The sequence below is a fragment of the Eumetopias jubatus genome, unplaced genomic scaffold, assembly GCF_037043125.1.
Source record: "Eumetopias jubatus isolate StellerSeaLion01/CBP00866 unplaced genomic scaffold, mEumJub1_p1.0 scaffold_17, whole genome shotgun sequence".
Lineage (NCBI taxonomy): Eukaryota > Metazoa > Chordata > Mammalia > Carnivora > Otariidae > Eumetopias > Eumetopias jubatus.
In genome coordinates this window covers 164,676-307,110 of record NW_028274823.1, presented here as the reverse complement: position 1 = coordinate 307,110, position 142,435 = coordinate 164,676, and the positions used below count along the sequence as shown (strand labels likewise).

The 142,435-nt window shown below is 46.1% G+C and overlaps 5 protein-coding genes and 1 pseudogene across 13 annotated transcripts in view; 5 read left to right on the top strand and 1 right to left on the bottom strand.

Annotated features, from left to right (window-relative positions):
* The window catches only part of LOC114221828 (cytochrome P450 2E1), a 9,976-nt gene extending 3,397 nt beyond the window's left edge, over positions 1–6,579 (top strand). Inside the window, exons 3-9 of the mRNA XM_028119989.2 lie at positions 1,331–1,480; positions 1,768–1,928; positions 2,335–2,511; positions 2,977–3,118; positions 4,493–4,680; positions 5,112–5,253; positions 6,029–6,579. Coding sequence (XP_027975790.1) covers positions 1,331–1,480; positions 1,768–1,928; positions 2,335–2,511; positions 2,977–3,118; positions 4,493–4,680; positions 5,112–5,253; positions 6,029–6,216 — 1,148 coding nt within the window. The 3' untranslated portion in view covers positions 6,217–6,579. The remainder of the gene's footprint in view (positions 1–1,330; positions 1,481–1,767; positions 1,929–2,334; positions 2,512–2,976; positions 3,119–4,492; positions 4,681–5,111; positions 5,254–6,028) is intronic.
* Positions 6,580–35,530: 28,951 nt separating this feature from the next.
* Positions 35,531–54,523, top strand: LOC114221836 (cytochrome P450 2C44-like). Its single transcript, XM_028120002.2, has 9 exons — positions 35,531–35,710; positions 37,907–38,069; positions 40,618–40,767; positions 40,941–41,101; positions 41,498–41,674; positions 42,422–42,563; positions 48,732–48,919; positions 53,713–53,854; positions 54,336–54,523. The coding sequence occupies exons 1-9, from the start codon at positions 35,531–35,533 to the stop codon at positions 54,521–54,523; spliced, it is 1,491 nt and encodes a 496-aa protein (XP_027975803.1).
* A 19,117-nt stretch (positions 54,524–73,640) lies between these two features.
* Positions 73,641–98,507, top strand: LOC114221850 (zinc finger protein 717-like). Of its 9 annotated transcripts, none has more exons than XR_015767145.1 (7): positions 73,641–73,670; positions 76,401–76,584; positions 76,754–76,906; positions 88,876–89,020; positions 92,106–92,198; positions 92,930–93,074; positions 94,368–94,433. XR_015767145.1 is itself a non-coding variant. In XM_088020162.1 (7 exons), exons 3-7 carry the CDS (start codon positions 76,892–76,894, stop codon positions 98,156–98,158), a joined length of 552 nt encoding a protein of 183 aa, XP_087876288.1. In that variant the 5' UTR covers positions 73,641–73,670; positions 76,401–76,584; positions 76,754–76,891; the 3' UTR covers positions 98,159–98,507. The 9 variants fall into 9 exon arrangements, 8 of the variants coding, with proteins under 8 accessions (XP_087876288.1, XP_087876287.1, XP_087876290.1 ...); XM_088020162.1 differs by lacking the exon at positions 92,930–93,074 and adding an exon at positions 98,155–98,507 and having other exon boundaries at positions 94,368–94,662; XM_088020161.1 differs by lacking the exon at positions 92,930–93,074 and adding an exon at positions 98,097–98,507 and having other exon boundaries at positions 94,368–94,662.
* Positions 98,508–99,474: 967 nt separating this feature from the next.
* Positions 99,475–109,937, bottom strand: SYCE1 (synaptonemal complex central element protein 1). Its single transcript, XM_028120038.2, has 13 exons — positions 109,868–109,937; positions 104,472–104,534; positions 103,781–103,840; positions 103,389–103,463; positions 102,704–102,751; positions 102,399–102,453; positions 101,605–101,694; positions 101,279–101,342; positions 100,429–100,495; positions 100,228–100,351; positions 100,043–100,153; positions 99,817–99,904; positions 99,475–99,584 (listed from the first exon to the last, which is right to left on the bottom strand). Exons 1-13 carry the CDS (start codon positions 109,935–109,937, stop codon positions 99,507–99,509), a joined length of 993 nt encoding a protein of 330 aa, XP_027975839.2. The 3' UTR covers positions 99,475–99,506.
* Positions 109,938–114,380: 4,443 nt separating this feature from the next.
* Positions 114,381–115,750, top strand: LOC114221810 (histo-blood group ABO system transferase pseudogene; annotated as a pseudogene).
* A 7,833-nt stretch (positions 115,751–123,583) lies between these two features.
* On the top strand, positions 123,584–132,384 carry LOC148162127 (voltage-dependent N-type calcium channel subunit alpha-1B-like). Its single transcript, XM_088020104.1, has 5 exons — positions 123,584–123,603; positions 124,867–124,975; positions 130,912–131,019; positions 131,524–131,636; positions 132,283–132,384. Exons 1-5 carry the CDS (start codon positions 123,595–123,597, stop codon positions 132,382–132,384), a joined length of 441 nt encoding a protein of 146 aa, XP_087876230.1. The 5' UTR covers positions 123,584–123,594.
* Positions 132,385–142,435: the final 10,051 nt, after the last annotated feature.

The following is a 142,435-nucleotide window of genomic DNA, read 5'->3' as shown; positions in this document are numbered from 1 at the left end:
CTTGGGTCCTCAGCCCACAGCTATGTCCTCTGGCCTCTTGAGTGCACACACTCTGGTGTGTGCTTGTCTGCCCTGTGTTCTGGGTCAACCCCTCTGCTGCAGGCACTGGAAGATGGAGGCTGCCCTCCTGCTGAGACCATCGTGGATCCCACAGACACACGGGAGTATGGTCACATATGCCCTGGGTTCCCTCCCCGGCTGCCCAGCTGTGTCCCCTACATCCACCCAGCAGGCTCCAAAGCATCTTGCAGGAATCCAAAGCTCTGCATGCACAGACCTGATGCAGGACCCCCAAACACCATCCCTAGCTGTGTGTTTAACCTGGCAAACAGCACCTCTAAGTATGGCCCTGGGTGCTGTGTACCCTCCGAGCACTCACACCCAGTTACGGACCACGTGGTGGGACCACCTGTTTGTCTCTACCTCATGTTCCCTTCAGGGTGGAACTAGACCTTAGTCTAGCCTGTGCTGCCGCCCTCGTCCCCCCCTCACCTCGCACCTCCGGTCCCTCCTCCCCCCCCCCCCCACCTCGCACCTCCGGTCCCGCCTCCCCCCCCCACCTCGCACCTCCGGTCCCGCCTCCCCCCCCCACCTCGCACCTCCGGTCCCGCCTCCCCCCCCCACCTCGCACCTCGGGTCCCTCCTCCCCGCCCTCACCTCGCACCCCCCCTCACCTCGCACCTCCAGTCCCTCCTCCCCCCCCTCATCTCACACCTCCCGGTCCCTCTTCCCCCCCATCTCACACCTCCGGTCTCTCCTGCCCCCATCTCACAGCTCCAGGTCCCCCCCTCCCCCTCATGTGACACCTCTGGTACCTCTCAGGCCCACCAGACTTCCTTCTAGAATATGCCATGCTTCGGCCTTCCTCAGACCTCTGCTTGCACCTCCAAGAGGGATGTCCATGAGGTCTTCCCAAATCCGATGGTTGGCAGAGTCTGGGAGCTGAGTGACAGCTCAGGTTTTAGTAAGGACACTTTTTGATTTGTAGTGTGGAGGTTAGAAACCAGTGGAAATGGGAGAGTTTCTGGGAAAGGGGTTGGGGGCTTTCTCTTGGTGGGCAGCTGTGATTTTGTTTCATGTGTAAAGACTCCGGGCAAAATGGAAAAAGACAGTAAACTGATGGTGTGAAGAACACTGGGGGAGGTGAAATGTCAGGTGGAAAGCCAGCCTCAGGGGTACCAGTCAAGCTTTTGGACACCAGGCAGCCCTAGTGCTTGGGTGCCCAGGCTGGACAGTTTGCCACTTGGGTCCCTCCCACCTGGAGCTGCTCGCCTTGTCACTTTGCCCCAGGGGGTCTGCAGTAACTCCTCTGCTGTTCCCTCTTCCCTAGGGATTACTTTCAACAATGGACCTGGCTGGAAGGACACCCGGCGGCTCTCCCTGACCATACTCCGGGACTATGGCATGGGGAAACGTGGCAACGAGGAACGAATCCAGAGGGAGATCCCCTTCCTGCTGGAGGCGCTCAGGGGCACCCAGGGTGCGTGTGGCTGCCAGGTCCTTGCACACTCAGCCTGGGGGGCAGCCCTGGTGGACCCGTGAGGCCCAGCTGGCACCAAGAGGGTTGCCTTAATCCACAGACACTGTCTGCAGCTCAGGGTCCTCTCCATGTCCAGTGTGTTCATCTGGAATAACTGGAAAGTATAGGGACCCCCAGTAGGCTCCCACAAGCCTCGTAGAATTACGGGGGTGCTTAGGATGACAGCTAACAGGCGCTGGAAACTGTTAGTGGGTGGGAGTTGCCCTGACCACTCCCCTGTCTTCCAGGCCAGCCCTTCGACCCCACCTTTCTCCTGGGCTTTGCCCCCTGCAACGTCATCGCTGACATCCTCTTCTGCAAGCACTTTGACTACATGGATGAGACAGGTCTGAGGATACAGAGGCTTTTCAATGAGAACTTCTGCCTCCTCAGCACGAACTGGCTCCAAGTGAGGCCCCCCCCCCAGTTTGCACCTGCCCGGGGTTGCTTCACTGAGGTTAGGAAAAGGACAAGGGCAGGAACTGGGGGACAGGCAGATAGGCCCACAATAGCCAGAGGACGGCCAGGGCTTGTGCAACTCCATAGCCTGGATGTTGCTTCTGGAAACATCGATGGGGCCTGATGTTTCCCTTGCTGACCACGGGAGGCTGTTTTACCCTTTGAAACAGGGCCCCATTAACACGTGACCTCACACACCCCACAACGAGGTGCCAAAAAGATACTGTGAGCCAAAATGTTCTAAATAATACAATATGATGTCCATAATTCAAGTTGGAGAAAATAATTAGCCCAGTACACAAAACCATGTTGCATCTGGAAAAAAAAATAGAAATTCCCTCTCTCTCTCTTTCTAGCTTTATAACATGTTCCCAAGCTATCTGCACTACCTGCCTGGAAGCCATCGAAAAGTATTTAAAAATGTGTCTGAAATAAAAAATTACACTTCAGAAAGAGTGAAGGAGCACCAGGAGTCGCTGGACCCCAACTGCCTCCGAGACTTCACTGACTGCCTGCTCCTGGAGTTGCGGAAGGTACCGTGCAGACCCTAGCTCCACAGACTCCATGAAGGGAGATGTGTTTGCTCGTGGGGTGGGGGCATGCACGTGCATGCTTCAGACTGACATAGTGACACTGCTGGGCCCACATGAGCACATTCTGATGCTCCTGGTCTGAACTCACACTGGCTTCACATGACCATCACACCTGCTCCTAAAGGTGTGGGGACACAGCCAGCCTTCCTGGCCAAACTCAAACACCACACACTGTCCATGGTGCTGGCCAGCAAGACGGCTTTCTTGGAGGAGCCCTCAGTGGCTGTGGGGCTGGGTGCATGAGCCTGTAGCCAGTTTTCTGGGAGCCTTGATTTCCCTAACTGTGCCATGGAGACGATCATGTCTCTATGGGATACCCTCATGCACACCTGAGGGAGACAGAGGTCTCTCATCCACCTGAAGACATCTTCTTATGGAGTCCCTGTCTGTCTCTAATATCTGCAGAAAAGATACAGTGCAGAGCCTTGGTACACCTTGGACAATATTGCTGTGACCGTGGCTGACCTGTTCTTTGCGGGTACAGAGACCACCAGCACCACTCTGAGATATGGGCTCCTGATTCTCATGAAATACCCAGAGATCGAAGGTATGCCAAGCAGCAGGCAAGGATTCTGGGGCCATGGATTGTGAGGCTGGAGCATTTAGGGTGAAGCTTTCTGTCTGCAGAATGGAAATTGGCATTGCTTGTTAATCCTCATGGCAGTGACATAGGGATCACTGCATGAATTCAGTGGACGTGTTCTTGTATATGATGGGTATACATCAAGAGCCTGGCACTCTTGAATACCAACTCCTCACACCCCACTGGCTCACACCCGGGCCCTGCTCCAGGGAGAGGGTGTCCTCATGGCTAGCGGCCAGGCCCCTGGGCCCTGCTCCAGGGAGCCCCATTACCCTGAGGCATGCTGGCTGTTGCTGCTAATAATAATTTGGCTCCTGCTATGTGCCAGGCATAGCGTGAGCCCTGACATATACTGTGCTCTTAGGGCAGGTGTTTTGGGATATGAGGTAATTTCCCCCGGGGATGTGGAATGTCACCTGTTCAGGATCAGATCTGACCCCAAAGCCATTGCATTTTCTGTCTCACAGGAGGGTGAGGGGTGAAGGAGCCAAAAGTCTCTGGAGCAAAGCCTTTCACAGATCTGAGAGAACTTCTGACCAGTCTGTACTGGGGGAACTAGACTGAAAAACTTTTACATGACTAATTATGAGTAATCTCCAATATAGAGAAAAAGAAAATAAATATGACTGACACCCTTACACCACTGCCAAATGGAACATGTGTTAGCCTTTGCAGTATCTGCTTCAGGGCTCTTGAAAACAGGTTGCCAAAGCCCCTCCTTGGGACCCCTGCCTGCCCCCCCAGACTTGTCCCAGGACTGTGTCATCTCTGTGCTCGACTTTATACATTTAATGTTTGTTCAGTATCAGCATACCAGCCATACTGGACGTGTTTTACATTTTTACCTGGGAACCACATGGTACACAATTTTGTCATTCACTCAATGTATTGCTATCCCAGCAACTTGTCAAAGAAAGGGTCGCCCAGCCTGGGGGGTAGTCCTGGTGCTCCCTCGTTCTTCATGCAGAAGGCCACGTGTATCTGTTTCCATCCTGTCTTTCACCTCCACACTTCCTGAAGGTTGCAGTAAACCAGCCTGGGGTCATAATTAAGACAGAGATTTCCCTTCAACTGAAATTTTTAAGACCTTTTTGTTATTCTCTACTCCTGTGGTGTAATGTCAAGAACTGGATTAGCTATGATCAGCTAGAGGCTAACACGCGTTAGAGACTTAAATAGCCTCACAGAGTGTGGCTCTCATTGGCATTTGTGGATCCAAAGTATCCAGGACACCCCAAAGCACTGCTGAGAGTGCTCCCATAAGCATCTGCTGGGTGGAGGGGTGCCGAGCCAGTCTGGCAATTATCCTTTACATCTATTCTATTCATATCTTGGCAGAGAAACTTCACGAAGAAATCGACAGGGTGATTGGGCCAAGTCGAATCCCTGCCATCAAGGACAGGCTAGAGATGCCCTACATGGATGCCGTGGTGCATGAGATTCAGCGATTCATCGACCTCCTGCCCTCCAACCTGCCCCATGAAGCAAACCAGGACACGGTGTTCAGAGGATACGTCATCCCCAAGGTCAGATATGAGCCTGGAGTGCACACCATGAGCACCTCCCTGCCAGCCCATCAGCTAACCCACCAAAAGGAAGGATCCTTTGGCAGATGTGGCTGAATGGTGGGTGACAGGCCTGCGTTCTGCCCCACAGAGTGCTGCTTCCCCAGCAGTCCTCACATGGACCTGGTGACCAAGGAATGGAGAAAATCTGCAAGGGGCCCTCTGGGCCAATGCCTGGGGTTTGTGGTTCTTCCCAACCTCAGAAACCAACAACAGTTAACATCTAGCCTGTGAGCTCCTCCTCTGATGAGATTAGAGCTCTTGTCACCATTTAGACCAGAGCCCTGACTGCCTTCCATCTAGTCCTTAAGCAAACGACTCCCCCCACTGGGCATCCCAGTGGAAAGCTCATGTTTTGTTAACTTGACTGACACAGGCCTTTTTCCTTCTAGGGCACTGTTGTAATTCCAACACTGGACTCCGTCTTGTTTGACAACCAAGAATTTTCTGATCCAGAGAAGTTTAAGCCAGAGCACTTTCTGAATGAAAATGGAAAGTTCAAGTATAGTGACTATTTCAAGGCATTTTCCGCAGGTAAGAAGAGTGAAGATGTAGGGCCTTTCCTAGGGAACTGTCCCCAATTCCTGCTCTCCGCCATAGTTAAGCACCTGTATGAGGGACCCAAGTGTGTTCTCCCCTGTTCACAGAGGTTAAATGACACCTTCTTACCAGAGTTCCTGGGAATGAGATGAATTATTCTTACTTCATAGCAGATACTTCTCTTCATCCAGTGCTAAAACTCTATTTAATAGGACTTAGTGAAAATCTTTCAAAACTGCATTACATAATTCTCCATAATTTTAAACAAAGGTTAGTAAACAAAACCTAACATTTGGTTACCTGGACTCATGGAACCATCTGGCCTTCCCTAGGCTGTGTCCCAGTGCCCTCTCTCGGGCCCTTGGTCTCCTCCAGGGCCTTTCTTCAGTGGTTGGTGGGAGGGAAGTATGTAACCAACTTGATAACTCAAGGTTAGAGCACTGGCTTCTGGCTGTGGCCCTACTTCTTTTCTGAGAGATGTCAGGGTGAGCACTGGGCAGAGATCACTCTCCCAACCCCACGTAGGTTTATGCTGCTGAGTCCTGGTGACAGAAGCTGTATGAAGGCTGGTCCCTGAATATGTCTATCATGGATATTCTTATACTGAAAGGTGTTATGTGCTTCCTTCCAAGGGGCAGGAGGGGTCCATTCTGCTTTAGGGTGACAGTTTACCCACAGCCACAGCCCCCCGCCCCCTGCTGCTGCCTCACCTGTGCTGCTGTGTCTTGAAGCTGCCTCAGAGTCTCAGCAGCACTACTGTCATTTCCAGGAAAGCGGGTGTGTGTTGGAGAAGGCCTGGCTCGCATGGAATTGTTCCTGTTCTTGTCCGCTGTTCTGCAGCACTTTAACCTGAAGTCTCTTGTTGATCCCAAGGATATTGACCTCAATCCCATCACAGTCGGGTTTGCCAAGATCCCACCCCATTACAAACTCTGTGTCATTCCCCGCTCGGGCTGAAGAGTCCCACCCCAGCCCCAGGCTCTTCGATGCAAACCTGGAGTTTTCCTGCTCCCCCCATGTCCCCTCGGTGCCTCCAGGAAGACCCTCCCTGCACAGTCTCAGTGAAAGTACTCAGGGCTTCACAGGGAAGAAATTGGGCTAGAGGTGCTGCTTTCCAGAGTTACGTACATCAGATGAAATTTGACAGCGAAGTCCAAAAAAGATTGTGTAAAACTAATTAAACAAATTGAAACAAACTATGACCTACTTGGGTCTATGTTGGGGTCCCTGGATCAAGGGTGAGTGAGACTGTAGTAATGTAAATGTACCTCTTCCAGGAAAGTAGAAGTACCCAGTCACCACGGTCCACAAAAAAGAATACAAATGCTATTTTGTAGTTTGGAAAAGGGGAAAAATAATATACCTTTGGGTTTTTTTTGTGAATTTCTGTATTTCTGCATTTATTTTTATTATGTTATGTTAATCACCATACAGTACATCATTAGTTTTTGATGTAGTGATCCATGATGCATTGTTTGCGTATAACACCCAGTGCTCATTGCAATACATGCCCTCCTTACAACCCATCACCATGCTTACCCATTCCCCAACCCCTTCTAAAACCCTGTTTGTTTCTCAGAGTCCATAGTCTCTCATGGTTCATCTCCCCCTCCGATGTCCACCCCCTTCATTTTCCCCTTCCTTCTCCTAATGTCCTCCATGCTATTCCTATGTTCCACAAATAAGTGAAACCATATGACAGTTGTCTTTCTCTGTTTGACTTATTTCACTTAGCATAATCCCCTCCAGTTTCATCCATGTCGATGCAAATGGTTGGTATTCATACTTTCTGATGGCTGAGTAATATTCCATTGTATATATGGACCACATCTTTATCCATTCATCTGCTGAAGGGCATCTCGGCTCTTTCCAGTTTGGCTATTGTGGACATTGCTGCTATGAACATTGGGGTGCATGTGCCCCTTCTTTTCACTGCATCTGTATCTTTGGGGTAAATACCCAGTAGTGCAATTGCTGGATCATAGGGTAGCTCTATTTTTTGAAAGCTTGTTAGCCATGTCAAAAATGTATCCACTACCATCTGTCCCTAGGATATGAAGTTGTTTCTTTGGGCTCACTTCTCAGCATCATGTGCTATATTTAAAGATTAAACTATGTCTGAAAAGTCAACACAGACATCTGTTATTATCTCTTAACATTAAAATGTGACTTTGTACCCGGAACAAAAACTCTAGCCTCATGGGGGAATCTGTGTGGAATAAGGCAGAAATGAGGAAATCATTAATCAGCTCAGTGAACTAAACAATGTGGTGAAGCAGTAGAGGAATTTGGAACAAGAACTCTGTCCCCACCCTGTTGGCTCCCACCAAAGCCCCCTGTGTGCTCAGCCTTCATGCTTTGACTGCCCATCTGTGGGTTGGGCCTGATGGAGGCCCCTCTATGCAATAAGTATGAGGGCTGGACAGTGTAGGTATGCAGAGTCTTTGGAACTTGTGGGGCACACCGAAAGTCCTGCATAAGTGTTCCTTAATAAAATGAATAATGTTTCATAGCCAACCATGTAGCATCTTTCAATCTCTCTCTGGCTGACCCTCCCACCTCCCTCTTATATGGGTCCTGTGACAGTAATGGGCCCACCCAGATAACACAAGATAGTCTCCCTGTCTTAGAGTTCCTAATTTCATCACACATTCAAAGCCCCTTCTTCATGTAAGGTAGCATATTCACGGGTTCTAGGATTAGGATGTGTGTGCCATCTTACCCACCATGAAGCACTAGCAAAACCAACATTGACAGACTGACAAATCACAAACTGAGGAGGACCAGCTGCCCCGTTCTGAAAGTTGCCTGCCTTTTTCATGACCATACCTACATGGGGGTAATACTACTTCCAGCAGAAAAAGATAAGAAAATGTCTTTTCATTTGCTTTGGGGATTTAAAGTTGAGAGAATGCCTAGGAAAATTCTAAAGTGCTCAAAAGTGATGAAAAACAGTTGGGAGGAGAGTGAGGGCTGTTGGGGTGTAAGTGTTTAACTGATCCAGGCAGCAGCAGTTGGTTATCAACAGGCTTGGGTTGCTTCTTGGTCAGCACATTCCAAAATGCATCCATGCTGTGGTTTCCCAAGCCCCAGCTCTTATGAGGCTTGCTGTCTCCTCAAGGGCAAGCATGGACTGCCTGGTAAAACTACCTTGAAAATTAGTCTGAGCTTAAGAAACCCTCCACTGATCTGAACCACCTTTGGCGGAACAGGAAGAGAAAGGGTGGGGTGGACAAGGGAAAGAAGGAATGTCTTGGTCTGTTCTCTTTGCTATAACAAGTTGCCATAGACTGTGGTTTATCACCGAAAGATGTGGAGGCTGTAAGTCCACAATCAGGATGCCAGCAGAGTGGGGTTCTAGTGAGGGCAGATGGCATTTGGGTCATAGATTGCTGACTTCCTGTTGTGTTCTCATGTATAGAAAGAGCTCTCTGGCTCTTCTCCTAAGGGCACTGGTTCCATTCATGGCCTGATCAGCTCCCAAAGGCCCTGCCTAAGACCATCACATTGAGATTAGGGCTTCAACATAAGAATTCTGGGGGACACGGACATTTCGTCTATAGCTTTCCATTCCTAGCTTCCCAAAATTCATATCTTCCCACATGTAGAATACAGTGATTCCATCCCAGCAGGCTCAAAGTCTTACTGCTTGCAGTCAGCATTTAAGTCCAAAATCCAGTCTCCCCTAAATATCCACTAAATCAGATGGGGGTGAGACTGGAGGTACTGTTTCTCCTCAAGCAAAACCTCTCTCCAGCTGTTACCCATGACACCAAATGAGTTATGTGGTGGGGCAGGCGCCTGATAGACACTCCCATGTCAAAAGGGAGAAATGGTAAGGAAAGGAGGAGTGGCAGGTCCCAGGACGTCTAAAGCCCAGCATGGCAAATTACAGGATCTCAACACCTGAGGAGAATCCTCTCTGGCTTGAGGCTCTGCCCTCCAGAACCAATGGGGTGGAGATCCTGCCCCTGAACCTCTGCTGGGTAGGGTTCATGCCCGTGGGCATCCCCAGGCATCCCGGCCCCAAGGACTTCAGGCAGAGAATGTCTGGCCTGTGAAAACAAGGTAATAGTCCCCCTTGAAACTGAGGAGGTGGCTCTCGTAATCTCTGAGTGGACTTCAGGGTCATGCTTCGCTTGCTTTGAAGTACGACACTCTTCACAGCTGAAAAGCTCTATTATTTCAGCTGGTAAAATCCAAGTCTGACAGCCTCCCTTCCTTCCTTCCTTCCTTCCTTCCTTCCTTCCTTCCTTCCTTCCCATCTCTTTCCCCCTCACCTGGTTCCCACCCTGCAAACCTCCTTACCAAAGGGTCACTTGGCCACACCCTTCGTGCTCTCTTCTGAACATGCTCTCTCTCTCTCTCTCTTTTTGCAATAAGGATAGGATAAGAATTTCCAACAGATTTTTGCTTAATACTTCCATCTTCGAGTCACTTCTCTCTCCTTGTACTTCCCTATGAGCAGTCAGGAAGGACCTGTCTGTTCTGCCAGTACATTGTTTAGACACCTGCCAGTGTCATTGCTTTCAAGTTCTGCCTTCCACAAAACAATGCAAATCAGACACAATTCAGCCAAGTTCTTTTCCAGCTTGTTACAAGAATTGCCTTTTCTGCATTGCCAACTGAGTGTGTTCCTCATTTCTGTCTGGAGCCTTATCAAATCAGTCTTTATGATCCATGCTTCTGACACATTTCATACATGATTACTTTTGAATGCTCTAAAAAGATAGAACCTCTCTCTAGAGCTCTCCCCACTTCTGTGCCATTACCAGCATTACCTTTAAAAGTCCATGTGCGTTATGCTGAGTGAAATAAGTCAATCAGAGAAAGACATGTATCATATGACCTCACTGATATGAGGAATTCTTAAACTCAGGAAACAAACTGAGGGTTGCTGGAGTGAGGGTGGGGTGGGAGGGATGGGGTGGCTGGGTGATAGACATTGGGGAGGGTATGTGCTACGGTGAGCGCTGTGAATTGTGCAAGACTGTTGAATCACAGACCTGTACCTCTGAAACAAATAGTGCAATATATATTAAAAAAAAAGAAGAAGATAGCAGGAGGGGAAGAATGAAGGGGGGGAAATTGGAGAGGGAGACGAACCATGAGAGACGATGGACTCTGAAAAACAGAGGGTTCTAGAGGGGAGGGGGGTGGGGGATGGGTTGGCCTGGTGGTGGGTATCAAAGAGGGCATGTTCTGCGTGGAGCACTGGGTGTTATGCACAAACAATGAATCATGGAACACTACATCAAAAACTAATGATGTAATGTATGGTGATTAACATAACAAAAAAATTCCATGTGCTGTGGACTGAATGTCTGTGTCCCTTCAAAGCTCACATGTCGAAGCCCTAAATCTCAGGTGATGGTATTAGGAGGTGGGACCTTTGGGAAAGGCTTAGGTCAGGAGGGCAAGGCCTTCTTGAGTGAGACCAGTGCCCCTATAAAAGGGACCCCACAGAGCTGCCTTTCCTCTTCTACCACATGAGGGCACAGCATAAAGATGGCCTTCAGTGAGGAAGCAGGTTCTCACCAGACACTGTATCCACTGCCCTGATGTACAATTCTTTTTATACAGAGAATTCATTCCTTAAAAGTTTGGTAGAATTAATCTGGGCGTGCTGCCTTTTGATTTAGAAAGTTATTAATTATTGATTTAATTTCTTTAATAGAGATAAGTCTATTCCTTTTTTTATTATGTTCAATTAGCCACTGCATAGTACATCATTAGTTTTTGATGTAGTGTTCAATGATTCATTAGTTGCATATAAGTCTATTCCTACCATTTTTTTTTCTTCTTGTTTTAGTTGGGCAGATAGTGTTTTCAAGGAATTGGCCCATACATCTAGGTTACCATGTTTGTGACATAGAGTTGTTCAGTATTCCTTGATTATCCTTTTAACTTCCATGACATCTGTAGGGATCATCTCTCTTTCATTTTTGATACTATTTGCACCCTCTTACTTCTTTTTTTTTTTTTAAGATTTTATTTATTTATTTGAGAGAGAGAATGAGAGATAGAGAGCACGAGAGGGAAGAGGGTCAGAGGGAGAAGCAGACTCCCCGCTGAGCAGGGAGCCCGATGCGGGGCTCAATCCCGGGACTCCAGGATCATGACCTGAGCCGAAGGCAGTCGCTTAACCAACTGAGCCACCCAGGCGCCCGCACCTTCTTACTTCTTTTCTTAGTTAGATTTTATTGGTCTTTTCAAGGGACCACCTTTGGTTTTGTTGATTTTCTCTATTGATTTACTCTTTCAAATTTTATTGATTTCTGCTCTAATTAATATTATTTCTTTTCTCTGCTTACTTTGGCTATAATTTGCTCTTACTTTTCTATTTTCCTAAGGTGGGAACTTAGATCACTCATTTTAGGTCTTCCTTCTTTCTAGTCTGTGCGCTCAGTGCTGTCATTCACCCTCTATGTGCAGCTTTCAGTATATTTCACAGATTTTGATAAATTGGGTTTTCAGTTTCATTTAGTTTAAGATATTTCTAAATTTCTTTTGATTTATTCTTTGATCCATGTATTATTTAGAAGTATATTGTGTAATCACATATTTTGGGATTTTGCAGTTAGTTACTCTTCTCTTATTGACTTCTGCTTAATTCCATTGTGGTCTGAAAGCAGACATGGTATGACTTCTGTTCTTTTAAATATGTTAAGGTGTGGGAGTTCCCGGGTGGCTCAGTCAGTTGAGCGTCTGACTCTTGGTTTTGGCGCAGGTCATGAGATCATGGGTCATGAGATCTAGCCCCACCTCAGGCTTCATGCTCAGAGGGGAGTCTGCTTGAGATTCTCTCTCCCTCCCACTGCTCTCTCTCTCTCTGTAAAATAAATAAATAAATCTTTAAAAAATTTTTATTATCTTATGTTAGTCACCATACAACACATCATTAGTTTTTGATGTGGTGATCCATGATCCATTGTTTTCATATAACACCCAGTGCTCCATGCAGTACATGCCCTCCTTAATACCCATTACCGGGCTAACCAATCCCCCCTCCCCTCTAAAACCCTGTTTGTTTCTCAGAGTCCATAGTCTCTCATGGTTCCTCTCTCCCTCCGATTTCCCCTCCTTCATTTTTCCCTTCCTTCTCCTAATGTCCGCCCTGCTATTCCTTATGTTCCACAAATAAGTGAAACCATATGATAATTGACTTTCTCTACTTGACTTATTCCACTTAGCATAATCTCCTCCAGTCCCATCCATGTTGATGCAAAAGTTGGGTATTCATCCTTTCTGATGGCTGAGTAATATTCCATTGTATATATGGGCCACATCTTCTTTATCCATTCGTCTGTTGAAGGGCATCTCGGCTCTTTCCACAGTTTGGTTATTGTGGACATTGCTGCTATGAACATTGGGGTGCATATGGCCCTTCTTATCACTACATCAGTGGAAAACCCAAAAGACTCCACCCCCAAATTAATAGGGCATTTTGGCTCTTTCCACAGTTTCGCTATTGTGGACATTGCTGTTATGAACATTGGGACGCAAATGGCCCTTCTTTTCACTACATCTGTGTCTTTGGGGTAAATACCCAGTAGGGCAATTGCTAGGTCATAGGGTAGCTCTATTTTTAAATTTTTGAGGAAACTCCACACTGTTTTCCAAAGTGGCTGTATCAACTTGCAGTCCAGGGCCTGATGGATTCCCTGGGGAATTCTACCAAACATTCAAAGAAGAAATAATTCCTATTCTACTGAAGCTGTTTCAAAAATTAGAAACAGAAGGAAAACTTCCAAACTCATTCTATGAGGCCAGCAAATAAATAAAGCTTTAAAAAAATAAAGTGGGTTTCTTGTAGACAACATATAGTTGGGTCCTATTTTTTTTATCATTATGACAATCTCTGTCTTACTTGGTGCATTTACACCACTGACATTCAAAGTGATACTTGATATAGTTGGATTAATATCTACCATATTTATTACTGTTTTCTATTCATTGCCCTTGTTCTTTGTTCCTATTTTTATCTTCCACTCTTTTACTTTCTTTTTCTTAGTTTTTTAAAAAGATTTTATTTATTGATTTGATAGAGATAGCGAGAGAGCACAAGCAGGGGGAACAGTAGAGGGAGAGGGAGAAGCAGGCTCCCCGCCAAGGAGGGAGCCCGATGCGGGGCTCGATCCTAGGACCCTGGGATCATGACCTGAGCCAAAGGCAGATGCTTAACCATCTGAGCCACCCAGATGCCCCTCTTTTTCTTAGTTTTAACTGAGTATTTTATATAATTTCCTTTCCTTTCCTTTCTTAGTTAATCACTTATACTTCTTTCTTCCAAGTTTTTATTTAAATTCCAGCTAGTTAACATACAGCACAATACTAATTTCAGGTGTAGAATTTAGTGATTTAACACTCACATACAACACCTGGTGCTCATCACAACCGTGCCCTCCTTAATGCCCATCACCTGTTTAACTCATGCCCCCCACCTTCCCCCTAGTAACCATCAGTTTTTTCTCTATAGTTAAGAGTCTCTTTCTTATTTTGCCTCTCTTTTCTCCCCCATGTTCATTTTTTTTCTTAAATTCCACATGTGAGTGAAATCATATGGTATTTGTCTTCCTCTGACTGACTTATTTTGCTTAGCAAAATACTCTCTAACTCCTTCGGTGTCATTGCAATTGGCAAGATTTCATTCTTTTTTATGGCTGAGTACTATTCCATTGTACATATATACCACATCTTCTTTATCCATTCATCAGTTGTTGGATATTTGGGCTTTTTCCATAATTTGGCTATTGTTGATAATGCTACTATAAACAAAGTGCAACATCCATTCATGATAAAAGCCCTCAACAAAGTAGGGTTAGAGGGAATATAGCTTAACATCATAAAGGCCATACACAGAAAATCCACAGCTAATATCATCCTCAATGGGGAAAAACTGACAACCTTTCCCTTAAGGTCAGGAACATGACAGGGATGCCCACTCTCACCACTGTTGATCAATATAGTACTAGAAGTCCTAGCCTCAGCAATCAGACAACAAAATGAAATAAAATGTATTCAAATTGGCAAAGAAGTCAAACTTTCACTATTTGCAGATGCCATGATACTCTATATAGAAAACCCAAAAGACTCCACTGAGAAATTGCTAGAACTGATACAGGAATTCAGCAGAGTCACAGGATACAAAATTAATGTAGATTTCTATCTGTTGCATTTCTCTATACCAATAATGAAGGAGCAGAAAGAGAAATCAAGGAATCAGTCCCATTTGCAATTGCACCAAACATAAAATACCTAGGAATAAACCTAACCAAAGAAGTAAAAGATCAGTACTCTGAAAATTAAGAAATAATTTACAGTGGTTGCCTGGGAGTTTGCACTTACAACTAATCTAAATCCTCTTTAAAGTGGTAGTATACCACTTGACAGGCAGTATAACAAATTCCTAACTCCTTCTTTCCTTGTATTATCATTGCCATTCATTTCACTTACATAAAAACATATATATATATATAATATGTATAATATATATTCTCCCGTATATTATATGTAATTATATAGATCCAAGCTTCTGATCTATGTTATTTTCATCCTTTTAACATTTTCTGCAATGTAGGTCTACTGGAAACAAATACCTTTGATTTTTGTTTATCTGAGAAAGTATTTCTCCTTCACTTTTGGAGGATAATTTTGCAGGGTGCAGCATTCTAGGTTGGTGGGTTTTTATCTCAACAGGTTAAATATTTCATTCCACTCTCTGGTTCCTTGCTGGTTTCTGAGGAGAAGTTGGATGTAATTCTTATCTCTGTTCTGCTGTAGGTAAGATGTTTTTTTCCTCTGACCCTCTTTCAGGATTTTTCCTTTACTTTTGATTTTCTACAGTTTGAATATGATATATGATATTCCTAGATGTAGTGTTTTGGCACTTATCCTGCTTTGTGTTTTCTGAGATTCCTGACTGGTGTCTGACATTAATTTGGGGGAAATCTCAGTTATTATTGTTTCAATGTTTCTTCTGGTCCTTTCTCTCTTTTCTCTACTTTGGGTCTTCCCATTACATGTATGTTACATATTCTGTAGTTGTCCTACATCCTTGGATATTCTGATACTTTTTTCCAGTCTTTGTTATCTTTGCTTTTTGTTTTTTGATGATTCTATTGATATATTTACTAACTCATAGATTCTTTCTGCAGCTACGTCCAGTCTACTAATGAGCCTATCAAAGACATTCTTCATTTCTGTTACAGTAATGCATATATATGGCATTTCTTTTTTGGTTCTCTCAGGATTTTCACCTCTCTGCTTACATCGCCCACCTTTTCTTGCATACTGTCTGCTTTATCTCTTAGGACCCTTAGCATATCAATTGTAGTTGTTTTAAATTCCTGGTCTGACCATGGCGCAAGCCAAGCTGCTCATGCTATTTGACAAAGTCCAAGTATGGGGGATAATCCTGAAAATCAGGAGACTCCACAGCTGGCTCCTGCTACTTCCTTTCATTTTGTTTGCAGCAATCTTTATAATCATGGGATTTTTCCTCGGGTTTCATGATAAAATGATTTATAAATTTTGTTATGCCTATGTGAGCAATCACAATGAAACTGATTAAAAAAAGGCTGACGATGGGCCAAGAAATAAAATTACCCAATGTCCTCCAATCCATAATTCATCTAACATGAGCAACGCAGAGTTCTTTAATAAACTTCGCTTAAGGGAGCTGTTGGATCCAGGCCCAGTAAAAGTCCCTATTGATGAGATTCCTCGGGCATCTCTGAAACATCAGAGTTCTAGGAAAGGAAAATCTCATGTCATTCCCACAGTACAGGGACCTCCCTATGTTACTTTGATAGGATAGGGTGCACACATTGTAAGTTGCCTTGGGAGGAAGAATAAACTTTAGATAACCTTTAAGCAAGAGTAAAAATATAACTTTTTCCACATTAGGACACAATAGCAGATAGGTTACGCTTCGTCTTGCATGGTCACGCTCTGTCTAGTACCTTTGTTTTTAAATCCAAAATGATTTAAGATGATTGTGATAAGATGTAAAAAATAAAATCACATGTTATGAAAGAATGAAAAAAACAAGGAAATGTTCTAATGTATAAATAAATATTTATAAATAAATATAAGGAGATGCTTATAACCTGATCCTGTGTCCATGTCTCCTCACTCGCCGATGCCGTTCTTTCCTTCAAGGACCCTTCCCCTGCTGGAGCTGGACTCTGGCATGACCATGCCAATATCCCTCCCTGTCTGGTTCTGATGCTGTTCTGTGTCCTCAGACTGTGTTTTTTGCCTTTTGGTATGCCTTGGTATGTGCATTGATTTTTATATCCTGCCAGTTTGCTGAATTCCTGTATGAGTTCCAGCAATTTTGGGGTGGCGTCTTTTGAGTTTTCCACATAGAGTATCATGTTGTCTGCAAAGAGTGAGAGTTTCACTTCTTTGCTGATTTGAATGCCTTTTATTTCTTTTTGTTGTCTGATTGCTGAGGCTAGGACTTCTAGAACTATGTTGAACAATTGTGGCGAGAGTGGGCATCCTTGTCGTGTTCCTGACCTTAAGGAAAAGCTCTTAGTTTTCCCCCATTGAGAATGATACTCACTGTAGGCTTTTCCTAGATGGTTTTTATGATATTGAGGTATGTTCTCTCCATCCCTACATGGCAGAAAGTTTTTTTTTTTTTTAATCAAGAAAGGATGCTGTATTTTGTCAAATGCTTTTTCTGCATCTATTGAGAGGATCATGTGGTTCTTGTCCTTTCTTTTATTAATGTGATGTATCACATTGATTGATTTGCAAATGTTGAACCACCCTTGCAGCCCAGGAATAATTCCCACATGGTCATGGTGAATAATCCTTTTAATGTACTGTTGGATCCAATTGGCTAGTATCTTGGTGAGAATTTTGACTTCCTTGTTCATCAGGAATTTTGGTCTGTCATTCTCCTTTTTGATGGGGTCTTTCTCTGGTTTTGGGATTAAGGTAATACTGTTTCATAGAATGAGTCTGGAAGTTTTCCTTCCATTTTTATTTTTTGAAATAAATTCAGAAGAATAGATATTAATTCTTCTTAGAATTCCCCTGGGAAACCATCTGATCCTGGACTCTTGTTTTTTAGGAGATTTTTGATTACTGCTTCAATTTCCTTGTTGGTTATGGGTCTATTAAGGTTTTCTATTTCTTCTTGTTTCAGTTTTGGTAGTTTATAGGTTTCTAGGAATGCATCTATTTCTTCCAGATTACCTAATTTGTTGGCATATAGGTACTCATAATATGTTCTTACAATTGTTTGTATTTCCTTGGTGTTGGTCATGATCTCTCCTCTTTCATTCAAGATTTTATTAATTTGGGTCCTTTCTCTTTTCTTTTGGATAATTCTGGCCAGAGGTTTATTGATCTTATTAATTCTTTTGAAGAACCATCTTTTAGTTTCATTGATGTGTTCTACTTTTTTCTGGTTTCTATTTCATTGATTTCTGCTCTAGCCTTTATTATTCTCTTTTCCTGCTTGGTTTAGGCTTTATTTGCTGTTCTTTCTCCAGCTCCTTTAGTTACACTTGCACAAGGTTAGCTTGTGTTTTGAGATTTTTCTAATTTTTTGAGAGAGGCTTGTATTGCAATGTACTTCCCTCTTAGGGTCACCTTTGCTGTATCCCAAAGGTTTTCAACTGATGTGCTTTTATTACCATTAGTTTCCATGAACTTTTAAAATTCTTCTTTAATTTCTTGGTTGACCCATTCATTCTTTAGTAGGATGCTCTTTAACCTCAAAGGGACTGAGTTCCTTCCAACTTTCCTCTTGTGATTGAATTCAAGTTTCAAAGCACTGTGATCTGAAAATATGTCAGGGAATAATCCCAATCTTTTGGTACCAGTTGAGACCTGATTTGTGACCCAGTATGTGATCTATTCTGGAGAATGTTCCATGTGCCCTTGAGAAGAATGTGTATTCTATTGCTTTAGAATGGAATGTTCTGAACATATGTGTGAAGTCCATCTGGTCCAGTGTTTCATTCAAAGCTCTTGTTTCTTTGTTGATCTTCTGCTTAGATGATCTGTCTCTTGCTGTGAGTGGGGTGTTCAAGTCCCCTACTATTATTGTATTATTATCAATGTGTTTCTTTAATTTTGCTATTAATTGGCTTATACAATTGGCTACTTCCAAGTTAGGATCATAAATATTTATAATTGTTAGATCTTCTTATTAGAAGGGATAGACCCTTTAAGTATGACATAGTGTCCCTCTCCATCCCTTCCTACAGTCTTTGGTTTATTTTTTTAAATTTAATCTAATATTATTATGTTATGTTAGTCACCATACAATACATCATTAGTTTTTGATGTAGTGATCCATGATTCATTGTTTTTGTATAACACCCAGTGCTCCATGCAGTCTTTGGTTTAAAATCTAATTTGTCTGATATGAAGATTGCTACCCCAGCTTTCTTTTGGAGGTCTATTAGCATGATAAATGGTTTTCCACCCCCTCAGTTTCAGTCTGGAGGTGACTTTATATCTAAAAAAAGTCTCTTGTAGACAGCATATAGATGGGTCCTGCTTTTTTATCCAATCTGATACCCTGTGTCTTTTGATTGGAGCATTTAGCTCATTTATATTCAGAGTAACTATTGGAAGATAAGAATTTAGCATCATTTCATTACCTATAAAGTCCCTGTTTCTGTATATTGTCTCTGTTTCTTTCCGGTCTATGTTACTTTTGGGCACTCTCTTCACTTATAGAATCCCCTTTAATATTTTTTGCAGGACTGGTTTAGGGATCACAAATTCTTTAATTTGGTTGTCCTGGAAGCTCTTTATCTCTCCTTGCATTCTGAATGACAACCTTGCTGGATAAAGTATTCTTGGCTCATGTTTTTCTCATTTAGTACCCTGAATATATCATGCCAGCCCTTTGGGCTTGTGAGGTCTCTATGGATAGGTCTGCTGCCAGTCTAATGTTCCTACCCCTGTAGGTTAAGAACCTGCTTTCAGCTAAAGCTGCAAGCTTCACTATTATATTTTGGGGTGTTGATCTATTTTTATTTATTTGGAGGGGTTTCTCTCTGTCTCTTGGACTTTAATGCCTATTTCCTTCCCCAGATTAAGGAAGTTCTCAGCTACGATTTGCTCAAATACACCTTCTGTCCCTCTTTCTCTCTCTTTCTTCTTCTTCTAGGACCCCTATAATTCTAATATTGTTTCACTTTATGATATTGCTGATTTCTTGAAGCCTCCCCTCAAGGTCCATTAGCTGTTTTTCTCTCGTTTCCTCAGCTTCATTCCTTTCCACCATCTTGTCTTCTATGTCACTCACTCTTTCTTCTGCCTCATTTACCCTAGCTGTTAGCATCTATATTAGAGTGCATCTCAGTTAAAGCATTTTTCATTTCAGCCTGATTAGATTTTATTTCTACACTAAGAGATTTTCTGGTGTCTTTTACGCTTTTTTCAAGCCCAGCTAATAACTTATAATCATTATCCTGAATTCCAGCTCCGGCATTTTACTTATATCCATATTGATTAGATCTGTGGCAGAGAATATTACCTCAGGTTCTTTCTTTTGTTGTGAATTCCTCCTTATAGTCATTTTGTTCAGAGAAGAATGGATGAACGAGAGAGCAAAATAAAAAATATCAACCACAACCAAAGCAAAATACACACTAGCCAAATCTGAAAAGGTCAGAAACCAAAAAAGATAAGAAAAATGAAAAAAAAATGAAGGGAAAAAAAGAGAGAATATAATTTCCCAGGTGGACAAAATAGGTTGATCCACTTGGTCCTGGGTGTATTTTGGGCCTGTTCTTTAGAAGGCACTAAATCCCAAAATTGTAAAGAAATCAAAATTTATATCTATATAAAATAAATTGAATACAGTGAAAGGAAGTAAAAAATGAAGAATATATCTATAAAATGTAAATATAAAAATAAAAGTTAAAATGACTTAAAAACAAAGAGTTGATAAAATAAGAGAATAGTTGAGATGCCCCCAGTCTTTTTTTTTTTTTCAACATTCTCCTGGTGATTTGGGGTCTTTTCTGGTTCTATACAAATTTTAGGAATGTTTAGTCCAATGCCTGACTTTAAGCTGTACTACAAAGCTGTGATCATCAAGACAGCATGGTAATGGCACAAAACAAACACATAGATCAGTGGAACAGAAGAGAGAACCCACAAATGGATCCTCAACTCTATGGTCAACTAATCTTCAACAAAGAATAATATCCAATGGAAAAAAGACAGTCTCTTCAATAAATGGTGCTGGGAAAATTGGATAGCCATATGCAGAAGAATGAAACTGGACCATTCTCTTACACCATACACAAAGATAAACTCAAAATGGATGAAAAACCTCAATGTGAGACAGGAATCCATCAAAATCTTAGAGGAGAACACAGGCAGCATCCTCTTTGACATTGGAAACAGCAACTTCTTGCAAGACACATCTCTAAAGGCAAGGGGGAACAAAAGCAAAACTGAACTTTTGGGACTTCATCAAGATAAAAAGCTTCTGCACAGGGGCACCTGGGTGGCTCTGTCATTAAGCGTCTGCCTTTGGCTTAGGTCATGATTCCAGGGTCCTGGGATCAAGCCCCACGTCGGGCTCCCTGCTCAGCAGGAGGCCTGCTTCTCCCTCTCCCACTCTCCCTGCTTGTGTTCCCTCTCTCTGTCAAATAAATAAATAAATAAAATCTTTTTAAAAAGCTTCTGCACAGCAAAGGATACAGTCAACAAAACTAAGAGACAACCCGCGGAATGGAATAAGATATTTGCAAATGACATAACGGCTCGTATCCAAGATATATAAAGAACTTACCAAACTCAACACCCAAAAAACAAATAATCCAGTCAATAAATGGGCAGAAGACATGAACAGACACTTCTCCAAAGAAGACATATAAATGGCTAACAGATGCATGAAAAAATATTCAACATCACTAGCCATCAGGGAAATACAAATCAAAACCACAATGAGATACCACTTCACACCAGTCAGAATGGCAAAAATGAACAAGATAGGAAACAACAAATGTTAGTGAGGATGTGGAGAAAGGGGGACCCTCTTATACTGTTGGTGGGAATGCAAACTGGTACAGTCACTCTGGAAAACAGTATGGAGGTTCCTCAAGATATTAAAAATAGAGCTACCCTATGACCCAGCAATTGCACTAGTAGGTATTTACCCTAAAGCTACAGATGTATCTTTTCATACAGATAAAAAGAAGGAGCACATTCGCCCCAATGTTCATAGCAGCAATGTCCACAATAGCCCAACTGTGGAAAGGGCCGAGATGCCCTTCAAGCAAATGAATGGATAAAGAAGATGTGGTCCATATATACAATGGAATATTACTCAGCCATCAGAAAGGATGAAAACCTACCATTTGCATCAACATGGATGGAACTGGAGGAGATTATGCTAAGTGAAGTAAGTCAGGCAGAGAAAGACAATTATCATATGGTTTCATTCATATATGGAACATGAGGAATAGTGTAGAGGACAATAGGAGAAAGGAGAGAAAACTGAATGGGAAGAAATCAGAGAGGGAGACAAAGCATATGAGACTCTTGACTCCAGGAAACAAACTGAGGGTTGCGGAAGGGGAGCTGGGTAGGGGGGGGATGATGAGATTACTTGGTGATGGGCAATAAAGAGGGCACATAATATGATGAGCACTGGGTGTTATACACAACTGGTGAATCATTGAACATTATATCAAAAACTAATGATGTACTATACTTTGGCTAATTGAATTTAAATAAAAAAAATCAAAAACCAAAACCAAACAAATGAAAAAAATAAAGAAACTAGTTGAAAAGGAAAAAAAGGAAAATTTTAAACTGAAAGATAAAAGAGTCATGAGAAATTACCTCAAATTCTATATACTATTTTCCCCTAGCCCTGGAGTTTTGCAGTTCTGTGTGTTTATTAAACTTGATATTTGCCTGCTGTTCCAGCTGGTTTTCTGGGGGAGGGGCCTGCTGCACTGATTCTCATGTGTCTTTGCCTGGGTGGAATTGCACAGCACCTTGCCAGGGGGCCGGGCTCAGTGTAAGCTGCTTCTGGTTGCTCTATGTGACTTTTGTTCCCTGAAGGCTTTTAACACTTTAGAGGATGAAGATAAAAATGGCCATGCCCTGATCTCCAGCCCGAGAGCTGAAAGATCACAGCCCCCTCTCTTCAGTAAACCCTCAGGGAAAAACAGTTTTCACTTTTGTGTGGGCCAAACTCTGCAGACTTCTGCGGCGCATGCCCAGACCAATCCTCCTGAGGGAAGGCAAGGGTCACCCTGTTTCTGCCCTTTGCAGAACCCCCACATGAAAATCAGTCACCCAATTGTGCTGCAGTTCACGGTTTATGGCAAACTGAGGTGACAGCCCCCTCCAGGGCTTGCTGACAATAGCCAGTTTCCCTGCTCAGTGCTTGTGAACTCTGCTGGCTCAGGCAACCCTGTTCTTTCTGTAACCCTGGAGATCCTGAGACCACACTGTCCCACCTAAGATTCTGCCCCGCTTTGCCACCTGAGCACCTTTTAGGCAGGGGCATCTCTCACTGGAGCAGATTTCTAAAAGTTCCAATTTTGTGATCTGGTGCTGTATCACTTTCTGGTAGCTGGCTTATGGCGGCTCCCTCGCCCCCCCCACCATTAATCTTCCAGTATATCCCCTCCGATTCACTTCTCTGCACCTCCTACCTTGCAAAAAGTGGTCACTTTTCTATTTGTAGAATTCCAGAGTTTTTTTCCTTACATCTCAGGTTGAATTCATAGGTGTTCAGAATGATTTGATAGTTATCTAGCCAAATTCAAGGGACCAGATGAAATGAGGACCCCTACTCTACTGACATCTTCCCTTAAAAACTGAAATCCTTTATTTTTATTTTATTTTATTTTTATGTTCAGTTAGCCACTGTATAGTACATCATTAGTTTTTGATGTACTGTTCAATGATTCATTAGTTGCATATAATACCCCAGTGCTCATCACAACACGTGCCCTCCTCAATACCCATCACCCAGTTACCCCATCCCTCCACCCCCTCCCTTCTGTAACCTTAAGTTTGGTTCCCAGAGTCCATAGTCTCTCATGGCTCATCTCCCTCTCTGATTTCTTCCCTGTCAGTTTTCCCTCCCTTCCCTATGGTCCTCCACGCTATTACTTATGTTCCATATATGAGTGGAACCATATGACAATTGTCTTTCTCTGCTTGACTTATTTCATTTAGCATAATCCCCTCCAGTTCCATCCATGTCAGTGCAAATGGTAGGTTTTCATCCTTTCTGATGGCTGAATAATATTCCATTGTATATATGAACCACATCTTCTTTATCCATTCATCTGCTGAAGGGTATCTCGGCTCTTTCCACAGTTTGGCTATTGTGGACACTGCTGCTGTGAACATTGGGGTGCATGTGCCCCTTCTTTTCACTACGTCTGTATCTTTGGGTTAAACACCTAGTAGTGCAATCAGTGGGTCATAGGGTAGCTCTATTTTTAACATCTTGAGGAACCTCCACACTGTTTTCCAGAGTGGCTGCACCACCTTGCATTCCTACCAACAGTGTACGAGGTTTCCCCTTTCTCTACAACCTCACCAACATTTGTTGTTTCCTGTCTTGTTCATTTTTGCCATTCTAACTGGTGTAAGGTGTTATCTCATTGTGTTTTTTTCCCCAGATTTCTTTTTTTTAATTTTAATATGTTATGTTAGTCACCATGCAGTACATCATTAGTTTTTGATGTGGTGATCCACGATCCATTGTTTTCGTATAACACCCAGGGCTCCATGCAGTACGTGCCCTCCTTAATACCCATCACCAGGCTAACCAATCCCCCCTCCCTGTGTGGTTTTGATTTGTATTTCCTGGATGGCTAGTGATGTTGAACATTTTTTCATGTGTCTGTTAGCCATTTGTATGTCTTCTTTGGAGAAATGTCTGTTCATGTCTTCTGCCCATTTCTTGACTGGATTATTTGTTTTTTGGGTGTTGAGTTTGGTAAGTTCTTTATAGATCTTGGATACTAGTCCTTTATCTGTAATGTCATTTGCAAATATCTTCTCCTATTCTGTGGGCTGCCTCTTAGTTTTTAAATTTTTTTTTAAATGAAAGTGTTTACAACTATATATTTCCCTCTATAATTCTTTCAGTATCCTGTAAGTTATGGTGTGTGGTGTTTTCATTTTTCTTTGTCAAGGTATTTTCTAATCTCTCATTTGATTTCTTTGACCCATTGATGGCTTAATTTCCACACATTCCAAACAAAATTAGATTTTCCAATTTTCCTTCTGTTATTGATTTCTAGTTTCATCCAATGTAATTGGAAAAGATACTTTGTATGATTTAAAACTACTTAAATTGTATGACTTCAATTTGTAAAAAATTATTCACACTTGTTTTGTGACCTAACATGCAGTATCTCCTGGAGAATGTTCCATGTGCTCTTGAGAAAAATGGGTATTTTTCTGTTGTTGGGTGATGTCTTCCGTGCATGCCTGTTACTTCAAACTGGCCCATAGTGCTGTTGAAGGTCCTCTGTTTCCTTATTGATTGACTCGTTGTTCTTCCCATTATTGAAAGTGAGGGGTTGGCGACTCCTACTACTGTTGTAGATTGGTGTGTTTCCCTCTTCAACTCTGTCAATGTTTGCTTTGTATGTTTAGGAATTCTGATGTTAGTGCATATATATGCATAATGTTATATCTTCTTGGCCACTTGACCTTCGTATCATTCTAGAATGTTTTTCTCTGTCTCTCATAACAATGTTTTACATAATGCCTATCCTGTCACATATGAGTATAGTCACACTTGCCTTCCCTTGGGCACTATTTACCCTGAGTGTCTTTCCCCCATGCTCTCCCTTTCAGTCTGTGTGTCCTGAGACCTGAAGTGAGTCTCAACCATTTACACTGAAGTTATTGCTGATAGGGAGGACGTTACCACAGCTTTTCTGTTCATCGTTTTCCTGTAAGTGTTCTAGCTCTTCTGTCTTTCCCCTTCTGTCTTACTGCACTTCTTTGTGTTTAGTTGACTTTTTTTTTTGTAGTGACATGCTTTGATTCCCTTTCGTTTCCCATTGTGTTTATTCTATACATATTTTGTTTGTGTTTAACATGGGCATTAAAAAAACATCTTAAAGTTATAACAATGAAAACAACATCAGTTCCATTGGCCATCCATGGAGAAAAATGCTCTGTCAGCTGCTAGTGATTTAATTCTCAGACATGCAGTTTCCCCATCATCTTCATAGGTAGCTCCCATGCCCTGGGTTACAGGAGGTTCAAGGAAACCCTCAGTTAATGGTATTAACCTCTTTCATATAAAAAGATGAAACTGGGTATCTTTGAGACATGGAAGAAAAGTGACCTCCGGGAGTGTAATGAAGAAAGGTCAGTGCATGATGTTGGTATTGAGGAAGGACTATTTCATGGAGAAGAGCCCCCAAGGGGAGTGCTGTCCTTGGAGCATGCTCCACTTGGCAGCAGGGCCACTAGGCTGTCTGGCAGACCCACGCTGAGGCACCTAGAATTACACAAGGCCTCTGTGGGGCAGGGCATCAACATGGCTTGGCAACTGCTGTAAAATAGCAGAGATACATATTTTGATAACTAGAGAGTTACAGTGTGGAGGTTCCTCAAAAACTTAAAAATAGAGCTACTTATGACCCAGCAATTGTACTCCTGGGTATTTACCCCAAAGACACAGATGTAGTGAAAAGAAGGGCCATATGCACCCCAATGTTCATAGCAGCAATGTCCGCAATAGCCCAACTGTGGAAAGAGCCAAGATCCCCTTCAAAAGATGAATGGATAAAGAAGATGTGGTCCATATATACAATGGAATATTACCCAGCCATCAGAAAGGATGAATACCCAACTTTTACATCAACACAGATGGGACTGCAGTGAAATAAGTCAAGCAGAGAAAGTCAATTATCATATGGTTTCACTTATTTGTGGACCATAAGGAATAGCAGGGAGGACATTAGGAGAAGGAAGGGAGAAATGAAGGGAGGGAAATCGGAGGGAGAGATGAACCATGAGAGACTATGGACTCTGAGAAACAAACAGCGTTTCAGAGGGGAGGGAGGAGGGGGGATGGGTGAGCCCGGTGATGGGTATTAAGGAGGGCACGTGCTGCATGGAGCACTGGGTGTTATACGAATACAATGGATCGTGGGTCACCACATCAAAAAAAAGAAAGAAACATAGAACTTGCTCTTAGGACAGATTTAATAAAAACTAAAATATATTGTTAAATTGGAGAGGAGGTTTTTGAGGTTGTACAGGGGTGAAATAAGAGAAGGCATATGACCTGTGTCCTCAGTGGCTCAGAGCAAAGCCAACCCTCTTCAAGATGCTGCAACCCCACTAGGAAAGGAGTCCCATTATCCTAAAGAAACTGGGGGAAAGTGACTGGACAGGTCCAATTCAGAAATCACAGATGTTCCCACAGGGAGTGAGGTTGTTGACTGGGGGAGGGGGGATTTCCTGCCTCACAGATGACATGTACAAAAATCAAGTTTTGACTAGACATAGCATGCTCCATCAGAGGAACAGGGAGGAATCAGAGTGAGAAAGACTCTGTGTATATGTTACATGGGCACACACACACGCACGTCTGTGTGTGTTTGTGTAATGAATCAAGTATGCACATGTGTGGGACATGAAGCCTGTATGTGTGTATATGATGAATGAAGTATGCGTGTGATGTGTGTGTGACAGGAGGCACATACTATGTGACATGCAGCAAGCACATGTACAGGTGTTGCTGTGGGAAGCAGGAGTGTGTACAGATGTGCATGTGGGCTGAGAGTGATGGGCCAGGTGTTGCATAAGGCTTCCTGACAAGAACCCCACTGGAGTCTTGAGCCTTCAGCCCTTGCCAGCACGGCCTTGGAGACCCGAGTTGGGGTGTGGTGGAAGTTGACCCGTGACGCCGGAGGGCCCCACGGAAGACCCCCATATCAGAGGTGGACCCACCAAGCAATTCTGGCCCTGGGCCCTCATGCAATCCCCAACTTACCTGCGAACCTGAATGTGAATTTTCGGGCAACACTTTCCCAAATGACAGGCCTAGTGGACTCTTCATACCTAGTAGCGATTTCTCTTGGGGAGGGTGGTCCTGACCACCCTGACCACTGGTGTCCTGCTCTCCACACTGTTCTCTTGTAGGTGGGCACAGCAGACATTCCTGGGGACTGCTCACACTCTTCCCTGATTAGGGTCAGTTACAGCACAGGTATGATTTCTCAGGAGTCAAGGCATCCGGGTTCAGGACTCCCATCTGAAGGAAGCTCTCCACTGTTGACGCAGAACTACCCAGGGCTCGAGCCCCTGTTAAGAAGTGGGAGAGCCTGGTTCAGGAGGGAACCCCCTCACAGGGTCTTTGGGGCAGAGAAACAGATGCGTCCATAGTTCCCTGGTGTGACCAGGACTGGGCTGGGTGAGGACATGTTCCTGTGGCTTGAGGCTGAGGGCGGAGGGGCACCCTCCTCAGCTCTGATTGGAGCCAGAAGTGCCTGGGGCTTTATGACCGAGTTGGGCCCTTCCACACCAGGAAATCGGGAGACCACGTGGGTCCTCAGTCTGGGGTTTTCACAGCTCCCTGTCACAGAGCAGAGGAAGGTGTGGGATGGTGCTCCCGCGCCTCCACCAGGAAGGAGTTTGTCAGGGTTCTGTGTGAGAGGAAACAGGAGACAAACCAAAAGTCATCTGCAGCAGGCTGTGGAAACGGTAAGCATCCGGCCACTTAAATTCCCGGGTTCAGGACGACTTACCAGCACAGCAACATGTTCATGCATCAAGTGAGAGTGGGTTATGAAAAGAGCATAGACCACACTGTTTTAGTAAGAAGAGGTGCATTAATGTTGATTCTCCCCACTCCCCCGAATCTCCTCCCATCCTGAAAACTGGACGCAAGCCCCCTCCTGGGTCCCCGATGGCCTTTGTCTCATTCCTCTGGGCCCTCTGGCACCGGAGCTGCGCTGCACTCCTTGTGCTTCTCCCACAGCTCCTTGCGAGCGTGGGGGTGGGTGGTGTGGCGGGGTGAGGGTGGAGAGCCTCCTGCTCAGCCCCGCTGGGTTTGCCTCAGCTGTCCATCACACACAAGCCAATGACTTTGGCCCCAATTTTGCAACCCCTCTCAAAGTCCGTAACTGTTTTTTCTGCCAAACACAAATATTTATTTATGAAGTCCACTTTTATTTACAGAGTGCGCATTCATCAGGGCAGAGGAAGCCCCCCACCACTGCCATCTTCAAGAGCGATTTGTACCAAGTGCCTCGGTCCCAGACACAGAAACGCAGAACTCTCTTTAAGTTTCCTTGTGAGGTCTCTAAATCACACCAATGGTTGTTTTTTCTTTTTTGGGGGGGGCAGGAAAAAAGACTAAAAAGAGTGAGTTTGTGTTGTGGGATGAAAAATAAACTTGTTCCGGGGGTTCCTGGGTAGAGCAGATGGTTAAACATCAACTCTTGGTTTTAGCTCAGATGTTGATCTCAGGGTCCTCAGATCCAGCCGCATCAGGCTCCTCTCACTCAGCGCTGAGTCTGCTTAAGACACTCTCTCCCTCTCCCTCTTTCCCTTCCTCCCTCTCTCAAATAGGTAAATCAATCTTTAAAAAAAAAAAACAACCTTGTTCCTGGAGGCCTGAGTGGCTCAGTTGGTTAAGCGCCTGCCTTTGGCTAGGGTCATGATCCCAGGGTCCTGGGATGGAGTCCCAAATCAGGCTCCTTGCTCGACTGGGAGCCTGCTTCTCCCCCTGCTTGTTCTCTCTCTCTCTCTCTCTCTGACAAATAAATAAAATAAATATAAATAAAATTTATATTTAAATTAAATTAAATTTAATTTAATTTAAAAAAAATAAAAAAAAAACCTTCTTTCAAAAAAATGATGTATTTGAGTTATTTCACCGGGCAAGGAATATGATAACATCACATGAACTAAAGTGGGGTGAAGAACTGAGAACTGAGGGCTGGACTATGTGGTGACCTCCACACAGCATGTGAGGCCCCCCTTGAGCTGGACACTTCTCCTGTGGCCAGAGTCCCCAACAAGTCCCACCAAAAGGCAGCAGTGAAGGTCACTACACAGTTTCCTCCGTGTGGTCCCAGTGTGTTCCACCTGCATGGGGAGGGAAAGAAGGAAGTACACCACGCCCTCTTCTCTCTGACCTTTTGGCCAGTGTCCACATAAGCAGTGGACAGAGGGCTTCAGAGCCTAGCCCTCATAGGTGCCCGAGGGCACTGATGTCCTCCTGCTGCTGCCAAGTGTGTTGGGGAGAAGTCACCCATCAAGAGCAGACTCCCGCATCTGCACTGACTCAGGAAGGAAAGCTGGGCCCAGATTTCCTGAAAAACATATTTGGTTCTGTTTGTTGGGATGGAGAAACAGGAGGCCTGAGGCCCATGGTCCAGTCTTCCCAGCACGGAGGCATCCTTCCGGAGGAGCACCTCCATTAGCTCTGCAGCTGCCTCACTTCAAGTCCATGCTCCCAGATTTACTAAAGTTGCAGTCCTGAGCAAAGTATTCTGTCACTCTCTGCCTCTGCTGGACATCTGTTCAAGGGTAGTATTAGCCACCTGCCAGAATTATTGTGTGATCAAAGGAGAGAATTGAGAGAAATTCTCTAACACAGTCCCCAAAGTCAACATGGAGATTACTGGGTGCCACACTCTGTCTGCTTGGTGCCCTGAAGATCTCCCTTTTGGCTAGAATGGTATTTGGCACAGAGGAGGCACCTGGTAAACCTGTTGAATAAATGATTAGTATTCATATTTTTGTCTGGTTTAAGCAGGCACTTACTTCAGCTGAAGTCAGAACTCCTATAGAAAGCCCAGCTTGGAGAAACTCTACTTGCTGGTGCATGTAAGATATTCCACGATACAGACTTACTTTTTAGGAACCAGTACAAGGTTGGAGAGCACCTTTCAAAGACAGAGCCTTTGTTCTGGACACTCACTCTGTACCAGGGCCCCTGAGTGTGTCATCACACTGTGGGATCCGAGGCTCCATGTGCATGGGCACCATTCACACTAGAGACACTCTGTTATTTTGAAAGCATTTCATATACCATCATCACTTGGATTCCAGAAGTGGACAGTTTTTCAGTAAAAAAGGGGAGGGCTTCAGGACACCCTCTGATGTTACCCCATAACACATGCTACATGACAGGAGCCAGTTTCTGCTGACCCAGACTCAGCACCATACTTTGTGTGCATCAGTGGTCAACAGCAGGTGCTGGGCTGCTGCAGGAGATCTGAGCCAACCCCTGATGCACTACCAAAGGGCAGGCAGGAGCTGAGTCCCCGCAGTTTCTTCACAAGATGCTGGAGCAACTCTGTTGAAAGCATATTTTAAAAGAATATCTATTCATCTATCTATCCATGAAGAAAATCTAGAAAGCAATTCCAACAAATCTGTGCTAAGCAATACAGAAAATGCAGAAGCCATTAAAAAAGATAGACATATCTGATTGTATTAAAGCCAGCATAATGAAACCACACAGGGAAGATTGTGCATATACACTCACATGATAAGCAAATACTTAATCCCCTTACATGTGAAGAACACATACAATTTGGAAAAAAAAAGGATAAACAACCAGGAGAAAGATGGACAAGGAAAATGGACAGGTAATTAATAGATAAGGAAATTAAATAGTTAATTATATTTTAAAGATACATAAACCTTCTGAACCAGCATTCTCAGGTTGGGAACGTGTTCTGTGGAAATAAGAACAAAGCACACCTGGATTTGAGTGCAAGGGTTGGAAATTGCAACCTTGATTCTAGTGAGCACATGGAAGATGTTTACACTTGTCAGTGGGAACATGCAGATCAGGGCAATGGAGTGACTGATGCATGGTTCTCCTCCAGGCCAATCCCCTGAGACCCACTGAGGCAGGAAGGTGGGCAAGTGGGGAACACACGAGCGTGGATGAGAGGGGGCTGCTCCAGCCTTCTTGAGAGTAATCTGGCAGAACCTCCTCCAAGGAAAATGATACAGACCCTTTGACCCAATTATTCTGGGTTTGGGAACCACAGAAATAGCAACAACAGGAAATGAAAATTATGTGAGAGAATCCTCAAGATAGTGTCCTTTACTGTGGGCAAAAAGCAAGCAAGAAAACTGGAAACAACACAAACGTACCTTCTTGGGGGAACAGTTTATTGGGTGTGGTATATGTCGATACAAAAATGAACAAATCTTTTAGAATCTCTAAAAAGAAGAGTTTTATTTGAGCCCAAGTGAAGACAGCTGCCTGGGGAACATGATATTCACAGAGAAGAGGACGCTCCATGGAAGAACACTTGGTACAGGGTTATATGTTTACATAAAAAGTTACAAGTCAGGGCGCCTGGGTGGCTCAGTCGTTGGGCGTCTGCCTTCGGCTCAGGTCGTGATCCCGGGGTCCTGGGATCGAGCCCCACATCGGGCTCCCTGCTCAGCGGGAAGCCTGCTTCTCCCTCTCCCACTCCCCCTGCTTGTGTTCCCTCTCTCGCTGCGTCTCTCTCTGTCAAAAAAAAATAAAATAAAATAAATAAATTTTTTTAAAAAAAAGTTACAAGTCATCAGACAAAGGGCATTTCAGAAAAAGTTGCTGACCTCATCTTTAGCTTCTGGTGTGTAAGGACCTGTGTAACCTTAATCTTACAGGAACAAGTGAGCTTTCTTCCTTTTGTTTATCTTTGTGTTTGGAATGCCCCCTTTTGGTTATATTTTAAACAAAGCTGATGTACAAAGTGTGCTGGGGCAGAAATAGAGCCATGTTTTGAGACTTTGCCCAGTCATTCTGACCTTGGTAAATGTTCAAGTATGGCTTCCCTGGGAGCCCAGGAGCAGGGCCCATAAACATTAGAAGTTGAAAATTTCCTTTATTTTATCATGTATCACACCATGGACTATTGTGCAGCATTTAAAGGAATGACCAGAATCTACATTCATTGATATCAAAGAGAATGCCCAAGAAATATTTGGTGAGGGAATAAAAACAAGTAGGCAAGGGGTTCCTGGGTGATTCAGCTGGTTAAGCATCTGTCTTTGGCTCAGGTCATGATCTCAGGGTACTGGGCTCTAAACCCACAGTGGGCTCCCTGCTCAGTGGGGAGTCTGCTTCTGCTTCTCACTTTCCCTCTTCTTCTGTGTGTATACTCTCTCTCTCAAATAAATAAATAAAATCTAAAAAAAAAAGAAAGTAGGGGAGTGGAACAGCAAGGCCCTGTTTTGTTTTAAAGATTTTTCGTTATTTTGTTATAAGCAACTAATGAATCATTGAGCACTACAACAAAAACTTATGATGTACTATATTCGGTTAACTGAACATAATGAAAAATTTAAAAAATAATAAAAAAATAAAGATTTTATTTATTTAAGAGAGAGCATGATCATGAGCAGGAGGAGGGCAGAGGCAGAGGGAGAGGCAGGCTCCCCCGTAAGCAGGGAACCCTATGCTGGGCTCGATCCCAGGATGCTGGGATCACGAGTGGAGCTGAAGGCAGGCACTTCACTGACTGAGCCACCTAGGTGCCTTAGCAAGGCCCTGTGTTTTATAATCCAGCAGCAGTAGCTCCCTCACCCCACCTCCATGCATCTATACGTGTGGCCAAAAGGAGCAACGTGTGGCTGGCTGCTGACCCTAGGGACTTTGCAGGGGTGAGTCCGGAGGAGAGGTGGGAAAGGTAGTAACTTTCTTCACTTATCTTTGCATTGTTTCCCCAGTTAAAATGAGGAGTTAGCTTTTTAAAAAATGAACTTTAATTTAAAATGCCAGAAAAGGAATAAATGGTCATTATTTCTCATGTAAAACATTGTCTTGAATATCCTGACAGGAAATATGACAAACTGATACATAATTTGGGGAACATGTCCAGTAATTTAATGTGCACATTATTTGGAGAGATGAAGGTGTTATTGCCTTTTTTGAAAATTGACTATATCATAAAGATCTTGAAAATCTTTCAAGATACATTTCCAAAGGCTAGTGAAACAAAAGCAAAAATGAACTTTTGGGACTTCATCAAGATAAAAAGCTTCTGCACAGCAAAGGAAACAGTCAACAAACAAAGAGGCAACCCACAGAATGGGAGAAGATATTTGCAAATGACACTACAGACAGAGCTGGTATCCAAGATCTTTAAAGAACTTCTCAAACTCAACACCCAAAAAACAAATAAGTCAAAAAATGGGCAGAAGACGTGAACAGACACTTCTCCAAAGAAGACATACAAATGGCTAACAGACACATGAAAAAATATTCATCATCATTAGCCATCAGGGAAATTCAAATCAAAACCACATTGAGATACCACCTTACACCAGTTAGAATGGCAAAAATTGACAAGGCAAAAAACAACAAATGTTGGAGAGGTTGTGGAGAAAGGGGAGCCCTCTTACACTGTTGGTGGGAATGCAAGTTGGCACAACCACTTTGGAAAACAGTGTGGAAGTGCCTCAAAAAATTAAAAATAGAGCTACCCTATGACCCAGAATTGCACTCCTGGGTATTTACCCCAAAGATACAGATGTAGTGAAAAGAAGGGGCACCTGAACCCCAATGTTCATAGCAGCAATGTCCGCAATAGCCAAACTGTGGAAAGAGCCGAGACGCCCTTCAACAGACGAATGGATAAAGAAGATGTGGTCCATATATACAATGGAATATTACTCAGCCGTCAGAAAGGATGAATACCCAACTTTTACATCAACATGGATGGGACTGGAGGAGATGATGCTAAGTGGAATAAGTCAAGCAGAGAAAGTCAATTATCATATGGTTTCACTTATTTGTGAAACGTAAGGAATAGCACGGAGGACACTAGGAGAAGGAAGGGAAAAATGAAGGGGGGGAATCGGAGGGAGAGACAAACCATGAGAGACGATGGACTCTGAGAAACAAACTGAGGGTTTTAGAGGGGAGGGGGAGGGGTTATGGGTTAGCCTGGTGGTGGGTATTAAGGAGGGCACGTATTGCATGGAGCACTGGGTGTTATACAAAAACAATGAATTGTGGACCACCACATCAAAAACTAATGATGTATTGTATGGTGACTAACATAACATAATAAAATTAAAAAAAAGATCTTGAAAAATCAATAAGGTAAATATCTCATTAGAAAAATGGGCAAATAACAGTTCATATATTACAAATGGCCCATAAACTTAAAAATACTAATTGTTTAATCTTGTTGATAACCAAATAAATGCCAATTGAAATGAAGAAGCAGCCCACTGTGGGATGGAAAGGAGGAAGAGTTAGGGAACCATGGAAGGTGCCTGAGATGGAGGATGCCAGGGGGGTTGTGAAATGCACCTGCCCAGTAGAGGCATGAGATGCTGGACCCCATCCCAGGGTCCAAAGTGAAGTGGATGCCAGCCCACTGTCCTGAATTCCAAGGTCTCTGTCCAAACGCAGTGGACAAAGTTAATGTACAATCACCACTTAAAACATGAGAGAAGGCAAGATTGATGTGGCGAGCATAAGGGAGAAGCTGGGGGCTGAAGGTACAGGTGAGTCTGCAGAAGATACAGAATGGGCATCATCCCAAGCAGAGGAAAGGGCAGGGAAGTTGCCCTGGAGGCCACCCACGTTGCATGGACCATTCTTGGTAGTTGAGTGCTGGGAGGTCCCACAGGACAGGATGGCAAGGTGCAGGCTGTGGGGGGGGGGGTTCTTGGAGGTCTTTCTAAGGCTTTGGGGTTTTACCCTCAGGTAAATACCTGGGAACCCATCGCGGGTTTTTCAGCAAGTGAATGACCTGGCCTGATCTCTGTCTTTAAAGGAGATTCTGACTACTCTGTCCTAAATGGACTGAACCGGGCAGAGGTGATGTAGGGGCCCAGTGGGAAGGGAGAAGAGGGTGCCACAGGTGGAGGCACCACCAACGCCCAAGATAGAGAAGATCAGGTGGGATGTGGTTGGGAAGAAGCGGGAGTCAGGGGATCCAGTTAAAGACCCTCTTCCACCTGCCCGCTGTGTCTGCTGGAGCAGGACTCAGTCTGGCAGCCACCAAGAGATACCCAAATTTTCCCTTTTGGGTTTTCTTTCTCTTCTGGGAGAAGAGTCAAACTGATGACTAGGTGGGGGGACAAACAAAGGGACGAGGAGGAACCCTGTTGGGGACAGTGTAGAGTCTGAATGAAGTGACTTTAAAGATGCCAAACCAATCACATTTCTAAACAAGGCTCAAGGGAGCATGTGGGTCTCCTGTACACTTGATTTGCAATCATGACAAACTGTCTTCAACAGCAGGCACCAACGATGGTTGACATTCTCAGTGCCAGCTCCCCGCGCATACACGGTGACATGGCTCTACTCAGTCTGCCCACCTTCCTGGTGGCTTGTGTGGCTTTCCTGCTGTTCATCTTTGTGTGGAGAAGAGAAGGCACTCATGGGCTTTTGCTCCCACCTGGTCCTCCTCCTCTTCCCATCATTGGGAATATCCTGCAGGTGAAACTTTGGGACCTGCCCACCTCTCTCTCCAGGGTAAGACCCCCTCAGGTATGACCAGTTGCTCCCTGGGTTGGTATAAGTGCTTTACTCAGATTTCCCAGCTAACATTGGGTGGGGGGTGTGTTCGTTTCTTTCATTTGTGCTAGAATATCCCACTTTCTGTTTATTTGATCCTCTTGAAGAGACCAGGAGTGGTGACCCCTCAAAAATGTTTCCATTTTTGACTGATGGCTCTCCAAGGCCCCTCTAACAGTCTCTGATGTGAGAGGGAGGAGTGGCGGACTCTGTTTTGTTCAGCTTTGAGTCTGACTGACCTAAGATCATAATATACGGGGCACCTGTTGAGTGAGGAGTGTATCCACAGGGTGGTCATTGCCAAAACTGCACCCCATCATCATGATTCAAAGTGCCCAGCACCCCTCTGGCTTTCCAGCTGCACCTGTGGGATCTCAAGGTCAACTCCAGTGAGACCTGTCAGCATGTTGGTTCCATATTCCTGCCCTTTGATCAGTCCAACACCTTCTAGACCCAGATGCAAGGATCAAGGGCTTCCACTTGGAAAGGGTTATGAGGGGTGTAGGGGGGATCAGAATCCTCAGACAGAGGTGGATTCTGACCTGAGTGAGGGAGAGAGATGTGGGTGGACGTGTCCTTGACTGCCTTGTGGTCTAGAAGCTTCTGCAGGGCCCTCATGGAATCCCTTATCCTCATTCATGGAGAGACGGCTGTGGGCACTCCACTTTTTCCAATGCCCACCTGGGCACCTTCGTGTCCCAGCCTGGCTGGGATTCTACTACCAGTCATGTGCTTCTCTCCCTGGTATCAACTCTGCTCCCCTCTCTCCCTGCCCGGAGTCTGTGCCTCTGCCAGGCCAAGCTCAGGAGGACACAGGTGGCCCTACTCAAGGGTCCCTAAACTCTTGGGGCCCCTTCATGAAACTGCAGCCCAGGATGTCCCCTCCTTCCCTCCTCCCACTCTCTTAGGGAACTCTTTCCTGCTGCTCCTATTTCTTCAAACCTCCAGCCGCGTCCCCTCCCACCCCCATTTTGTTCTTACTCCCATTTCTCTGAGAAAACCTAACTATCAGAGAGCATGTCCTACAGCTTCCATACCAACAGCCCAGAGCTCCTCAGCACCTGCACCATGAAGCTCATGGGCTCTTCGCACCGACAGACATGGACTGTGCCCCTGCCACCTCTCCCTGCCTTCCCCTGTCTAGAAGGAGTGGTTCTCATCACTGCTCAGACCAGAGGCCAGGAGTCACCCTGATTGCCCTCTCCCACCATGTCCCAGCCACCAGCAAACCCCTCACTTTACCTAGAAAAGACATCAGGAATCCGGCCTTCTCTCTGTACTTGGATCAATCCAACATAGCTTCCTGCCCACAGATGCCCCTCCTTCCATTCTGTTCATGCTCCACACAGGGAGACCCTGGAGGGGAGGGCCCATGCCCTCAGCAGCCAGTGTCCCTCTCTGACACACAGGAAAGGCCTCATGGGACCTGGACCTCCCACTCCCCCATCCCCATCCTCCCACCACCTAACCCCCCACACTGCCTCTCACGCTCTCCTGCCCTTTGTCACCCACCACGGACACTGGCCTCCCACTCTTTCCCACCCCAGGCACCCTCAATTCTCAGGGCTTTGGTGATTCCCCTGCAGGAGCTACTATTCCTACAGATATCCGTCTGGCTGGCATTCCCTCCTTTCTTGGTGTTAAAATGCTGCCTTCCAAGGAGAACCTCCCTAGTGACCTCTCAAGAATGAGACCCCAGCCTTCCGCCCTGCCTTACTGGTGTTTCCCATCGGCATGTCTGCACTCAAGCATACTCTAGACTTGACCGTTATGTCTTGCCTCCTAGAATGTATCAAAGAAGATAAATTTCCTGCCATGCCCTGCCTTTCCCCAGTCCTGAGACACTGTGTAGCACCTAGTATTTGTCAAATACTTAGTAAGAATTTGTTCTCTCCAATAAAGGAAGGGATTAAGGAAAGGCTCAAGAGGTCGAGAGGCCAGAGTATGAGTCCTGCACAGACAGGGTCCTGTCACCCCGCCCCCAGGTCAGTGTGGCCCCTTGTCTGCAGCCCCGAGTCTTGCCTGGGGCACACTGATAGGGAGGGTGCTGGCCAGACACTGGGACTTCTGGGAGGGAGTGTCTTCACTTCTAACTGCCCCTGTGCGTCCAGGAGCTGGGCCAGTTGTTCAGGTGTGCCTTGCCACTCTCCCCAGCTGGCTGAACAGTATGGTCCTGTGTACTCACTGCGTCTGGGCCCCCATCCAATCATCGTGCTACATGGACACGAGGCTGTGAAGGATGCCCTGTGCGGTCAGGCGGTCAACTTTGGAGGCAGAGGAAGGTTCCCCATCATGGATAATGCCCTCAGAGGATACGGTATGCGTCTGTGCAGAGCGGCAGCCAGGCCACTTCCCTTTGGGCCTCAGATCTGCCCATTTCTGTGGTCCACAGACCTTCCTGTGGCAGTGGTGCTGGGGCTGTGGTACCTCAGTTACCCCATCATAGCTCTGCCCAGCCCATGACACCCAACCTACCTGCTTTTTCTCTCCTTCCATTCTCCTCCATTTCTTGTTCCAGAATATGTGGCTTTTTCAAGGGGTGGGAGGTTGTAGGGTGGCAGATCGTCACACAGGTGATTTGTGCAAGTTACTCAAACTGAGTGACAGGTCTTCATTTTTAGAAGGATTAAAATGTCCACTTTCTTGCAGAGTTGCTGTGCCATTGGATGGTAGGTATTGTGCTAGGTTTTCTGTGGATGAAAGGGTCGGTTTCAGGAAAGGCCTTGCAGTGCACAAGAGGGGAAGGGAGCAGACCCCTGTTTCTGTGCTCTCTTTGTGTTTCATGGGAGCACTGCCCTAGTGAGCAAGGGGGAGTGTGGATATTTTCTGAGTCTTCACATCCACAGGAGTGCCCTCCTTTCCTTCATGCCGACTGGTGGTTGGTGAGTAGAAGAATTCAATTGGATGTCCTGCTGCCACATTTTGTGTCCAAGGCTGGGGGCATCAGCATCCATCCTGCCCACTGCTGTCTCTTTATTTCTACATTAGGAAAGATTCCTTGACCTCTCTCAGGTCACCAGCTTAGTCTTAAGCCTTGTGTCTATTACTCAGAGAACACTTGAACCATTTTCTGGGGTTAGTACAAAGTCACAAACATATAGTTCAGTGGGAACCATACGGTGAACCCACATGTGCAACCATCACTCAGATGAAAGAATAAACTCTCCAGCACCACAGAAGTCCCCTCTTGCACTCTCCCTGAACATTACTCTCTGCCTTCTCCCACATACTCTGGCAACTAACACCATAGTTTAATTTTCCTGGGTTTGAACTGTATAGACATGGAAGTCTACAGCAGGTACTCTGTAGCATCTGGTCTCTCCCTTCAAAGGTGTGCTTCTGCACTTCAGAAGTGGATGAAGTTCTGTCTTCAGTTGTGTGTAAACACTGAGTTTTTAACTTTAGTTATTCTATTTTTCAGTTTGAAAAGCTTGATGTGGTTCTGTGATTAGTTTTCATTTTTTTAAAAGTTTATTTGTCAGAGAGGGAGAGAGAGAGAGAGAGAGAGAGAGAGAGAACAAGCACGAGCTGGGGGAGCAGCAGAGGCAGAGGGAGAAGCAGGCTCCCCACTGAGCAGGGAGCCCGATGTGGGACTCGATCCCAGGATCCTGAGACCATGACCTGGGCCGAAGGCAGATGATTAATCAACTGAGCCACCCGGGCGTCCCAATCTCTAACAAATTCTTAATCATATTTTTAACTCTGACCTACTCAACAGTTATTATAAAGTCTCTGATTTTGCCACCGGTTGCTGTGACCTTTTCTCGTGTCTATTGGAATGACTTCTAATTTTGTATTAGGTTCCAGACATCTTCTCTGAAAAATTGCAGAGGTAATTTCTGATTTTAATAGCGGTATGTTCCTACAGAGAGGATTTATTGCTTCCTTGGAGTGGGTGGGGCAGCAGCACCGCGAGCACCCTAGCCCTTCACCAGCAGGTGACTTCAAGCTGGGCTGTGGACTCCATCAGGCTGGTCTGTCTCCAGGTCACCCTTACTTCTGGGTGCAGCCCCAGATGTTTACCACAGATGCCCTCCTTGGCAGGCTCAACTCTTGCTTCTGGGACCTTCCCAGTGTTCAACAGCTCTGCTGGGTTTTTGTCTCTCACCTGTGCTTCTATGGGAAAGCATTCCCCACAGTTCCCCATTCCTTTGTTGGCTCTGTGATGCCTTCCAACTGGTCCTTATGAACCATACATAGATTTATGCAGCATCTCTATCTCAGCAGAAGGGATTGAGCAGAATCACCTAGCCCATCACTGTCAAAAGAAGAGATGCCCTCAGTTTCTAGTTCTTACAAACTTTCTCTTTTGTCCTGTTTGCTTCTTTTATACCTGCTTATTAATTTGCTCATGGCACCAAGATCCTATTGAATCAATCTGAAGACATTGATTTGAATTCTTTAAATTATCAGAAACATCTTTGCTTCCCCACTGATGGATATGGGTAGCTGGTGTGGGCTCACCCGCTCTCATGCCAGTGTTTCCCAACAGCCCTGTGGGGAGGATGGCAGAAAGGACTTCAGTTTTTGCAGCTGGATGTGGGGTGTCTCCTAATGGGGCTTTCCTATAGGACAAAGGGAAGGAAGCAGCCAGCTGGCGTTTTGGCAGGAGCCAAATTGGGATGGGTCTGAGAGTAAAGCCCTTCAGATGAGCTGCCTCCAGGGAAGAACTGACATTCTGTGGACTTTAAAAAATCGACTTCCTAGCATTAGCCTGAGATAAATGTTGCTGTTTGTCTATAGAACAGGAAAAGTTCATGATGCTCTGACCCTCTGAAACAAGTTCTCAAGGAAGCCCATCCTGCACCAGAGCCCCTCTGTCTGCCCTCTGGTGACTAGACTCCTGTCCTTGGTTCTTCCCTCAGGGATTGTTTTCAGTCACAGCCAGCGGTGGAAGCAACTGCGCCGGTTTACTCTCATGATCCTGCGGAACCTTGGGATGGGGAAGAGGAGCATGGAGGACCACATCCAGGAAGAAGCCCAACACCTGGTGCAGGCCCTCACACAGACAGAGGGTTGGTTGGCATGTGCCCCTGGCCAGACATTTGGTGGGAAGTTGGGGTTACCTCCCCATGCTTCCCTGACCCCAGCACCACCCTGCTGGGACCACTGTCTGTCTTTTCTATTTGGAAAGTGTAGACCAATCATGGAAATTTTCCTTGATTTTTATAACCTTCTCTCTTACCAGCTCAGCCTGTGGACCCTACTTTCATCCTCGCTTGTGCTCCCTGCAACATAATCAGCTCCATCCTCTTTAAGGAGCACTTCGACTACCAAGATGAAGAATTCCTGCAGCTGATTATGTTGCTGAATGAAAACTTTTCCATAGTGAGCTCCTTCTGGGCGCAGGTAAAGCCAGTTGTCTCTGGTTGTGGGATGACCCACAGTTGGTCCCAGGGATGAGCCGGAGTGCAGAGTCCCAGTCTGGGCAGCAGGGAAGAAGCAGTGCAGGGTGTACAGGGGGAGGTGGGAGATGGAAGGAAGCTGTTACTTATGGAACACAGCTGAGGGCCTGTGGAGGGGCAGTCAGGCTTCCCTCTGCCAACATGTCTCCTCTGAGGTCCCCACACACTTCCCTGGCTCTTTTTAACACCAGTGGCAGCCCACCCTGAGATCCTGCAGCTAGAAATGGGAAGGGGCTGCAGAGGATAGGTTCCCCTGGAACAAAGATGCTTCAAGACCATCCAACCCTCTTTTGGCTTTTGAATCCTGGTGATGGAATGGGGGTGTGGCTTTTCCCTACAGCTCTACAATTTGTGGCCATCGTTCATTCACTATCTTCCTGGGCGACACCAGAAATTTTTTAAAAACGTTCAGAATATAATAAATTTCATTTTGGAGAGAGTGGCACAGCATCAAGGGACTCTGAAGCCTGAGCAGCCCCAGGATTACACCGACTGCTTCCTCAAAAGGATGGAGGAGGTAGGTGTGGAGGCTGCCCTTGGAGCACAGGTGTTGCCAGGCCCAGCACTCTTCTGGGCTCCACGCATTCAGGTCTAGGCCTGACAACCCCTGTCTGGAAACCCCTGGGCCTCCACAGTGTGTTTTCCCACCATCGGGCTTACATGTGGAGTGCATACCTTTCTCTGACTGATGGCTGAGTATGTGCACCTGCTAGGCAAAGTGATCCGAGTTGGACTGTTCACACGAGGAGCTCACTGGCTAGTCCTACAACTGTGGGTAAACTGGCTGATATGCAGGGTGAGAGTTGCCACCATCGCTACTTTGGGAGCCCAGGTCACCTTACTCTAATGCCTGGGCAGAACCAGCCATGGGGCAGACAATAAGTGCCTTGGGGGATGCTGTGCATGCCTATCTATCTGTGTGTGAGTCCATGCACGCGAACAAGTGTGTCGTGTGCACGTTTATACACAAGCAGGTCCTGTTTTTTTTTTTTTTACCTTTTCTTCAAGACTATGTCAAAAGCAAACCGTCTTAAAGTATATTTTCCACTATGCAAAATGTTAGAAATAATTTCTTTGCCGATTATAAATTAGGTATCAAATGAAAATCACTCAGGCACAAAAAACAGACATAAAAATAACCATTCATATACAGAGTAAATATTCAACCTCCTAAGGACTTACTACTGTTTCTAAGCTGTATCTGTCTGTATCTAACAGAAGACCTATTATGAAATCATGCATCTGATTACTCCATTATCTACAGGAAAAACACAATCCATATTCTGAATTTAATTCAGAGAACCTAGTAGCTGTTGGCTTTAATCTGTTCAGCGCTGGCACCGAGACAGTCACCAGCACCCTGCGGCTAGCACTGCTGATCCTGCTGAAACACCCAGAGGTGGAGAGTGAGTGGGGTGCTTCCAGCTGGGGGGCGACACAGGGGCAAGAAGACAGAATCCCAGTTCTTCAACACAGTTATTTCTTCCATGTACCTTGTTCATGTACTAGCTTTCCCTGATTAAAAGTTAATTAACACAGGTCCATCTTATAAAAATTGGAAAATACAGAAAACTGTGAAGACAAATTTTTAAAAATTCACCAAGTAGTTATATTCAGATAAAAGTTTATACTTATATTTGGACAGTCTCCTGCCTAACCCTCTTTCTCTGTGCATATGCACATTTGTAAACAGTCAGAATTTTACTGCATTGAACCTTATTTTTTCACTTAGTAATATATCATGGGCTTGTTTACACATTATTAGTTTTTTTTAAGGAAGGGATGTTTTTGGTTTTGGTTTTGTTTTAAAGATTTTATTTATTTATTTGAAAGAGAGAGACACAGTGAGAGAGGGAACACAAGCAGGGGGAGTGGGAGAGGGAGAAGCAGGTTTCCCGCTCAGCAGGGAGCCCGATGTGGGGCTCAATCCCAGGACCCTGGGATCATGACCTGAGCCAAAGGCAGACGCTTAACGACTGAGCCACCGGGCACCCCTGTTTGTTTGTTTTTTAAATTTAAATCCAATTAGCCAAAGTATAGTACATCATTGGTTTCTGAAATAACATTCAATGATTCATCAGTTTTATATAATACCCAGTGCTCATCACATCATGTGCCCTCCTTAATGCCCATCACCCAGTTACCCCATCTCCCACCCACCTCCTTTTCCGCAACCATCAATTTGTTTCCCAGGGTCAAGAGTCCCATATGCTGTTGATAATAATTTCTAACAATTGTTTCTATTTCCTTGGTGTTAGTCATGATCTCTCTCTTTTCATTCATAATTAATTTGGGTCCTTTCTCTTTTCTTTTGGGTAAGTCTGGCCAGTGGTTTATCGATCTTACTAATTCTTTCAAAGAACCAACTTCTAGTTTCATTGATCCTATCTACTGTGTTTCTGGTTTCTAATTCATTGATCTCTGCTCTAATTTTAATTATTTCTCTTCTAATGCATGGCTTAGGCATCATTTGTTGCTTTTTCTCTAGTTCTTTAAGGTGTAGAGTTAGTTGGTGAATTTGGGATTTTTCTATTTTTATGAGTGAGGCTTGGATGGCTATGTATTTCCCCCTTAGGACCGCCTTGCAGTATCCCATAGGTTTTGGACTGACGTGTTTTCATTCTCATTGATTTCCATGAATTATTTAAGTTCTTCTTTGATTTCCTGGTTGACCCAAACATTCTTGAGCAGAGTGGTCTTTAGCTTCCAAGTGTTTGAATTTCTGCCAATTTTTTTTTCTTGTGATTGAGTTCCAGTTTTAAAGCATTGTGGTCTGAGAATATGCAGGGAATAATCTCAATCTTTTGGTATCGGTTGAGACCTGATTTGTGACCCAGTATGTGGTCTGTTCTGGAGAAAGTTCCGTGTGTGCTCGAGAAGAATGAGTATTCTGTTGTTTTAGGGTGGAATGTTCTGTAAAAATCTATGAGGTCCATCTGGTCCAGTGTATCATTCAAAGCTCTTGTTTCCTTGTTGATTTTCTGCTTAGATGATCTGTCCATTGCTGAGAGTGGAGTATTGAGGTCTCCTAAAGTTAACATATTGTTATCAATATGACTCTTTATTTTGGTTAACAGTTGGCTTATGTAGATGGCTGCTTCCATGTTGGGGGCATAGATATTTACAACTGTTAGATCTTCTTGTTGGATAGACCCTTCAAGAATGATATAGTGTCAAAAAGGAGAATTTCAGACTGATATCCCTGATGAATATGGATTCCAAAATCCTCAACAAAATCCTAGCTAATAGGATCCAACAATACATTAAAAAGATCATCCACCACGACCAAGTGGGATTTATCCCCGGGATGCAAGTGTGGTTCAACATTTGCAAATCAATCAATGTGATAGAACACATTAATAAGAGGAGGGAGAAGAACCATATGGTCCTCTCAGTTGATGCAGAAAAAGCATTTGACAAAATACAACATCCTTTCCTGATTAAAACTCTTCAGAGTACGGGGATAGAGGGAATATTCCTCAAGTTCATAAAATCCATCTCTGAAAAACCCACAGTGAATATCATCCTCAATGGGGAAAAGCTGAGAGCCTTTCCCTTAATATCAGGAACACATCAAGGATGTCCACTCTCGCCACTATTGTTCAACATAGTACTAGAAGTCCTAGCAACAGCAATCAGACAACAAAAAGAAAGAACACGTATTCAAATTGGCAAAGAAGAAGTCAAACTCTCTCTTTTCGCAGATGACATGATACTTTATGTGGAAAACCCAAAAGACTCCACCCCCAAATTAATAGAACTCATACAGCAATTCAGTATGTGGCAGGAAACAAAATCAATGCATAGAAATCAGTTGCTTTCTTATACACTAACAACGCAACTGTAGAAAGAGAAATTAGAGAAACGATTCCATTTACAATTGCACCAAAAACCATAAGATACCTCGGAATAAACCTAACCAAAGAGGTAAAGGATCTATACTCTAGGAACTACGGAATGCTCATGAAAGAAATTGAAGAAGACACAAAAAGATGGAGAAAACATTCCATGTTCATGGATCAGAAAATAAACATTGTTAAAATGTCTATGCTACCCAGAGCCATCTATACCTTCAATGCCATCCTGATCAAAATTCCAATGACATTTTTCAAAGTGCTGGAACAAACAATCCTAAAATTTGTATGAAATCAGAAAAGACCCCGAATCGCCATGGAAATGTTGAAAAAGAAAAACAAAGCTGGGGGCATCACGTTGCCCGATTTCAAGCTATATTGCAAAGCTGTGATCACCAAGACAGCATGGTACTGGCACAAAAACAGACATATAGACCAATGGAACAGAATAGAGAATCCAGATATGGACCCTCAACTCTATGGTCAAATAATCTTTAACAAAGCAGGAAAAAACATGCAATGGAAAAAAGACAGTCTCTTCAATCACTGGTGCTGGGAAAATTGGACAGCCACATGCAGAAGAATGAAACTCGACCATTCTCTAACACCATTCACAAAGATAAACTCAAAGTGGATGAAAGACCTCAATGTGAGACAGGAATCCATCAAAATCCTAGAGGAGAACATAGGCAGTAACCTCTTTGACATCGCCCACAGCAACTTCTTTCAAGATACATCTCCAAAGGCTAGTGAAACAAAAGCAAAAATGAGCTTTTGGGACTTCATGAAGATAAAAAGCTTCTGCACAGCAAAAGAAACAGTCAACAAACAAAGAGGCAACCCACAGTATGGGAGAAGATATTTGCAAATGACACTACAGATAAAGGGCTGGTATCCAAGATCTATAAAGAACTTCTCAAACTCAACACCCAAAAAGCAAATAATCAAGTCAAAAAGTGGGCAGAAGATATGAAAAGACACTTCTCCGAAAAAGACATACAAATGGCTAACAGACACATGAAAAAATGTTCATCATCATTAGCCATCAGGGAAATTCAAGTCAAAACCACATTGAGATACCACCTTACACCAGTTAGAATGGCAAAAATGGACAGGGAAAGAAACAACAAATGTTGGAGAGGTTGTGGAGAAAGGGGAACCCTCCTACACTGTTGGTGGGAATGCAAGTTGGCACAACCACTTTGGAAAACAGTGTGGAGGTTCCTCAAAAATTTAAAAATAGAGCTACCCTATGACCCAGCAATTGCCCTACTGGGTATTTACCTCAAAGACACAGATGTAGTGAAAAGAAGGGCCATATGCACCCCAATGTTCATAGCAGCAATATCCGCAATAGCCAAACTGTGGAAAGAGCTGAGATGCTCTTCAACAGATGAATGGATAAAGAAGATGTGGTCCATATATACTATAGAATATTACTCAGCCATCAGAACGGATGAATACCCAACTTTTACATCCACATGGATGGGACTGGAGGAGATTATGCTAAGGGAAATAAGTCAAGCAGAGAAAGTCAATTATCATATGGTTTCACTTATTTGTGGACATAAGGAATGGCACGGAGGACATTAGGAGAAGGAAGGGAAAAATGAACGGGGGGAATCGGAGGGAGAGATGAACCATGAGAGACTATGGACTCTGAGAAACAACCAGGGTTTTAGAGGGGAGGAGGAAGGGGGGGATTGGTGAGCCCGGTGATGGGTATTAAGGAGGGCATGTACTGCATGGAGCACTGGGTGTTATAAAGAAAAGAATGGATCGTGGATCACCACATCAAAAACTAATGATGTATTGTATGGTGACTAACATAACATAATAAATTAAAAAAAAAAGTGTCCCATGTGCTTTGTCTCCCTCTGATTTCTTCCCATTCTGTTTCCCCCCACCCCTATTGTCCTTTGCACTATTCCTTATGTTCCACATGAGTGAAACCATATGACAATTGTGTTTCTTGATTGACTTATTTCACTTAGCATAATGCTCTCCAGTTCCATCCATGTTGATGTAAATGGTAGATATTAATCCTTTCTGATGGCTGAGTAATACTCCCTTGTATATATGAACCACATCTTCTTTATCCATTCTTCTGTTGAAGGGCATTTTGACTCCTTCCACAGTTTGGCTATTGTGGACATTGCTGCTATGAATATTGGGTATTCTATAAAATATTATTTTAAATTAGCATGGAATTTTTCATACTGAAGCATACCATAATTTATTTAACTAATTATTTGTGATAATTTTAATTATTTAATTTTTTTCTATCACACATAATTGAAAAAAAATCATTGTACCAAAAATTTTATATGCACTTGATATGATCTTGGGATAAATTTTTAGAAACTGAATTGCTATGTTAACAGCAATGAGTAACTGAAATACCTTTTGATCAGTATTCCCAAATTTTGATGTGTACTTTAGAAATCTCTGTGTATACTGTCCTATAGGAGTAGGCATTAAATAAACTGGAATATTTAATCATGATGAAGATAAAATGAAATGGCATAAATAATTTTTTGAGCAGTGAAAGAGGAAGGAATTAGTTTCTGAATCTCAAACCTCATTTCACACGTGAGGATAGGCGTGTGACACTCCTGTCACACATGTCACACATTGGCTGTGTGGCTCAGGACAAGCACGTGCATTCTCAATTCAGTCTCCCCCTTGATACAAAGCAGCACAAAGTGAGAGCTGAGGGCCCATCTCCAGTGCTTCTGTGGTTCTCCAGAGCTAACTCATGGAATTAGAATAGCTGTCTCTTGAAAGCTTTAAGGAAATCAACACTTTCTTGGCTTGGGAAGTTTTGTTCCAAAAGCAGTGTGTGGTTTTTTGTTTTTGTTTTTTTTAAATTTTTTTATTATATTCAGTTAGCCAACATATAGTACATCATTATTTTTTGATGTAGTGTTGAACGATTCATTAGTTGCATATAACACCCAGTGTATGGTTATAATAAAACAGTCTTGGTTTCAATCCTGGCTCCACAATAGGACAGAGCCTCCATGAGGTTACTCGATGTCTCTGAACTGTAGCTGTTTCCTCTTAAAAACAAGAATATTGGGGTCAAGTCATGATCCCAGGGTCCTGGAATTGATTCCCGTGTGGGGCTCCCCACTCAGCAGGGAGTCTGCTTCTCTCTCTCCCTCTGCTTCTCCCCACTCTCCCCCATGCTCTCTTGCATATGTGCTCTCTCTCTCTCAAATAAATAAAGTCTTTTAAAAAACAGGAATATTAAAACTTACCCTAGAGTGTTGTTGAGAGGAACATGTTTCTAGCTGATTGGTACGAAGGGGCACTTAGTTAGGATTTTCCCACCACTTCTTGTGAATGTTCAGAATAATGGTACTGGTGATGTCTTAGATAGTCATCTGGAGACAGAATTCTCTGCATTATTAGCTTGCAAAGATCTGTGTAGAACTGAATGGTTGTAACCCTGCCCTCCTAGTTCTCGTAACCAACACATGAAGGATTTAGGACCACCTTGTGGAGGGCCCTGAGCACATCCTGTATTATGGGCAATTTCAGCCAAACCAAACACATTCTTACCACAGCTTCAAACAGCATGACCTACAGAAGGGAATGCTTTGCTTTGCGAGTTTGTAGGATTGAGTTTCTACACCCTTGTAGCCCAGTTTTGGATGACATTTCAGGATGTCATCTGCATGGCTCATGAGTGACAGACACTGTTGTTTCATGCAGGTAGAGTTCACGAGGAAATCGACAAAGTGGTGGGCCGGGACCGGGTCCCCTGCATGAGCGACAGGGCCCAGATGCCCTACACAGATGCCGTGGTGCACGAGGTCCAGAGGTACATCAATCTCATTCCCTCCAATCTGCCTCATGCTGTGATTCAGGACACCAAGTTTAGACAGTTCTTCATTCCTAAGGTCAGTCATCTTCCTCCTTTAAATTTTTTTATTTTGACAATTAAGTGATTAAGTGCCTGATATTTTAATTTTAAGGGAAGTAGATTTCTATTAGCCCCATTGGCCAACTCTGTGTAAGTAAAAACTTTACGAAAAACGTGTTTTCTTAACAGACATTTTAGTAATCATGGCCAAAAATTTTTATATCTTAAGAAAAGATAGGAGAAAAAGTATTTTGGGCAGTTTTTATTCCAGAGATTTCATAATTTCTATTATAATTTGCACTTAAATAAAACTCCACTAGAAATGCTTGTGAGATAGACCTAAGGACAAGAAAATGAATATTGGGAAAGACTGAAGTCTAATAAGTGAATGATGAAATTAGAAGGTAGAGAAAGAATAACAGTGCAGACTCTCAGAGAGCACAAATGAGGTCATAATACCAAAAAGAAACTACTGATAGAAAAAATAAATAAGATTTAGATTTAGGGGAAGATTGTTAAAATAACAAACCTCTAGAGAGACTGATTAAGAACAAAGGAGTATGAGGGAATAGATGAAAGAATCAACTAAAAAGCAGAAATTCTTATAAAAATTGGAATATATTTGGATTTAAACAACAGTAAGATATAAAAGGAAAATGACATGGGCAGCATGAAAAGAATTGGGAAGAAAATGCATACTGCAGAACTCCTCTTTTTTTTTTTTTTACTTAGGAACAAATATAATATTTTAGTGATAAAAAGTTTATGATCATAAATTCATATGATAGAAAGAAAAGATGGATTAGGTACAACAGCAGTGGTGAAACACAAATTATTTTTATTTATTTAAAGAAGATCTATTTAAAATGGACTCAAAAATTATAAGAAATAAAGTCATAGAAATTAATCTTTTTTTTAAAAATTTTATTATGTTATGTTAGTCACCATACAATACATCATTAGTTTTTGATGTGGTGGTCCACAATCCATTGTTTTCATATAACACCCAGTGCTCCATGCAGCACGTGCCCTCCTTAATACCCATCACCGGGCTCACCCATCCCCCCTCCCCCCTCCCCTCTAAAATGCTGTTTGTTTCTCAGAGTACATAGTCTCTCATGGTTCATCTTTCCCTCCGATTTCCCTCCCTTTATTTTTCCCTTCCTTCTCCTAATGTCCTCCATGCTATTCCTTATGTTCCACAAATAAGTGAAACCATATGATAATTGACTTTCTCTGCTTGACTTATTTCATTTAGCATAATCTCCTCCAGTCCCATCCATGTGGATGTAAAAGTTGGGTATTCATCCTTTCTGATGGCTGAGTAATATTCCATTGTATATATGGACCACATTCTCTTTATCCATTCATCTGTTGAAGGGCATCTCAGCTATTTCCACAGTTTGGCTATTGCAGACATTGCTGCTATGAGCATCCGGTGCATATGGCCCTTCTTTTCACTACATCTGTGTCTTTGAGGTAAATACCCAGTAGGGCAATTGCTGGGTCATAGGGTAGCTCATTTTTAATTTTTTGAGGCACCTCCACACTGTTTTCCAAAGTGGCTGTACCAACTTGCATTCCCACCAACAGTATAAGAGGGTTCTCCTTTCTCCACAACCTCTCCAACATTTGTTGTTTCTTTCCCTGTCCATTTTTGCCATTCTAACTGGTGTAAGGTGGTATCTCAATGTGATTTTGATTTGAATTTCCCTGATGGCTAATGATGATGAATATTTTTTCATGTGTCTGTTAGCCATTTGTATGTCTTCTTCGGAGAAGTGTCTTTTCATATCTTCTGCCCACTTTTTGACTTGATTATTTGCTTTTTGGGTGTTGAGTTTGAGAAGTTCTTTATAGATCTTGGATACCAGCCCTTTATCTGTAGTGTCATTTGCAAATATCTTCTCTCATTCTGTGGGTTGCCACTTTGTTTTGTTGACTGTTTCCTTAATCTAACAAAATCTGTGCAAGACACTTGTGGAGAAAATTAACAAGATATTGAAGGGCATAAAGAAGACCTAGGTAAATAGAGATATTTTTAATATGTTAGTAGGGAAAAACCAACACCAAGATGGCATTTTCCCACATTAATGTATAAATTATTTTCAATTCAAATAAAATTTTGAACTGTGTTTTCCATGGAACACAAGAAGATCCTAGATTCATATAGAGTGAAAACATGCCAAGAAAAGCCACACAGATTTTTAAAAAGATAACAGTGATAATATTAAGTTAATGTTGGTGTTGAATATCATGATTGTTTCAAATAGTGGGGTTTCCCCCATGAAACAGAGTAGGGAGCCTTAAAAGAGACCTAGACAGGTGTGTGTGATTAGAGGACATTGTAAATTAGGGAAGGAAAAAGACTGTTTAGTAAATGATGATAGAAAAAAAATATCAAGTCCCTACCTCACAGAAAAATTATTTCTGGAAATATTAAGGACTTTCATGTAAAAGGTAAATTTAATTCATTTATAATAATAGATGGGAAAATATTTTTATGATATTGGGGCAGGAAAAGCCTTCTTAAACACAATAGAAATGGCATGACCTTGAAGAAAAGCATGGCTGAATGTGATTCCATTAAAAGGGAAAATGTTCTGTAGAACAAAAGGCAACACAAGGCCAAAGTTAAGCTAAAGACCATGAAAAAGTAACCGTAGTGCATATAATTGACAAATAAATAACTTCTTGATTATGTAAAGACCTCCCAAAGTCATAAGGAAATAAAGCACAGAACAAGGAACAGATGAACAAAAGATAAAACTAAGAAATTCACAGAGTAGAACACCTATAGGGTCAATATGGTCAATATGTGTATGGAAAGACATTCAAGCTTACTAGCAAGTGCAAATTAAAATTAAGTATAGTCTATAACACCCCAATTAGCTTTTAAAATTTTTATTCCAATAAAACCAACTTTGGTAAAAATGTGGGTGACTCACATGGATTCAGGCTTTGAGAGATCCTAGCATCTAGGAGCCAAAGATTTGACCCCCTTGGGCAAGAATGGTGTGCTGCTCCATGTGGCCCCTGAATGAAGGCCATGGGCTTTATGAGACCTAGAAGAATTCCTCTCACAAGCCAACAAGCATAAAGGAGAATCATCAGTGCCACGGATTCTGGGTAAGGAAGAAGCCTAGTCCTATGCCATGCCTAGGCTTGGACACAAAAGTTTCACTGATATTAGGGTGCAGAACTCACAAACCAAACAGTGAATGTGCATGCATGCACGTGCACGTGCACGTGCACACACACACACACACACACACACACACACCCCAACCCTGTACATAAGTGTCTACAGTAGCATTCTTCATGGCAGCCAAAAAATGGAAACAACCCAAATGTCCACAACTCACGAATAGATTAAAAAGAAGTGGTCTAGCCATACAATGGAATATTATTCAGTCATAAAAGGAATGATGTACTGATTCATGTTACAACACATATAAACCTTAAAAATAATATGCTAAGTGAGAGAAGCAAGACCAAAGGATGCATGTTGTATGATTTCATTCATATGAAGTGTCCAGATAAGGAAATGCATAGAACCAGATATTAGACTAGTGTTTACTAGGTTTGGAAGTCAAGGGGAATGGGGAATGACTACTAATAGGGTATGGGGGTTTCTTTGGGCTGAATAAAATGTTTAAAATTAGGCGATGGTTATACAATTCTGTGGATATGCTAGAACTACTGAACTGTATGCCTTAAAAGGTTAAATTTTATGATATATAACTCATATCCCAATAAAGCTGTTACTTAAATACATATGTAGTTATTTTAAATTTTAAAGTGTTATAGTTGGCCTAAACAGTGTAATGGATCTATTATACATGACTGAGGTGAGAAATAATGTGCTGACGGCGTTGGGGCAGATTATCCAGGATGCACTGCGGGGAAATAAAGAGAAATATCATATGAGAGGTAGGGTCTGAGACATGGAGAGAGGAAAGGCAAATTGCAACATGATGGTGAGATTTACAAAATAAAGAATAAAGAGAATGTAGAAGAGACAATATTTTAAAAGAGAGCATATTTTGTGACTTAATTAAAAAAAAAAACCTATACCCAATCTGCACTTGCATAACCCTCCAATTTACATCATCCTCATCACTTCGTGTTTCCTCAAGCACAAGCTTCTCCTAAAGTGGTGTCTTTTGCAATTGCATATTTACATATACATCGTGTATCATCATCATATGTTCACAACTTCATTCAGAAAAATAAGTATCATCTACTCAACTGTAATGGTTTTGTTTATGAACAACATTTGTCTTCTCTTTCAGTTCTGTACTAATTGTTGTGGTTCCATTTGTAACTCCTTAAAAAGCAATTTTGCTTTCCATTAAAAAGTATCAAACATAAAATTTCTTGAATTTAGTTCTGCTGTAGATAGGTACACAAAATTTCCCTCTCTCAGTAATATTTTCTGTTATTATCTTTCAAGGTTTGCCTTGGCTCGGGGGACTGGTTCTTGTGCTGGGTGAAGGCAGATCCAAGGATGTGTGTTTTAGAGTCTGTGTTTACATGGTGGTAAAGCCAGGGAACCCTGAGAGTCTATTTCACATTCATGCCCTGGACAAGAGTCCTACCCATTTGCTTGGAAACTTCACCATCAATTTCCACCTGACTTCCCCAAATGTGTCATTTGCCCCTCAGGTATTCCCCCCACAGATGCGGGGTATGCTGTGGGCACATCATTGTGATGGAGCCATTCCCCTCAGAGTCATCTGTGTCACTTGTCATCCCATCTTCCAGCAATTGACACTGGGCTCTCTGGAAAGAAGTCTCTTATTAAATATTAGATGTTCTTGGTTTTAGGGCACAACTGTGTTCCCATTGCTCTCCTCTGTGTTGTATGACAGTAAAGAGTTTACAAACCCACAAAGGTTTGATCCGAACCATTTTCTGGATAAAAATGGCAGCTTTCGGAAGAGTGACTTCTTCATCCCCTTCTCTATTGGTAAATAAATCTCCACATTTCTGGCCATCTATCAATTTAATCCATTAAAATGGAATCACAGATAAATCAATTCAGTATATTTTAAAATATATTTTGTAACAAAATGATTGTGGAAATGATTATGAAATGATTTTCATTTGTCCCTGTAATATATGGCAATCTAGAATAACAATAATGCAAAAATCAAATTATTTCTGTATACACATGACATTAATCTCTAGATTGTGAAGGAGGCTGTCCCTCCAGCTCAATGTGAACTTTTCTGAAAACAATATTTGTGTCACTTCCCTCTTGTACCTGGAAATGATTGCCCAAGGGGGGGCTTCCTGTCCTGTTATTCTGATGGGTCACCTGAAGACAGCAGGCTCCAGGTCCCAGCCATCCTTGGTGGGCAAAGAACAGAAATCTGTATGATAAAAATTTCCATTTTCCTTTGTCAATCTTCACAAAAGCCAATTAATAAAATGATTTTTGCTTCCAGGAAAACGGGCATGTCTTGGAGAAGGTCTTGCTCGAATGGAGATATTTTTATTCCTGACCACCATTCTGCAAAATTTTACTTTAAAGCCTGTTGTTGATGAAAAGGAGCTGAGCACTGACCCAATGTTTAATGGATTCTTGAACATTCGTCAGTCTTTCAAGCTCTGTTTCTTACCCAGATTGAAATAAAAAACAAACAAGAGGAAAGCAGGACAGTCAATCAAACAAAAATCTCTCTCTACCCATGGGTGTTAGCATCACTGGTTAAAAAACCCTGCAAGATGGGGGCGCCTCGGTGGCTCAGTCATTAAGCATCTGCCTTCGGCTCAGGTCATGATCCCAGGGTCCTGGAATTGAGCCCCACATCAGGCTCCCTGCTCAACAGGAGGCCTGCTTCTCCCTCTCCCACTCCCCCTGCTTGTGTTCCTGCTCTCGCTATCTCTCTGTGAAATAAATAAATAAAATCTTAAAAAAAAAACACAAACCCTGCAAGATATATTTCCTCAGTGCACTCAGAGCTCACATAGAGTAGATGTTCATTGGATATAAAGTAATTGGTGGTGTAAACAACTTCAGTCCAATTTATGACAAATCATGATTGGGTGTGAACCTCATCCACAAGTCTCTTTATAACATGGAAGATATTTGCTGGCATGAATGCATTTCACCAAGGGAAAGCTCTGAGGAAAATGTGACTTCTGCTTCGACCAAGGATGTAGAAAGCTAATGAGTGTTGCCCTAATGACAAGAAAGACCAGACAAACCACAACTCAAACTTTCCTTACACTTACAGAGCTATGAAGTAGCCTAAAGTCCTAGGAGGGACAGAGCCCTCCAAGTGGAGAGGGGACAAAGCCATAGTGTGGACAGGAAGAAGTCTGCCCAAATGCTAATGAATTGCCAGAGCCTGAGTTTGGGCCAGAACCGTTGGGGGCTTGTACAGGAAAGGTAGAGGGCTTTCATTCACTCACCAGAAGCTTATAAGGAAGATGAGGTCAGGCAAAGCTAAGAGAGAGTGCTCTCAGTGATGCAGATATATCAGAGGGACTGACCTGTGTGGATCTGGCATGAAACCACCACCTACCTAACCCTTCTTCCTCACAATGCAAAAGCTGTGGGGAAAGGGGCAGGCAATGACTCAGTGCTGCTGGAGACAGATAGAAGCAAAAGCCCTGTGCCCCTGAGGGCAGGGCAGGAAGACTTGCTGGGCCCAGGATGCTATACTGAAACCAAGCCTGAGGGAGAGGGGGATGTGAGGCAGGCATCTTCCACCCACGCAAGCTGGGCACCAGAGGGAAGAGGGACAGGAACACCCTGCCCAGGTGTAAAAGCCAGCACAGGGCTAAGTCTGGATCAGGACACAGAGGATCCTCTGCCTTTCACCATGATCCCAGAACCTGTAACAAGCAGCCATCCACTACTGGAGAGAGGCAAGAACAATGGAGAAGGTCAGATCTGGCACAAGCAAGCCACAGTGTATGAAAGCTGAGTGTGGACACTAAACCTGAGAAAGGCATCCCAACACCCCAGCCTATATCCTATGCCCAAGGTGGTGAGATGGCAGGAATTTGAACTCTTGGCACAAAAGAAGTAATGCTAACAACAAATCCCAAATTTAACTCAACTCTTGTCTGGATTGTTTCAACCTTCCCCATCAATGGCCTGACAGAGTAAGAGTCATGCCCATTTCCAGGATAACTACTATTTATCTCAGTTTTTTTTCTGTACCACACATGATGTTCAGCATTGAATTTAAAAAATTATACACACAAAGTAGCAAAGAAAAAACTACCACAGTCAAGAGACAAATCAATAGGACCAATTCAGAGATGACAGATGTTGGAACTCTTTGACAAGGACCTAAAATCTTCATGATTAATGTGTCCAAAGATCTAGTGGAAGGTGGAAAGCATGCATGAGAAGATGGAAGAGCAGTGATGGGAAATATAAAAACAGAATCAAGTGGAAATGCTATAAATAAACATCATGACATCAGCAATGAAAATCCCTGATGGTCTCATCAGTTGACTCAATGGAGGAGAGACTTGTGGTTAGTGCCTAGTATGCTCTTTCTAAGAATACCATATCATTATCCAAGTTCCCATACTTAATTATTGTCTTCGTCCTATAATAAAGTCTGATGATGTTGAAATTAATTTACTAGGAAAATTTTAAAAAACACATTATTTTGTGGCTTTAGAGGCATATTGGGGGGTGAGGAGTCCAGCATGGCTGAGGAGTAGGAGATCTTAGTTTCATCTGGTCCCAGGAATTCAGCTAGAAAGTTATCAAAGCATTCTGAACACCTGCGAACTCAACCGGATATCTAAGAAAAGAACAGCTGCAACTCTACAAACAGAAAAGTGACCACTTTCTGCAGGGTAGGAGGTGCAAAGAAGTGAATCCTAGGTGATATATGGGAAGCTAAACTGCAGGGAGGGAGCCTCCATAAACTGGCTACCTGCAAGTGATAGAGCAGAGGAGCCCCAAATCAGAACTTTTAGAAGTCTGCTAGGTGAGGGATGTTGCTCAGGTGGCTAAGCAGGGGCAGAACCCTAGCTAGGACAGTGTGGTCTCAGGACCCTTAGGGTCACAGGAAGACCAGAGGTGCCTGAGTGTAGCAGAATTCCCAAGCATCAAAGCTGGGAATCCAGCTGCAAACAGTGAGCCCAGGAGTGGGCTCTCAGCTTGGGGTTGCCATAAACTGTGAACCATGGCCCAGTCAGGCGACTGCTCTCTGAGCAGGGGTCCAACAATCAGCAGAACCAGCCAGCTCTCCTTCCTCCCCTGGGGGGAGCAGCATGGGAGCGCACCAGGAGTCTACAGGGTTTAGAGACTCAAAATGGGGTCATGTGCCTGAGATAGAAATGCTCGGTTGTAGGCTGGGTGAGCATGGAGTGTGCCTGGAGACCAGGGAGGCAGGAGTGATTGACTGCTTTTCTCTGAGGGTGCACTGAGGAGTGGGACCACAAGCTTTTGGCTCTGGGGATGGAGATTTGGAGGCTGCCATTTTCATTATCATCCTCTAAAGCTGAGCGGAAAGCCTTCATGGAACAAAAGGCACAAAGAGCAAATCGGAGCAGATTACTTAGCCTGGCCCTCTGACAAGGGCAATACAATTCTGCCTGGGGCAAAGACACTTGAGAATCAATGCAACAGATCCCTCCCCCAGAAGATCAGCAAGAACATCCAGCCAAGACCAAGTTTACAAATCAATGAGAACTGTAAAACTCCAGTGCTAGTAGAATACAGCACATAGAATTCATGTTTTTTTTCTCATGATTCTTTAGTCTTGCAACTTTAATTTAAAAAAATTTGAGATAGATCAATTATTTTATGTTTTTCCTTTCTTTTTTTAATGTTCATTAGCCAATGTATAGTACAACATTAGTTTTTGCTATAATGTTCAATGATTTACCAGTTGCATACAACAACAAGTGCTCATCACCTCATGTGCCCTCCTTAATACCCATCACTCAGTTACCCCATCCATCCACCCCCTCCCTTCTGTAACCCTCAGTCTGTTTCCCCAAGTCCAGAGTCTCTCATGGTTTGTCTCCCTCTCTGATTTCTTCCCATTCAGTTTTCCCTCCCTTCCTCTATGTCCTCTACACTATTCCTATGTTCCACATATGAGTGAAACCATATGATTAATTGTCCTTCTCTGCTTGACTTATTTCACTTAGCATAATAACCTCTAGTTCCATCCATGTCAATGCAAATGGTGGGTATTCATCTTTTCTGAAGGCTGAGTAATATTTCCTTATATATATGAACCACATCTTCCTTATACATTTGTCTGTTGAAGGACATCCTTGCTCCTTCAACAGTTTGTCTATTGTGGACAATGCTGCTGTGAACATCGGGGTGTATGTGTCCCTTTTTTCAGTACATCTGTATCTTTGGGATAAACACCCAGTAGTGCAATCAATGGGTCATAGGGTAGCTCTATTTTTAATGTCTTGAGGAACCTCCACACTGTTTTCCAGAGTGGCTACACCAGCTTGCATTCTCACCAACAGTGTAGGAGGGTTCCCCTTTCTCCACATCCTCACCAACATATGTTGTTTACTGTCTTGTTCATTTTTGTCATTCTAACTGGCTTAAGGTGGTATCTCATTGTGGTTTTGATTTGTATTTCCCTGATGGCTAGTGATATTGAACATTTTTTCGTGTGTCTGTTGGCCATTTGTATGTCTTCTTTGGAGAAGTGTCTTTTCATGTCTTCTGCCCACTTCTTGACTGGATTATTTGTTTTTTGGGTGCTGAGTTTGAGGAGTTCTTTATAGATCTTAGATACTAGCCCTTTATCTGTAATGTCATTTGCAAATATCTTCTCCCAGTCTGTGAGTTGCCTCTTGGTTTTGTTGACTGTTTCCTTTCCAGTGCAGAAGCTTTTTATCTTGATGAAGTCCCAAAATTTCATTTTTGCTTTTGTTTCCCTTGCCTTTAGAGACATGTCCTGAAAGAATTTGCTGTGGCTGATGTCGAAGGGGTTACTGCCTCTGTTCTCCTCTAGGCATCTGATGGATTCCTGTCTCACATTTAGGTTTTTCATCCATTTTGAGTTTATCTTTGTGTATGGTATAAGGAAATGGTCCAGTTTCATTCTTCTGCATGTGGCTGTCCAATTTTCCCAGCACCATTTATTGTTAATGTGATCTATCACGATCAATTTGTGAATGTCAAACCACCCTTGCATTATAAATAAGAGGCAACCCATGGAATAGGAGAAGATATTTGCCAGGAGAATGTGGAAAAAGACAACCAAAGATGGGGGCAACACAATTCCAGACTTCAAGCTCTGTTACAAGGCTGTGATCATCAAGACAGTATGGTACTGGCACAAAAACAGATACATAGATCAATGGAACAGAATAGAGAACCCACAAATGGACGTTCAACTCTATGGTCAACTAATCTTTGACAAAACAGGAGAGAATATCTGATGGAAATAAGACAGTCTCTTCAATAAATGGTGCTGGGAAAATTGGACAGCCATATCCAGAAGAATGAAACTGGACCATTTTCTTATACCATACACAAAAATAGACTCAAAATGGATGAAAGACCTTAATGTGAGACAGGAATCCATCAAAATTCTAGAGCAGAACACAGGCAGCAACCTCTGTGACCTCAGCCAAGCAACTTCTTCCTAGAAACATCACCGAAGGCAAGGGAAGCAAGGGCAAAAATGAACTATTGGGACTTCATCAAGATAAAAAGCTTTTGCACAGCAAAGGAAACAGTCAACAAAACTAAAAGATGACTGACAGAAGGGGAGAAGATATTTGAAAATGACATATCAGATAAAGGGCTAGTATCCAAAATTTATAAAGAAATTCTCAAACTCAACACCCAAAGAACAAATAATCCAGTCAAGAAATGGACAGAAGACATGAACAGACATTCTCCAAAGAAGACATCCAAATGGCTAACAGACACATGAAAAAATGCTCCATATCAATTGCCATCAGGGAAATACAAATCAAAACTACAATGAGATACCAGCTCACACCAGTCACAATGTGAGATCAAGGAAACAAGTCAGGAAATGACAGATGTTGGTGAGGATGCAGAGAAAGGGGAACCCTCTTACACTGTTGGTGGGAATGCAAGTTGGTTCAGCCACTCTGGAAAACACTATGGAGGTTCCTCAAAAAGTTGAAAATAGAGATACACTATGATCCAGCAATTGCACTACTAAGTATTAACCCCAAAGATACAAATGTAGTGATCCAAAAGGGCACTTGCATCCCAATGTTCACAGCAGCAATGTCCACAATAGCTGAACTATGGAAAGGGTCCAGATGCCCATTGACAGATGAATGGATAAAGAAGATGTGGTACACACACACACAAACACACACACACACACACACACACAGGAATATTACTCAGCCATAAAAAAATGAAATCTTGCCATTTGCAATGACATGGTTAGAACTAGAAGGTATTATGTTAAGCAAAATAATTCAATCAGAGAAAGACAACTATCATATGACCTCACTGATATTTGGAATTTAAGAAACAAAACAGGATCATAGGGGAAAAGAGGAAAAAATAAAACAAGACAAAATCAGAGAGGGAAACAAACCATAAAAGCATCTTAATCATAGGAAAGAAACTGAGTATTGCTGGAGGGGAGGTGGGTAGAGGAATGGGATAACTGGGTGGTGGACATTAAGGAGGGCATGTCATGTAATGAGCACTGGATATTATATAAGACTGATGAATCATAGACCTGTGCCTTTGAAACCAATAATACATTAATGTTAATTAATTGAATTTAAATTAAAAAAGCATATGGGGGGGTGCCTGGGTGGCTCAGTTGGTTAAGCATCTGGCTCTTGGCTTTGGCTCAGGTCATGATCTCAGGGTCATGGGATGGAGCCCCATGTCGGGGAGGAGTCTGCTTCTCCCTTCCCCTCTGGTCCTCCCCCCACTCATGGTCTCTCTTTCTTTCTCAATAAATAAAATATTAAAAAAATAAAATAAAAGCATATTGGTGAAGGAAATGGGTGAAGTGGGTAAAAGGTACAAACTTTCAGATGTAAAATAAATACATCATGGGACACAATGGTGACTATAGTTAATAACACCGTGTTACATATTAGAAAGCTGCTAAGAGAGTAGATCTCAAAAGTTCTCGTCACAAGAAAAATGAAGTATATTGTTATAATACTAGTAACTCAGAAGGGTAAAAAAAAAAAAAAAGAAACCTAATTTTGGTAAACATGAATGTGTTCACCCTCCACAGGGAATCTGAGAACTTATACTTTCTATATATTGTCCTGGATGCCACCAGCATCACTGTAGCTTGTCTTTATCAGTGCCGTGACACGGGGTTCATACATATGCCCAAATCAGAGCCAGAATCAGAGTTGAAAACTAAGGACAGGATTAAGGTCCAGTTTCAAGGGTCCAGAGTTAACATTAAAAGTTTGGTTTCCCTCCCATCCTTGCTCTCAAGAGGTGCTCTTTGATGCCATGTATCTCCTGGACCCAGCCTCCTCCCTGTGCAGCCAAGTTAGGAAACTCTCATTGACAACATACCACAGTGTGGACTGAGCAGAACACTCTTCCCTCACCCACATAAACTGGTTTATCAGGACAAACCAAGAAAAATCCCTTATATATGCTTGACGAGTGTATGACTACAACTTTGTCATTCCTCCCTCCCATCCATGACTCTCCATGTGAAATGTGCAAAAACACTCAACTACTGCTTTGGCATCATCTTGTGACATCTGTTCTCACTGGGGCCAGCATAAGGAAGGAAACAGGCATATTTTCTGCTTGTCAAAAGTGTCTCAGAGAGTGAAAACCAACAGTTATCCAGCGTCAAGCCTATAGCAGAACCAGAATGTTCTTCCCTGTCCATACTGCCCAGAGCCCTTCTCCTGTCCCATCTCACATGCTGAATGACTGCCCCAATTCTAATCTCAACACATTATTCCCATACTCACTTAAATCAAGCTAGAAGATGACAAAGCAGTGTTGAGAACGACAGGGGTTAGCAGCCATGCCTTCACTTCTTCTTCCCTTCACTGTAACTGGACACACCACACCTCAGGGAAGCTGCTGGAAAATATCTGACTGTAATCTGAGAAATAAGAGCAAACATATTTGGTGAACAACTGGCTAGTCTCTGCCCAAAGCTCAGAGCTGGGAGACCTCACAGAGCCTCCCATATGCTCAAGGAAAAGCCTCGCCATTCCTGCCTCCCTATGGAAATGCCCTTCATGCAAGCTGCTTCCCTCCTGCTCTCTGGAGATGGGGATACTAGGTGTAGGTCATCAGCTCTGCACAACACAGCAGATGCTGGCCCTGTGTTCTGGCATTGCAGCAGGACGTCTCCCCTGTGTGCCGGCCTTGGTCACCAGGCCCTGGTACAGCAGCACTCCTGTTCTGACTCTCAGATTCTGCCCTAACTGCTCTCTCCTCTGGGGCCAAAGATACTCTTCAGGGCAGGACTGGGAAGGGACATGACACATGCCCCCTGCTGTCCTCACTTCCCCGCTCCTCTCTGGTGTTCCTCACAGACACAGGAGTACCTCTCTCCCCACCCAGTATCTCACAGATGAGAGGTCAGGAGCATCAGCAACAACAGTGGAAAGGTGGGGCAGCCTGGAAGAGCTAGGAAAGGAGTGTTCCCACGGACAGTGTCAGGTGCAGCAGGCATGCCAAAGTGGATGAGAGCTGCCAAGAGGAGGCTGTGTCCAGCACATGGTGGCAGTGATACGTCTTTGCCAGAGCAGGCTCCATGGAGCAGATGGGTGACAGTCAGCCCACAGTAGTCCAAGGACTGTGTGGAATGCCCAAGTCAAAACAGTCTGGACTGCTCTTCCATGAACCTTGGGAATGATGGGGAATGTGCTTAACTGTGTCGAGTACGGTAGATAAGGTGTACAACAGCCAGCTACTCTATGTCCATGTCCATGTTGGGAGAGGGGCCTCACTGCCATGTGTAATGAAAACATCCACCACCTCTCTCACCAGTAGGTGAACAGCATAACAAAGGAAAGGACACTCACAGACATGCTTGTGTTACTGTGCTTCACTTTGTTGCACTCTGCAGATACTACATTTTTTACGGTTGGAAGGTCTATGGCAACCCCACATCGAGCAAGCCTATTGGCCCCATTTTTCCAATAGCATTTGCTCACCTTATGTCACTGTGTCACATTTTAGTAATTCTCATAATATTTCAAGATTTTCCATTATTATTATATTTCCTATGGTGATCTGTGATCATGTGATCTTTGATGTTACTATTGTCATCGTTTTTCGGCCCCATGAACCGTGCCCAGTAAGATGGTGAACTTAATTGATAAATGTGTGTGTTCTGAGGGCTCCACCTACCCATCTCTGACTGTTTCCCCATCTCTCTCCACATCCTTGGGCCTCCCTATTCCCTGAGACAAACAGTATTGATATTAGCCAGTTAATACCCCTACAATGGCCTCTAGGTGTTTAAGTAAGAGTCACATGCCTCTCACTTTAAATCACAAGCTAGAAATGATTAAGCTCAGTGGGGAAAGTGAGTCAAAAGCTGAGGCAGGCTGAAAGCTAGGCCTCTTGTACCAAACAGCCAAGTTGTGAATGCAAAGGAAAAGTTCTTGAAGGACGTTAAAAGTGCTATTCCAGGGAACACATAGATGATCAGAAAGTGAAACAGCCTTACTGTTGACATGGAGAAAGTGTTAGTGGAAAGACTTCAGTGCTCTGGGTTCAAGACTTTAGGGGAGGAAGTCACTGCAGATGTGGCAGAAACAGCAGGAAAGGAGGAGTCAGAAGTGGGGCCTAAAGATGGGACTAAATTGTTGTGATCTCATGATAAAACTTCAACAGATGAGGGGTTGCTTCTTAGGGATGAACAAAGAAAGTGGTTTCTTGAGATAGAATCTACTCCAGGTGGTGATGCCATGAAGATTGTTGAAATGACAACAAAGGATTAGAATATTAGATAAACCTAGTTGATAAAGCAGTGGTGGGGCTTGAGAGGACTGACACCAATTTTAAAAGTTCTGTGGGTAAAATGTTGTCAAATAGCATCATGTACTACAGAGCAATTATTCATGAAAGGAAGAGTCAATTGAGGCAGCAAACTCCATTGTTGTGTTTTTTTTAAGACTTTATTTATTTATTTGTCAGAGAGAGACAGCAAGCACAAGCAAGGGGAGCTGCAGGCAGAGGGAGAGGGAGAAGCAGGCTCCCCGCTGAGCAGGGAGCCCGATGCGGGACTCAATCCCAGGACCCCGGGATCATGACCTGAGTGGAAGGCAGACGCTTAACCGACTGAGTCACCCAGGCAAACCTAGATATTTCATTCTTTTGATGCAATTGTAAATTCGGTTTTTATTTTTTTTAATTTTTAAAAAGATTTTATTTATTTGAGAGAGAGAGAGAGAGCACAGAGGAAGAGTGAGAGGGAGAAGCAGACTCCCTGCAGAGCAGAGAGCCTGATGGAGGGCTCCATCCCAGGACCCTGGGATCATGACCCAAGCTGAAGGCAGATGCTTAACCGACTGAGCCACCCAGGTGTCCCTATTGTTGTTTTATTTTAAGAAATTGCCATGGCCTCCCCAGCCTTCAGCAACCACCACCCCAATGAGTCAGTAGCCACCAACACTGAGGCAGACCCTCCACCTGTGAAAAGATTATGACTTTATGAAAGCTCAGATTTTTAGCAATAAAATATTTTATAATTAAGGTACATAGATTGCTTTTTTTAGACAATGCTATTGCACACTAACTTTTATATGCACTGGGAAACCAAAAAATTCATTGACTCATTTTATAACAATATTTGCTTTGTTGCAGTGGTCAGGAATTGAGTGACAATGATTGAACTGAAGTGTGTACGCACATAGCTTCTATCTTTACAACTTTCTATAGTATAGATTCTTATTTCCAATTTAGAAATTGGGAACATGAGATTTCAAGAGTTAAGTGTGCTGCTCAGCATTACATAATTAATAATCATAATTAATAATCAAAAGAGCCTGCAGACTCAGTGAAAGACCAAGAGAGCTGCTTTTCTTTCCCCTGGGACTTTTCCTCTGTTGTGAAGACAGTGGTCAGTGAGCAAGTATTATATAAGAAGTGACTTATAAATACCTAATAATGGTGCGCCTGGGTGCCTCAGTCGATTAAGTGTCTGCCTTCTGCCTTCAGCTCAGGTCATGATCTCAGGGTCCTGGGATGGAGTCCCACATCAGGCTCCCTGCTCAGCAAGGGGTCTGCTTCTCCCATTCCCTCCCCTCCCCAACTTGTGCTCTCTGCTCTCTCTCTCAAATAAATAAATAAATAAAATCTTATAAATGCTGAGAGAAAATAACCTTACCAGCAGATATTAATATACCATTAGTAGCTAACAAATGAAGGACAACAGAGAACTGCCTCCCTGGACTTCAGAAATAAGATTGCTCTCAGCATCAAATTCACAAACTGTTCTAGTTTGTTTATAGTGGAAGAGTCACTTCCAGGCCAATGTGGTTAAACTGCTACAGGATTCAGGGGATCTCTTTTGAAAACAAAGCATGAGTTACTCACACAGGGATCCCTCTCAGAGGAAATGGTCACATTGCAAATCCCAACACATTCCGGGGGGAATAAGTCCTGGCTCATTGAATCCTCTATCCCCGGCCACAGGAAGCAGAGATCGAGGAGGCAGTGTCTCATCTAACTAATTTTTTTGAAATTGCAGGCATAATCAATTCTGAGGAGCTTGATGAACTTATTTTTTAATTGGGATAGGACAGAAAAGAAAGCATCAGAACATACCACAATTAGTAAGGATAAGTTCCATTTTGTGAAATTGATGTTTCAGTTGTGTGAGGGTATATAGGATTTACTGGGTTGGAATATAAAATGTATTTTTTATGATGAGTTGAATTTTTAAAAAGTCTGAAAACCACGTTACCCTTACTCCCTCATCTTGCCTTTGAAAGGTGTTCACCAAGTTGCCTCTTGTATGCTGTAGTTACCACATACATCTGCCTGCTAGAAGGGAACGTGCTGGTCTTGAAGCATCTCATTAAGTGCATGCATGCATGCATGCCTTAGTAGTCTCTTGTGTACTCTGTGCTACAACTACTCCTTCCTCCGTGACCCCAGGTGGGGTGTGCAGGTGTCTGGGGATACAGGGGCCACTAGAACCAATTCAAACATCCAACAGAAGGTGCTGGCTTCACTGTTAACAGTCTCTTCTTTCCAGAACTCTTTCTTCCATCACCATCACCCCAACTTTCTCAGTGAAACCTAACTCTTCTTCCCTCCCTGTCTTGTCCCTGCACATGTGGCTGAAATGAAGTACCAAGATCCCAGACATTCCAGGCTATAACCAGAAACTCCCCAAAGGCTTTCCCTTGCTCCATTACCGTCTCTTCCTCCTCTCTTTTGGCTCTTATACTCTCTCCCCTCTGCTTCATTCACAGATCAGCTCCTTCTCCTCTTACTCTTTTTCTGACTCTAGGGCTGGCTGGTGGAGAAAGAGCTCAAGATCATGTGATGGCAGAATAGAGAGGTTACCAATGGGATAAGGAGGAAACGGTGATAAAGTAGAGGTTGGAATTTACCTTTTTACAAGGTTGGAGCAGGCACTTTTCTGGTAACGTGTGTATTTATGTCTCAGGTGCTTTTGCTGCCACTGTAAAAACACAAAATATTTATAAATTTTCTCACCTGGGTCTTCCTTTGCCACCTGTGTCAGGGGCTGGAAAATGGACTGACTGCTTGCTTTGAGAATACAGACCTCTCCTATTCTGGGCTGATATGTTGAAACAGAGGTGCTCAACATTCCATCCCATCCCCACAGGTTGTACCCTCTCTTAAATCAGGAAGGGCCAGAACACTGGTTTAGGTCAATGCAGCAGTTCCAAGCCCTGCATGGGAGAGCCGGTGTCCCCTCTGGAACAGGCTCCAGATGGAGCTGCTGCAAGACGGAGGCGCACCTCCTCCCCGCCCCCCTTCCCCGGCCTGTGTCTGAGTCACCGCGGAACATCATGCTCGCCACATTGACCTGCATGGGAAGGAAGGTGAGCGAGAGAGAAGTTCTGCTCCGTTCAGTCACGGAGATAAATGAGGCACAGCGCCATCAAATCAGGTGGTCTCATACTGCCCCAGCTTTCCAGACCACAGCAAGGGCACAGGTCTCCAATGCGTGGGCCAGAGTCCCAGAGAGGAGGGGGCATGCGGAGGGACCCCGATATGCGCAGGTGTCGCAGAAGTGCTGCTAACCTGTCGTCCCCGCACATGGTGGTGGGAAGAGTGGCCGTGGGCGGGCGGAGAGGACACTCTGGAGCGTCCAGAGTTCCACGGGCTGGGAAACCTTCATGGAGCCTCTTTCTCAACTTGAAGAGGTTGCTCAGTGTTTCTGTGTGTGGAGCTGCCTTTCCCAATGTTGGCAAACTGCATGGGGGCAAGCCCTCTAGAAGATGTGCAGTCGCCTGTGTCGCAGCTCAGACCCTGTGAGGATGAGGGTGGCTCGCCACTGGGGCTTCCATCATCTTCCGCATGAAGTGGCTTGTGTGCCCTCTTACTTCCTGGGGCTCCATTAAAGTACCGAGAACGCGGCCCTGTGACCAGAAGGCAGGGAGGGAGTGATGCGGCCACTAGTCAAGGAGGGCCCACAGCTGCTGCATTCTGGAGGCAAGAAACAGGTCCTGTCCACACTTTGATGTCAGCTCCATGACACTGATCTTGGACTTCTGTCCTCCAGAAGTGTGAAAGAATACACTTCTGTTGCCTTAGGTCATTCTGATCATGGGAATTTCTTACAGCAGCAACAGGAAGCCAGACTCCCTTGCAGTTTATAACCCATATGTGACTGGGGTTCTGTCACGCAGATGTTCCCAACCCTAAGTGGTAGTTTTCAGCAAAACAATCAGATCTTCTGAGAAACACACCAGAAGTGCTACTGATCCTCCTGGTGATGCTATTGATCCTGCTAGGTGATTGTGTTGCCATTGGTGGTTTGGGGACCACTCTTTGCTGAGGAGAGGGGGTCAGTGCTTTGGCTAGAGTTCCCGTATTTGTCTTGATTTGACTTGAGTAGGAGTTGTTGTCTTTCTTGGGGTTCTTGCTGTCTTTGTTTTGTATTCCCTCCCACCCATAAGACTGAGATATGAGCTCATGTTCACAGTTTACTTCGGAAGTGATTGAAAAAAGCAACAATGAGGAAGCCCAGAAAATAAGACAGGAGAGGAGGAAAAGCCAGTAAAGGGTGTGCTGCTGAACTGGTGACCACTGTGAACAAGCTGACATTCATCCTGTCAGGTGCTCTGTAAAAAGCTAGGTCATATATATGTCAGCTTGAGAAGCTGAGACTTAGTGGCTTGGTGGCTGGCCATTAACTCCTTGAACTCCTCATGAATGGGGTGAGGGAGCTCCCTTAGCTTTGGAAAAACTCCCAAGGCTGAATCATGGAGAGACAAGGAGGAGACTTGGGCTGAGTCTCTGTCTGTGTGACAGGGGTTATCCTCCACCTCTATAACTGGGCTGAGCGATGTAGTCAAGGGTACTGATGGATCAGCTGTACTTCATGCTTGACAGTGTATAGAGACTTCCAAGCCTGATACTGGGTCCCCTCTTGCTTGACTTTTCACAGCAGTGGCTGGCAGCAAAATCTAAAATAGAACATAATAGGGTGGTTAGTGTTAAAAGCCACAGTTCCTGCTGGTTCAAGGGTCCCCAAGGCTGTAACTGACATTTATTATGTCCTCTATGGCCCTTGTAAATTTTAAATTAATGTCTCTAAAAACTCACATTTAGTACTATATGACATTTAGGGAAGATACAGTCCCAGAGGTATATATTTACAAATACTGGAGCCAAAAATTATTTAGTGTTTCTTTTTATTTTCTCTGTATTACCTACTAAATTGTATAGTGTATCATGGTGGGGTTTTTTTTCCCCCAATTTCTTTATGAACTTTTATAATATAAACAGTTCTTCAAGTTATTGTCAGGTGTATTTTCAGCATTTGCTATAATTTTACCCACTTAATGAACATGTGGATGACTATTATAGAATAAAAAAAATTTTAATTATAGTAACTCAGGTCATGATATCATCTGCAAAACTTCCAAAGCACATAAATAATAATATGACTCATTCATGTAATACTGATAATTGATTGAGCTTAATTCTGTTTGTTAACCTATGTGTCATTACTCTGTGGCAATTGCAAAGTTCACAAGTCACTGAGCATCCAGTTTTGAAAATTATATGATTCTTGGAGGGATTTCCAGCACAATAGTGTGAAGAATTCCATTGACCTGCTCCCTATCCAAAGTTATAAAACAAAACAAAACAACCATTTAAAGTCTGAGGAATTAGTTCCAAGGATATACAGCCAATGAAGACACATAACTGGCTAGGAACTCAATGAACTACAATTAGGATAAACACAAAGAAATGCACAGACACATCACAGTAAAAGTGCTGAAAGATAATGGCAAGGTAGAAGTAAATCTTAGGAGGAGGAAGATAGAGAGAAAAATGAAACCCTCTTTACTTAAAAAGGAAAATTTTTATCACTTAAGGAAAACCCAAAAAGATTAACAGTGAACTGTTAAGCAGAAACAGTTGAGGTCAGAAGGAATTGAAATAACATTCAAATTGCTCAAAGGAAAAAACTATCAACCAAGAATCCTATGTCCATCAAAACTATTTTTCAAAAATGAAGGTGAAAGAAAGACATGCCCAGATAAACAAAGCTGAGGAAATTTGTTGCTAGCAGACCTGCCTTATAAGAAATATTAAGAGAAATTATTCAATATGAAAGTGAATGACCCCAGAGAATAATTTGAATATATGCCCCCACCAAAGTGGGGACAGGCACCAGGAATGGTAATTAGGTAACTATAAAAGAGAATATAAATGAACATTTTTTTCTACTTTCTTCTTTTAACTGATTCAAAAGCATTGTATAAAACAGTATGTATATAATGTATTGTTGAGCCTGTAATGTGTGAAAATATATTTGCCTATAGCAGTAAAATGGAGGTGAGTGGGAGAGAAGATGTATTGTGATAAGAAAATGCCTCCAGATGGTAAATCGAGTCTATAAGCATAAATGAAGAGAACCATAAGTAATAAATAAGTTTAATACACAAAACTATAAGTACATCATTGCTCTTCTTTTACCAAATTCTTTAAAAGACATACATTATATAATGTAAGAATTATAACAAAATCTTGTTTAGTTTGTAGTATTTATAGATGTAATGTGTATTACAATTGTACCTCAAAAAAGGGTGAGGTGGATATAGAGGTATATAGAAACAATGTTTTTATATATAACTACAGCTAAGTTGGTATGAATCTAAATCTGATCCTGATAATTTAAAATGTATAAAGTAAGCCAAAGATCAATCACTATGGACTCTGAGAAACAAACTGAGGGTTTTAGAGGGGAGAGGGTGGGGGGATGGGTTAGCCTGGTGATGGGTATTAAGAAGGGCATGTATTGCAGGGAGCACTGGGTGTTATATGAAAACAATGAATCATGGAACACTACATCAAAAACTAATAATGTACTGTATGGTGACTAACATAATAAAATAAAATAAAGTTAAAAAAACTAAGGAAATAGCTAAAACATGTATAGTGAAAAGAATCATTAAAGAAATATAAATGCTACATATGAAAATATTAACTATTTCACAAAAGAAAGCAGTAAGGAGGGATAGAGGAATGAAAAAAAGATATGAGAAACAGAAAAAAGTAAAATTGCAAGTAAAAAATCCAAGTATATCAGTAACACTAAATGTGGATTAAACAATCCAATCCTAAAGTAGAGATTGTCAGACTTGATAAAGAACAAGATCTATGTCTATGCTGTACACAGATTCAAAGATAAAAATGGATTAAAAATAGAAGGGTAGGAAAATAAATATAATTCCAACAAAAATCCACAAAAAATGCCATACTAAAGTGGTCATACTAATGTTAGACAAAATAGTCTTTAAAGCAAAAAAAAAGTTATTAAGAGATAAAGATGGACATTTTACAATGAAAAACTGCCAATCCAAGATATAGCAATTATATAAACATATGCACCTAATGACAGAATTCCAAAATACATGTAAGAAAAACTGACAGAAATAAAGGGAGAAAAAGACAATTCAGTGACAATGGTTGGGAACTTCAGTACCTCATTTTAATAGTGAATAGAATACCTAGGCAAAATAATAACTAAAAAATAAAGATTCAAACAACAGCATAAACCAACTAGATCTAACAAACATGTCCAGAGCAATCCAATCATCAAAAGCAGAATAAACATTCTTCTCAACTGCCCATAAAACATTCTTCAAGAAAAACAAAGCCATAAAATGAACCAGAATATATATAAAATGATAGAAATAATACAAAGCATATTCTCCAATCACAATTGAGTGGATTTCATAAATAAAAACAGAAAGTAGTAAGGGAAACTCACAACTATGTTGGAAATTAACAAACCCCCAAATTACTATCTCTCAAAGAAAAAATCAAAAAGGAAATTAGAAAGTATGCTGAAATAACTAAAAATTAAGACCCAACTTACTAAAACTCATGGGAGGCAACTAAAGCAGTGCTTGGGGGCCAATGTATTCATATATGACCAAAGAAAAGATATTTTGAGTCAATAATGTAATATTCCACCTTAAGACACTTGAAAAAAGAAAACTGATCTAAAGTAAGTAGAGGAAGAATTAGAACAGAAAGAAATGAAACAGAGAATAGAAAAACAAAAGAGAAAATCAATGAAGCCAAAAGCAGGTTCTTTGAAAAGATCAACAAAACTGACAAACATTAGGTAAATTGACCAAGAAATAAAGAGAGAAGACTCAAATTGCTAAAATCTGAAATGAAAGATGGGACATTACTACAGACCTTACAAAAATTAAACAGTTTTAGAAGGAATTATATGAACAATTGTACACCACTAAATTAGATAATTTAGATGACATGGATAAATTCATAAAATACCTAAAATACCAAAACTGATTCAAGAACAAAAATGTGAATGAATCTGAAACAACTGAAGAGATTGAATTAGTAACTTAAAAGTTCACACCAAGTAGCCCAGGTCCAGAACTTCACTGATGTATTAGCAAACATTTGAATGTTTGGTAGGGATTTAAAGGATCTCCAAATACCACACCAATAGGTGTTTAAGAGAGGAATGTAGAATCCAGAAGACCAAGGAAGGGAGGCTAGGGACTCCAGAGTCTGAGAAAAGAAGGGAATGGAAAAGTAAAGGCTGAGTTTCCTGGGTCTGCATAATATAGCCAATGAGGTGCAACTGCAGGATCAGAAAAGATACATGAATTTGAACAGAGGTCATATTTTAGGAAAAGGGAAAACCAGAGATAGGTCTGATAGGTCATGGGCCAGACAATCAACCGCCACCCCTAGCACTAAAGTCCACATCAACCCAATTACAAAAACCCGTTCTATCCCTGTTTCTAGAGGTGCAGCAGTGACAGCAGAAAGCAGTGTGTTGAACTTGTTTGTTTGTGTCATAGAAACCAGGAAAGGGAAGTGCATGTTCAAGTCCAACTCAGGAAAATAAATAAGTAAAGATTCTGATAAGTGGATTTATGAATGGAAAAATCATTGGAGTTTCTGGGCAAGTAATTACCAGACACTGGAAATGTAAATTTGCACTGTTTTGGAGTGCACCCACTCTATGACACAATTATTTTATTCCTGTATATATGCTAGAGCAGGTTTTCCAACAGTGGAATATCATCCTTTGATGGTTTAGAAGTTAGTGGGTGAGAATAGCATCTATTTATGAGACTGATACATGTCCATTGTGCTAAGAAGGCACTTGGACTAGCATCTACTTAATGGGTTCATAGAGTGCTGCTGTCCAGTGTTTAGATGAACTACTCCATGATATTTCTGCCATTGCATCCATTTTGTGTGGCCAAGGGGCATGCTGGGACCTCAGACTGACATTAGTCCTTCCCTAGATAGTCCTTCCCTTGCCTGCCAAAACCTTCACCTCGTAGATCTCTTAGATAAGCCCCCCGTGGACCATACCAAAACTCCACTCTTTTTGGTTTGAATTGACCCACCTGGCTTTAGCTTTGGAACTTCACACACATCGGGGGGGGGGGACCCTAATGAAGACATGTATTCCGGGTTCTGCTGAACTGGCTCTGCTTGCACGCTGTTTTGACCTCGTCTTGAGGCCCCTTGAAGCATGAGGTATAGGTCCTCCAACCTGTGAGTAATAAACTTCTGTAAATAAACTTCACTTTCCCGTGTGGTCTTTTGTTGAACCTGAGCTCACCATCCCAAACGCCAGGATCTACTTTAATAATATTGATTTAACAAAGTAAAAACCGTTGCCATATCTGCTTTTAAAGTTCTATAATAAATGCAGACATTGTGATATCTCACTTCATGTTTTAGTATGCAAGTGGAAAAAAACCCGAGTGCATTCTACAACCACACTACCATTATTACAACTAACAATTAAAGCTGACATTTCATGCGATGGAATGTTTCCCGCATATTAGAATTTTCCCAATTACAATGTCTCTTTCAAGATTTCATAACGAACCAGAATTCCCCGTTATTGTCACGTGGGTAGAGACCAACTCTCACCTATCACAGCCCTATCCAGGGCAGCTGGACACATCACCTCCCACGGCTCCTAAAGGACTGAGCGCAGAGGCTTGTGGGAAATGTAGTCTCCCGCTACAATTCGAATTCCGCAGGACTTCCCGCACAGGACTCTGGGAGTCTTCCGGGTTCCTTCTGCGCACGGGCGGACCCGCCCCCTCTTCCGCCCGGAAGTTTCCGTCAGCTGCGGCCACGGCCTCTGGTGGGTTGGTTTTTGTGTCCCGGGAGGTTGGTGCGAAGGTGGAAAGGGAGCCCTGCGGCGCGCGGGGACTCGGCGGGGGCGGGACCTGACGTGCAGGTGCGACCCACGGACCGGGGCTTGGTGCGCGGGGCGAGGGGCGCTGGCAGGGCCGCCTCGGGCTGTGCTTGCAGAGGTCGCTTCGCTGCGAGAAGGCACGCTGTGGAGGACCCGGCGTGTGCTTCGGGGAGCTTGGCGCAGTGGGCGGTGGAGTGCAAGATGACAGCGGGGCGGGGTGGGTCTGCAGACGGTCCGCGTCCACGTTCCGGCTCTGCCACCGAAGCCTCCGGGGCCGCGCCAGGAAGCTTTGGGACGTTCCTCTTGCTCACCTCCGATGCGGGCGTCTTGGTGCAGAGTGAAGTGACCCCGATTCCCGTAGAAATCATTGTGAAGGGCGTGCGCGCCCGGGTCTTGCCGGGAGGCAGTTGTGTCTGCGGGGTTTCTTGGAGTCCCCTCAGCAGGCCAAGCGTCAGGTCCCCTCCACTACGCAGCCTGCCAAGCACTTGCGTTTACAGAAGTTGATGGAAGACCTGGTTTCCAGGGACCGCTAGTTCTAGGAGAGATGGTCCGGCCCCGGACGGCAGTCTTGTCTTCTCTGGACGCAGGTAGCTGTTAGGAAGCACGAAGGCGAGGCGCCCCGTGAACGGGAACACGACTACCCCTGCACCCTCCCACTCGCGCTTCAGAGCAGAGGCAGGAGAGTCCCAGAAAGAAGAAGACCCTAACTTGGCATGGCCAGGCAGTTACTGATGCTTCTGCCCAGGGTGAACAAGGTGTGGGGGATTCCACCTCCCGCAGAAGTTACCAGGGACGGCGTGTTACTGGAAGGTTGGGCCTGCTTTCAGGAGACCTGAGCCAGGCTGAGACGGGTGGGCAAAGGCCCCGGGAATGTGACTCCTCCGAGGGGTCTGAGGTGCAGGGGTAACCTGCTGCAGCTGAGGGAAGCCAGCTGCCTGTGTTCGTGACACTCCCGTTGCTTTATTCTCCCCTCATCGTTGCTGTTGTCTGAACGCTCTCCACCTAACACGGCTGGAGATGTGCTGATGCTCCTCTGTCTTGAATCTTCTTCCTGGTGGCTCGGAAGGGTTTGCAGGGCATCTCTGCCTTGTAAGAAGGATGGGGGGGAAATGGATTTGAGGACATAAGTGGTCTGCCAGGCTCACATGACTCGCATACATCAGGCATCCTGACTTTTAGATAGTGTTCTCTCTTTTGCCACAATTAAGCGACAACGCGTTTGTTTCTGCCATCATTTTTGATAAATGCGGTCAACTTAGAACAACCATTTCTTAGAAGAACTTGCCTTAAACATGCCTATCCCATTTTCCCTGATGCTTTCTCTATCTTATGTCTTTTGCTCAAGGCATTTATAATACAGGTGTTTCCCACTCAATGCCAGTAATCTGGTCTGTGAAAATAAAAAATTCTACAGGAATGCCAGGAGCCTGTTTTTCCATTTTTCATTGCGCAAAATGGGAAAATTAGACTGCATCACATTTCTTCTCTAAACCATTTTTTTTAGAATGTAAATAAAACACAGCATGTGCCCAACTGTAATCAACAGACTCATGTAATGAAGTAAAGGTGTGAAGACATAGTCTTCTGAAAGGCAGACAGTTTTGTATGATTCCCATGGTCTCTTCCAGCAGACTCACTAAAATCCATCTAGTGGGCATTCTTTATGCTCTTCAAAAGTTCTGTATGTGGTTGTCAATTTCTGCTGATGGTACTTGGTGTGTTATTCAAGACTTTCTCCCCCATATAATTTTTGTAAAAACATACTGAGTTTGGGGGTTTAAATGTATCACTTTAGCATTTGCTAGGTAACAGGCCAACCACATTTAATGACTTTATTTATTTTTTAAGATTTTAATTAATTTATTTATTTGTCAGAGAGAGAGAGCACAAGCAGGGGGAGCGGCAGGCAGAGGGAGAAGCAGGCTCCCTGCAGAGCAAGAAGCCCAATGTGGGACTCGATCCCAGACCCTGGGATCATGACCTGAGCCGAAGGCAGAGACTTAACCAACTGAGCCACCCAGGTGCCCCACATTTAATGACTTTAAACAACGGTCATTTTATTTTTTTTGAAGTCTTATGGCCCAGCACTTGGGACTAGGTTTACTTGATCAGTTCCTGTGCTAGTGTTGCCTGGTTCACAATAGAGGCCATAATCATATGGTGCCATGACTAAGGTTGGTTGGTTGAAGAGGACTTCATTTACTTTTTTGGTGGTTGGTGCTGGCTGTTCGCTGAGCCATTTGTCCCTATCAGGCTAACCCCAGGCCTCTTCACAAGATGTTAGTGGAAAAGTACTCTTCATCCTGTGTCTGGGTTGTATGTGCTGAATTCCTTTTGATGAAAGCAGGTCGAGTGCCAAAGCCCACGTCAGTTTTGGAGGAAATGAATACAGGGAAGCAAGTCATTGAGAACCATTACTGGAACAGTGCACCACAACAAAATGTACCGTGTACCTTATGTATATGTTTTCCTATAAAGTCATGGGCCAAAAATGTTGGTTGCAGGGTATATACGTTCTATGAAGATGGGGTATTTAAACCACAGGTGTCCTCATGGAAACACTACTTTGAAACCCTGCGTGTATATCTCTGTTAATAGGAACATAGTTAATCATTATTTAAATAAGCATCTTCAAAATCTTAAATTGATACTTACTATTAACTATTTTTTTTAAAGATTTTATTTATTTATTCATGAGAGACAGAGACAGAGAGAGAGAGAGGCAGAGGGAGAAGCAGGCTCCCAAGGAGCAGGGAGCCCGATGCGGGACTCGATCCCAGGACCCTGGGATCATGACCTGAGCCGAAGGCAGACGCTTAACCATCTGAGCCACCCAGGCGCCCCTTACTATTAACTATTGGTAAGTCAGTAGGAAATAGGTGTTTTGATTAACTAAAAATAAACTGTATATGTAAATTAATGGGCTTGTGGGTACTCCTTCAATGGGGTCTTTCCTGCCCTTTCTCAAGGTGTAAAATATTCTTGTCCCACAGAAGGTGCTCTCTCTCTCTCTCAATTGTCTTTTCTAGCTAATGTGTAGAGCATTTCAGACAAGAGAATCCAGGATCTGGGAGCAAGCCACAGCCATCCTGTTATGACCCTAGTCCATTTGCCTTCTCTCCCAGCTATCTTTCCAGAGTCCTCTGAGTTTCCAAGAACCGTGGGAGATGAATACATCTCTGGTGAGTTGTTTGTTTGTTTATCCCTCAACTTGTTTTACATGGGGCTTCATAAGCTTGATGAGGAAGGGCTTATACTTTAAAATAGAAAAATAGAAATAAGTAAAATGCAGCTTTAGGGAGATATACATAGACCTGATAAAGGTGGCATGTAGATATGGGCAGGTTATATGACCGTAGAGTCATCCAAGGTGAGTGCAGATTGGTCTCTGGTGTTTCTGATGCCATGGCAAAAAGACACACACAGTTGCTACCTGTTCAGAAAGGACCCTTAGAAGAGGCCACATTCTCTTGGGACATGCAAATTGATGCAGTGGACGGTGTTTTGCTACCAGTCTGGAAATCAACATTTGCAGCACTCTGCAGTGGTGATGGTTACCTAAAACACAACTCGCTTAATAAGCTTTGCTAAAATGGTGTCCCAGGCAGCTTTTGGAGGGCCCCACTCAATCCACGATCCAAGGCCCTATTTGATCCAAATCTTGGGATTTCTGTAGGACTGAATGGACTGAAGGTCTTTAAATAACTCTCCACGGGCGCCTGGGTGGCTCAGTTGGTTTAGCGTCTGCCTTCGGCTCAGGTCATGGGATCGAGCCCCACATCGGGCTCCCTGCACAGTGGAGAGCCTGCTTCTCCCTCTCCCTCTGCAGCTCCCCTTGCTTGTGTTCCCTCCCTCTCTCTCTCTGTCAAATAAATAAAATATTAAAATAAATAAATAAATAAATAACTCTCTACATGTTTCTCTCAGCCAGTCTGTCTGTGTAGGTTGTGCATCCGACTGTTCAAAGTTGTATTTTCTGACAAATAGTTCTACAACTCATTTGCACTCTAACCTACTCAGTGTTGTCTTAATTCACATCTTCTAAGTGGAGAAATAACCACAACCTACATATCAACCCAGATTATAGTTTGGTTCAATGACTGTAGGCTTTGCCTTCCTTGAATCTTCTGCTGTAGTAAAACTACTGTCCAGGATTTTCTCCTGGACATTCTTGTCTGTTAGCTTTTATGGTGTTAGCCTGTTAGCCTCCCTGGTGATTTGTTTATTTCCTCTCCTGAAGGTAGCTCATCCAAATGTTCCGATCTGGGCCCCATTTTCATACTATATGGCTTTTCTTGAATTATTTGGCCCCCTGTGGTTTGACAGTCTTGACAGTTCCTCTCTCCAGCTTGGACCTCGTCCCTAGCCTTTCGACCACAGGTTCAGCTCCCTGGTGAGTGCTTCTTTTGTAGCCACCCAGAAGACACCTCAAACTGAGCGAGTCCTATGTGAAAAGCACATCTTCCTTTCTTCCCTCATGTATGATACTTCCTCCATTTATCCAGTGACTCAAATGGGATTTCTCCTGGCTCCCTCCCTCCCTCTCAGGTGTAATCTCATTTAATGTGAAGTCCTGCTACTTTTGTTCTTTCGATTTTACCTAATATCTGCATCGGTGCTCACAAGTAAGGAACTTTCTGTTTTACATTAGTATTGTCATTCTTGGCCGAACCTGAAGAATGATGTGTTTGCTTGTTGATCAGGTTCAGTCCCTCTTGAGCTGTGCTGCTAGCCACATGTGTGGGGGCTGCTTGAAGAGTCCAGCTGGAGAAAGCACTAAGGAATTAGATATATTGGAATAAGGTTTAAGGTGAAGACAGGCAAAAGTATAAAAGCAAGGAGCACAGATTTTGATAATTTTTGTCTTTTTATTTGTATAAAATTTTCAGTGATTTTTATTTATAGTTTTTATTATCATAGAATTATGAATTGCGAGTTCAAAAATGACCTGTCATGTGTTCAGTGCTGTTAAAGAATATTTAATTTTCTGCTATTTCTGCTAATCTCTTGAAATGAGTAGGGAGAAATGGATGTATGCATCAACATAAGTCATTTTGGACTAGAAATTGGTGAAAAGTTGGTTAACTTTAAAATTTTGATAAAATATACATAACTACAAATTGGCCATTCTGACTTTTTTTTTTTTAATTTTATTTTATTATGTTAGTCACCATACGATACATCATTAGTTTTTGATGTGGTGATCCATGATCCATTGTTTTCATTCTGACCATTTTTAAGAGTACAGTTCAATTTCATTAGTTATCTTCATATTGTTGTGAAGATCTCCAGAAATTTTTCATCTTTCCCAAATGTTGCTCTACTCATTAAATACCAACAGCCTATCCCCTCTAACTCAGCCTTTGGCAACGACGGTTTTATTTTCTGTGTCCATGAATTGAGCCTCTATAAGTGAAGCCATGCAGTATTCACCTTCCTGCGACTGACTATTTTAGTTAACATGGTGTCTTCAAGGTTCAGTTGTGTCATAGCATGTTGTGGTCATAACTTATATTTGTTACTCCCATGAAGTTGAATTTAATTACTCTTGACTCTCAAAGCATTTCTCGTATTTTTTTCTGTAAGAACTGGAAGAGACAATTTTTTCAGCCTTAATAACAGTTAAAATGGGAAATACTTAGAAAGTTTTTCAGTGCTACATGTTCCCAGATTTCTAGTATTTCTCACTTTTCTTTCATCCCTGCAAACTGGACTGTTTATTTCCCCCTGAGCTCATCACTTTCCTATAGTACTTTACTAAAGGCAGTGACTAGTAGCTGATATTTACTACTAATAATGTTTTCCCACCTCTTTTTTTTTTTAAATTTTATTTATTCTTCGAGACACAGAGATAGAGAGAGAGAGAGAGAGAGAGAGAGAGAGCACGAGCAGGGGGAGAGGCAGAGGGAGAAGCAGGCTCCCTGCCGAGCCAGGAGCCAGACATGGGGCTCCATCCCAGGACGCTGGGATCATGACCTGAGCCAAAGGCATATATGCTTAACCATCTGAGCCACCCAGGCGCCCCTCCCACCTCTTTTTCTAAAGCTTTAAGCCCATGAGGTAAACATTATTTGACTTAGTACATACCACTCACGTTACTTCAGTAACACTGCCTACATAAGTAACGGTTATTGTAAGTAACACTGTGATCTGCCGTTTAGCCCCTGGTAGCGTAGATCACCCCCTTCCCAGTTTCTTTGCACTGCTGTTGCTGTTGTTGTTGGTATTTGTTTCTGTCTGGTTTTGGTGCCCATTCATTATCAATTAGGCCCACAAGAAAGGTTTCTTTCTTATTCATACTACCTATTCATCATGGGTCGGCTTTGTTTTTTCTCCTTTCTGCTTTATTCAGTGTTCCAGACAGAGGAGTTGTGTTTTTTTTTTTTTTCTTGTTGTTGTTTTGTTTTTAAACTGTAACATTGTTGGTCCTCTCACAGAGGGAGAATATGGGGATCTAAGCCTGGCTCTTACAGCTTCTACTTAGAAGTGACATGTGTTATGTCCATTCACATATTATCGGTCAAGGCAAGGTAAATGGAGGAACACAGATCTGCTTATGTGAGTTCCACCTCAAAGGCATGTTAATCCTTCTGCAGAGAGGGGCACCACAGGGAGTGCTATGGATTAAATTGTATACCCCCAGAATTTATATGCTGAAGGCCAGCCCTAACTGTCAATGTGACTGTATTTGGAGATCAAGCCTTTAGAAAGTTATTATTATTAAATGAAGTCTGAAAGGTGGGGCCCTAATCTGATAGGATTGCTGGCCTTATGAGAAGAGGAAGAGGAGGGATCTTTACCTCCCCACTGTGAGAAGACACAGCAAGAGGGTGACCATCTGTAAGCCAGGAAGATAGTCTGCACTGGGAATGGAATTGACTGACACCTTGATTTAGACATCCTAGCCTACAGAAATCTGAGAAAAGAAATTTTCCTTTTAATCCTTTCAGTGTAGGGTATTTGTTATGGCAGCCAGAGCTGACTAATAAGGAAGGGACACTAAATTTTGGTGAACAGAAGCATAACGTACCATACTCTTTTTATTCTTGCCCAATTTTCTTTCTTTTTTTTTTAAGATTTTATTGAGAGAGAGAGCAGGAGCAGGGGAGCAGAGGGAGAGGGAGAAGGAGGCCCCCTGCTGAGCAGGGAGCCCGAGACAGGGCTCGATCCTGGGACCCTGGGATCATGACCAGAGCTGAAAGCAGACACTTAACGGACTGAGCCACCCAGGCACTCCATCTTTCTTTTTTTTTAATTAAATTCAATAGCCAACATATAATATATCATTAGTTTTTGATTTGGTGTTCAATGATTAAACGGTTGAGTATAACACCCAGTGCTGATCACACCTCCTTAATGCCCATCACCCAGTTACCCCATCCCCTTCCCACCTCCCTTTCCACAACCCTTTTGTTTCCTGGAGTCAGGAGTTTCTCATGGTTTGTCTCCCTCTCTGATTTCTTCCCATTCAGTTTTCCCTACCTTCCCCTATGATCCTTTGTACTATTCTTATATTCCACATATGAGTGAAACCATATGATATTTGTCTTTCTCTGCTTCACTTATTTCACTTAGCATAATACCCTCCAGTTCCATCCACGTTGATGTAAATGGCAGGTATTCATCCTTTCTGATGGCTGAATAATATTCCATTGTATATATGAAACAAATCTTCTTTATCCATTCATCTGTTGAAGGACATCTTGGCTCCTTCCACAGTTTGGCTATTGTGGACATTACTGCTATGAACATTGGGGTGTGCGTGTGCCCCTTCTTTTCACTACATTTGTATATTTGGGGTAAATACCTAGTAGTGCAGTTGCTGGGTCCTAGGGTAGCTCTGTTTTTAACATCCTGAGGAACCTCCGTACTGTTTTCCAGAGTGGCTGCACCAACTTGCATTCCTACCAACAGTATAAGAGGGTTCCCCTTTCTCTGCATCCTCGCCAACATTTGTTGTTCCCCATCTTGTTAATTTTAGCCATTCTAACTGGTGTAAGGTGGTATCTCATTGTGGTTTTGACTTGTATTTCCCTGATGACAAGTGATGTGGAGCTCTTTTTCATGTGTCTGTTGGCCATTTGTATGTCTTTTTTGGAGAAGTGTCTGTTCATGTCTTCTGCCCGTTTTTTGAGTGGGTTATTTGTTTTTTGAGTGCTGAGTTTGAGAAGTTCTTTATAGATATTGGGTATCAGCCCTTTATCTGTAGTGTCATTTGCAAATATCTTCTCCCATTCCGTGGGTTGCCTCTTAGTTTTGTTGGCTGTTTCCTTTGCTGTGCAGAAGATTTTTATCTTGATGAAGTCCCAAAAGTTCATTTTCGCTTTTGTTTCCCTTGCCTTTGGAGACATGTCTTGCAAGAAGTTGCTGCAGCCCATGTCGAAGAGGTTACTGCCTATGTTCTCCTCTAGGATTTTGATGGATTCTCACATTGAGATCTTTCATCCATTTTTAATTTATCTTTGTGTATGGTTCATTCTTCTATATGTAGCTGTCCAGTTTTCCCAGCACCACTTATTGAAGAGGCTGTCTTTTTTCCATTGGAATTTTTTTTCTGATTTATCAAAGATTAGTTGACCACAGAGTTGAGGGTCCATTTCTGGAGTCTCTGTTCTGTTCTGTTGGTCTCCGTGTCTGTTTTTGTGCCAATACCATGCTGTCTTGGTGATCACAGCTTGAAGTCAGGCAACATGATGGTAATATAGCTTGAAGTCAGGCAACATGATGCCCCCAGCTTTATTTTTCTTTTTCATCATTCCCTTGGCAATTTGGGGTCTTTTCTGGTTCCATACAAATTTTAGGATTGTTTGTTCCAGCTCTTTGAAAAATGCCAGTGGTATTTTAATAGGGATGGCATTGAAAGTGTAAATTGCTCTGGGCAGGATAGATATTTTCACAGTGTTTATTCTTCCAATCCATGAGCATGGAAAGGTTTTCCATCTTTTTTTGTCTTCCTCAATTTCTTTCATAAGTGTTCTGTAGTTTCTAGAGTATAGATCCTTTACCTCTTTGGTTAATTTATTCCTAGGTATCTTTTGGTTTTTGTTGCTATTGTGAATGGAATCAATTCCTTAATTTCTCTTTCTACAGTTACATTGTTAGTGTATAGAAAAGCAGCTTTTATTTCTGTGCATTGATTTTGTATCCTGCCACATTGCTGAATTGCTATATGAGTTCTAGTAATTTGGGGGTGGAGTCTTTTGGGTTTTCCACATAAAGTATCATGTCATCAGTGAAGAGAGAGAGTTTGACTTCTTTGCTAATTTGAATACCTTTTCTTTTTGTTGTCTGATTGCTGAAGCTAGGACTTCCACTACTATGTTGAACAATAGGGGTGAAAGTGGGCATCCCTTTCGTGTTCTTGACCTTAAGGGAAAAGCTCTCAGTTTTTCCCCAGTGAGAATGCTATCCGCTGTGGGCTTTTCATAGATGGCTTTTATGATATTGAGGTATGTTCCTTCTATCCCTACACTGTGGAGAGTTTTAATCAGGAAAGGATGCTGTATTTTGTCAAATGCTTTTTCTGCATCTATTGAGACAATCATAAGGTTCTTGTCTTTTGTTTTATTAATGTGATCTATCACATTGATATGTGGATGTTGAATTAACCTTGCAGCCCAGGAATAAATCCCACCTGGATGTGGTGAATAATCCTTTTAATGTACTGTTGGATCCTGTTGGCTGGTATCTTGTTGAGTATTTTGGCATCCATGTTCATCAGGACAATCGGTCTGTAATTCTCCTTTTTGATGGTGTCTTTCTCTGGTTTTGGGATCAAGGTAATGCTGGCCTCATAGAAAGAGTTTGGAAGTTTTCCTTCCATTTCTATATTTTGAAACAGTTTCATAGGTATTCTTCTTTAAATGGTTGGTAGAATTCCCGTGGGAAGCCATCTGGCCCTGGACTCCTGTTTGTTGGAGGATTTTTGATTATGCTTCAGTTTCCTTCCTGGTTATGGGTCTCTTCAGATTTTCTATTTTTTCCTGTTTCAGTCTTGGTAGTTTATAAGTTTCCAGGAATGCATCCTTTCCTTCCAGATTGCCTAATTTGTTGGCATATAATTGCTCCTAACACATTCTTAAAATTGTCTGTATTTCCTTGCTGTTGGTCATGATCTCTTGCCTTTCATTCATGATTTTATTAATTTGGGCCCTTACTCTTTTCTTTTGGATAATTCTGGCCAGAGGTTTATCGATCTTACTAATTCTTTCAAAGAACCATCTTCTAGTTTCATTGATGTGTTCCACTTCTAGTTTCTGTTTTGTTGATTTCTGCTCTAATCTTTATTATATCTCTTCTCCTGCTTGGTTTAGGCTTTATTTGCTGTTCTTCAGGTCCTTTAGGTGTAAGGTTAACTTGTGTATTCGAGATTTCATTTTTTTTGAGAGGTTTGTATTGCAATGTACTTGCCTCTTGGGACCACCTTTGCTGTATCCCAAAGGTTTTGAACCGATGTGTTTTTATTCTCATTAGTTTCCATGAGTTTTTTAAATTCTTTGATTTCCTGATTGACCCATTCATTCTTTAGCAGGATGCTCGTTAACCTCCAAATGTTTGATTTCCTTACAACTTTCTTCTTGTGATTGAGTTTCAGTTTCAAAGCACTGTGGTCTGAAAACATGCAGGGAATACGCTCAGTCTTTTCGTATCGGTTGAGACCTGATTTGTGACCTAGTATGTGATGTATTCTGGAGAAAGTTCTATGTGCACTTGAGAAGAATGACTGTTTTCTTGTTTTAGGATGGAATGTTCCATATATATCTGTGAAGTCCATCTGGTCCAGTTTGTCATTCAAAGCTCTTGTTTCTTTATTGATCTTTTGCTTAGATGATTTGTCCATTGCTATGAGTGGGGTGTTGATGTCTCCTATTAATATATTATCAATATGTCTGTTTGATTTGGTTATTAATTGGTTTATATAATTGGCTGCTCCCTTGTTGGGACTTAGATATTTCCAGTTGTTCGATCTTCTTGTTGAATATGATATAGTGTCCCTCTTCATCTCTTACTACTATATCTTCGGTTTAAAATCTAATTTGTCTGGTAGGAGAATTGCTACCCCAGCTTTCTTTTAAGGTCTGTTAGTTTGGTAAATGGTTTTCCACGCCCTCATTTTCAGTCTGGAGGTATCTTTAGGTCTAAAATGAGACTCTTCTAGACAGTATATGGATGGTTTTTGCTTTTTTATCCAATCTGATACCTTTGTCTTTTGATTGGAACATTTAGCCCATTTACATTCAGAGTAACTATTGAAAAATATTTAGTGCCATTGTATTGCCTGTAAAGTCCCTGTTTCTGTAGAGTGTCTCTGTTACTTTCTGGTCTGTGGTACTCTTGGGGTCTGTCTTCACTTACAGGATCCCCCTTAATATTTCTTGCAGGGCTGGCTTGGTGGTCACATAATCTTTTAGTTTCTGTTTGTCCTGGAAGCTCTTTATCTCTCCTTACATTCTGAATGACAGCCTTGCTAGATAATGAATTCTTGGCTACATGTTCTTCTCATTTAGTACCCTGACTATCTCATACCAGCACTTTCTGGCTTGCCAGGTTTCTGTGGAGTGGTCTGATGTTATTCTGATGTTCCTCTCTCCATATGTAAGGAACCTGCTGTCCCTAGCTGCTCACAGGATAGCTTCTTTTTTTCTAGGATATGCAAGCTTCACTATTACATGTTGGGGTGTTGATCAATTTTTTTGATTTTGGAAGGGGTCCTCTCTGCCTCTTGGATATGAATACTTGTTTCCTTCCTCAGATTAGGGTAGTTCCCAGCTATGATTTGCTTAAATATACCTTCTGTCCCTCTTTCTCTTCCCTCCCACTCAGGCACCGCAGTAATTCTGACATTGGTTCGTTTCAGGGCATCATTAATTGCTCAAAGCCTTTCTTCATGGGCTCTGAGTTTTCTTTCTCTCTTTTCCTCAACTCCCTTCCTTTCCATCAGCCTGTCTTCTAGATGACTTAGTCTCTCCTGCCTCATTTACCCTAGCTGTTTGAGCAACCAATTTAGACTGCATATTACTCATAGCATTTTTAAGTTTGGCCTGATTAGATCTCATTTCTGCACTTAGATTTCTGCATTGTCATTTGTGCTTTTTTCAAGCCTAGCTATTAACTTTATAATTGCTATTCTGAATTCCATCTCTGACATCTTATATCCATATCGATTAGCTCTGTGGCAGAGAACATTGCCTCTGGTTCTTTCTTTTGTTGTGAATTCCTACTTCTAGTCATTTTGTACAGAGAAGGCTGGGTGAGCGAATGAACAGAGTCCAAAATAACAACGATGATCCAAGCAAAATACACCCTAGAAAAATCCAAAGTGGTCAGAAGCCATCATGGAAAAGCAAACAAAACCAAAACGAAACAAAACAATAAAAAAGGGGTGGGGAGAGACTATAAACTTGCAGGGTGGACAAAGCAGAGCGATCTACTTGTTCCTGATCGAATTTTGGTCTGTGTGTTAGAAGACACTACATCTCAAAATTGCAAAGAAAGCAAAACTTATATATATATGTGTGTGTGTGTGTGTGTGTGTGTGTATACATGTACATATATATTTATATATAATATATTGCCTATATATTGCCTATATATTTATATTGCCTATAAATATATATAACATATATATTTATATAATGAAATAAAATTGAATAGAGTGAAAAAAGGACTAAAATGAAGCATATGTCTGTAAAGTGTAGATGTAAAAAATAAAAGGTAAAAAGTGACTTAAGAATATAAGTTGGTAAAACAAGAATCTAGTTGAAATGGGAAAAAGTTAAAAAAAAAAGAAATGGAAAATGTTAGACTGAAAGATAAATGAATCATGAGAAAACACCTGTAGTGCAATATACTATTTTCCCCTGCTGCTGGAGTTTTACAGTCGTGTGGGATCCATAAAGTTGTAGTCCACGTGTTCTTTCAGTCTGTCTTCTTGGGTGGGGCCTGCTGTGCTGCTTCTCGGGTTTCTTTGTCTGAGTTGCCCCACCTCTTGTCAAATTCTTGCCAAATTTTCTATATGAACTTTTAAATTATCTTTTGTGTATCTAAGAATGTGTTATTAGGATGAATTATATTAATTTACTGATTTTGGGAGAATTGATGTTTTTGATGTAGATCCTTCCTATTCATGAATATGGTGTGTCTTTTCCTTTGTTAGTTCTTTTTGTATCCTTCATATTTTTTCCCCTGCCATGGTTTGGTATGTTTTCTGTTAATGGGTTGATATGTATTCTGCTTTTTGTTGTTGTTGTTATAGTTTGAATGTTTTTTTGTATATGAACTTGATGTACATGTTTTTACATATTTTTTATAGTCTGGTAATTTATAAAATTTTCTTATAGAAAATTCTTTTTTTATATAGAATATGTCATAGGATTCTTGGGTTTTCTAGGTAAAATATATGTAAATCATGACCATTTTCACTATATTTTATCTCTAATTGCATTGACTATTATCACTTGTAAATTTTTGAATAACTGTGGTTGTAGAGCATCCTTATATGCCAGTGGTTCCTCATTAAGTGTGATGCTGGCTTTGGGGTGAGACATTTACATTGTATCATTTTAAGGATGCATCCTCTAAATCCTCTTTTGTTGATGGTTATTACAAATGGGAGGTTATTTTGTAGATACCTGCTCAGTGTTTATTTAAATGATCATAGGGCTTTTCAGAAATATGACTATGATGACATGTCTTAATAGATTTCTTAATATGGGGGTTATTTCTATTCCTAGACTAATCATTAGAAATTCTTTCTCTGTGTCATGGTCTCTTTCTGTGTCAGTAAATATTGGTATTCCTAAAACATGGTACCTGTTCCTTTTCTCCTTTCAATCTCTTAGGTTTCTCTTTGAGCTCTTTCATTCACTTGGTGGCTTCAGTCAGCTACTGCTAAAATTCTGCAGCTTCCCAAATCTTTATCTTCAACTTAGATTTCTCCTGAGATCTAGGTCATATAACCAGTTGCCATTTTGATATCCCTACATACCTGACCACAGAAACTTCAAACATGCTGTGTCCAAGATCTGTGTCTTTTGTGCCCAGTGCACGCCTGTGTCCTCTTTTCCAGTTCCACCTTACAGCACTCATATCTGTCTGGCTGGTTGTTCGGACAGCCTGGTAGGAAAACTCCTCCTTCATCCTTCTCAGAGCAAATTAGTGCCAAATTCTGTTCCTGCTTTTTCTTTTCTTTTTTCTTTTTAGGATTAGTTCCCTATTCTGTAATCTTATTGCTCTATATCCTTTCACCTCAGGTTTGTCCCCTCTGACTCTCTTAAGCTCTCCCCATTTTCCTTCTAGGGGATGACTATTAAAATTCAAATCTGGTCACATAACTTACCTCTTTTTATGGGCCCCTCACTATATACACCCTGTGGTGTAGGAAGTGGGAGGTGCTTACCCTGGGGTAGATATAAGCAACCCTTTGGGATATATGGAGGAAATATTAGGATGCCTTTTACATGCTTTTAATTTGTAAAAACAAAAGACAATGTGAGTACATCACATTTGTTCTTTTGGAGTTCGGTCAAATATTTAACTGCAGAACCACTATAATCAGTTCCTTAAATACCTTTACTGCCTTTATCTCTCACCACAGCCCAGGAGCAGTCACTTCGACATGGCACTGTTTGTGCTTCTGTTAATGTAGAATGTGTTCGTCTTGCTCTTGTGACTTCTGTTATAGCCTCATATTTGTGAGAACATGGGGTTCACATGGAACAGCTAACATGTTTGGCTCTTCAGTGAAGTGTAACTGGATAGTACAAAGGACAGCTGTTTTCCCCTTTATTACTCTAGTCTACGTTAAACGTGTGTTTAACCTGGTTTATCTAGTGCAGTATTTCAAGTATGTCTTTATACATATGCCTCCATTACCAGATCATACATGCTGAGGAGCAGAATTTTATTTGTCTTTCCATCTCCAGCAACAAGGACAGTTCAAGGTATAAGAGAAACTTTATGATAGTATTTTTAGAAACAAATGAATTAACACAGAAGTAGGAAATTTCTACTGTGGTATCACTTTACCCCACAGTACAGAGTACAAACCATGGTGTATATTGTACAAGACAAAACACACAGAAGAGAATGAACTCCCAGACTCTGTTCTGATCCAGGCTGATGCCTTGAATTGAGACATGTGTCATTACAGGAGTTGGTGTCATTTGAGGATGTGGCTGTGAACTTCTCCTGGGAGGAGTGGCAGGACCTGGACGATGCTCAGCGTACCCTGTACAGGGTTGTGATGCTGGAGACGTACAGTAGCCTGGTGTCACTGGGTGAGTGGAAGTGTCCTTGTAAGTGTGAGCAGTTTTTTTCTTCATTGGCAAATGTGCAACTGTTCATGAAGTTAAATGCTACTTGGGTTTAAGATTCGAGGCCCAGAGTGTTCACCCTCCAACCAGAGGTTCACCCCTCCAACCAGAGTGTTCACCCCTCCAAGCAGAGTGTACACCCCTCCAACCAGAGGTTCACCCCTCCAACCAGAGTGTTCACGCCTCCAAGCAGAGTGTTCACCCCTCCAATCAGAGTGTTCACCCCTCCAACCAGAGTGTTCACCCTCCACCCAGAGTGTTCACCCTCAAACAAGAGTGTTCACCCATCCAACCAGAGTGTTCACCCATCCAACCAGTGTTCACCCCTCCAACGAGAGTGTTCACCCCTCCAATCAGAGGTTCACACCTCCAACCAGAGGTTCACCCCTCCAATCAGAGGCTCACACCTCCAACCAGAGGTTCACCCCTCCAACCAGAGTGTTCACCCTCCAACCAGAGTGTTCACCCTCCAACCAGAGTGTTCACCCTCCAACCAGAGGTTCACCCCTCCAATCAGAGGCTCACCCCTCCAACCAGAGGTTCACCCCTCCAACCAGAGTGTTCACCCTCCAACCAGAGTGTTCACCCTCCAACCAGAGTGTTCACCCTCCAACCAGAGGTTCACACCTCCAACCAGAGTGTTCACCCTCCAACCAGAGTGTTCACCCTTCCAACCAGAGGTTCACCCCTCCAACCAGAGTGTTCACCCTCCAACCAGAGGTTCACCCCTCCAACCAGAGTGTTCACCCCTCCAACCAGAGTGTTCACCCCTCCAACCAGAGGTTCACCCCTCCAACCAGAGTGTTCACCCCTCCAACCAGAGGTTCACCCCTCCAAGCAGAGTGTTCACCCCTCCAAGCAGAGTGTTCACCCCTCCAATCAGAGTGTTCACCCCTCCAACCAGAGTGTTCATCCTCCAAGCAGAGTGTTCACCCCTCCAACCAGAGTGTTCACCCCTCCAATCAGAGTGTTCACCCCTCCAACCAGAGTGTTCACCCTCCAACCAGAGTGTTCACCCTCCAACCAGAGTGTTCACCCCTCCAACCAGAGTGTTCACCCCTCCAAGCAGAGTGTTCACCCCTCCAATCAGAGTGTTCACCCCTCCAACCAGAGTGTTCACCCTCCAACCAGAGTGTTCACCCCTCCAACCAGAGTGTTCACCCTCCAACCAGAGTGTTCACCCCTCCAATCAGAGTGTTCACCCCTCCAACCAGAGTGTTCACCCTCCAACCAGAAGTTCACCCCTCCAACCAGAGTGTTCACCCCTCCAAGCAGAGTGTTCACCCCTCCAAGCAGAGTGTTCACCCCTCCAACCAGAGTGTTCACCCTCCAACCGGAGTGTTCACCCCTCCAACCGGAGTGTTCACCCTCCAACCAGAGTGTTCACCCCTCCAATCAGAGTGTTCACCCCTCCAACCAGAGTGTTCACCCTCCAACCAGACGTTCACCCCTCCAACCAGAGTGTTCACCCCTCCAAGCAGAGTGTTCACCCCTCCAATCAGAGTGTTCACCCCTCCAACCAGAGTGTTCACCCTCCAACCAGAGTGTTCACCCCTCCAACCAGAGTGTTCACCCTCCAACCAGAGTGTTCACCCCTCCAATCAGAGTGTTCACCCCTCCAACCAGAGTGTTCACCCTCCAACCAGAAGTTCACCCCTCCAACCAGAGTGTTCACCCCTCCAAGCAGAGTGTTCACCCCTCCAACCAGAGTGTTCACCCTCCAACCAGAGTGTTCACCCCTCCAACCAGAGTGTTCACCCTCCAACCAGAAGTTCACCCCTCCAACCAGAGTGTTCACCCCTCCAAGCAGAGTGTTCACCCCTCCAAGCAGAGTGTTCACCCCTCCAACCAGAGTGTTCACCCTCCAACCAGAGTGTTCACCCCCCAACCAGAGTGTTCACCCTCCAACCAGAGTGTTCACCCCTCCAATCAGAGTGTTCACCCCTCCAACCAGAGTGTTCACCCTCCAACCAGACGTTCACCCCTCCAACCAGAGTGTTCACCCCTCCAAGCAGAGTGTTCACCCCTCCAAGCAGAGTGTTCACCCCTCCAAGCAGAGTGTTCACCCTCCAGCCAGAGTGTTCACCCCTCCAACCAGAGTGTTCACCCTCCAACCAGAGTGTTCACCCCTCCAGAGTGTTCACCCCTCCAACCCGAGTGTTCACCCTCCAACCAGACGTTCACCCCTCCAAGCAGAGTGTTCACCCCTCCAAGCAGAGTGTTCACCCCTCCAACCAGAGTGTTCACCCTCCAACCAGAAGTTCACCCCTCCAAGCAGAGTGTTCACCCCTCCAAGCAGAGTGTTCACCCCTCCAACCAGAGTGTTCACCCTCCAACCAGAGGTTCACACCTCCAACCAGAGTGTTCACCCTCCAACCAGAGTGTTCACCCCCCAACCAGAGTGTTCACCCTCCAACCAGAGTGTTCACCCCTCCAATCAGAGTGTTCACCCCTCCAACCAGAGTGTTCACCCTCCAACCAGACGTTCACCCCTCCAACCAGAGTGTTCACCCCTCCAATCAGAGTGTTCACCCCTCCAACCAGAGTGTTCACCCTCCAACCAGAAGTTCACCCCTCCAACCAGAGTGTTCACCCCTCCAAGCAGAGTGTTCACCCCTCCAACCAGAGTGTTCACCCTCCAACCAGAAGTTCACCCCTCCAACCAGAGTGTTCACCCCTCCAAGCAGAGTGTTCACCCCTCCAAGCAGAGTGTTCACCCCTCCAACCAGAGTGTTCACCCTCCAACCAGAGTGTTCACCCATCCAACCAGAGTGTTCACCCATCCAACCAGTGTTCACCCCTCCAACGAGAGTGTTCACCCCTCCAATCAGAGGTTCACACCTCCAACCAGAGGTTCACCCCTCCAACCAGAGTGTTCACCCCTCCAACCAGAGGTTCACCCCTCCAACCAGAGTGTTCACCCCTCCAACCAGAGTGTTCACCCTCCAACCAGAGGTTCACACCGGCCCTCTGTTGTACAGTTCTTGCGGCTGTGCTCTTGTCATTCTTCAAAGGCCTTGAAACTTAAGCAGTTTGTTAAAAGTCCCACTGTATTTCTGATCCACAGGGCACTGCATTACCAAACCTGAGGTGATTGTCAAGTTGGAGCAAGGAGCAGAGCCGTGGACTGTAGAGGAAGCCCCAGCCCAGAGCCTCCCAGGTCAGTTCGTGCATACTGGGCAGGCTCTGGGATGAGGGGAGCACAGCAGATGGTAGCCGTGCTGGGCTGTTTTTTCCCAGGTCCAGACCTTAGGACAGTGAGTCTGCATGTGTCAGACTCATGCATTCTTCACTCTCAAAATATGGCTCTCACACACAAATGTCCCCTTTTTTTAATCACCTTCTATTTTCTTAGACTTACCCAAAATCCAATACCTAGCTGCATCTCTTGGCATTTTTTTTTTTTTTTTGGTTTGTTACTTTCTCTAGATTCTTAATGTTTTCCTCTTGTCCATTTTCAAGGACTGTTTGCTTTAAGGCATTTATTCATACATTTGTTTATTCTTTCAGTATGTTAATTGGAAAATTTTAGGCAGTGGTCATTTTCTTATGCAGATAACAACAGTAATCAAAAAAATGTCCTTTTTATGGAACTTGAAGTTTCTTGAGAAGGAAAATGAAACAAACATATATGTTAAGTAGTGAAGTAAGAACCCTAAAGTATATTTAATGAGGACAAGAGAGAGAAAATTGTGGTGTATTATCATTTGAAGGGTTCTCAAGGCAGTTTTAGGGCGATTAAGTATTTACATTGGTAGAGCTTAAATTGAGATGACTACTTTCCATTTCCACATGTCATATATGAGTGCATACAAAATCTAGAGTAGGGGATAGATGTCCATCACCATACTGGAGATGTAAATTGGGAAATTCTTAACCCTAAACTGCCAGGATTAGAGGAGGTGGCCTCTGGAATTATTAAGAACATGAGAGAAGAAGTCCTGGTGGAAATCTCGTGAACTACGACATCAGAGATCATGAAACTGAGGAGGACCCAGCAAATTCTTCAGCATGGAAAGAGGTGGTTTGTGACATGGTATGAGAAACTAGAGATTGTGGGTCCAGAGCTAATAGGATGAAGAGTTTCAGGATGGGGGACTCAAACTTTGGGATTGGAATCTGAAGTTAGCATGTTTACCTTCTCTTGTGGAAATCATTGTTAGAAAAGAAAAAAGACTGAGAAATGTGTGGGACTCCAGTTTCAGTGGAACTCAAAGACAACTGAAACTCTGAAGTGCAAGATAGAAGTCTTCAGAAGCAGTGAATTACCAAGTAGGGATTGTTGTATCATGAAGTGGGGTGAGAATGCCAGGGATTTTTTTTTTTTTTTTAATCTAAGTAGGAGCTAGAAAGGTTTTTCAATGATGGTGGGCATAGTCTGGGTTGTGGAACCTAAATCTTTTATTTTTTTAATTTTTAAATTTTTAAAATTTTTATTTATTTGAGAGAGAGTGAGAGCGAAAGCAATCACAGAGGGTGAGGGAAAAGCAGACTCACCACTGAGCAGGGGGCCTGATGTAGGGCTTGATCCCAGGACCCCGGGATCATGACCTGAGCTGAAGGCAGATGCCTAACCGACTGAGGCACCCAGGCGCCCAACCTAAATCTTTTAGACTAGCAGGGAGGAGTTGCACAAAGTGATGAACCAGTTTCCTGTACCTGTTATGGTTGTGAGAAGCCAGGGATGTAGGATTTCATTAGGAATTAGGAGAAAGCTGTCTTTGCCTAGCATGGAGAAAGAGAGAGGATGCCTTTGAGAAACTCCACAGGTGCTCATAGGCACCCCCCAGAGAGGAGTAAAAAAATAAACGTGGGTGCAAATCCTTTTCCTAAGCAATATCCCCACTTAGGTGACAGACAAATGGTCCTCTACTGCATCCTAAAGTAGCCGATCCAGGAGGATCTTGTCATCTTCAAAGCTGAGTGATGAGAAAAGGCCAAGTACAAGGAGTTATTAGGAGAGAAAACAGGAAATAGAACAGGAACACAAATGGCAGATGAAAGAATTCAGCCAAAATCCGTGGCTAGGGAAGAGGTGAATATTGTGACCGAATATTTCCTCATGGATCCAAAAAGGAGAAAAGAAACTTAAAAAAGCAAAACCGACAACTAAAACCATGATTTGATATTAGAGAATCTATTCGTGTAATTTGTTACATCAATTCATTAGAAAGAAAAATCATATGCTTATCATAATCATATCCATTATTGATTCTTCACAATTCGTATCCTACTGTGATGGAAAGAAACTGCTTCATTCTTATACAAACATTCCATAAAAAAATGCTTAGATGTGGTTCACAGATATGGTTACTTTGTCTAATTTTAGATGTCCAGACTGCAGATGGACTGATTGAGACCCACCAGGAGCATCAGAGCAGACATGTGTGGCAAGTTGGATTTGCCAATGACAAAATGTCAACTAAGGAGAGAACCAACTTGGGAAAACCATTTAATTTGAGTGCAATCTACCTTTCAAACCTGATTATAAATAATGGAAACTGTTCAGGAATGAAGCTAGAGGAGTTTAATGTGTGTCAGAACATGTTTCTCCCTGGTGAGCCTGATGAGATGCATGTTGGAGAGAAGCCTGAGGACCATAATACAACTGGGAAACCCCTCAGGTATGGCGAGCATTGTAGTTTTCATCAGAAGGATCAAATTTTGCAGCCACCTTTTGAATTTGGTGGGCAAGGGAAGGGCTTCAACAAGGAGGCAACCTTCTTTACACATAGCCGTACTCACATGGGAGAGCCTGCCTATAAATATGATGAATATTGGAGAGCCTGTGACAAGTCAGCTCTCATTGCCCAAGAGAGAACTCACATAGGGGAGGGTCACTGTAGATGTAAGGAATGGGAGAACACTTTTTGTGTGAAAACAACACAGTCGAATCTTCATAGAGCTGATTTCAAGGAGCAACACCATAAATGTAATCAAAGTGGGGATAATTTCAGCAAGAAATTACACCTCACTCCACTTTCAAGAACTCAGTTAGGAGAGAAAACTTTTGAATGTGATGTATGTGGCAAAACTTTCTACAAAAAGTCTAATCTCAGTAAACATCAGAAAATACACACAGGAGAGAAACCCTATAAATGCAGTGAGTGTGAGAAAACCTTCATCAGTAAAACAGTTCTTACAATACATCGGAGAACTCATACAGGGGAGAAACCCTATGCATGTATCGAATGTGAGAAATCTTTCTGCCATAAGTCACACCTAACTGTTCATCAGAGAACCCACACAGGAGAAAAACCGTATGAATGTTATGAATGTGGGAAATCCTTCTCTGTGAAAACCAAACTCACTGTACATCTGAGAACACACACAGGAGAGAAACCCTATGAATGTAATGAGTGTAGGAAATCCTTTTACCAGAAGTCAGCCCTCACTGTACATCAAAGGATTCACAATAGAGAGACACATCATGAATGCAATGATTGTGGTAAAACCTTCCATAAGAAGTCAGTTCTCATTGCACATCAGAGAACTCACACAGGAGAGAGACCTTATGAATGTAAAGAATGTGGGAAATCCTTTGGCCATCGCCCAGCTCTTACTGTACATCGGAGAACTCACACAAGAGACAAACCTTATAAATGTAACGAATGTGGGAAATCTTTCTGTGTAAAGCCAAAGCTCACTGTGCATCTGAGACTTCACACAGGTGAGAAACCCTATGAATGTAAGGAATGTGGGAAGACTTTCTACCAGAAATCAAAACTCACTGTACACCAGAGAACTCACACAGGTGAGAAACCTTATAAATGTAATGAATGTTGGAAGACCTTTTGTGAGAAGTCAACTCTCAATAGACATCAGAGAACTCACACAGGAGAGAAACGCTATGTATGTAAAGAATGTAGGAAAACTTTCTACCAGAAGTCAGCCCTGACTGTGCACCAGAGAACTCACACAGGAGAGAAACCCTATGAGTGTAATGAATGTGGGAAAACCTTCTGTCAGAAATCACACCTCAGCAAACATCAGAGAACTCACACTGGGGAGAAGTCATGTGGGGCAGAGACTGGCTATATGTATACCCAAACTCACTTTCTCTTTGTGTTGGGCACACAGTTAGCCTGCATGTCTCAGCCTCCCTTTACTGTGGGTGGAAGTGTGTAATTGAGCTATGGCCAAGAGATCATGAACACAAATTATGAACATTATTTCCGTGTCTGGCCCCAAAAAACTTACTTGCGTTTGCTGATTTTTCATTCCTTGTGCTCCTGAAGTGCAGATTACCCGCAGGTTTGTCTTTGGAGCCATAGATGGCAACCATGACTTAAGGCAGAAAGGATTGATTGGGGAGGGCAGAGATCTTCCCAACTCCACCTCAAAAATCTTCACTTGTACTTACCTGAGTGAGAAACATTCCCTGTTGAACCCTTCTATGTGTAACCTATTTACAACACTGTGAGTCCATTGTAGCCAGTTCACTTTATGAATTTGAGGTAGGCTTCTCTGAGAAGTTACCAGTCATTGTGTAGGAGATTCACATAGGAAAGAACTTAAGTTCACTCCCAAATCAATGGATGGAAAAAAATCAAAGAAATCATAGGAAGAAAGAAATTTAATAAATGCAGGAATGCCATTATTGGCCAGAGACACCTCATTGAACACTGAGAATAAAGTAAAACCTTATAAATATCTTTAATGTGTCCAAATTTTCAACAAAATGTCCAACTTTGTGTTTATCAGTGAATTTTTCGTGAAGGGAAAACTATCCGGTAGTGTGGATAAAAAATTTCAGATAGAAATGACAGATACTGTATTGGAGAAAAATTTTTGAAGACTATAGACCATATCTTCTCTGCTTGGGGTGATTTTGCCTCTAAGGGGGACATTTGGCAATACTATGCCTGGTAAATAGCACAGTGTCAATTGTGAATTTTTCTATTCAGGGTAGTTATAGGGCCCTGAAGATTGTAAGGGGTGGAGTAATAGACTCCACCTCTTGATGTAAAGGCATCTTACAAAAGAGTATGTGGGATGGGACATAGTAGCGTGGCCATCTTTGGAAAATACAGTAGGACACTATCCACTTTCTGGCCACAGAGTTCACATCACTTACACGTGCAAACTATAACACTCAAAGGATTCCAATTTAGAAAGCTGCTTGGCAAAATCTAGGACCTCATCATCTGTATCAGGACCAGGTGCACATAGTCTGTTTGGGCACAGTCCCTTCTGTGTGGTTGCTCTTAATCTGAAGCCATGTGACCTGAAGTGAGCACTTAGGTGCCCTGCACACAACACACAGTGTAGCATGGAGATGGGAGACTCAGTCCACTCAAAGGGGAGGGGAATTGGGAGGCACTTAGCCATCTGTGGTCCACAGAAACTCTGAAATCTAGCAGGGCCCCCATCAGTTCCTTGATTAGGATGCCGTGGTTCTGGGAATGACTTCCAAAGACTTCTGCACTCAGTCATCTCTCTTCTACAGGACATACCCTGATTTTTTTTTTTTTTTTACTAACTAGTCTCCTCAGTTGTATTTCCTGCCCAGAGGACTCTCTTCATTTGAACTGTCTCTAAACCCTTTATTCAAATGGATTTAATTCCCTTTAAGAAGTTTTTGGATTTTTGATATATTAAATTATAATCCACTCCATTAGACGGAAGTCATCCCCATACTTCTGGAACAGGATCCACTCTGCCTCAAACTGAGAGTGATGTGGGGACAATGGCCCTAAGATTTGTAAAAGCCCTATTTATCATCTATTGTGAGGATTGACAGGGCACACTCTTAAGAGTCTCAGGGTTAGCAACATCCTTGGTCTGAGATTTACTGAGGCTCCATTTTGCTGATAGTGTCCTGAGTGTGATCTTTAGCCAAAAGTCATTTCATACTTTAGGGATCTTTTTTTTCTGCCTGGAGAAGCTGGGAAGGAGAAGGAGTTTTATTTTCAAACCTAGGTAGTCCTGGCTCCGTGGTATGTTGTCTAGATTGATCTTTAAGACTGAACAATTTCTTTTAGCTCATCTGTCTCTGCCTACACCTTATGGTCAGTGACTCTACCAGCTATGGTTTTTTGTTTTTTGTCTCTGCTAGGAACCCACCGTTGGTTGCCTGACTTCGTGATGATGGGGTTATATTTCTCCTTTTCCAGCTGACACAATCTTTGGGTTTCCAAGGAAAGAGCCTGGAGGGAGATTGCAAGGCCGAGCAGCAAGGATTTTCTTTCTTCTTCTTTGGCAGATATCCCTGTGGTTGTGAGCAGGGTTGGGGAAGATTCCAGTCTTTTTTCTCTGGTCCTGTTTTGCTATCCAGAACTTTAACATGGTGACTCATATTTGAATGTACCTGAAATGCTTCACTTTACCGCTAAGCATAAAAGAAGTTACCTTCTATTCCTAGATTTATTTTTTTTTACGCAAATAGGTGTTGGATTTTGCCAAAGGCTTTATTCACCTGTTGGAGTAATCATGTGTCCTGTTTCTTTATTGTGAACCAGCTGAAGCTACAAAAGTATATCTAATCATGGGCTTAGCTGAACTGCTTCCATTGTCATGCAGGGGAATATACCACTTTCCAGGAGATACGAGTTATTTTGATGAGATGTTACCAGTTCATTTATGTCACAGGTCTGATTAACCCCATCTCAGTTAGAAAACTGGGAGGTTGATGCCTAGTGTGTCTAATTTTCCAGGTCATTATTTTTCCGTTCTTCCATAGAGACAGTGCTCTCCAGACTGGGGGCCTGTTTGGACCTCTCTCCACCCCACCATGTTATTGTCTTACCCAGATGTGGGAGCCTTTCAAGAGAAGGAATCTCTTTCTTCTTCAGTCACTGTATTTGGCTTAGGATCACAGACTCTGACTACCCTTGCTGCCCTTAACTGGGTGAGTGCATTTATGTGCTTTGAAACATACTTCAAAAGCGCACAATAGTTTTAGGTGAATTGACTCCCAGGATACTGAGGAATTCTAACATACTATGTGATAGTGACACATGTCTCGGTTTTATACTTTGTGCCCACAAGAGTGCAAACTACACTTGGCCTCCAATTACGTTCCTCTTTCTCAGCTAATTGGTGGGGACTGTGGGCAGGGGATTGACTGGCTGAGAACCGCAGCACCTTGCTCCTCATTTTTGGGATTTCTGGGATTCTGTATAGTCCAGGCCTGAATAAGGAATTGAAACAATCAGTGTGGGTTTGCAGCACGTGCACCCTTCTGCCTGGAGACCCAGAACTGTGTGTTAAGTCCTAGAAATGAGCAGAGCAGAGACTATGAGGTTAGGGAAGCACTTATTGAGTGAGTCTCAGAGTCCTGCTGCAGGACTCTGGCTGAGGCCAAGAGGAGATGTGGCCAAGGCTTTACCAAGTCTCGGGGGTCAAGGGTCTTGGGCCAAACACTTCCGCCCCTGCACAAACTCAGCTGAGGCAGTTATACTGAAATAGTGCTTTTATTTCTTGAAGTTCTTGGAATATGCTGCAGGGCAGGGGGAGTCCTCCTTGCCTAGGAGGGCAAAGGGCCTTGCTTGGTGGGCAGCTCTGGGTCTTTCTCCTCGATGACTCCTAGGGGCTTGGGACTGGCCTGTGGGAGGTCAGGGTCTGAGGAGGGAAGTCTCCAAGCAACCCTGTGCCCACAGCTCACTGGGACCTGCCCCTTGTCACCCACCACGGCCAGCCTCTGCACTTTTGTCTTGGCTGTGCCCTGTGAGAACAGACCATCCCCTGAGGACTGTGGTTCCCCTTCCTCGCCTTTCTGTACCGCGCTCCTTCCATGAGCTATTCTCTGCTCCCTGCCACCTCATTCCAGGACTCACAGGTTCTCCTGGGCCAGCCCCTTCCTCTTGTTTGCTTGGGGTTCGAGCAGGGATCTGCATCCCAAGCTTTTCCAGCTCCTCCTTAAGCCTGGACAGAAAAGGGTGGGGTAGGAGTGTGGGGTCGGGGGAGAGGGTGTGAAGAGACCAGGAGATAAGCTGAAAGGGGAGCAGGGACGCCCTCAGCCACCTTCCCCTTGGGGACTGGGGGCAGGGCCTCCACGCCCACCTCTGCCTCTTCTGCTGCAGCTGCTGGCACTTCTGCTGCAGCTGTTCATGGTGATGTGCAGCAGCCTCCAGGAGCTCTTGGGCCTTCCTGTTCTCCTCTTCAAACAGATGCCTGAGGGTAGGACCATCAGCAGTGGCGGCTCCCTCCCTCCACCCCGTTCCCTGTCCCCGCCATCCTTCTCTTACACTGCAGCTGCAGCCTCCTGGCTGCGGAGAAAGAGCCCCTCAGCAATGGTCGAGCAGCCATCAGCCCCAAATTGGGAGCACAGGCGATGCTTCACATCCTCCAGCTTCACCTCCACAAGCTTCTCTGCAGCAGGAAGGGACAGATGAGCAGGGCAGGGCAGGGCCGGGTCGGGCCGGGCCTCCCCATTCTCCAGGCCTCACCTTCCTTGAGCAGTTGCTCCTTGCTGCTGTCCAGGGTGCCAATCTCCCGGGCCATCTGCTCTGGCCTCTGAGTAGGTAGAGAGGAGGCCTGTCCATGTGTCTCAGCCTCCTCCCTTGCACCTCAGAGAAGCCTCCCTGGATCTGGTCTCTACTCAGCATGCCTCACTTCCTCCTACTCTGGGTCTCTGAGCACACAAGGCGTGTTCCAGCTTCAGGGCCTTTGTACTGGCCATTTTCTCCCCACCTGGAACTGTCTCACCCCAGACACAGGTGATGCTGCACTTGGGCTCGTGAGGTGGTTCATGGATTTTGCAAGCTTTGAAATCAGGTGTGAGGCAAGTATTTATTATAGGGCATCCTGAAAACATTACAAATCAGAACTGTTCCCTGGAGAATCAGTCACCAGACCTGAACTGCAGCTCCTCTTCCCTTTGTGTGGCGTTCTCACTGAGCCCCTCCACCCTAACAGCGATTCTCTCTGCCCCTTTTATTTGGCACCTGGGATCCTTTGTTTCCCACTACCTGCCCTGTGCCAGTCATGGCTGCAAACACATCCATGGATCTTCCTCATGGATAACCTCTCCTGGGTTCGTCAGGGTTCCTCCTGGCCACTGAAGGGCCAGGGCAATGGGCAGGACCAGCGAAGAGGACGACACCGGGTGGTGGTGAGGGTGGTGTGGGGACTGAGCCAAGATGACGTGGGCCATCTTGACGTATGACCACCAGCGCTGGCTCAGGAGCTGGGTGTGGCAGGAGAGAGGGAGGAGGCCTGCAGCGTGACCCTGAGCTTTGGGCCTGGGACTTCCAGGGAAGATGTGGAAGGTGGGAGGAACGGCTTTGAGTGACTCACATGGAACTTCCAGAGGTCCTTGTGCTGGCCCATCAGGTCCTCCAGCTGTTCCTCAAAATCCAACCTGTGGACCAACCATACATGATGAGGGGCCATGGGCTGAGACATTCCTCCTCACCTTGGTCCAGGCCAGGGGTCTTCATCCACAGACCTTGGGAGGCTTGCCCATGTTCTTTGCTCTGCAGGAAGTACTTTCACCACCTTGACCCTCCAAGCCTCAGCTCAGCCAGCTCCTCTTCTAACCCCCATCCCCAATATTACCAGCACCCACAACACATCCCAGCACATCACCCCCACCCTGCCTGGTACTGGGCACTGGGCTTTACCTCAGTTGCCTCTGTTTGTTCTTCTCTTCCTCAATCTGGGAGTTCAGGGCAGAAATTCGCTCCTTGCACTCCTGCAGCATGGTCTGCTTCCTGGGAAGAGGCAAGGCAGCTCTCAGTCATATTCTCTGAATGTCTCCCCAAGACAGGGCTGGGGTGGGGCTTCTGCCTCCTCCTGGGGTCTGTTCTGGCTTTCCAGATCAAGGTCCTTCTCTAATAACTTCATGGGGGGGGGCATGAGCACGTGTCCCCTGGAAATACTGTTGTGAAATCAGGGAGATCACCATGGACAGACACAGTCAGGTGCACAAGCACACACTAACATATCAATCTCATCCAAATTTCCCATATAGTTCCAATGTTGGTGGGCTTGGGGACTCTGGTCACACAATGAGCTAAATCAAGGCTCAGGAAGTGGAGAGATGGATTCACAAATATTGAGGTGGATGGAAAGATAGTAGATGAATGGAAAGACACTGGGTGCCTTGATGCCTAAATGAAGGGACAAATGAGTGAACAGAGACCAAGGAGCTGATTTTAGGAAGAGTGACAGGCATAAATAACAGCTTAAAGCATTTGATATTCTAGCAAGTGAATGATTATCCCAGTGAGTCAGAGTACTGTTAACACTACTGCACACTGTTGGGGCCAAGGTGGGGGGAGGCCAAGACATGCCTCTGGCCTCTCCTTTTTTCAGAGGGAGACACTGACCTGTGGGTCCAGGACTGATTTTCCCTCTCTGCTTTCCACCACAATGAAGGGGAAGGGCAGAGCAAGTCCCAGATGGAAGCTCTTACCTCTGTGCCTCACTTTCCTTCTCCTGGCAGTGGAGCCTGAGGATCCTTAGGGTCTCTGCAAGGAGAGGAGCCAAGGGCCCCATGAGAACGCATCAAAGCACCAAGATTGGGTATTGATAATAGGGTCAGATCACGTGTGGTCTTGTGGACACCTGATAAGACTTTGTCATTTACTGCAAGTGTGGTGGAAGCCACAGGAGGGATGCAAGCTAATTCAGGTTCCAAAGGGCTTCGGCTGCTATGGAGAGATTGGCCTCTGCAGGGTGACAAGGGCAAAAGTCTGGAGACAGAGTAGCTTCAGTTACCTTGCTTTTTGTTCAAGATCTCTTTCAGGCGTACTTTCTCTCCACTCACTGGAAAACACAGTAACACATTCAGGCCTCAGTGTGCATCACTGCACCCTCAGGGAGTGCATTTGCCCCTCACCGCACAGGCAGTCTGGGATAGTTCTACCCCAATCCCAGATGTGGACCCCTTGAGTTGAGCCCCCTCCCCTCTTGAGCCCACTCCCTGTAAGCAGCAGAGGGCCCTGGGGTTGATAAAGGTGACTGTGAGGATTCTGCAGAAGGCCATTGTGTTTACATGGAGGGGGGAGAAAAAACACATCACATGAACTGGTATATGAGCTACAAAGAAACACAGGCAGTAAGGGGAATGTGATCAGGTGGGGACAGAGTGCTGTCTTTAGATGGGATGACTTGGGGGAGGTTTATCTGAGAAGGGGACATTCAAGGTAAGAGCTGATGAGGATGTGTGGCAATAGGAACCTATACCATCTGGGGGAGAACAGCCTATCAAAGGCCCTGAGGTAGAAGTATGCTTGGAGAGTAATTTGAGAACACTCCTACCCACGGAGTGGGAGATTGGCAGGACCTGATGTTGGAGAGGGGGTAGGAGCCCTTGGCCACAGCAAGAATGCTAAGAGTCCAGAATACTGAGTTCAGGAAGGTATGACACTGAAGACCTCTGCGTGACCCCCAGCATGCTTACATGAGTCCATTTCCCTCTGCAGGGCCTCCCAAACAGTCCGGGCCTCTCCCAACTCCTCACTGGCTTTCTTTTTTGCTGTGCCAAAAAGCAGAACAATGTAAGTGCAGCCTCCAACTGCATTATTCCTTGCAAACAGTGACATTTTTCATTTGTCTTCCAGGAAATCTGGGTTGGGGGACAGATTTTAAAGCAAGAAACCAGGCTTCTAGAACACAAGCCTTTCTTGTTGGGCTCAGTTGACAGCACCACCAGGTTCATGGACATGTGACTATAGCAGTTGCATTTACATGGACCCATCCTTGGTTTTAATGATCTGCTGCTGCTGTCATGAACTACTCAGTAATCTTTTAACAAGGAGCCCTGCAAATCATGTAGCTGGTCCCGGAGCTCACCTTGCTGAACCTCATTAATCCGATTAATCAGGACTTCAACCCTGGGCTCTAGGCTTCCCGCTGCAGGAAGGAAAGGAAGTTGAGTGGAGATGACAGGGCAGGTAGAGGGATTTGGGGGCCCTACAGGGACTCTCATTCTGGGTAGGGGAGACAAGGTAAAAAAGAAACAGAGATACTGAGTCAGACCATAGTAATTGCAGCCAATAAAAACATAGAGGGGCAAGGAATTAAAAAGTGAAGGAGTGGGGCATGCTCTTCAGATATGGGAAGACCTCTTAAGGGCCCCAAATCACCGGGAGGGCAGTTCCTGGGTGGGGTGGGAGGTAGTCAGTGTAAAGGCCTGCCCTGAGGTGGGAATGTGGCTGGAAGGAGGCTGGTAAGCAGCAAGCAGAGAGCAGCAGAGCTAAGGTGGAGGGAAGGGCGGTGAAGGTGAAAACATGGATTTAAATGAATACAGTTGGGGCCAAATGGGTGGCTAGCAAGGGGGTTTGGGGAAAATTTCTCGCCCTCCATCCCCTCATAATTCAATTTTGAATCATGGTGCTGTATTTTTGCTTCAAAGAATTAAGTTTTAAAAGAGAAAGCAAATGGATTAATGTCCCAAGGTTGTGAATTGTGAGGCCTGGAACTGAATCCACTTCTGCCTTATCCCGAAGCTCAGGCTGTGCCTGTTACAGAGGAGACATGAGACCTTTCTGCAACTTCTTCACCATTTCCAGCAAGTCTTCAATTTTCTGTGAGGATTTGGCTTGCCCTGTGGAGACAAAACCAAACATTTCAGAATCCCGAAGGAGTGAGAGGCCTGAGGAAGGGTCCAACAACTTTGGTCTGGGACTGAGGGGCGCTCAGGTCTCCAGCCACAGTGGTGCCCCTGCTCCTTGTCCTGAGGTGGATGGATACTGAATGAGAGATGAGTCAGGCCATTTCACAGTCTACTTCTTCTAAATTGTGAAATCATGCCACAGATTTCCCCTTAATACAACTCAGGCCAAGGGGAGGGGTGAACTTTCACTGCCTGTAGTATTCAAGATTGGGTCAAAGCTCATGACGTAATAGTGAAAGAAAAAAAAAAGGAGGGGTATAAAAAAAACTGGAAACAAGGAGTCAAAAATCACTGCAACTGCAGATGGCTAATTAACTAGAAAGTTCTAGAGAGTCTTATAAAAAATCCCACAAAGAATAGAAGAAAATTAAGACATCTCAGTTTAAAAAATGCAGTTATTCTATACACACTTATTATTCTGAAGCCTCCCAGTAAAATATTAACCTGTTTATAACCAATATAGGCACTTATTTTTAATCCCTTAGTGAACTGGTAGATCTAGGCAATTATTACTAATGGTACTAACATCACAATAAAGATAACTGGACACTATGAGCCAAATGAGGTAAACATATAGGATTCTTGCCAAAAAAATCAGACTAATATCTTTTAATCCTCTCAACCTAAATACTAATTCAGAGGAAATACAGGGACACAGGACACATGGGGATGCAATTATCAACATCCAGATTGGGAACTTTATTGGAAAACCAACTCACGTCCTTTAACAGATTTGGGGGGAAAAGGGAAAAAAGAAGAGCCTTGCAGACTAAAAGGGATTAAAGAGAAATATAAATCAATCTCAAAAATGGCCAGTATTTAGATCTTGATTCAAACAAATGCACTTTAAAAAATATTGATGACACAATCAGGGAAATTGGAAAATTGAGTGGATATTTGATGAAAGTAAGGAATTAATGTAGTTGTTATTCAGATATGACAATACTATTGTGGTTAGTTATCTTTTAGAGATATGCATGGAAATATGCATGGATGATATGCTATGATGCCTGTGATCCTCAAATGAAGTAGTGGAATGAGTGGCCGGAGTGGGTTAGGGTAAAGAGGAAACAAGGTTGGCCAAAAGCTGATAACTGGTAAAGTGGAAAGATGGGCTCCTGGGGTAATTATACTTTGTTCTCTCCTTTTGTATATGCTTAGATCTTTCCATAATATGTTTCAATCAATATAAAGAAGGTAAACAATCATTTCTATAGAAGAGTGGAGAAAAGGAGAGGACAATGAAGCAAAAATTATACAAATGGTCACTATTTGAAAAGCTGTACAATCTCAGTCATAATTAATGAGCTAAAAATAACATATTGTACCTATCTGGTAAGGATTAATAAATCTGTCAATGGTCAGTGAGATCATGTGGGGAAACTCATACACACTGGTAAGACTGTGGAGATGGATGTGACCTTTTGGAGGGCTATCAACATTTTGAAGACTTAATTCCAGTTCTAGAAATTTGTGAGTTATACTTGGTTAAATATGCAAAAGGCACGTTAAAGGACACTGAAGCAATATTTGTTACGTCAAAAGTGGGAAACAACTTGAATGCCCATCAGTTGAGAATTTATGATTCATCTCCGCAACAAAATGCTGTGTAGCCTTTGAAAAGGAGGTAGATTCGTATGTATTAACATGGAAAGAGACCCTAGAAAGAATAAATGAAAGTGAAAAATGGTGTATAGAGAATCCCATATGGCTACAAAAAGAGGTGAAATATATACTTGTCAGTCTACAGATACATGCATACCAAGTCTAGATAACTTCTGGCCAGAATCACCAAAAAAAAAAAAAAAAAAAAAATCAAAAGCAGTCACCTCTGGAGGGCATGACTGGAAGGACAAGAAAGAGAATGTCTACTTTACACTATACACACTTTTGCATATGGTTCTATTTTTTAAAATTAATAAATTTCTCTGAGTGACCCCAAAATGATTATTTTGTTTGGGCAACATTTTCTCAGGTGCTACTATTAATAGACCAGGCAGTCCGCTGCACTGTTTTTATTCTCTATTGTACATCTAGTGCTTGCCACAAGGTAAGGCACAGACAGGCAATAAATATCTGTTCAATGAGGCAACTAATGTCTTGGTAACAAAAAATCCAGGGCACAAAATAGCCTGTGTAGTATGAGCCCCCTAGTTTTACTTTTTATTTCAAAATAATTTCAAATTTACTAAAAAGTTGTGGAAATAGGATACATAGCTCCTATGCCCCATTAGCTAACATTTCTGAACCTGGCGAATGAGTTGCAGGCAATGCTTCATTACCCCATAATACCCGTGTGAGGTGCAGAAGTAGGACGACACCCTCCTAGGCAGTAACCACAGTGCAACATGTGTTGAAACAGTATGGTCTGGAGACACCTGGGTGGCTCAGTTGGTTAAGTGTCTGCCTTTCGCTCAGGTCATGATCCCAGGGTACTGGGATCAAGTCCCACATCGGGCTCCTTGCTCAGAGGGAAGCCTGCTTCTCTGCCTCTGCCGCTCCCCCTGCTTGTGCTCTCTCTCTCTCTCTCAGAAATAAATAAATAAAATCTTAAAAAAAAAAAGAAGAAGAAGAAAGAAATACTATGGCCTGATGTGACCGTGTTAGGAGATGGGGCTTTGGGAGGTGACTGGGTCATGATGGTGGATGGAGTGCCTTTATAAAAGGGACCTCCAGAACTGCCTGCCCCTTCCTCCCTGTGAGGACACAGCCAGAAGAGGTCATCCAGAAAACAGGAGCTGGTCTTCACCAGACACTATGTCTGCTGGTGCCTGTGTCTTAAGACTTCTAGCGTCCAGGGGTGCCTGGGTGGCTCAGTTGGTTGAGCAACTGCCTTCGGCTCAGGTCATGATCCTGGAGTCCCAGGCTCGAGTCCCGCATCGGGCTCCCTGCTTGGCGGGGAGTCTGCTTCTCCCTCTAACCCTTCCCCCTCTCATGTGCTCTCTCTCTCTCATTCTCACTCTCTCAAAAATAAATAAATCAATCTTTAAAAAAAAAAAAAAAAAAAAAGACTTCTAGCGTCCAGAACCATGAGAAAGAACATTCTGTAGTCTATAGGGCCATCTGGGCTCTGGTGTTTCCGTTAGAGCAGCCCAAGCTAAGACACTAGTGGAGCTGATTCAGCTACTAGTTGATTAGAGGCACCCGAAACAGCCTTACTGAAAGGCTCCTTCGGTGCGGCCTTAGCCATGGGGGTGTTCATACAAGGGACGTGTGCACATCCGTCTCCAGTCGCGGGCTGTCACGGGGGTTGCATCCGTGCCCAGCCCGGGGCTGTCTCCGGGGCGCGCATCCGTCCCCAGTTGGGGGCTGTCACGGGGGGCGCATCCGTCCCCAGTCGGGGGCTGTCACCTGCGTGTGCATTCGACCCCAGCCCGGGGCTGTCACCTGCGTGTGCATTCGTCCCCAGCCCGGGGCTGTCTCTGGGGCTCGCATCCGTCCCTAGTCGGGGGCTGTCACCTGCGTGTGCATCTGTCCCCACCCCGGGGCTGTCTCCGGGGCGCGCATCCGTCCCCAGTCGGGGGCTGTCACCTGCGTGTGCATCTGTCCCCACCCCGGGGCTGTCTCCGGGGCGCGCGTCCGTCCCCAGTCGGGGGCTGTCACGGGGCGCGCATCCGTCCCCAGTCGGGGGCTGTCACGGGGGGGCGCATCCGTGCCCAGCTGGGGGTTGTCACCTGCGTGTGCACTCGTCCCCAGCCCGGGGCTGTCTCTGGGGCTCGCATCCGTCCCTAGTCGGGGGCTGTCACCTGCGTGTGCATCTGTCCCCACCCCGGGGCTGTCTCCGGGGCGCGCATCCGTCCCCAGTCGGGGGCTGTCACGGGGGGCGCATCCGTGCCCAGCTGGGGGTTGTCACCTGCGTGTGCACTCGTCCCCAGCCCGGGGCTGTCTCTGGGGCTCGCATCCGTCCCCAGTCGGGGGCTGTCACCTGCGTGTGCATCTGTCCCCACCCCGGGGCTGTCTCCGGGGCGTGCGTCCGTCCCCAGTCGGGGGCTGTCACCTGCGTGTGCATCTGTCCCCACCCCGGGGCTGTCTCCGGGTCGCGCGTCCGTCCCCAGTCGGGGGCTGTCACGGGGCGCGCATCCGTCCCCAGTCGGGGGCTGTCACGGGGGGCGCATCCGTGCCCAGCTGGGGGTTGTCACCTGCGTGTGCACTCGTCCCCAGCCCGGGGCTGTCTCTGGGGCTCGCATCCGTCCCTAGTCGGGGGCTGTCACCTGCGTGTGCATCTGTCCCCACCCCGGGGCTGTCTCCGGGGCGCGCATCCGTCCCCAGTCGGGGGCTGTCACGGGGGGCGCATCCGTGCCCAGCTGGGGGTTGTCACCTGCGTGTGCACTCGTCCCCAGCCCGGGGCTGTCTCTGGGGCTCGCATCCGTCCCCAGTCGGGGGCTGTCACCTGCGTGTGCATCTGTCCCCACCCCGGGGCTGTCTCCGGGGCGCGCATCCGTCCCCAGTCGGGGGCTGTCACCTGCGTGTGCATCTGTCCCCACCCTGGGGCTGTCTCCGGGGCGTGCGTCCGTCCCCAGTCGGGGGCTGTCACCTGCGTGTGCATCTGTCCCCACCCCGGGGCTGTCTCCGGGGCGCGCATCCGTCCCCAGTCGGGGGCTGTCACGGGGGGCGCATCCGTGCCCAGCTGGGGGTTGTCACCTGCGTGTGCACTCGTCCCCAGCCCGGGGCTGTCTCTGGGGGCCTCGCCCTGCTCGGAGGACACTTTCTGAACGAAGGCTCATGGCCCAGACCTCTTCTCGGCAGGGACACTGTGGAGCCGCCCCGGATCCCGAGGCTGCCCTCGTGCAGGCAGGTGTGAAGGGAACCAGCAAGACCCGTGCCGCTGACGGCGCCGTGAGCAGGGGACAGATGAGCCGGCAGGAGCAGAGTCCCGAGGGGGCGCGGTGAGGCTCCCACGGAACACGAACGAGCCAGTCCTGCAGCCGAGGGCTTGGCTCGGGGACAGCCTCCCACCTTCCCCTCCGCGTGGGGCGGGGACCTCGGACTCCCGAGGACCTGCGCGGAGCTGCCCAACCGTGTCCCCTGAGCCGGGGACCGTCGCTCAGCACGTCGGCGTCAGGAGGAAAACCCGCGGGATGCTGCGCGGAGCCGGTCTGGCCCGGCTTCAGAAAAGAAACGCCGGGTGAGGGCTCATCGACGCCATCGAGAGAGCGGAGCTTCTGAAGGGTCTTGCGGCCGGAGGCGGCCGGCGGCCCGACCCTCCCTCGGCAGCGCGCTCCCCGTCCCCCCCACAGCCGCCCCTGTGGGCACCCCTGCACTACCTCCCGCCTTCTCAGCCTGCTCCGTGGCTCCCGCCGGCTCGACGTCCGAGGGCCCCGGCCGCCCCGCCATTTTCTCCGCTCGCGCGCGCCCGGCCCGCAACACCTCCGTGGGGATTGGACGAAACTCGCGCCCGGGGCGGGGCTTCCTGCAGCAGGCCTGCGCACCGCGCTTCCCAGCGCAGTGGACCGGTCTCAACGGCTGGGGAGAGGCGCTAGTGCGCATGCTTTAAGCGTCTGGGGCCGCACATTCCGAGTAGAGGAGGTGGGGGCTGGGTGCATGTGGTTTTCCAGGCTTGCGATTGGCGGGTTGAGGAGCCAGTGACCTGCTCTGGAAGAACCGCCCCCACTTTACTGAGCCTGTGGAGGTTGCGGCGAGTGCACCTGTGCCCCGCCACGGATCTAGGGTTTGATTCTTGTCTCCGCCAATATTCCTCACTGCTCATGTGGGGTGTAAGCCCAGGAATGTAACCTTTAACTACGCAACATGGAATTTCCTGGAGTCTAGAGTAGGAAATTTCCTCACAGACCCTTGGGAGAGTACTCTTACCTAAACACTGCATTTGTCAATATATTTTTTGGTTTTCTTCCTATTCCTTCTTTGAGATTGCTTTCCTTTGTTTAGTTCAGTGGAACTGTCCTCTGTTTGCTACACTGGGTGCTGCATGAGTTAAGAATCAGTTAATAAAGCTAATTAGATTTTTAAGTTTACTCATTTGAAATTTTCTTTTGTTAACACCTCCCTGTATAGAGGACAGATGAAGTAGAGAAGAAACAAGTTTAATAACGTGGATTCCTCCTATATACATGGGAGAAACCCAGGGAAACGGAGGAATTCCCTGAAATGGCTAAAGCCACCGCCTTACATGCCATATGGGCTAAAGATGAGGATATTGGTGGAAGCAGGAGTCATCAGGCAGCCAGAATAAACAGGGTATGGTTGTAAGGTGCCTTTCCCATGGATAGAAGTTTCTAAAAATTTAGAGTCCTGCCTTTCCTCCTAGTACAAATGGAGATTTTCCTTTTGAATGTAAATGTTCCTCACCAAAGCACAACTTCCACTGTTTTCAGAGGTTCTTTTGTGTTTGTTGTTCCTTAGAATCAATCATGCCTGTTAACCTTAAAAATAAAAGTGCCATTTATTTTACCAAACAAAGATGGGTTTATTCGGGGGTAGTAGAGAATTACAACTGGGACAACCCAGCTACTGCAAAACCACAGGTAACTCTGACAACAAGCCAGAGGAGGCTCTTTTATAGAGGAGGTGGGGTAGGGCGGGGCTGTTGGAAACTGAAAGCCTTTTGGAGTAAACTGGGGGACAGGAGGAGTAGTGGCTTCTCATTGGCTGGGTCTTGGCCGTCTCTCATTGGCTGGGCCCTGACCATCTCTCATTGGCTGGGCCCTGGCCGTCTCTCATTGGCCGGGCCCTGGCCGTCTCTCATTGGCTGGGCTGTGGCGGGGTGGCGCGCGGGGAGGAAGCCTTTCCTCCTGCTGGGATAGTGAAGTGTATCCAGCTAGGAGGTACCTCTTTTCCTGTTGGTAGGGCATAAGAGTGGCTCCTTCCAAACCTTGGGACTTCATATGAGTCAGGTTTCCCGGTATTTTCGTAGGCTCAAACAATGCTTATGCCAAAGATCCGTGCTCTCTCCTCCCGTGGAGGTGGTTCTGCATCCTTATGGACAGGACCCACCAGGAAGGTGCCGCTGAGTCCTCAACCTCAGGAACATTTGGAGCTGTGGGAGGAAAAAGCAGAGGCTTCCTTTGTGTAGTGAATAGTAAGGACGGGCAGTCGTCAGAGGACCCAGTGGAGGAAAGGCCTGCAGTGGAAAACTGTCTTTTAGTTACTTTGTGTGTGTGGCGCAGGATTTTGTGTATGGTGTAACATACTATGTTCTATTGCTGTGGCTCATCTTCCCCGCAGTATTCACTGAGGAGACTGCCCTGTGTTGGGTGTTCTTGGCTCCCTTGCAAAGTAATTGAACATCTGTGCTTGTGTTTATTTCATTCTGCTACAGTGATCCTTGTGCCTGTTTATCTCAATACTATCAAGACTGTTTTGTTTACCATAGCTTTGCAAAAACTTATTCTTTCTCAAGATGGGTTTGGCTATTCAAGATCCTTTGTGGTTTCATACACACTTCAGGATTGTTATTGTTTTGTGAAAAATGCCTTTGGAATTTTGTTCGTGATTACATTGTATCTGTGGATTGCTTTGGGTTGAATGAACAGTTTGACAATATTTAACAATCTACGAGTGAGAAATATCCTTCCATTTATTGGTCTCTTCTTCAATTTCTTTATCAGCATCCTGCAATTTTGATGGTATAGAATTTTCACATCTTGGTTAAAATTTTTCCTAGATAGTGTATTATTTTTTGATGAAATTGTTAGTGATACTATTTTCTTAATTTTTCCTTGTGATGGTTTGTTATGAATACGTAAGGAGCGAGAATGTCCTGTTCTTTCAAGGTCCTTCTCGGTGGAGTAAAAATCAAATTGACATGAGACAGAGTAACGGGAGAAAATAAAATTTAATTTTGTACGTATGGGGAATCCAGAGAGACGTGGAAACTCCAAACACACTCAGGCAAAATGAGGAATATATGTCATCCTGAACTAAGGACAAGGGGTTAGAGATCAGGAACATCAAAGGGAAGGGATGCACCTCACAGGAAAACGAAAAAGAGTAAATGTTTGGTAGACACAGTGAGAATCAGAAGACTATGCAAACAGACCTTGATAGGTTCCTCCCTTTCTACCATTCCGAGTTCATATCATAGCTTAGTTATCTGTGGTGATGGCTATCCTCCTGGAGCCAGGCCCGTGGGAACAGACCTCTTGACTGAACCATTGGTTAGGGTTAGGACCTAGGAGCATGGCAGGTCTGATCTGCCATCTGTGTGGTGCACTTCCCAGAGGGCTGAGTTGAGGGCATGGGTCGGATGAGTGTCAGGCTCAGGGTCTGGGTCCAGGGGGCTGCTGAAAATGGGGGTTCATTGGGATGGGCTCAGGTGGGCCTTCAGATTTCTCTGGTTCTGAATACTTTCTGGAGTCCCCAATGGCACAGTTTCCTTCTGGGTGCCAGCCTGAGTCCTCTGGTATTGCTCAGGTGTCCCCAGTCCCTGGGGCTTGGGAGCCAGGCCTCTGGGGACGGATCACTCAGAACCTGACCTAGGGTTAGAGGTTAGGGGTTAGGGGTTAGGGTTATGATCTCCCTGTCCTCTGATGTAGAGCCCATTCTCCTCCAGTAACTAGATTGATCGTTTCAGAACATAACCTTTGAGCCTCTCTGCAATTTGCTTCCCACTTGCCTGTCCTCTCCAGCCTCACCTCTCCCACCACAGCCTCCCCCTCTGTGGGCCTCCCAGGTGTGGGGTTGTCACACATGTGCCTGGGGCCTGACTCCAATCCTTTACATTCTCTGTGCCCTCTGCCAGGATCACTCTTCTCTCCCTCTGCATCATGTCTGGTCTGTTCCCCCATTGTCTGGGCCTCTACTTGCCCCTTGGTGACCTGACTCATGTCTGCTGGGTGTGTGTGCTTGTCCCCTATTTAAATGTAGTACCGGCCTTCCCTGTGTGAGCGATTTACTAACCTGCCAGGTATGGGGCAGACCAGGGAAGTAGCCTTAGTGCCTGTGGAAAAAAATCAGTCTCAGGGCGCCTGGGGGGCTCAGTCATTGTCTGCCTTCCGCTCAGGTTATGATCCCAGGGTCCTAGGGTCAAGCCCTGTGTCAGGCTCCCTGCTCAATGGGGAGCCTGCTTCACCCTCTCTCACTTACCCTGCTGTGTTCCCTCTGTAGCTGTCTCCCTCTCTGTCAAATAAATAAATAAAATCTTTAAAAAAAGTCAGTCTCAGAGGAGCTCACCACACTTGCTGGTAATGGGGGAGCTGCTGTCCCCACAGTGAGGAGCAGGTAGTCCCCTCAAAAGGGAACCAGCCACGTGAGGCGGTTGGACAAGACTTCCAACTTCTTGGGGCCAGAGAGATGTAGACCTGGAACCAGAAGCTACACCCTTGGATTCAAGGCTGGGGTCTAAGCAAGCCCCCTCTTCTTCCAGGGGTCCTCTTTCCCCTTCCCTGTCCACGGGCTGGACCTGATTCCCGATCTGGGGGAGTTCGAGGGTGACCCCTCCTAGGAATACCAGTGGTTTACTGAGGACCTTGTCAGCAAGAGGCCCAGTAGCCTTCAAGCCTCCACCCTATAGGGGGTGGAGACAGCTCTGTGGGGGCCAGTGACAGCCCACTCAAAGCCAAGTGGGGCAGGTGGCCGGCCCTGCTGATTCTACCCAGTCTGTAGGGCATAGAGATGAGGGCTGTGCCCCAAGGTGCTCAACTAACTTCTGTCCAGGTGTGGACAGAACCTGCAGGGGGTCAGCCAGGGGAGGGCACCTGCAGGGTTTGCCCGAGAGCTCAGCACAGGGGGAGTGTTCCTGGCTCCAGTATGCTGACTGTGGGGCTGCCTGGGTTTCCAGCCTCCTAAGCCTCAGGCTCCCCTGTGTAAGATGGGGTGCTGATGGCCCCCATCTCTGGGAGCAGGAGGTAGGGAGGCCCCACCGGCAGACTTACTCAGGCCAGGCCAGGAGGCTGGCTGATGCTTAAAGCAGCCCAGGGCCTGCCCCCATGACGAAGGTGCACATGTGCTTGGCCCCGAGCTCTGGGGTCCTGCCACCAGCCTCTGGCAGTGACCCTCCTCCAGCCCTGTCCCCTGTCCCTGTGGATACACGGTCTTCCTGGAGCTGTTCCTGCAGACGGTAGGGTAGCACTTCACCGTAGGACACAGGGTCACCTACTACATCTTCACCAATCAGCTGGCTGCTGGGCCCCATGTGCCCCTCCGGGAAGGCCGGAGGGTGGTGGTGCTCGAGGTCCCCGGCACCCCGCGCTGGTAGGACGCGTCCATGCAGAGCACGTGATGATCCGCCGCTTCTGTAAGCAGCTCTTCCTGTCATCGCGCGCTGAAATAAAGTTCTCAGACACCAATCCGAGCGGCCATGCAGGGCTGCCTCTGCAAGTAGGGCAGCAGCAGCTGGCTTCTGCACATCGCTTTTACGTCATTTTTTATCAGAAAAGCAAAGGCAGACGCCTGAAAGCGTGGGAAAGGAGGACAAAGGGATGGCAAGTACGCTGAAGCTGTGAAGCAGGCCTGCACCCTCCTCTACGCGCAGGCACGCAGGGAGGCCGTCATGGGATCAGGGAAGAGTGGGATGTTTGTGCTAGCAAACGCCAGGTGCAGGAAGGGGGGCACAGAGGGTTACATTCTTTCCTGGCTCCCAACGTATGCCCTGCCCCTGGGGATCATGGGATCCTGCTCCTACCGGGCCATTGTGGTCAGTAGCCTGAGAACAGGAACGCTGTTGACGTTTCAGCTGCTTCCACAATCACTCCTTAGGGCTTACAATATATTTTCTAAGAATAACTCCACAATTCCTCCGTGAGGTGGACTCCCTGGTGTGCACAGAGGTGGACATGAAGTTCCGCGACCACGTGAGTATGGAGATCCTGTCTCCCCTCTTCGGCACCCTGCGCCCCGGTTTCTACCAGGCGGCCCACAAGGACTTCAGCTATGAGCATCGGCCACAGTCCCAGGCGCACATCCCCAGGGACAAGGGTGACTTTTACTACACGGGGGCCTTTTTTGGGGGGTCGGTGGAGGTACACCGACTGACCTTGGCCTGTCACCAGGTGATGGGAGTTGACCTGGTCAGTGGGATTGAGGCCGTGTGGCACTATGAGAGCCACCTGAACAGGCACCTGCTGGACCACAAGCCTCTCAAGTTGCTGTCCCCAGAGGGCCTGTGGACCTGTAGATGCTGGGTTGTCCCCAGAGGACCTGTGCACCCAACACCACCTAAACTATTGGCCATTTCTTGTCACTTGAGCTGAGTACAAAGGTTTGGGAGTTGGAGTTTGAGGGGGCGTCCTGGCCAGACTTTGTATTTGGGGGACAAAGGCCATCCAGACAAGCTTGTGCTGGACCTGAAGAGGCTGCCTGTGTGGAGACCCCAGCTACAGGCACTGCTGTCTACAGATGCCCCCTCAGCCCGCCCCAGTGCACCTGCTGCTGGGGGAGCCTCTGCCCCCTCCTCTCTGCCTGAGGGCTGTGTCCTGCACCAGGTGCCTCCTCCCCTGCCGGCCACTGCCAGCCTGCAGCCTGGGAGGGTGGCTACCCCGAGTTCCTCCAGCTGCTGGGGGAACACCTGCCCCCTCCTCTCTGCCTGAGGGCTCTCTCCTGCACCAAGTGCCTCCTCTCCTACCAGTCACCACCAGCCTGCAGCCTGGGAGGGTGGATACCCTGACAACATACAGCCCTGGGGACAGAGCCAGTGCGACATGGTCTCCCAGAAGGTCTGAGCACCAGGTCCCCACATTGCTCACTCTCCTCCTGCAGGCTCACTGTGCCATGTCCTCCTTCAGTCTCCCTGGGCCCAAGTCCTCCTCTGCTCAGGGACCAATCTCTGCCCAGGCTCCACATGCTGGGACTGGGAGCAGGTCGTCTGGACCTTCTGGACTCTCGCTTCCGTGCCCGTGACATGGGCACAGTCCGGCCTCACAGACTGCTCAGAGGAGACCCAGTGCAGGAAGACGCAGGCCACTGCAAGGGAGATGCCAAGTGACCCCAGAGGGAGCGCACGGGACTTGCACAAGGCACTGGGCTCATGGGGCCCAGTGTGGGACGCCGGCGCCCAGCCAAGGGGCATGGGGAATCCTGGTGAGGGCGGTCCTGGCGGGGGGAGGGGGAAGCCACGGAAGGGTCCCAGAAGAGGCAGGAGACAAGGAAGACGACAGGACAGAGCTTCCCAAGGAGGTCGATGGAAGGACCAAAGGATCACAGAGGCCCTTGGGAAAATTCGGAGGCCTTGGAGATGGTGGCTGAAACGCTGTCATTTGGTCAGAAAAGTTGGGTCACAACACCCCAGTCGACACTGGATGATTTACTCTTTGTTGGTTCTTGGAATCAGTAGGTACCTGCCATTAGAACTCACATCACATGAAGTCTAGGATATACTTACTTTTCATCACTTTTCAGGACTAGATTTTTCTAGAGGAAGTGCTAAGCATGGATCTTCCATTCTTTTCTTTGTGCAACTGGCGTCTGTTTTCAGGAGCAGATTCCTGGTGCTCATCACCAGTGCTAACACTGAGGACTGCCCCCGTCACCTCCCACAGTGGACGTGACCATGTGGTTTGGGGGGCGCTCACTGATGAAGCCCCAGTGCTCAGTACACAGCAGGGACCCCAGATCCTCTGCTGAATGAGGGAGGGCATGAGGGAGGATGGGAGTGAGGGAAAGAGATGGGGAGGGAGGATGGGGAGAGGGAGGGGAGAGAGGGAGGAGGGAAGGGAGGATGGGAGGGGTAGAGGGGAGGGAGGGAGGCAGGGAGGATGGGAGGAAGGCAGGGAGGGAGGGAGTGGGGGAGGGAAGGGAGGGGTGGAAGGGAAGGAGAGAGGTGGGGAATGAATGAGGGAGTGAATAAATGACGCAGGGAGGGAGGGAATGAAACCACAGAAGCTCGATCCATACCTCAGGAGCCATTATCTGGGGTGAGGTCCGAGGGCATCACAGCCTGGGCCCTGGATGGTGGCTCAGGGCACGTCCATCTGTCCTCCCAGTGCTGACCTTCCTTCTCCTTGCACCCGCTGTCATCCTGGATCCTCTCCCCCTCCTCCTCAAACAATTCTCAATGTTCCCAGGGGCAGGGTGGCAGGAGGGGTCTCAGGAGGGGCTTCCCGGATCCTGTGCCCCGGATGACAATGTGACAGTAGCTGCAGGGCATTCTATCATGAGGACTGGGACCGTGGATCCCATCCATCTCCTTGGGCATTAGTGTTGTTCCATTCCCTGCTCTCTCCAGCACCGCTGTGATGAACACTCCTGACAATACATCTGTGAAAACCGAACCAGAGTTTCCGGGGGTGAGTCTGAGGCCGAGCATACCAGGTGATGGGTGCACCTGTGGCCTGGGATGGGTGCTGCTCACTGTTCTCCCAGACAGGGGTGCCCGTCACCCTTCTCTCCAGGGGACCTGCAGGGGACCTACGCTTCCTCATGGTCTCCCCAGACCAGACACCTGCCGGCCTGAGGGTGACCAGCGCTGCCTCCATAGGGTTTCCTTTGCCGGAGTCCTTCCCCAGGAGCTCCCGCATCTCTGACACATATTCCCTGCGTGCCTATCCTTCCGCCTTGGACTTGCATGTGTTTGGTCTCCGTCCCTGTGGAACCCAGTGACTTGGAGCGTGGTTTGGACCAGAGTCAGGTGAAACCTTTCTCTGGCCTTGGGTTGTGAGCAATGCTTTTGCCCTTTGTGGTGTGCCTTCCAGCTTTCTGCATTTCCCTGGTTTCTGTGTGGGTCTCAGGAGGAACCAGCCCTGTCCTGTCTGGGGTCAGGCTGTGGTGTCCCAGCAGGACCAGGGGTCTCGGCCCCGAGATTGTGCCCATAATTCCTAAAGTGGCCTCTGTGATAACATCTGATCAGTAATCCATCAGGGATTTCAATATCAAATAAGGGAAATTTTATAACAGATGCAGAAGAAAACGAATCCCCTTTGAAAATAGGTGGGCAGACACAAAGGCCCCTACTGCATGATTCCACTTACAGAAACATCCAGAACAGGTAAAAGAACAGGGAGAGAAAGCAGCTTAGGGGTTGCCGGGGTCTGGGCTGGGGGAGAAATGGGCAGGGAGGGCTTCTGGTTTGGGGACCCTTATGGGGAAAGAGATATTCTGCAGCAATGTTCTGGGGTGTGGTGGCACAGCGTTGGGCATGTACTTAGTGCTCATGACGTGTTCAATTGAAAACAAGTAATTTTATTTAAAACAAATAATAAACAGTATATAGGACATGGAAGGATATAATAACAGTTAATATGTACCAGAGAGAAAGAACACAGGCGGAGGGGATGAAACAATCGGGCGGGGTCTCGGGTTCAGGCGATGGAACTAAGGGTGATTGTACAAGGAGCTCTCCCTGCAGGGCTGTGGGCTCTGGATGTGGCTGTGGGAGCCCTGCAGGAGCAGGAGTAGGGGCAGGGCTCAGGATAGGGGCAGGGACAGGGGCAGGGACAGAGGTAAGAGCAGGGGCAGGGGCAAGGGGAGGGACAGGGTCAGCAGTAGTGACAGGTGCAGGATCCAGGGCAGGAGCAGGGACAGGATCTGGGTCAGGGGCAGGAACGGGACCACTGGCAGGGGCAGGGGAAGGGGCGAAGCAAGCACATGCTCTCGGGATGCTGAGTTGAATGGGACTTTGGGAGAACAGAGGAGCCATAGTGTGAGCCCGGGGTGTTTGAGGAGGGAGAAACCCCAACTGGCCGGTGAGTCAGAGGAGGTGGCATTTGAGCCAAACGGAAGAGGGCAGGATGGATTGAGCTCCAGAGAAGAGGTTGGGGCCGGGACTGAAGGGAAGGGGGTCTGATTGTGTCTGATGGAGAAGAGAACGCATTGCAAAGGAGCTGGAAGGGCGGCTGGGACAGGTTGAGAAGGTCTTGAAATTTGGGATAAACAAGGAGCTTTGACTTTGCTTTACAGACAGCGAGGACAGTTTTTTGCATTGCAGCGACAGTATGGTGCCCCCACTTTCCATCTGGTGCCGTGTGAGGGATTCGATGGCGGAAGAGAGAAGATGAGCCAGAGAACAGGCTGTGAATTGGGTTGGGTGATTATTGGGGCTGGGGGCTTCACCATGCTTCCAGACCCTTCGTCATGATCCTTTAGGTCCAGTGAGTTAGCAAGCACCTTGGGTGAGGCCAAAGTGGGGCTTCCTCTTTCTTCCCTCTTTTCCAGAAGTCATTTGGAGCTGACTGGACAGGAAAGAGAAACGTCAGTGTTGGCCAGGGTGCCCACCCTGGGACTAGGGGGTCCTTAGCTGGGCCAGCAGACTCCAGGAGATGCAGGAGGTAGAGACGGTCAGGAGAGCCAGGCGTGGGGTCTCCGGAACTCAGGGAGTGAGAGGAGGGGCTGCCAGAGAGGGTGGGCGAACAAGACCCGGGGGGAGGCGGACCAGTGGTTCCAGTGCGTGCACAGTGGGGGCTTGCGACAGGGGCCAGCACTGGTTCTGTATGGTGTGCCTCCTGCCCGCGTCAGGCTCTGGAAATGGTCTTGGGATTGCCCTGCCTCCTGGGGCTTTCTGAGCCCCAGGATTCCCTGCAGGGAGCTGCCTGTCCAGCCGCCCGGCTCCTCTTCCTGTCGCAGGCTGGGTGGGCGGGCGGGACGGGCTCATCGTGCCTTGGTTGCCATAACCTGTGACATTTCCTTTCCACTTGCCGGGTTCATTGTAAGGATACGTACAGTTTGTTGCGTTGTATTGCGCCACCCGTCGGCTTAGGGAAGAACTGCCCTCGTAGGTTGGCCTACAAGGTTTGCAACTTCAGAGCCTCCCTCCGACATACTCTTCTCTGCCCGAAATGCAAAGGCAGCGCACACTCCCTGCCTGGTTTGGGAATGAGGACACCTCACCTCTCTTTCCTCCTGCCCTGCCCCGCCCCCCACTCCAGCCTCCTGGACGCTCTGGTCCCCATCTGATCTCCCGACCCCTCCCGCTGGCTGGGGAGAGGCCGCCTTCTGAGGCGGTGCACACGAAGCTTGCTGGCTGGGCCTGGAGGGCAGGGGTCGGCTGCTGGGTGGGAGCTGGGGACCAGGCCCTGCCTGTGCCCGAGGAAGCAGCTGTCTTTCCCGGCTTTGCCTCCAGGCTCTGCAGGGTGGGCTAATGGTCAGACAGGCTGGAGGCCAAGGGCCCCAGAGGAGGAGCGCATGAGCACAAGCAGGCCAAGAGGAGTGGCCCCTCCCAGTCTGAAGAGCCTGACAACCGAGGGGCTTCTGGTCCCCGAGGGAGGCGAGGACAGAGGCAGTGGAGGCCCAAAGACGGGCCCTCCTGCTTCAGCTCTGGATCGATCCACTCAGCCAAGGCTGGGAACCCTGAGAGGAGGGCCAGGCCCTGGGGCAGCTGTGCCTGCCAGGAAAAAGCTGTTGCCTTTCTCTCCTGGGTGGCCTGAACCCGACCTCGTCTCTGGGACCCCAAGCAGGTCCCATAGGCAGGTGTCCCCAGGGGTGGAGGTGAGGCTGCAGGCCTGGTGGCCTGTCTACCTCGGAAGACACAGTCATCAGCCCCCAGACACCTCCCTGGATCCGCAGCCTTGTCCCGTGTGTTGGGGCCAGCCCTGTCCCTGGTGTGGACAGGAGGGTGCAAGTGGTTCCAAGCCACACCCCACCCCAGCTGCCCACCACGCCCCTGCCCCCTCCACCGCCCCCCATCTCCCATTTCCTGCCCAGCCCTGAATCCCAGCAGCAGCCCCGCCCTGGGCGGCCTAGGGTGTCTCTGGGCTTGGAGCAGGACTCACCGGTCAAGTTTGTCTCTAGAGCTTCGGGGCTCCCCCAGCTCTAGTTTTCTGGCTTGTTGTAGAGTTTTCTCCACTTCTTTAGCCTCTAGGCTACCTTGGAAGCAAATTGAGCGTGACGGAAAGCTATGTTTCTGCCGTGGTTCTCGGGCCGGCCTCATCAGTCACGTAATTCTGTCTGCCGGCTCTCCCGGCATGGTGAAACAGCTCTTCTGATTTGGCATTATTTGTGGTTTCTAAAAGTGTAAAATCAGAAGTTGACAACCCAAAGCCGCCCCGATGCAGCCCTTCCTCATCCCTCCATGTTCATTAGCTCAGATGTCACCCCTGCCCGCTGCCCTGCGTGGGGCTGGAGTGTGGAGGTGAGGCTGGGAGGGGCAAGGAGGGGATCGGGTCACGCAGAGAAGTCCCTCATTTTACGTATTTTGACTTTTGGCATGTAATCGGACGCTGGTTAACTGGATCTGTTTTCTTGTCTGCTTCCTCCCCCCACCCCCTCCCGCCGCACCCCTTCCTGTGGGCCCCACCCTGCCTCTGCCTCCCTGGGCCGGGTGTCCAGTGGGCGCATCAGTTACAATGACATGTTTGAGATGCTGAAACACATGTCCCCACCCCTGGGGCTGGGGGAGAAATGCCGTGCCCGAGTTGCATACAAGGTAGACCCCGACCCTGCACCCCGAGGCTGGCTGTGCTGGGGCTGGTCTCCCGTCTCCTCTCGGGGCTTGTCCATCTGTCTGTCTGCCGCTCTGCTGTCTCACTGTTTCTTCCTTTTCTCTGCTCCAGCCATGTCCTCTACCTTCCCAGACAGAGGGACACAGATACCATGATGGTGTCTGCACCTGCCCCTTGTGCCCGCAGGTCTGCCCCCTCTGAGAGCCCCTGAGAAGCTCAGGAAGACGGAGCCAGAGCCCTCCACCTGCCTTTTTTCCTTTCCTTCTCTTTCCCAGAAATGAGGGGACAGACCACCTTTCAGACAGAAGCTGTTTTTGTTCCAGGCTCAGGACCGCACTCAGCTTCTCTGTCCCATAAGCACCTGATGAGGGTGGAGGTATCCAGCCCTTTGGGTCTGAGCCTGGGGTAATAGGGGCCTGCAGGGCCTCTGGCACTTCTGAGGAACCCCCACTCAGCTCCGCACATGCAGAACTTCCCCAGGTCTGGGCTGCTGTCAGCCTGGGGAGGCAGCATCCCCAGGGATTTGTAAGTTCCACAGCGGGAAGGAGGCGCTGTGGCATTAAGAAGGAAAGGATGCCAGGGAGAGGCCTTCTGCTGTCATTCCTGGGGCTTCAGAGACTGCTGCAGGGTAAGGACAGGTAGTCCCACGCCCCCTCCCTCCATCGCTGAGGAGCCCAGGAGGCTGAGCAGCAAGGAGGTGGTAAACTGAAGGACATCTCCAGGCCTCCCTCCTTGGGGGGCGGGCAGGTCACATGGCCCAGCCCCAAGCCTGCTCCCACCTGCCCCATGTGCCCTTTGGTGTGTGGGCACCTCCCATCCCTCCAGCACCACCCCCCACCCATTGCGCCACACCGAGAGCCCTGCTGCAGCTCCCACTGCTCCCAGAAAACAGAGCCAGCCCGAGTCGTGCGGCTCCACCAGCATGTGTCTGGAGCCTCTCTGCCACCGCCCTCTCTCTGAGCGAGCTTCCCAGCAGAGCTTTCCTCTCTCTGGTTCTGTCCGTGCTGTCTGTCTCTGTGCTCTCAATCTGGGCCTGCCTCTGTCACCTGGCTCAGCACAGCCTTTGGAAGCTAAGTGGCTCCTTCAGGCCATCGGCAGATGCCTCTGCTGTCCTCCTCAGCCCTCCCCTGCCTGGCATGCATGTTGCACCTACCTGAGGCCTGCATGTAAGACCGTAGCTGTGTTCCCAAGGAGGAGAGTTCTGTCCACACTGATACCTGGGGCCAGGCTGGGCATGCAGGGCTCTGATGGGCTAGCCTTTAGGGCCCCTCCCCAGCTGTGCTGGCCAGTTCCAAGGTTCTGGTCATGAATAGACCAGGGGAGGCCTCAGGGTGGGTAGGAATGGATGGGCTTGGGGAGCTGGGGAGGGTCCAGGAGATGCTCAGAGTGCTATGACCAGGAGGTCCTAGGCCCAGGGCAGAGATGCCTGTCTGTTTACCCTGGCCTTGTCCTTCTGCTGCTTCCTGAGATCCCTGCCCTTCTAGGGCCTGGACAGGCAGAGGAGAGCCTCTGGTGAAGGTGCCCTGGACAGAGCTCTCTTCTCTTGGAAATCACCTGCTTGCTCCTCCTTCAGGCTGGTACCCAACTCTCTGACTTCCCTGGAGAGGAATCCCTCTGCCTCTCCTCCTGCCATCGGTGCTGGTCTACAGGGACCCTCTGCTCTGGAAAGCCGATTTTCCTGGTGTGCGTCACAAAGGTGATGTGTGAGGTCCTGGGACCACGATTCGATGTGCCAGGTGGGGCTTCACCAGCATTCAGGGGGGCAGAGTCTGGGCTTGTGTCTCTAGCCACCCAGTCTCTACTAGGCCGAGGATTGGATCTAGGGCCCAGACACTGGGGGCAGGGCTGGGGGCCGGGCTGGGGGCCCCCCCTAGAGGGGAAGAGAGGCGGCTCTGTCATGGGATGTGGGCTTGGCAGAGGACAGGCACAACCCAGGGAGGGGCCCTGTGCCCCCTTCTCTAGCTCTGTCTTATGGTAGACAACAAGAGAGCGGTGAGAGAAGACAGGTGGGTCACGGTGCCCCTAGGGCTCTACCTGGTCAGCTAGGTGACCTCCCAGGCTGAGACCGTGCCAGACACACCAAGGGTACTTTTCTTCCTGGACATCACCTAAGTTCTCAGAGCCTCGGGCTCTGGGCAGCTGCTGGCTATACCCGGAGGTCTGTGGTACAGACACACATCTGTCTCCCGCTGTTCTGTCCTTGAAAAATGAGGAGAGAAAAGGGGCTGTTCACCTGATGCGGAAACAGGGAGCAAAGCAGCAGGGCACTGCCCCCAGTCTGGTCCGAAGTACTTTTACTCCTGTGCAATGGCCCTGAGCCTCTCCCCACCAGCCTCCATGCTGGCCCTGTGCAGTACCATCTGTTCTGGGTCCTTCTGACTGGAAGGTGCTGGCTGCCTCTTCCAGGCCCCCTGGCTGGGTGGTGAGAGGCAGAAGCCTTCCTGGGGTGAAGGGATGCCTCCCTGGGAGTGGGAGCTCAGAGCTGTGCTCTTGGCTAACCCGCCCCTTCCTTGTCCAGTGCTCCAGGCTGCCGGTGGAGGAGAAGACGTTGGGCAGAGCTGTAAGGACAGGGGTCTTCCCTCCTGTCTGTGGGCCATCCCAGGGTGCCTCGCCTCTGTTCTGCAGCCCAGATCCCTCCCTCTTCAGCCCAGGCCCCACGCCCCTTATTCCAGCCTTGGGCAGGGGTCCTTCTGGCTAAGCATGTGCCTGTTCTTTCAGAGGGATCCAGGCTTCTGGCTTGGTGCTATGCTACAGTCTTTACCTGGACTTCTATTTTTCTGCAGCTAGGAGAAGGAGGGACTGCTCCAATGGTGGGGGGCGGTGGTCCAAGGGTGAGTGCGAATGCTGGCAAAACTCCCAGCCACCCAACTTTGCCTGGGCGCCTGCAGAAGCCACCCCCAGGAGGTGAAGCCCAGCCTCTAGGGGCCTCCAGCCCCTTGTAGTCCTGTGGTGGAGGGACCCTGGTAGGCCTGGCCCTGACCTGCTCCCCTTGTCTCTAGCGCCTGGTTCGCATGAACATGCCCATCTCCAATGAGGACATGACCGTCCACTTCACGTCCACGCTGATGGCCCTCATTCGGACTGCACTGGAGATCGAGCTGGCTCCAGGTGAGCAAGGCAGCATCTGGGGAGGGCACCAAGCCAGGACCGGGCTGTCTCCCTCCAGAGCCACCCCCAGGTGGGTGTGCAGGGAAGCGGGGTGACAAGGCTTGTCTGGAGGCGATGAAGGACAGCTGCTCATGGCGCCTCTGTTGGGCACTGACCTCATCCCCTGAAAGCCGCCCTGCCTTTGAGCCTTGTAATGATCCCATTTTCATGTGTGGGAGCTGAGGTGCAGGTTAAATGACCTGTCCAGGTTACCCAGAGCATGTGACGGCAGAACATAGGTTCACATGAGGTAGCACCCTTCCAGGGTGCAGCGTCTGTGTGCCTTCTGTCCGCTCCCCGTAGTGGCCCCGGGCCCTGTCAGGTCCTCTCCTGAGCTGACTGATAGGACTGCATAGCCTGTGCCAAATCTAGGAGAGAATAAACCTCCAGTGTATCCTTTCCACCTTCACCCTCCTGTGAAAATTAGAAAAATTAGAGCCACCAGAGGGGATCTGCACTGTCTCTGCCCCCACACCACCCTCCTGGCCGCACTCGAGCCCTTGAGCTCAGCCATTTCGTTTGTAGCGGATGAGTCAAGGCCAGTCCTGTACCCTGCCCCCCTTGCCCTCTAGGTCCGGTTCTCATCATCTACCCAAAGATGTCATGCCAGAAATTCTGCACCCTGCTTCTTGCCCTGTCAGTTTTTCCTCCCTATTGGATTCTTTGTATCAACATATAAACAAGCTATGATCTCTCCCGTCTTTAAAAGGTTTTCTGCTCCCTCCATTGGCTTCCCTATGTTTATTCTTCCCCTCCTTGCGACCAACCCCTTGAGAGACTGGTCTGTATTGTCTGTCTGGTCTCTCTTGTTCGGTCTGCAGGTGGGTTTCCACTGCAATGCTGCTGGAGCCACTCTTGCTGAGCTGTTCGGCGACCTCCGTGTGCTCGGTCCTCATTTTACCTAATCCACAGCTCAGCCTTTCCTCCGTGGTCGTGTCCGCCCGCAGCTCAGCCCTTCCTCCGTGGCCGCGTCCGCCCGCGGCTCGGCCCTTCCTCCGTGGCCGCGTCTGCCCGCGGCTCGGCCCTTCCTCCGTGGTCGTGTCCATCTTTTTGAATCCCTTTGATGTTTCCTGTTCTGTTTTCTCATGTCTCCCGCCCTCTGAATGTCACGGTGCCCCTCAGACTGTTCCCTTTGCCACGTTGTTCATTCCACCTATTTTCATGGCTCTAAATACTGGGAATTCCAACTTTGTGTTTTTAGTGCAGGCCTCCTCCTGAACTCCAGACCTGCATTCTGCATTCTCATGTGAATTTTTACTGTCTCCACTTGGAGGCCCAGTAAGCATTCCAAAGTTCACTTGCCCAAACTTGATCGCCCCGTGTTCCCCATGATCTTTCCCATCTCCATCAGTGGAAACTCTGTTCTTCCAGTTAGTCACTCAAGACAAAAACCTCTGGAGTCAATCTTACCTCCTCTTTCTTTCTTTCTTTTTTTTTTAATCCTTTTCCCAGTTTTGATCCATATATGATCTCTTGTCATATCTCTTGACTCCACCTTCATAATATACCAGAATATGATCACTTCTTTGTCTTCTCCCACTGCTAGCTCCTGGTCCAAGCCCCTCTCTCTTGGGTCTTGACTCGATTCTTAGAGTAGCTTCCGACTGGTCTGCCTCTGTTCTTGTCTGCCTGCAACAGAACAGCTAGAATGATCATGTTAAAAACCAAACCAATAAAATTAATAAACCTCTGGCTAGACCAATCAAGAAAAAAAGAGATAGAAATAACCAATATAAGGAATGAAAGAGAGAACACCACTACAGGTCCTGCTGCCATTAAATGGATAACAAGGAAATTTTATGAACAACTTTCTGTCAATAACTTCAACAACTTAAATGAAATGGAAAAATTCCTTGACACCAACTATCAAGCTCATTCAAGAATGGATAACCTGAGTGGGTTACAAAAAGGAAGAGAGAATCTGAGTAGCACTATAGTTATTAAAGAAATTAAATAATAGTTAAAAGCCTTCCAAGAAAGAAAATCCCCGGCCCAGTTAGCTCCATAGGTGAGGTCCACCAAACATTTAAGGGGGAGATAATACCAGCTCTATATAAACTCTTCCAGAAAATAGAGAAAAAGAGGACATTTTTCAACTTACCATAGTGTGCTGACATTGCTCCGACACCAAGATGAGACAAAGACGTTATAGGAAAAGAAAGTGACAGATCAGTATCCCTCATGACTGTAGACACAAAAATATTCCACCCAGTTTTCTCAGACTGAGTCTGGCTGTATATATATCTGTTTGCTTGATGACAAAAGTAGGGTTTATCCCAGGAATGCAAGTTGAGTTCAAGTATAAAACATTAATCAATATAATTTATCAAAGAAGTAAAACTATATGATCATCTCAATAGATGCAGAAAAAGCATTTCACAAAAATTCAGTATCTATTCATGATTTTAAAAATTCTGCATAGAGTAGAAACTGAAGGAAGCCCCCTCCATCTGATCAAGGATATCTATGAAAATCCTTCAGCGAATGACACACTTAACAAAGAAAGACTAACTCCTTTTCCCCTAAGATCAAGAACAAAGGAAGGATGTTTGCTGTCTTGTTCATTCTTGTTCAACATCATATGTTAGGTCTTAGCCATTGTAATGAGTTAAGAAAAAGAAATAGGAGGCATACCAATTGGAAAGGAAGAAATAAAACTGCCTGTATTCACAATTGACATGATTATCTATGGAGAAAATCTGAAAGACTCTAAGAAAAAGTGAATAAAATGGAGGCATCTATGGGCCAAGGAATGCCAAGGATGGCTGGGAGCCACCAACATCTAGAAACAGGCAAGGAAGAATTCTTCACTAGAACATTTGGAGGAGGCACGGTCATGCTGACACCTTGACTTTGAGCTTCTGGCCTCCAGAAGTGAGATAATAAATTTCTGTTGTTTTAAGCCATTAAAAAAAGTTACTAAACCATCCACAAGTAGAGAGCAAGGTCACAGGATACAAGGTCAGTGTGCAAGAAGCAAATGTATTTCTATATATTAGCAATTAACAATTGAAATGGGAAAAAGTTCCATTAAAATCACACCAAAAACATGAAGTACTTCTTTGTTGTTGGATAACTCTAAAAAGTATATATGTGAGATCTGTATGTTGCAAATTTCAAAACATTGAAAGAAGCAAAGAAGATCTAAAAATTAAGCACTGCATCATCTTCATGCATTGGAAGATTCCATATTGTCATAATGTCAGTTCTTCCCACATTCATCAACAGAATAAATGTTCACCCAATCAAAATCCCAACAGGTTTTTAGGTAGAAATGTACAACTGAATTCTAAAATGTATCTAGAAAAGCAAAAGAACTTGAATAATAAGCAATTTTGAAAAGAGAACAAAGAAAACTTACTCTACCTGAATCAAAGACTTTCTATAAAGCATGTCAATTGAGGCATATCGTGTTGGTGACAGGACAGAGACATGGGTCAGTGGAACACAATAGAGACTCGTACTTACATTGCCAATGGATTTTTGATGAAGTTGTAAAGGCAATTAATGAAGAAAAGATAATTTTTTCAACAAATGGTACTTGAAAAATTTAGACAACTATCCAAAAAAGGGAAAAATCTTGACATTTAGTGTCTTAGTCTGCTTGGGCTGCCAATAACAAAGTACCACAACTGAGTGGCTTAAACACAGAAATTTATTTCTCCCAGTCTGGAGGCTGAAAGTCCAAAGCAAGGTGCCAGGAAGGTAAGTTTCATTCCTGGGCCTGTTCTCCTGGTTTGTAGGGTGGTCACCTTCTCACTGTGTGCTCACATGGTCTTTCCCTGAGTGCATACAGAGAGTGAACGAATTTTCTGGTGTCTCTTCTCATAAGGACACTAACTCTCTGGGTCAGGGTCCCACCCTTCTGACCTCATTTCACCTAAATGCCTCCTTCTCGGCCTTATACAGTCACAATGAGGGTTCCGCTTCAACATGTGAATGGGGGCAGCACACAATTCAGTCCATAGCACATACCTTTTACCTCCTACAAAAATTAACTTGAAATTGATCATAGACATAAATGTAAAATGTAAAATTATAAAACCTCTAGAAGGAAACACAGGAGAGAGATTTTGGCAATTTTGAGTTTGGCAAAGATTTTTGAAGACACCAAAAGCATGAGCCATAAAAGAAAAATTGAAAAATTGAACTTTATCAACATTAAAAACTTTTGCTCTTCAAAAAGACATTTAAGAAAATGAAAAGACAAAGCTAAAGCATTGGTGAAGATATTTTTGAACCATGTATCTGATATAGGATCAGTTTCCAGAATAGATAAAGGTCTGTCACAACTCAGTAATAAGAAAATAAACAACCTAATAAAAATGGGCAAAGGATTCGAATAGACATGTCATCAAAATATATATATGGAAGGCAAAGAAACACCTATAAAGATGCTCAATATCATTAATCATTAGAGAAATCCAAAATGAAGTCTACGGCCATACCACCCTGAATGCGCCCGATCTCGTCTGATCTCGGAAGCTAAGCAGGGTCGGGCCTGGTTCGTACTTGGATGGGAGAAATCCAAAATGAAGCCATAGTAAGATAACACTACATGGTTATTAATACGACTAAAGTACTTTTCTAAATGACAATATTAAGTCCTGGTGAGAATGCTTAATATGGAATTCTTGTGATCCTAGTTTGGCAGTTCCTTACCGTACGGCCCAGCCAGCCCACTCCCAAGTGGGAAGAAAAGAAAACATACATCTGCACAAAAACCTATATGCAAATGTTCACAGCTTTATTTCATAATCTCCTCAAAATGTAAGCAACTCAAATGCTCACAACTGGTGAATGGATAAACAAATTGGGGTCTATCCATACCACAAGGTAGTACTCCGCAATCAAAAGAAACAGGCTACTTATACACTCAACAACGTGGACTGAATCTCAAAGGCACCACGCTGAGTGGAGAAGTCCTACTCAAAAGCCAATACACCCGATGACGTTGTTTGTGGGGCATTCTGGAGAAGGCAAAACAGACCGAGACAGAAAACACACTAGGGATGGGACGGGATGAGAGGAGGCCAAGGGGTCAGCTACAAAGGGAGCACAGAGGGACTTTGGCAGTGGGGCCATATACCATGACTCGATTGTGGGGTGGATGTGTGGCTTTATGGATTTACCAAAGTTCATAGAATGGGATAACTGAAAAGGGTGGATTTCGTTGTATGTACATTGTACCATAGTAAACCTGATGCTAAAAAAAGGTCAATCAGAGTATTTTATCCCTCTGCTTATCACGTTCTGCTGCTTCCTATCTCAACATCTGCTCCCTGCAGCCCGTCACCCCCACCCCCCGCTCAGTGAGTCTTGCCTTCCTGGCTGGTTGTGTGACACACCAAGGCCTTTGCAACCCCTGGTCCTTTTCTGCCTTTGGGGTCTTACACACACACCACCTTCTCATGAGACCTTTCCTGACTACCCTGTCCAAAATTTCAGCCCTCCTAATATTTCTCATCCCTCCCTACTTAAGCTTTTTCTGCACCCAACACACTAGGTTTTGAACTTACTGCCACTTTATTGTTGAGTCAAGCCACATGGTGCCACAAAGGCGGCTCCTTTGCTTTTGTTCCATCACCTAGAATAGTCCCTGGCACGGGAGGGTGCTCTCTTGATAGTTTTGAATGGCTGGATGAACAGCTGGACCGCCACCATATCCCTTCTCCACTCCCAGGGCCCACGCACACAGGCCTCTGTCTCTGCACGTGCCCATCAGGGACGCTCCGACAGCCGCCGTGGCCGTGCTTCTCCCCGCTCTGCCCTTTCTCCTGGCATGGTCCTTGCCCCATTTCCCCTCACACCACACCTCTCCCTGCCGGCTCCCCCAGGGGGCCCGTGAGACAGCTCCTAACATCTCTCTTCCCCTCCACACCCTTGTCCTGCCCCAGCCGGCACCAAGCAGCATCAGTGTGATGCAGAGTTGAGAAAGGAGATTTCCTCTGTGTGGGCCAATCTGCCCCAGAAGACCCTGGATTTACTGGTGCCACCCCATAAACGTAAGTGAGGGCAAGAAATTCTCCTTGTTCAACCCCCTTTTGTGTCCCACCCAGAGGCAGAGCCAGGAGGCCTGGGCCAGGGTGACCTCATCAATAGTCTAGACTTACTTTCCACCTGCAGGGAGAACGGTCTTACCAGTGGGTGCATAGGGACTGTGGGAAGGGATTCCCTGGGCTTTATTCTCTTGACCACAGTCACCCACGTTCCTGGTGGGGGTGTATACTTAAAAACATCCAGAGAACAGCAGGGAGACTCCTACAGTTAGAGATGAGGTGCTTAAAGATTAAACCCCACATCCACTTCACTGGGAGGAGATGGAGGGCCCTGTGGAGAGTCAGTACAGCTCCAGAGAACACCTGCTCAGTGTCCACAGATGCAACTTCGGCCAAGCCCTGTGCCCTTCCCTGAGCATGTCCAGGAGTCCCTGTGGCGGAGGCTGTTCCCTTGCCCCCCCACCTCCCCTTCCTCCTCCACACCCCACCCTCTGTTTTCTCTCCCTCCAGCCGATGAGATGACCGTAGGAAAGGTGTATGCAGCTCTGATGATATTTGACTTCTACAAACAGAGCAAGACCCCCAGAGACCAGATTCACCAGGCCACGGGAGGCCTGTCTCAGGTACCGAGTTCCAGGATTTCCAAGAAGTAAACCTCAGACTCTGGCACGCATCAGTTGTTTTGACGGCAGAGGAAACCCACATCCTTCCTGGGGATTGCACGGCGGGAAAAGGAAGGTGAGAGGTTCCTACTGTAGCCTCACTCTCCGGCCCCAAAGTCAGAAACCCCATACAGCCTGAGTGCTTTCCAACGGCTGGTCTCTTGCTGGTACTGGGGGCCCCCCTGACTTGGAGACCTAGTGTTCAGGAGCAGTAGACAAGAGGCTGAGGACATGTTCCCTGGAGATACCACTGTTTTAAGTGGTAGAAGAAAGAAGTTTGAAGAATATTTGAGGAGGTTGTTTGGGGAGGTTCGAGGAGAACCTGATTACCGTGCACATTGGCAGGGACCGGAGAGATTCAAACTGATGGGTCCAGGGTCATGATTTCTTCCACTCATGACTCTGACTGGGCTGGTTTGGGGCCCCATCTTCCTGATGTCATCCTTCAAAGATAACAACCTTCCCACGCAGCCAAACCATCAGTGACCATACGTAGACTCTGTCTAGAAAGTTGCCTGGTGTTCGGAGCTTACAGGGACATTCACCCATTGTGGGATGGGAAGTATCTGATGCCCACACCAATCCCCTGTTCCCCTGTTTGTTGCAGACACCCATCAGTGCCCCCCCGCCGCCCCCCAAGCCCGGAAATGTCCTTAGAATTCTGCTCAGTCCAGGGCTCATGCAGCCTCTACCCATCAATCCAAGTTGATGATGAGATGAAATCTTTTTACCATTTGTAATTGGATGAGGTCCCCAGATTTTGTCGGTAGGGAAACTGAAGCTCCAAGAAGTGAAATGACTTTCCTGATGTCACTCACAGGCCAGATTGGGAGTAAGCCCCTGCCTACCTCCTGTGTAGGGCTGGGGCAGGGCAGAAGGAGCACCAAACCCATGCTGTGGGGTCAGGCCAGCTTTCTGGCACACCTGTCTGTGCCCTTAGAGCTCTTCCTCTTCCCTGCGTCCCTTCTACAGATGGGCCCTGTGTCCCTGTTCCACCCTCTGAAGGCCACGCTGGAGCAGACACAGCCGGCTGTGCTCCGAGGAGCCCGGGTTTTCCTTCGGCAGAAGAGCTCTGCGTCCCTCAGCAACGGCGGGGCCGTGTGAGTACCTGGCCAGGGTGCGAGGTGCACGGAGGGGGCAGGACTCCTGGTTTCTCCCCCTCCCAGAGGGGCTCCCTGTAGGCTGTGCTGCAGGACATGGAGCCCTCAGGTCCCATCACCACTTTGGGAGACTGGCCTCTCTGTTCCACCCCGTGCCCACCTCCCCCCAAATGGTTCCCCGCAGATGCTGCCTGAAAGCTAGTCCAGGCGGGCTGCTGGAGCGGTCCATGGTGGACTCCAAAGCTAATTCCCGAAACGTTACACGGGTGCCTCTGATGGCACCGAGGTCAGTGGATTTAGACAGTCGGTGGTTCCCACTGTCACCTCCCATTGTGCATGCCCATTTCCCTTTCCGGTGAGCGGCCTCTGCCTCCACTTCCTCACTGCCCATTGAGAAATTTGTTTCGACCCCATTCTGTTGACGGCCTGTGTGTGTCTAGTCTTCCTAACTCCTCTAAGACATTTTTCCTCAGATCTCCACTCCAGGAGTGATTTCTGAAGCAACTGTATTTTGTAGACAAATTGGTAACGTCCTTGTTACCTAACCTCTAACTCTTGCCACAATAATTCTTGGTAATGAACCACCCAAAACCAAGTGTTGCGAACTAACAGTCACCTACCTGTCTTCCACCGTGTGTCGCTGAGGGGTGGTAGCAGGCAGGCTCCTCTCAGCCACCCCCCTCAGGGCCAGCAGGGTCTCAGGTCTGCTAACACCCTCTTGGCTAAAGGAAATCATTGGCTGAGCCCAAAGAGGGGGGCCTGTGCTCTGCATCATCCAGCAAGGGCTAAGGTGTGGGGCCTGGTACCAGGCTGGGCACAGCATGCATGTTTAGGGCTCCTGATTTCCTCCTCATCTGTACATGTTTGGACGTTCTTTTCTGCAGCCTGGTTGTGGGTCTTGGACTGTTAATCAGGTAGGTTTTCCTGAGTACTACACTGCCCCTAACGTAGTGGTCAGGGCCTGCTGTGCACCAGCGTAGACAGGATGTCCGCCCTCTGCGTCATGCATGCTGTGCACATGTGGCCTCCCACTACTCCTGGGAGGCCCTGTCTAGAGCCGAGGAACCTGCCGGGTGTCCCTGGACCAGCAAGCGGTGGGTCCAGACCTCCCTCGGACTCATGTCCGGGGGCCCTCTCTGCCCATCCGCTCTGAGCCCTGGTACTGGGTCCACATCCCTTGCTGTGTGGCCACTTGAGAGCCTGTACTTGAAGGGCCTCACGCGTCTGGGCTGCTTCTAACCCAGAGTAGAAGGGGCCAGTATAGGTTCCTGGCAGGTTGGAGCCAGGTCCTTAGTGGGCCTTCCAAGGCCCACAGACCTCTGAGCCAACAGCACAATCCTCTCTTCTCTACAGACAAACCCAGGAGAGTGGCATCAAGGAGTCTGTTTCCTGGGGTACTCAGAGGACCCAGGAGGTACCCTATGAGGCAAGGACACCCCTGGAGCGTGGCCACTCTACAGAGATCCCAGTGGTGCAGCCAGGAAACCCGGGGAGGGCTCCCAGGGCTGGGGAGCCAGGCTGGGGATGGGGGATGAGATAAGGATTGGGGTGAGACAGGGATGGTGGGAGATGGCAGGAGTGTGGCGGGGAGCCCAGGATGGGGGGGAAGGTGAGAGTGGGGTGGGGGCCGGTGTGACTGCGGGCTGCTGTGTGCCCAGGCTGTGGACGTCCAGATGCAGAGCATGGCCCTGAGAGGTCCTGACGGGGAGCCCCAACCCGGACTGGAGAGCCAGGGACGCGCGGCCTCCATGCCTCGCCCGGCTGCAGAGACTCAGGTGGGTGGTCTGGGAGGGCCAGGGTCATGGGAGGGTGGGGGCGTGGGGGTGAGGAGCCCTGGCTTGGGGAGGGCTTGTGTCCCGCGTGAGGGCTCCCTACCTGCACGGCGGCCTGGACACTGTCAGCCCTGTTGGGAGCTCCCAGGACGATGGTCTCAAGAGGTGCAGCCAGAGTCCTCGGAGGCCTGCCAGGAATCCCCACCACCCACCGGTGCTCAACCTCCTGCGGTGGCCCTGGGGCTTCCATCTCCCAGCCCAGTGTCCCTGACCCAGACTCTCCCTCTCTCTAGGACACCCCTCTCCCACGCCAGCCTGCATTGCCCCCCCCGGCCCCCCCGCCATGCACACGGTGCCTCACAGCTTGGTCCTCCCTTTCCCCCATGGATGCTCTGGGGAGGACCTGCCCTGTTCTTTTTTTCTTTTAAAGATTTTATTTATTTTATTTGAGAGAGAGAATGAGAGAGAGAGAGAGCACATGAGAGGGGGGAGGATCAGCTGAGCAGGGAGCCCGATGCGGGACTCGATCCTGGAACTCCAGGGTCATGACCTGAGCCAAAGGCAGTCGCTTAACCAACTGAGTCACCCAGGCGCCTGACCTGCCCTGTTCTTTCTCTGGACTCTGGAGGTGGCACCACCTCCATCCCCTGCTCCTTCGGGGATGCTTTGAGTACCGAGCAGGAAGCTCCAGGGCAAGGGGGCTGTGGGCCCATTCACAAGGACTCAGAGAGGGGCCTGCAGACCTGAGGCTGTGTAGGGGGCCTGCTTTCACTTTCTGGGATGGTGAGGGGCTTTAGAGGGGCATGTCCTCCAGCCGGGGACCTTCAGTGTTTGCCTGGGGCTGGCCCTGTCCCTGACTCCTTTTGTGGTTCCTGGTTCTGCACATTCCAAATGACTTCATTCTCTAAACTTGTCTCTGCCTCCCATTGGTGGTGGCTCCTGCCCTCTTCCCCTTCCTGAGCATGGCCCGCTGGGCGGCCAGCTTGAGGACGCCGAGTGGAGGCTGTGGGTCAGCTCCCCTTGGAGGGCCCCTTTCCGCAGGTCCCGATTTCAGCCCAGGGCAGGAGCCCCATGGCCCTGGCCCAGCAGAGCCATCACATGCAGCCACCCCTCAGGGTTCTCCCAGCCAGGCCCGCAGCCTCCCTCTTCCTGGCATCCTCCCTGTCCCCCAGGGACACTGAGGCCAACAGCTCTCTGGGCCCCACTGGCAGAGATGGACAGCACCTTGTGCAGCGTGCTCTGGGAGAAAGGGTGGGCCTGGGTGGGGAAGAGCTTTCTGGGGAGAGGGAGGGGCCTGGTGGTTCCTGAACCCCAGGCCTGCAGTGCCGCCCTGGAGCCTGCCCCAGGCCCCTCTCTCAGACTGTGTGCCAACCCACATCCCACCCGCAGCCGGCCCCCAACGCCAGCCCCATGAAGCGCTCCATCTCCACACTGGCGCCCCAGCGTCCCCACGTGGCTCATCTCTGCAGCGCTGCCCTGGACCGTGCCCCAGCCAGCCAGGCTGCGCCCCATCACCACCACCGCTGCCATCGCCGCAGGGACAGGAAGCAGAGGTCCTTGGAGAAGGGGCCCAGCCTGTCCGCAGACACAGATGGCGGTGCGTGCGGGGGTCCCTTTTATGGCCAGGACCTGAGGCATTCCTTTCTGTGCCTCCAACATCCAAATGGCCTGAGTAGGGGGCTGTGAGTCCCAGGTCTAGGGACTAGGCAGGATCACTCACACACCTCAGCTCTCCCCCTGGGCCCCCCTGCTGGCCCTGGGGACCGGATCTGGGCTGGGGGTGTGTCTCCCCACCTGGCTTGCTGTGCTGACTTCCCCTCTTCCTGGCCAGCACCTAGCAGTGCTGCAGGGCCAGGCCCACCCCCAGGAGATGGGCCCACAGGCTGCCGGAGGGAGCGCAGACAGGAGCGGGGCCGGTCCCAAGAGTGGAGGCAGCCCTCTTCCTCTTCCTCGGAGAAGCAGCGTTTCTACTCCTGTGACCACTTTGGGGGCCGGGAGCCCTCACAGCCGAAACCCTCCCTCAGCAGCCACCCCACGTCACCAACAGCTGGGCAGGAGCCAGGACCCCCGAGACCAGTAAGTCAGGACCCCCCTCACTGCCCCTCCTTATGAGCCCCCCCCCCACCATGCTCCGAATCCTCCTTCATGTCCTGGTTCCCAGGCCCGAGTCTGCGCTCCCCCCCTCCTTGCTCCATTCCTCCCGCACCAGCCCGATCCTCCCCTCCCAACTGCCCTGGACTGGCCTCTGGTCTCCCTTCTCCCTGAGCTGTGCCTGTCCCTTTGTTACCCACTGGTCCCCAACCACCTCCCCAGGCCTACCGGCACCAGTGGCTTTCCCCCCTCCACCACACACCCTACTGGTCCCCTCCCAGGGTGCCTGCCTCTCTCCATGCCTCACCGCCCACCTCCATGGTTCTCACCTGCATTGGCCTCTGGTCTGGGACTTTGATTTTTTTTTTTCTCTGTTCTATTTTCTTGTAGGGTGGTGGTTCAGTGAATGGGAGCCCCTTGTTTTCAACATCCGGTGCTAGCACCCCTGGCCGTGGTGGGCGGAGGCAGCTCCCCCAGACTCCGCTGACCTCCCGTCCCAGTGTCACCTACAAGACGGCCAACTCTTCGCCTGTCCACTTTGCTGGGGCACAGACCAGCCTCCCCACCTTTTCCCCGGGCGGGTTTAGCCGTGGCCTTTCCGAACACAACGCTCTGCTCCAGAGAGACCCTCTCAGCCAGCCCCTGGCCGCCGGCTCTAGGATCGGCTCTGACCCTTACTTGGGGCAGCGTCTGGACAGTGAGGACACTGCCCGCACCCAGACCGAGGACACACTTACCTTCGAGGAGGCTGTGGCCACCAACTCAGGCCGCTCCTCCCGGACTTCCTGTGTGTCCTCCCTGACCTCCCAGTCGCACCCCCTCCGCCGCGTGCCCAACGGCTACCACTGCACTCTGGGGCTCAGCTCAGGCGGCCGGGTTCGGCATAGCTACCACCACCCCGACCAAGACCACTGGTGCTAGCCGCACCTCCGCCGCGCACCTGCTCAGTGGGCGCGTTCCAGCCGATGAGTTTTATCATCCATGCTGGGCTCCCAGGGATGCGCAGGGGCACCGAGGCAGGGGCAGCAGCCCCTGGGAGGAGGGGCCCCGCCTTTGTGGCCAGCTGGGGGGAGGCCCCGCGGCTCCCCCCCACCCCCCTGCCCCCACCTCCTCTTTCACGCTGGACCAATTCCTAAAGCCCTTTTGGAGAGGGACATGGCTCTCTCTGTCCCCTTGTATGCTGCCTGCCTGGGTCTCGTACCACAGACCCTACACGGGAAGTCACTGTATGTGCTGAGTGGGACCCTGTCAGTCTGAATCCTGTGTGATGGCTCCCAGGGTCTGGGGGGTGTGCCCGGGGCCACTTTTAGGAGGTCTGGATCTGGTAGAGACCATCCTTTATCCACGTGTGTGGTACGGAGCCCAGCATGTTTACACGGCTGGCCAGATAAGACAGAGTTGATGGTCAACAGCAGTAGCCTCGGGAACCCGGCCTGTGGCTCCGTGCATTCTTGTCGGTGCCCACAAACACCTCCGGTGTGGCTCTTTGTACCTGAAATAGCAGATTGACACCAGAAATACACTCACACACTCTCTGTCCTCTCCCAGATGCTGTCAACCTTGACAGGGACTGAATCTGGAAAACATTCTTGCCGTTGGTTTTGGTTTTTAATCGAAACACCCTTCCCTCTTTTGTCAATTCCATATACTTGATCTAGAAAGAAGAGAAAAACAGAAAAATGGGGAAGGAAATAGTAACAGAACTTAAAAAAAATCCAACCTGGAGGAAGCTCTCAGCTCTTTGGGGTGGGGTGGCGTGTGTGTGTGTGTGTGTGTGTGTGTGTGGTGTTTGTGCGAGGAGATGCTCTTGCATCCAGCCTGGGTGACCCCCAGCTCCCCTGGCTTCTGCTGCTCTCGACCAAGTGCCTGACTTCCGAGCCCTCTCGTGCCAGGCTCCTGGGGGAGGTGACGTGAAGCCTGTGTGAAGCGTGGGTGAATCCTTGGAACTGTGTCCAGTTCCAAATATCAACCAAGTAGAAAGCTGGTGTCCATGGAGAACACTCATATAACATCCAGTGGGACGGTTGTAGTTGGAAACGAAGCGACCATTTCCCTGTTTTCCTCCCACGAGTGCAAGGGTTTCCTGGGAAGCCACAGAGCAGTGTAGAGCGTGTCCTTGTATGGGGTGTTTTCAGTCTGTTCTACATCTGAATCTCAGGGACCGGATGCCTGCTAAAGAGGGCGTGGTATCTTTTGTGAAAGTTTCTTTTCAGATAAGGCCAGAGAGAGGGAGAGGTCGTGGGAAGAGGGAGAGGTGGGGGAGTGGAGATGGACCCGGCGGGCAGGAGGGAGGGCCTGTGTCTGTGCAGGTGCGGGCACTTGGGATGCCCCGACTGAAATGAGGCCAAAACTCGGAGGAAGCGATGGGGCAAGGAGAAGCTTGGCGACTGAGGCTCAGGTAGGAGCCATCTGAAGCCCAGCACTGTGGCACAAGACACGGGAAAGCAGGAAGCGAAAGGGAAATCCAATCTCATGGCCACTGTCAAAAGGGAAACACCGTAGGTAGGAGGCTGTGCATAAAATGCCGGGAGACCCTTTGTTTTGTGAACAAAAGGAATATTTAGATGATTAGATTTTGGTGCATCCTCCGTGTTTGGAAATGTCAGATGATCTCTTCGCTGGATCATTTGAGTGTTCCCATTGGCTTTTGCCCCATGACTCACCTTAAAGAAACTTGGCCTGTGATGTGTGTGTGCGTTTCTCTGTGTGGAGGTGTGTCCCAGTGAGTGGATGTCGTTAACCCATAGGGCTATGCAACAAAAGACACACATTCAATAGAAATAAATCACGTAAGACCACCACCTGTTCTAGGGTTTCAGCATGATTGTGACCAAACCATTTTATAGAATCTCCTTACTAGAAGGCACAACACTCTGAAACTTTAAGATTACAGAGTATTTTACTGCAATAGGAAATAACAACTGGAATGGTATCTCAGACTCTGCATGAGATAGCTCTGTTCCTGTTGCAAAGCAGAAGGATGTGTATTTTGATACTGATGTTTCATCTCTGGCCCATGTTATTGTGAGTGTATCCATTCTGTGCAGAACCACAGCTGCTTCCCAGGCCATGTTGGGTGGAGAATCACTGTTCTAGCCCCACACTGCCTCACCAGTCTGTCTGGATTCTTCTAGACACTGGAATTGGTGAAAACTACAGGGAGTGGGGGAAGAGATACTGTGTCTTGTTTTCCTGACTTTGGGTTTTGTTTCTGTATCCTCTCTTCTCAGCTATCATATGTTTCCACTGAGATCTCACAGTGAGTTGCCAAATTTGAAATGCATTAACCAGTTGTCTGCATCTGGACCAGTCAAGCAGTGGCTGTAGTTTGAATAAGTTACGTGTGCATGTAAAATATATACATATATACATATATACAAGTATGTGCATGAAATGTATATCTTCGTACTTTTTGATACAATGTACTCATTTGTTAATTTTTAATTATATTTGATATAAATCAAAGGTTTGTTGCAAAACTTTATATTTAAGAACAGTGTTAAAAAAAAAAACCCAAAAAGAAGTCCCAACCATACAACACAACTGGGACCTGCTTTAAAACAATCCTGTAATTGACGAGTTTGCTGCCTGAGTAATATTGATCACCCAGACTTTGGATTCTGCTATTGTTTCTACAATGACATTTTGTATGAATCAAAGTCCTTGGATTAAAATAAAACTTAGCAAAAAATCAAAACAAACCCCACCATGCTGCTGGGTGATGTATGCAAGAGGTGTGGGAGTCAGCAACCTGTGCGTCCTCAGGAGGCAGGGCCACCTCCATGGGCATGTGGGCAGGAGTGCAGAGCTGAGCAGCTCTCTGGAGAAAATAACCCCCTAAAACTGATTTGGGCCTGTTCATGATGCAAGTGTGGATCAGCCTGAGAATCTGGGTGGGGTTGGGGTGAGGGTCGTGGGTTGGGGTCAGGGCCAGGGTCTGGATCAGGGTTAGGTTTAAGCATAATTGGCTTTCTTCCTCCTCCTCCAACTCCCTGGGCCTCCAGGGTAGACAGGACTCACCCAGGGTCACACACGAGTCAGAGGTGAGCTGGAGCATTGGTTTTCAGCCCTTCACTCCTGGGCTCAGACAGAAGAAAAGTGAAATGTCCACCTGATCACTGACTGTTTGAGATCCAACTCATCCCCAGTCAGGGGTTATAGGGGGCCTCAGAGGTTATACAGGGTTCTTCCGCCCTCCCACCTGGGAAGGGTGCTGCTGGCCCCACTCTGCCTGGGCAGCCGCAAGTTCCAGCATGGCCCCACCCCACGAGGGCACTCTGTAGACACGAATGGATTCATATAGGACTGACTGCTGTGGCCTGCCCGCCCCACAGTAAACGAGGGTATGGTTGTAACACAGCTTTAAGTCTGTGCCTTCTCTTTTGGTAAGAGTTTCTTGAGATTTAGTAATTCTGTTCCTGATACAGAGGGAGACAGGCTTACAAATGGAGCGTTCCTTTATAAGTGTACATTTCACTCACCAAATGGCAACTTTTACCCAGTTTTCAGAGATTCTCCCATGTCTGCCGTTTCTTAAAATTAATCAGCCCAAATATTCCTTGTGCCAAAGAGGTATATTTTGCATGGCATATTCTGCTCCCTTCACATGGATGCACTTAGTTTGCTTATGGATTCATTTATGGAAGGACATCCTGGTTTCTTTAAGTTTGTAACCATTATGAATAGAGCTACCGTGCATAACTGCATGTGAGTTTTTGTTCGGAAATAGGTTTTCAAGGCAGTTGCTAAATACTAGAAGTGCAATTGTTGGATCTTAACATGAGACTTACTTAGGTTTGGAAAAAATGGCCAAAATGTCTTCTGTAGGGACAGTTGCTGCCATTCCTCACCTTCCAGCAATTGGTATTCTTGTTTTTGGAGTTTAGTATTTGTGATAGGTGTGCGGTGCTGTCTCACTGTTGTTTAAATTTGTACTTTCCTAATGATGATGTCAAACATATTTTTGTATGCTTATTTTGTATCTTCTTTGTCCAAGCATCTGTTCAGATCCTTACCCATTATCAATTAGGATGTTTGTTTCCTTATCATTGAGTTCTGATAGTCTTTTGTATTTTTTGAATACAAATCTTTTACCAGATTTGCGCTTTGCAAATATTTCCTCTCAGTTCGTGGCTTGTCTTTTAGTTTTCTGAGCAAGGTCTTTCACAGAGCAAAAGTTTTTTTTTTTTTAAGATTTTATTTATTTATTTGACAGAGAGAGACACAGCGAGAGAGGGAACACAAGCAGGGGGAGTGGGAGAGGGAGAAGCGGGCTCCCCGCTGAGCAGGGAGCCCGATGTAGGGCTCGATCCCAGGACCCTGAGATCATGACCTGAGCCGAAGGCAGACGCTTAATGACTGAACCACCCAGGCGCCCCGCAAAAGTTTTAATTTTAGGAAGTTCATGTTATCAATTTTTTTCATTTGTGGATTGGCTTTTGGTGTTGTGTGTTAAAGCTCATCACTGAACCCAAGACCATGTGGATTTTCTTTTTTTACTTTTTGTTTTTTGAAAGATTTTATTTATTTATTTGACAGAGAGAGAGAGAGAGAGCAAGCACAAGCAGGGGGAACAGCAGGCAGGGGAGAAGCAGGCTCCCTGCTGAGCAAGGAGCCCGACGCGGGGCTCGATTCCAAGACCCTGAGATCATGACCTGAGCCGAAGGCAGACGCTTAATGACTGAACCACCCAGGCGCCCCGCAAAAGTTTTAATTTTAGGAAGTTCATGTTATCAATTTTTTTCATTTGTGGATTGGCTTTTGGTGTTGTGTGTTAAAGCTCATCACTGAACCCAAG

Coding starts and splice junctions, on each gene's coding strand:
- SYCE1 (XM_028120038.2), bottom strand. CDS start 109,937: ATGGCGGGGCGGCCGGGGCCCTCGGACGTCGAGCCGGCGGGAGCCACG. Junction 101,343..101,604: donor AACAAACAGAGGCAACTGAG/GTAAAGCCCAGT, acceptor GTTGGTCCACAG/GTTGGATTTTGAGGAACAGC. Junction 100,154..100,227: donor CAGGAGGCTGCAGCTGCAGT/GTAAGAGAAGGA, acceptor TCCTACCCTCAG/GCATCTGTTTGAAGAGGAGA.
- LOC114221836 (XM_028120002.2), top strand. CDS start 35,531: ATGGCTCTACTCAGTCTGCCCACCTTCCTGGTGGCTTGTGTGGCTTTC. Junction 38,070..40,617: donor TAATGCCCTCAGAGGATACG/GTATGCGTCTGT, acceptor TTCTTCCCTCAG/GGATTGTTTTCAGTCACAGC. Junction 53,855..54,335: donor CTTCATCCCCTTCTCTATTG/GTAAATAAATCT, acceptor TTTTGCTTCCAG/GAAAACGGGCATGTCTTGGA.
- LOC114221850 (XM_088020159.1), top strand. Junction 89,021..92,105: donor GGGTGAGTGGAAGTGTCCTT/GTAAGTGTGAGC, acceptor TCTGATCCACAG/GGCACTGCATTACCAAACCT. Junction 92,199..94,367: donor CCCAGCCCAGAGCCTCCCAG/GTCAGTTCGTGC, acceptor GTCTAATTTTAG/ATGTCCAGACTGCAGATGGA.
- LOC148162127 (XM_088020104.1), top strand. Junction 124,976..130,911: donor GGAGATCGAGCTGGCTCCAG/GTGAGCAAGGCA, acceptor GTCCTGCCCCAG/CCGGCACCAAGCAGCATCAG. Junction 131,020..131,523: donor ACTGGTGCCACCCCATAAAC/GTAAGTGAGGGC, acceptor CTCTCCCTCCAG/CCGATGAGATGACCGTAGGA.